A 144,179-nucleotide genomic window follows, 5' to 3' on the forward strand; every position below is an offset into this window, starting at 1 on the left:
CAGTTAAGTGAAGAATTTGGAAATTAGGTAAATGTTGACCTTGAAAACTACCAGATTGTTGTAAAAACCCAAACAGTTCATCAATGTCTTCAGGTGAAGAATGTCTCTCATTAGTCCTTCATCTTTTATCATGCTGACCTAAAAGTGACTCAAGAAGCCCCACCCCTCCACGTGGTTCACTTCTATCTACCCTCTGAAATGGTAATAATTTACCAGATTTGTCAAAAATCTAAATACTTACTTACCTAGCAGAGGAGACTGATGATCACCAAGGTGGTTTTCCCAGGATTGCTTCTCGGCCTTTTGGCTAAGATCAAGTGTAGTATCTGTTCTTATCAGTCAGTAAAAGAGTGCTAAAAAAGAGCGTCTGTTCTTGTTAGAACAGGGAAAGGGATCTGTTCTTATTAGAACAGTCCTGGCGGTCCATTAAGGACAGGAGCTGCAGATTGCGATTTAAAAAATCGTAGCAATGGCAGCTGCAATGGGAGCTAGAGGACAGGGTATCCGCAATACCCTCAGGATTAGTGTCAAGGATCTCAGTGAGGGGATGCCCTTCAGTCGAGATACCTTTGTAAAGAAGGTCTTGCTGGAAACCTGCAAGTTCGAGCCCAGGGATATCTACTGCCTCCAGGACTTCCCGGGTAACGGTTATTTCGACGTTACATTTGTGCTTCCGACAGGATGGCAAAAACTGTTAAAGGATTTCCAGGAGAAGGGGAATGAAGCTCTGCTGTCGTTGCTGAAGGTGCAGCCACTCTTCACCCTCCCAAACCAAAAAGAAAGGACGATCACGGTGCATATGTTCAACCCACATGTGCCCGTAGTGGATGTCCTCACCTTCCTTGCTCGCTACGTCGACGGAGCAGGGAACAGCGTGGACGTGAAGGATCTGCATGGGATTTGGACGAGCAAGCGGCAGGTCAAGGTAAAGCTGAGGGTGGACAAGGAAGGAACTCTCCTCCACCCTCCATCGGTGTTCGCAATTGGAGGAAACCGAGGGTATTTAAGTTACGTGGGGCAGCCCAGAGTATGCAGAAAATGTAACAAGCCTGGGCATGTGGTGGCCCAATGCACTGCAGTGGTCTGCAAAAACTGCAAAACGGAGGGCCACGAGACAAAGGACTGTCAAGCAAACAAGAACTGCAACCTGTGTGGGGAGGGAGGCCACCTTTACAGGGCCTGCCCAAAAAGAGCCTGTACATATGCACAGGCAACAAGAGGGGCGGCTTCCAGCACCCCCAGGGTAGGTGAGACACCCACTACCACTGCCAAGTCCCCAGCAGAAAGGGGAAACAGGGATGAGGACAGCCCAACCACCTCAGCCACCTCAACCACCTCGAGCCCCCAAGTGCCAGGAGAACTCCAGCACCAAGCCCAGGAGGGAGAGTCGATGGAGGAGGGGGGAGAGCAAATTTGGACTACAGTAAAGTACAAAAAACACCAGAAGGGTCAGCACACGGAGCAGAGGCCAGAAGGGGATGGCAAGCCCAAAAAAACGGTCTCTCTCCCTGACAGAAGGGAGCAACCTCTCCTCCTCGTCGGAGGATGAGGCGAACGGGAAACCCCACAAGAAGAAAACCGGGGCGGAAAGGAGAAGGTGCAGGCCGATTGTACACCTGCACCAGGAGACCGAGAGCAGTGCAGCGGTCGAGGGGCTCCAGCCCCAGGACATCGGGAGCAGGAGCAGTGCAGCGGTCGAGGGGCTCCGGCCCCAGGACATCGGGAGCAGTGCAGCGGTCGAGGGGCTCCGGCCCCAGGACAACGGGAGCAGTGCAGCGATCGAGGGGCTCCAGCCCCAGGGCATCGGGAGCAGTGCAGTGGCCGTTGGGCCCCAGCTCCGGGCAACCGGGAGCATTGTAGCGGCCAATGGGCCCCAGCTCCGGGCAACCGGGAGCAGTGCAGCGGCCAATGGGCCTCAGCTCCGAGTTTCCGGGAGCAGTAAGCCTGTCACCGAGCCCCAGCCACGAGAGACGGGGGAAGCGGCGCACCCAGAAGGGGGTAAAACGAGCAGCCCCCCCCCAACGACACCTCGGGTTACGACACGGGAAACCCAACCCATGGAGGAGGCCGGGTATCTGAGCCCAGGAAAGGTGAGGCAATTCACCGAAGCGGTGGGCATGAGGGAGCAGGAAAATGGCCAGTGACTCTAAAGGACAATGGAGCTCAAACTGGCATCCTTAAACGTGCGCAGTGTGAAGAGCACTGCGCGATGTGTTAATGCCTTACAGTACCTGGCCAAGGTCAAGGCAGATGTGACTTTTCTACAGGAGTGCGGGTTGCCACACCTCCGCTGCTATCGGAGGTGGTCGCGATGGTGGCCCCACGGACTGTCGGTGTGGTCGGGGGGCAATGACTGTCGTGCTTCCAGCCTGGGGATCTTGCTGCGGGGAGGGAACTTCACCATCACTGAGGTCAGGGAGGTGGTTGCGGGGCGTCTCCTCGTGGTGGATGTAATGTACCGTGGTTCTCCGCTCCGGCTGATTAATGTGTATGCCTCACCCGTGCGGAGTGAGCGGCTGGCCGTTCTCCAGCAGCTCCCAGTGCTGTTGGCCACGTCCCGGCAGCGCGTTCTGGCCGGTGACTTCAACTGCATCATTGATGCGGCTGGACGATCCGGCAGTGCCGACAACAGACTGGACAGCATGTCCAAGTTCCTGATGGAAACGGTAAAAGACGCAAGGCTGCACGACGCCTTCAGCGACCCTGCAGGCGGGTCCCAGCCGCGGTTCACCTGGTCGAGATCGGACGGTTTGGCCCGATCCCGGATAGACTTCGTCTTCACCACGAAGGCCGTCACGGTGAGACACACCGACCTCACGCCGGTGTTCTTCTCTGACCACTGCCTCCTTCAGGCTTCCTGTCACCTACAGGAGGACCGGAAGGCAGGCAGAGGGACGTGGAAGTTAAATGTGAAGCTGTTGACCCCAGAGAACGTTGAGGAGCTAAAGAGGGACTACGCACGTTGGAGAACGGTGAGGCCCCTCTTTGACTCCCCGACACTCTGGTGGGAAGCAACCAAGGAGAACATTAAGAGGTTCTTCATAGCCAAAGGGGTTCAGAGAGCAAGACAGAGTCAGAGGGAATTGTGCCAACTCCAGACAGAATTGCAACAACTGCTCCTTCTGCAGTCGAGGGGGGTGGATGTGAGGGAGGAACTTAGAGAGGTGAAGGATCGGCAAGCTCGGCTCTTTACCTCTGAATCCTCCAAGATCATCTTCCGATCCAGGGTCCGCCATGTGGAGCAGGATGAGACGTGCTCACGTTTCTTCTTCCATAAGGTTCACAGGGGGAGCTCTGTGATCAACAGCCTTAGGGAGGAGGACGGCTCGGTAGCATCCTCGCAGACAGACATGCTGAGGGTCTGCAAATCCTTTTACACGGAATTGTATGACAGAAAGGCCACAGACAGCACCGCCTCCCAAAACTTCCTGTCCTCTATCACGGAGGTCTTGGAGGACAGCAAGCAGGAGAGTCTGGACCAACCACTGACCCTAGAGGAGCTGACTGGCTCCATCCGCTCCTTTGACTCGAGTAAAACTCCCAGAAGCGATGGCTTACCGGCCGAGTTGTATTCGGCTCTGTGGGACTGGGTGGGCCCGGACCTGCTGGAAGTGTACAACGACATGCTTCTAGCCGGCAGCATGTCAGACTCCATGAGGAAGGGCAGCATCACCCTAATCTACAAGCAGAAGGGGGAGATGAAGGATATAAAGAATTGGAGACCCATAACATTGTTGAATGTAGATTACAAGATCCTGTCTAAGGCCATCGCCAACCGGGTCAAGTCTGCTCTGGGACGGGTGATCCACCCGGACCAAACCTGTGCTGTACCTGGCAGGAAAATCTCAGACAGCCTAGCGCTGCTGAGAGATACCATCGCCTACGTGCAGGACAGACGGGTGGATGCCTGCCTAGTCAGCTTGGACCAGGAGAAGGCCTTCGACAGGATATCGCACACGTACATGAGGGACGTGCTCTCCAAAATGGGTTTTGGGGAGGGAATCCGAAATTGGATCAAACTGCTCTACACCAACATCCGTAGTGCAGTCCAAATCAATGGGTGGGAATCAGACAGTTTCCCTGTAAGGTCTGGAGTCAGGCAGGGTTGCCCTCTCTCTCCTGTCTTGTTTGTCTGCTGTATTGAACCTTTTGCCGAGACCATCAGGAAGGATGCGAGCATAAGAGGAGTGACATTGCCAGGCAGTGGGGGCATTCAGGTCAAGACCTCCCTGTACATGGACGATGTCGCCGTCTTCTGCTCGGATCCAAGGTCGGTCCGCAGATTGATCAGCATCTGCGACCAGTTTGAGTCGGCCACGGGAGCCAGGGTGAACCGCAGGAAGAGCGAGGCCATGCTCTTTGGCAACTGGCCCGACCGATCTTCCATCCCCTTCACCATCAAGCCTGACTTCTTGAAGGTGCTGGGGATCTGGTTCGGGGGGGCTGAGGCGAGTAACAAGAATTGGCTGGAGCGGATAGCCAAGGTGGGGAAGAAGCTGGAGCTGCGGAGGCAACGCTCCCTCTCCATAACCGGGAAAAATTTGGTCATCAGGTGTGAGGTGCTCTCGGGTCTGCTGTACTTGGCACAAGTGTGGCCTGTCCCTCCCTCCTACGCCACGGGGATCACCCGGGCCGTCTTCCAGTTCATCTGGGGGTCGAGGATGGACCGGGTGCGACGGGTCACCAAGTACAAGTCGGCAGACAACGGGGATAAAAGCGTGCCCAACGTCGCCCTCATCCTGATGGCCACCTTTGTGTGTGGCTGCATCAGGCGGAGTGTAGAGCCAAGGCACGTGGGCACTAAGTGCCACTACCTGCTGAGTTTCTACCTGTTGCGAAGGATGGGCCTGGCGCAAATGCCACGCAATGTACCAGTCAGCTGGACATTGCCGCCCCATCTGACGTCTGTTGAAAGGTTCTTCCGGACCAACACCTTTGACCACAAGTCCATCGGGCAGTTGTCAGCACGGAATGTCCTGCAGGCACTGCAGGGAAAGGACTCGATGGATCCGGTGGCATGGTTCCCAGAGCAGACTGCCCAGCTTGTCTGGCAAAATGCCTCATCGCCAGAACTGACCAACAAGCACCAAGACCTGGCTTGGCTGGCGGTGAGGGGAGCCCTCTCGGTTAGATCCTTCCTGCACATTCAGAACCTCACTACCAGCGCACGCTGCCCTCGGGACGGCTGCTATGGAGAGGAGACGGTTGCCCACCTCTTTGCAGAGTGTGGATTTGCAAAACGAGTCTGGAGAGGTATGAAAGGGTCCCTGGAACGATTTATCCCGAACAGCTCCGTCACAGAGGACTCTGTGATTTACGGACTGTTCCCAGGGACACATTCAGAGACTGACATCGAGTGCTGCTGGAGGGTCATCAACTCGGTGAAAGACGCTCTTTGGTCTGCCCGAGCGTTGCTCACCACCCAGCAGAGCGAGATGTCCGTCAGGGAATGTTGCCGACTGGCCCACTGCAGACTGCAGGAGTACGTGCTAAGGGACTCGCTGAAGCTTGGTGCAGCCAACGCCAAGGCTCGGTGGGGGAGGGCCACAGTCTAGGGTCCTTCCGCTGCTGGACATGGGGGGCACAGTATGGTGGAGACGGCCCTCAAATTAAATTAAGGGAAGGTATCTCACGCCAGAGGGCCACATGAGTGGCACGGGTGGGGGACATTTTTTGTGGAACTTGAAATGTCAGATGGAAATTTTCGCACTGTATATATTTCACATTGTATATATTTATTACTTGAACAGGGGCCACAGAGTGGCACTGGTGGGGGACTGTTTGGTGAAATTTGACAAATGTAAAAAAATTGTACTGGAAAAAGTTTGTATAGTCTCCGAAAATGTCGGATGAATTTTGTTTGAATGGTTCAGAAATTGTATATATTTACCAATTGAATAAAGTATATTTTGAAATAAAAAAAAATAAATTAAAAAAAAATCTAAATACTTTAGGTTAGTATCTCTAAAACTAATCTAAGAAGCACAGTCAATGGCACAGCAGTAGAGTTGCTGCCTTGCAGCGCCAGAGACCTGGGTTCGATCCCGACTGCGGGTGCTGTCTGTACGGAGTTTGTATGTTCTCCCCGTGACCGCATGGGTTTTCTCCGAGATCTTTGGTTTCCTCCCGCACTCCAAAGACCTACAGGTTTGTAGGTTAATTGGCTTGGTATAAATGTAAAATTGTACCTAGTGTGTGTAGGATAGTGTTAATGTGCTAAAACTAAGCTAAACACATGGGAGGGACTGAATTCAGCTGTGATGTCCTCCACGGTTAACTAATGTGCCAAGAAGCATGGGGTTCACGCACGACTATTCTACGAATGCTCCAGAGACTGCCAGTCTTGCGTGGTTGTATGGCTGGAAAAAATAGAGAGAGAGGGGAGAGAGGAATTGGAAGGAAATGTATTAAATGTGAACCAGTGGGCTTCAGAGGAGACGGTGTGATTCAGCACACTGACCAGCAGGTGGTGCAGTTACCACAGCCACTTCAGCCCTGGTTTAGGTTGAGGTTTAAGTTTGTTATTGTTACACTGAGGTTCAGGGAAAAGCTTTGTTTTACATGCTATTCAATCAGATCAGATAATAATGGACAAATGCAATCAAGCCAAACTCGGGTACAAAAGGTCAAGCAAAAGTAAAGGTACAGAGTGCAGAATATAGTCCTTCTCTTGTGATGCGTTACTGCAGCAGCCGAGAGCTCCCAGGATGCTCTGCGGAGACAAACATGAATGGTCGCCGCAAACATAGACCGGTGACTGCCGAGAACAACAGGGGTGGCACGGTGGTGTAGTGGTAGAGTTGCTACCTTACAGCGCTTGCAACGCCAGAGACCCGGGTTCGATCCCGACTACGGGTGCTGTCTGTATGGAGTTTGTACATTCTCCTCGTGACCGCGTGGGTTTTATTCGGAGATCTTTGATTTCTTCCCACGTTCCAAAGGCATACAGGTTTGTAGGCTAATTGGCTTGATGTAAATGTAAATTGTCCCTAGTGTGTGTAGATGGTGTTAATGTGCGGGGATCGCTGTTCGGTACGGATGTGGTGGGCCGAAGGGCCTGTTTCCGCGCTGTGTCTCTAAAAAAATAACAAAGACGGACCTGCCGTCGGTGGCAAAGAAAGAGCCAGTGTTCTTGGCGGCCCACCGGTCATTGTTCTCATGTGAGACCTGAGCAAGACCTGTCCTGAGTCAAACCTGGAAAGGCCTGGATAGACTGGATGTGGAGAGGATGTTTCCACTAATGGGAGAGTCCAGGGCTAGTGGTTTTAGCCTCAGACATTTCTTCAGGAAGGAGATGAGGAATTTCTTGGGTCAGAGAGTGGCGTATCTGGGGAATTCATTGCCACAGAAGGCTGTGAAGGCCAAGTCAATGGATATTTGATTGAGGCAGAGATAGATAGATTCTTGATTAGTATGGGTGTCCGGGGTTATGGGGAGAAGGCAGGAGAATGGGGTTAGGAGGGAGAGATAGATCAGCCATGATTGAATGGCGGAGTGGACTGATGGGCCGAATGGCCGAATTCTGCTGCTATCACGTGAACTTATGAATGAACTTTCTTCTGGTGCCGACTAGAGTCCTCCACACCTAGTTCCATTGCCCATATGGCATCCATTTCAGACTTAAGGTGTGGAGTGCTTGGTGGAACATCAGTAGTTCGGTGACATCTGACCTGGTTAGCATAGATCAAGAACAATAACTTCTAGTTAAAACATCCATACTTTGCAGTTTTGGTTGACACCTGACCAGTTTAAGGAGGAAAGAAAGGGAGAGAGGTTCTGGACTGGAAATCTAAGCTCAGGACCATAGTAATATTGGCATGGCAATCACAAGAAGGAGGAGCCATCTTGGGGAACGGCTGCTAACCAGCAGCCCTCCGTTTAACTCACTTTTTTTTGGAGTCCTGTCCTTTGTCTGTCGGAGAATGGACTTTTTAATGTGGGGGGAAGAAGGTAATTATACTTCTAGGTCCCTACCTGGTCGGTGAGGCAGCTTTTTCTCCAGGCTGCCCCGTCCTCGCGGCCTACCAGCGGGCGTGGAGCGCCGTTTCCTGGCGGGGACCGCCCAGCACCTTCAGCTTCGGTGGCGGCACAGCTGCTGGGGCGCTAACGCGGAACGGAGCGGGCGATGCCTTGCCTGGGTCGCCGCGCTGGATCGACACGCTGGAGCTCCGGTGAGCTTTGACCGCCGAGATCCACGGCTGCGGATCTGCGGAGCGGGCGGCGCCGACTCTAACATCGGGAGCCTGGGAGCTCCAAACCGGCGCGGCCTTGTCGGCTTCGGAAGCCGCGGTCCCCAGTCAGGAAGCGGCCGTTCCAGGTGGCCCAGCCGCTGAGAGGACTCTCCCGACGCCGGGGCAACACCACCCGGTGAGAACGGCCAGGAACATCGGGCCTCCGTCAGGCAATAGCGGTGGCCTCAATAGGCCTGACTTTGGGTGAATTGGGGATGGGGACTGGACATTGTGCCTTCCCCCACAGTGGTAACCATTGTGGGGGGATGATTTTTTTTGTGTGTCAGTAAACATGTTAGTCTGTGTCCAAGATGGCTGTCGGAAGGGAGAGTGGACGCTGGCGCGCTTTAGCTGCCGCTGCTCTCTCTTCACATTGTGTTTTTGATTTTTTGTCTTTGGATTGAATTCTGTTTTTAATTTGTGTTTTGGTGATGTCTTTATTATTTATTTTTTTCCGACTATATGTTTTATTATTCTTGTTAATCTCTGTAAGGTGTCCTTGAGAGTTTTGAAAGGCGCCCAAAAATAAAATGTATTATTATTATTATTATTATTAATCCGAGTGATTAAACTTGAAAGTGATCTTGTATCCAGAATAGGAGGAGCACTAAGTTCTCAGAGATTTGAGCTAGAGAGGGTTGCGCACACACACACACAGGGGTTTGAAAGCAAGCCTGAGGACCCGGATCCTTTGAGCATTCTTTAGTCATTGCAAGCTAACGAGTTCAGGTGTGATGGATGCTAATGGCTTGGTGTGCGGTGACACACTTGTGTGTACCGAGAACCTGCAGGTAATTTGGAATAGCCAAATCTGGAGGTAGCAAAGCCATGAATGAAGGCTTCAGCAGATGATGAGTTAGGCCAGGGATGGTCAGGAGAGGTTTAGAGGGGGTGAGGGGAGGGTGGAAAAAGCCAAAAATGGGGTACGAAACTCATCTTAGGGTCAAATAGAGTCAGGAGCAGTCAGAGAATTCAGACATAAGGTAGACACAAGCTGGAGTAACTCAGCGGGTCAGACAGCATCTCTGGAGAAAAGGAATAGGTGATGTTTCAGGTTGAGGCCCTTCGTCAGACTGGGTTGCCATGGAGGGTCTCATTGCTGTAGAGGAGGCAGCAGATGAAGTTTGATTATCATTTATTGATCACACTAGACGCATGAAAACATAGGTGCAGGAGTAGCCCATTCGGCCCTTCGAGCCATCACCGCCATTCAATATGATCATGGCTGATCATCCCCAATCAGAACCCTGTTTCTGATTCTGGATGAATCCCTTGATTCCATTAGCCCTTAGAACTCTCTCTTGAATACATCCAGTGAATTGGCCTCCACTGCCTTCTATGGCAGAGAATTACACAGATTCACAACTCTGACTTAAAACGTTTTTCCTCATCTCAGTTCTAAATGGCCTATCTCTTATTCTTAAACTGTGACCCTGGTTCTGGACTCACCCAACATTGTGAACATTTTTCCCACATCTAGCCTGTCCAATCCCTTAAGAATTGTATATGTTTCTATAAGATCTCCTCTCATCCTTCTAAATTCCAGTGAATATAAGCCCAGTCGATCCATTCTTTCATCATATGTCAATCCTGCATCCCGGGAATTAAACCTGGTGAACCTACGCTGCACTCCCTCAATTGAAAGAATGCCCTTCCTAAAATTAGGAGACCACAACTGCACACAACACTCCAGGTGCAGTCTCACCAGGGCCCTGTACAACTGCAGTAGGACCTCCTTGCTCCTATACCCGAATCCACTCACAATGAAGGCCAACATGCCATTAAGTTTCTTCACTGCCTGCTGTACCTGCAGGCTTACTTTCAGTACTTTCAGTACTTTCAGCATGAAGTCTCAAAGCCCTCCGGTTCATCCTCGACCGGAGAACCAACCAATCCCCGTCTACAGATACTCTCCTCCGCCTAGCGGAGCTGATCCTTACCCTTAATAACTTTTCAGTTGACTCCTCCCATTTCTGCCAAATCCAAGGCGTAGCTATGGGCACGCGCATGGGCCCCAGCTATGCCTGCCCCTTTGTAGGGTACGTCGAACAATCCTTGTTCGAGATGTACCAGGGCCCCATCCCCAACCTCTACCTCCGCTACATCGACTATTGCATTGGTGCTACCTCCTGCACCCACACACAACTGACTGACTTCATCAACTTCACCACTAACTTCCATCCGGCACTCAAATACACCTGGACCATTTCCGACACTTCCCGACCATTTAAAAAAAAAAGAAAATAAATTTATTAAATATTTTTATTTTTTACAAAGATGAAATAGAAAAAGAGAGAAAGAGCAAGAAAGAAAGTAAGTGAAAGAGAAAGTAAATGTGTCTATTCTTACACATTCACTTCCCTACCATTTCTTGACCTCACTATCTCCATCGCAGGTGACTTCTGACCGACATCCACTATAAACCCACTGACTCCCATGGCGATCTAGACTACACTTCTTCCCACCCTGCTTCCTGTAAGGACTCCATCCCCTACTCCCAATTCCTCCGTCCACACCGCAGCTGCTCCCAGGATGAGGTGTTCCACACCAGGGCATCGGAAATGTCCTCATTCTTCAGGGAAGGGGGTTCCCCTCCCCTACTATAGATGAGGCTCTCACCAGGGTCTCTTCAATACCCCGCAACACTGCTCTCTCTCCCCATCCCCCCACTCGGAACAAGGGCAGAGTCCCCCTAGTCCTCACCTTCCACCCCACTAGCTGTAACATACAACAAATACCCCCCACCCCCCGGTCTGCTTTCCGCAAAGACCGCTCCCTCCGTAACTCCCTGGTCAATTCTTCCCTTCCCACCTGCACCACCCCCTCCCCGGGCACTTGCAACCGCAAGAGATGCTACACTTGGCGCTTTACCTCCCCCCCTCGACTCCATTCAAGGACCCAAGCAGTCGTTCCAGGTGCGACAGAGGTTCACCTGCACCTCCTCCAACCTCATCTATTGCATCTGCTGCTCTAGATGTCAGCTGATCTACATCGGTGAGACCAAGCGTAGGCTTGGCGATCGTTCGCCGAACACCTCCGCTCGGTTCGCATTAACCAATCTGATCTCCCTGTGGCTCAGCCCTTCAACTCCCCCTCCCATTCCGAATCCAACCTTTCTGTCCTGGGCCTCCTCCATGGCCAGAGTGAGCACCACCGGAAATTGGAGGAGCAGCACCTCATATTCCGCTTGGGCAGTCTGCACCCCAGCGGCTTGAACATTGACTTCTCCAATTTCCAGTAGCCTTTGCTGTCTCCTCCCCTTCTCAGCTCTCCCTCAGCCCTCTGGCTCCTCCTCTTCCTTTCTTCTTCCCGGCCCCCCCCCCCCCCCCACCCTACATCAGTCTGAAGACGGGTTTCGGCACGAAACGTTGCCTATTTCCTTCGCTCCATAGATGCTGCCGCACCCGCTGAGTTTCTCCAGCATTTTTGTTTACCTTAAATTAGTTGATCTAGCTTTGGTTGCTCAGGGGCCTATCCCCTCTGGTTACCCTCATTCCCTCAATGTACATACAAAATCTCTTTGGTTTTTCATCAATATTTTCCGTTAGGACAAATTCTTAAATGAGCATAAAGCTTTCTTCGAGGTTGTGCGAAGTTCTCTTTAAATGCAAGTCAGTACCTGTTATTGCGTGAGCAGCATTAATTGATTACAGAAATTAATTTTTAATTATTGAATCCTCTATTTCAATCTGTTTACTTTGCTGACCTCAAGGACCATGACAGTCAACGCATTGTGTAGGAAGGAACTGCAGGAGCTAGTTTAAACCAAAGATAGACAAAAAAAAGCTGGAGTAACTCAGCAGGTCAGACAGCATCTCTGGAGAAAAGGAATAGGTGATGTTTTTGGTCGAGACCCTTCTTCAGACTGACAGTGGGGGGAAAGGGAAACGAGATATTGGCGGTGATATAGAGAGGCACAGAACAAATCAATGAAAGATATGCAAAAAAGGTAACAATGATAAAGGAAACAGCTCATTAGCTGGGCTCGGTGAAAACTAGATACATACAATGAGACAATTCCAGTCTATGCATGCAAGTACTGACAGAAATGTTTCGGCTATTACTTTTGGCCTGGCATGTACTTATGTCTTGTAAATTAATTTGGAAACATTGCTAATCAAACTCAAGTAGTATACATTGTGCAAACTGTAGCCACAGTGCATCTTTCAGAGAATAGTTTCAATGTGCTCCACTCAAGGACAGAGTCTGTGTTTCACGGCAGTTAACTTGGCTGAACTTTTGAACCGATTCAAACACTGGCCTGAGGAAACATGCTTCAGTGTAGGGGATTGGGGAATGCGAGGGGGGTTGGGGCTTGCATTGGAATGGTGGGACGGTGATTGGCCAAGCTCAATCATGCTATTTGCAGGGAAGGAAGATGAACTCCAGGGCAAATAAATCGCCTCATTCCTGTGGACCTCCTGTCAGGCAGCGTCAGAAACACAGCTGATAACACACCCACCTCCAACCGGCTGGTCCCAATAACCAGTCCTCTTTAGTTAAGCTAGTACAAAACAGTTAATGAGTTTTTACTGAAAATAGGACATTCACAGAAGGCTGTGGAGACCAAGTCAATGGATATTTTTAAGGCAGAAATAGATAGATTCCTGATTAGTATGGGTGTCAGGGGTTACGGGGTGAAGGCAGGAGAATGGGGCAGGAGGGAGAAATAGATCAGCCTTGATTGAATGGCGGAGTAGACTTGATGGGCCAAATGGCCTAATTCTGCTGCTATCACATATGGAGATTCACCAAATCATGGTCTTGTCTTGGTGATAATAGTTACTATGGATTTATTATGTTCTGGTGAAGAGTTTAGATACGTTAATGAATGACAGTAAACCCGTTAAAATGAACCATGATGCGGCGGGGGGGGGTGACTATTATCGCAGATTGACCGCTATAACCGAGTAAGGTATTATCGTTGTAGAAGAAGTGCAAGCAAACAACTGTCAATACACAAAAGGACACAAAGTGCTGGAGTAACTCAGTGGGTCAGGCAGCATCTCTGGAGATCATGGATAAGTGACGTTTCGGGCTGAGACCCTTCTTCAGTCTCTCGGTCTGGAACTGGGCCTGGAATCCAGGTGGGTTGACGGTTCCGGCCTGCTGGCGGCCAGGAGAGAGGCAAGGATCGGCGGATTCATTGGGCGCGGCCCGCGGGCGGCTGCAGTGCAAGTGCGGGTCGGTGATGGTGGCAGGTGGTGGCGGCGGCGGCGGCAGGTGTGGCCTGGAAGCGGATGGAGAGGGATAACTAAAATATAACATATAACTAATTAACCTAAAACCTCCTCACCCTTCACACCCCCCCCCCCCCCCCTTCCCCTGCCGCTACCCAGACTCACACCTATTTATCCCCTCCATCTACATTCCTTCCTCCGGCTTTGAATCTTGTTACTGTTAATCGAGTTTCTGAGTAACCTCGTCATCTGAGAATATTAAAGAATGGACCAAAGACACACTTGACAGGTCACCTTTGGCTGGACTCCAGCCAAATAAATTACGTATTTATTATTATTTATAAAGGGGTCAAGGAAAGAGCATTCACCCAGTTTCCACCAATCTTTCCACCACCACGACAAGACAGGTACCATTGTGTGCAGATGCTGAGAAATGTGTTCAGCTCTTGCTGAACAACTTCTAATCTTGTGTGTAGACTCGATAAGAAGAAGATTATTTATAAATAAATGACTTTGAACACCAACTCTGCGTGACCTTTCCACTTCTGCTCCTATAGGGTGATTTCACGAAAGGTCACTGGAGCGTAGTTCCGCACCCACGTGACCGAAAATTTTAACTGGGGGACAAGCGTCACTTCCGGTACATGTTAGTGAATGGGAAAACACGCACTTTCACACCCGTTAAAAACATCGAAAACGGCCAGGTTTTGAGCTGCAATTTACTGAGCCAGTCGGGTTGACCGTGAGGCACAGCTACCTAAATTTACAGTCCAAAAAAAAGATAGAAACTAAGGTAAATACAAGAGGGAGCTGAAGGGGCAAAATAAGCGGAAGTTGATAGCGGACATTTTTCGTGGAGATTTAAAGATCCAAAATATCGGGAATTATCGCGTTTGCTCGCTGCATTTCATCAAAAGTAAGGCATTATTGACTTTTTATCTTTATTCATTAGTTAGATGAAAAGTATTAAAAGTTAGAAATCCTTCAGTAAAATTTCAAAATCGCCCATGGTTCTCGGGTGGGTTTTAACATGCAAAATGAAAATGCTTCTGAAGCTACATTCACCATTTAAATATCCGTGAATCGTAAATGCGTCTTGAAATAAATTTTACTCAGATGCAAGCTAAGGAATGGTATAATTGTCAGCTGTTCATTTGACAAAATCAGGACATTTTATTATTAGCCAAAAAATGTCCTGATTTTGTCAAATGAACAGCTGACAATTATACCATTCCTTAGCTTGCATCTGAGTAAAATTTATTTCAAGACGCATTTATGATTCACGGATATTTAAATGGTGAATGTAGCTTCAGAAGCGTGTTCATTTTGCATGTTAAAACCCACCCGAGAACCATGGGCGATTTTGCAATTTTACTGAAGGATTTCTAACTTTTAATACTTTTCATCTAACTAATGAATAAAGATAAAAAGTCAAGAAATCACCCTATAGGTGCAGACCGGAAAAGTCACCTATCCATGTTCTCCGGGGATGCTGCTTGACCCGCTGAGTTAACCAGTTGTCACAATTGTTAGACTCCTATATCTGAAATGAGCATGTGGCCAGGGTGACGTGGGTCTTTGACAATATAGGCTGCCTTTCCGACAGAGTACCTCCTCCAGATCACGTTGATGCTGGAGATGGGCCATTCAAGTTTTGGACAAGCAAACATATCTTCACCTGATTATTTTTAAGCCTTTAAGTATTTTAGACTCAAGAGGGGAGAAGATGCATTGCTGTTGATTATATTCAAGGGTGGCACTGATAGATTTTCAAATGTTAAGGGGATCAAAGGAGATCAGTGGGAGAGTAGAGGTCAAGATTTGGCTGTGTTCAGATTGAGTTGTGGAGTCGGCTAACATGTATGTTGCATTCCTGCTTCCATTTCTTCTGCTTTTCTATATTAATTACGTGGATTTTCTAACCATTTTTCAAGATTTTAGAATATAAGATAATGAAGGCTCCTTTAATCTTTTTATTCATTAACTCCCCATGAAGTATGGTAATGAAATAAAGAGCATGCATTTGCATATATAGATCGTACCAACTCTGAACTGAAGGTGTAGCGCAGTGGTGGAGTTGCTGCCCTACAGCGCCAGAGACCCGGGTTCGATCCTGACTCTGGGTGAATGGTGAGGAGAATGCTATGTGGATGCAGGGTGAATTGGACAGGTTGGGTGAGTGGGCAGATGCAGTTTAATGTGGATAAATGTGAGGTTATCCACTTTGGTGGCAAAAACAGGAAGGCAGATTATTATCTGAATGGTGTCAAGCTGGGAAGAGAGGAAGTACAACGAGATCTGGGGGTCACTGATAGTAACCATGCAGGTACAGCAGGCAGTGAAGAAAGCGAATGGCATGTTGTCCTTCATAACAAGAGGAATTGAATATAGGTCCTTTTGTACAGGGCCCTAGTGAGATCACACCTGGAGTATTGTATGCAGTTTTATCTCCAAATTTGAGGAAGGACATTCTTGCTATTGAGGGAGTGCAGAATAGGTTCACGAGGTTAATCCCCGGGATGGCGGGACTGTCATATGTTGATAGTATGGTGCGGCTGGGCTTGTATACTCTGGAATTTAGAAGGATGAGAGGGTATCTTATTGAAACATATAAGATTATTAAGGGATTGGACATGCTAGAGGCAGGAAACATGTTCCCGATTTTGGGTGAGTCCAGAACCAGGGGCCACAGTTTAAGAATAAGGGGTAGGCCATTTAGAACGGAGATGAGGAAACACTTTTACCCCAGAGAGTTGTGAATCTGTGGAATTTTCTGCCTCAGAAGAGAGTGGAGGCCAATTCTCTGGATGCTTTCAAGAGCAAGTTAGATAGAGCTCTTAAGGATAGCAGAGTCAGGGGATATGGTGAGAAGGCAGGAACGGGGTACTGATTGTGGATGATCAGCCATGATCACATTAAATGGCGGTGCTGGCACGAGGGGCCGAATGGCCTACTCCTGCACCTATTGTCTGTCTGTATGGGGGTTTGCACGTTGCCCTTGTGACCTGCGTGGGTTTTCTCTGGGACCTCCGCTTTCCTCCCACACTCCAAAGACACACAGGTTTGTAGATAGGCTTGGTATAATTGTAAATGATCCTAGTGTAGGTTAGTGTATGGGGATCACCGGACGGTGTGGACTCAGTGGGCCGAAGGGCCTGTTTCCGCGCTGTATCTCTAAACTAAACTAAACTAAACTGGTTGTGGCTCTGCTGTTTGCTGGCACTGGCTGAAGTTTTAACGTTCAAGGCAGCCTTGTGACCTTGAAACTTGCAATGGGAGGCTTCAGAGGGAAATGTTGACAGATACATTACTGTGTGTGACGGCCAGTTAACTTAATCCGTCACTGCTCCAGTTCAAGGAGAACTACCACAATGGTTACAGTAGCAGGTCAAATATAATTGTCATCAAGCGAGTATTTCAAACATACACCATGCTGGATCAAGAGGCATGGAGTAGATGGACTAGTGTGTAGTGTTGAGGAGTATGAGAGATTGTCTCATTTAAACTTACAGCATTTTTACAGACCTCCACAATAATGGACAATGATTCTTCTGGGAGGTAATGTGTAGAACCAGGGTTGTGGCCTTAGAGACTATTTCTGACAGAGATGCAGGGAAACAGGATGCAGAAGGCAGTGAATGTTTGGAGGCATGTGGGGCCCTGGTCATTGAATTCATCCAAGACAGAGATTGACATATTACTGGATATTAAGAAATAGCAGTGATAGCAGAGACACAAGGAACTGGGCATGTTGGAATGTTGAGCAAAACGCAAAGCGTTTGAGGAACTCAGAGGGTCAGGCAACATCTGTGGAGGAAATGAACAGACGATGTTTTGAGTCGGAACCCTTCTTCAGATTAACAGAGATAGTGCAGGTAATAGAGCTGAGGTTGCAGAAAGGGCTGGAAAAGCATAATAACATAGGGACATAATTATGTCCAAGGCACCAGGTCAGATGAGAATCTCCCTCCTCTCCTACGCCTTGCCCCTCTTCCTCCATCCTAGTCGTTTAACCAGTTCCACCCATGGCAACAATGTATCTCTCTTGGGATCACACCTTCCCTAGACAACAATCCAAGGAACCATCCTGCTTCAGGTCATCTCTTACCAGCCCTGATTTGATCTGGTCTCTTCTTGCCTCCAGTTCTTCTCTCCCCCACCCTCCTCTCTACTTTCAAGCTGAAGAAGGGTCTCGACCTGAAACGTCACCCATCCTTTTTCTCCAGGGATGCTGCTTGACCCGCTGAGCTGCCTAGGGTGTACTAAAAGAATATCACTGTGACTTCATTTGTGACACTGCATTTCGTTGTCTCTGTACTGTACACTGACAATGACAATTAAAGTTGAATCTGATCTGAATCTGACTTGTCACAGGTGACAATAAAGTATCATCCATTCAATCTCTAGTCAGAGAGTGGTGAATCTGTGGAACTATTTGCCACAGAAGGCTGTAGATGCCAAGTCAGTGGATATTTTTACGGTAGAGATAGATTTTTGATCAGGACGGGTGTCAGAGGTTATGACAGGATGGGGTTAGGAGAGAGAAATAGATCTGAATGGCGGATTAGACTTGATGGGCCGAATGGCCTAATTCTACTCCTATCACTTATGACCTAATTACACCAGCACTTTGTGTCTATCATCAGATGTGAATCCTGTTTTCACACCTCTTTCACTGGTGCAATGTTATAAGCCTTCTTTGCCTGGAGACGTAGTAAAACTTGAACCATTCTTCTGACTGAAACAGAGGACAAATATTCCGCACCATTGCCGGTCTTGCCCTGGTGAACGTTGCCCTTTTGCTAATCTCAGAATGGCGATGTCCTTGCACTGTTTGACCTGTTGTGTAACGACGACAATGCTGTCAGATTCCCAGAAGCTGATATACTCGTTTCTGAAGCATGTCACTCGGGTTGACAGGTAGCTCGGATTCCACTATGACCTCGTACAGCCCGAGGGCAGGTCTGAGCGACTGGTCAGTCGGAGCCTGGAGTCATAGAAACATAGAAAATAGTTGCAGGAGTAGGCCATTCGGCCCTTCGAGCCTGCACCGGCATTCAATATGATCATGGCTGATCATCCAACTCAGTATCCTGTACCTGCCTTCTCTCCATACCCCCTGATCCCTTTAGCTACAAGGGCCACATCTAACTCCTTCTTAAATATAGCCAATGAACTGGCCTCAACTACCTTCTGTGGCCCTTGTGGCTTACGACTGTACACAGAGATGGAGTGAATCTGTGGAATTCAGGGGGTATGAAGAGAATTCCACAGATTCACCACTCTCTGTGTACAGCCGTCCAATACAGCAGAGTGTGGCTACCTACAGCCGTTGGTAGGTTCGAGTCCCACAGCAGCGCTCGTGAGACGGACTCGCCCGGCAGTGGTAGACAGACACTTCCAATCATTAACCCCCCCCCCCCCCCCCCCCCGCAGACAAACAGACACATTGCCCAAGGGGGTCCCAGAAATCTCAACAAAATGTAATAATAATCAACAAGGTCTTAAAGTCCCGGGTTTAAATGTACAGGTTTGGGCTAACTCGGTGTAAAATTGAACAGAAATGCCGCAGGGAAAAGCTTAGTGGGACAGAAAGAGAAACAGAGTAAAGGGGCTGTCCAACTTGGGCGACGTAATCCACGACTTCTGGCGAGTTTGCCCTCGACTCATACTCGCAGCATGGTCGACACGAGGTCATAGGAGGTCTTTGTAACTCTCCTTAATGCTCGAGAGTGGTCTCCGTGTACTCGAGGCCTCAGCTAGGTCACGGCGTATTTTTCAACATGTTGAAAAATGCCCGCGAGTAAAAAACGTTGCCATGGAAAAAAATGATCCTTTTTTACTCATAGGTTTAGTTGTAGTAGGTCAGCATGTTAGTCGTAGATAATCGAGGGTAGTCGAAGTTAGTCGTAGCTAGTCTTCATCATAGTCGAAGGGAGGTCGAAGGAGATCGGCTTCACTCTCCACTATTCGGTGTCTAATTTTCCCGAAGTTAGTCGTAGTTAGTCTTCAACTTAGTCGAAGGAGGTCTTCTACATAGTTGAAGGAGGTCTTCAACATAACATTTTTTCAACTCTCCTCAACTCGCCAATTAGGTCGCCCAAGTGGGACAGCCCCTTTAATGTTTCAAGTTGGCGACCCGTGATCATTCCCAAATCGCTTTAAGTCGGACGGTGGAGGATTGTGACCATAGAGCTCTATGATCTTTGATTGTGACTTCTTGTGTAAAAGGTCGGAAGGTGGTTTCTAAAGTACGTGGGGATCTCTGCGTAGTATGGGCAGCAAATACATCACGCCCTTGCATTGGGTGGCGATTGCAGTGTGAGCGAGTGCGGCCAGCGCCTGCTCCATATATATAACGGCACTGGAGACACCAAGGGCAGCTCTCTGTGTTAATAACGCCGGCTGCACACCATGTTCCCATTGGGGCAGCTCGTCCTCCTGCTCTTCCTGATGGCCGGCGCCTCCCTCTCTTGTGAGCCGGGCTCGCCGGCTTCAACCACAAACTCCACCGGCATTATGTGCAGGTTTACCAAGGACGCTGCCTTAGTCTGTAAGTTCTGGGGACGGGATAGGAATTGTTTTTAAAACCCGGCGACTTCCCACCCACCCAACCAAACATGCCCTCCAATACAGCAGAGTCTGGCTCGGTTTGCCGGCTGCCGCAAGGAATTAAACCGGACTGTCAACGGGGAACCTGCGATTAGTGTCAAAGAATGGCTCCGTTTCTGACTGTTCGTGGCTTGGACGAATTCTCGCAGGTTTAAACAATTTAAGTGGATTGTAACCCGCTGCGTGACTTGGAAGCAGCGATTTAATGTTACTCCCCCTGAACTGTGCACAGTTGAGTTGACGGCCTCTGTGAAACCATCTGATGACGGGTTAAAATATGTAGCATTATATCCCGAGTGCTCCATTCTGCTCTGGGTGCGAGTTCACATTTTTACGATTCGCTCTCTGTACTGAACTTTCTTTTGTGCTGCGTTAAGTCGTGTTAAAGGGTTTTAGGTTCGGTTGCTGCAATAAATGATTCAGACTGGCACACACACACACCAGCGCTCCAGGACGATCGTTACCCCGTTTTACCACCGTCTTGGCACCGAATCCCGAGGCCGGGTCGGCGGAGCCGGTGGACGCTGCGCATATTCCCAGCGATTTAATGAGGCTGATTTATTTCATCTTTTCTAGTTAACCAGGAAACGAGCGATGTCATCCAGGCGACATTCCGGCACGCCTCCTTCCCCGACATCAAAGGAGAGAAATCTATTTTGTTTCTGGGCTCCGTTTCATACGTATTGAAAAAGTAAGATTCCGAAGTGTCTCGTTTAAAGAGGATGGAGAATGTGTTTAAAGTTGCTGGAGTAACTCGACAGGCCGGGGCAACATCTCAGGAGAACATGGATAGGCGATGTTTCGGGTCGGGACCGTTCTTCAGACAGACTGAACCTCGCTTAATCATCTTCTCCAGAGATACTGCCTGAGCCACTGAGTTACTCCAGCACTTTGTGTACTTTTGTGTAAACCAACATCTGCAGTTCCGTGTTTCTACATTCGAGGTTTATTTTTGTTGTTGATGAAAGATTGGAGGATTCAGGGCTCTGGGGGACAGAAGGGACGAGGCCTGGGACAGATCTGCCATGATAGTACTGAAGAGTGGGATAGGTTTGATGGGCCGAGTGGGCTACCACACCTTCTATCTCCTTGTTTTTTTTATAACTCTTTGCGCGCATTTGGCTGTGTGTGGTCAGAATGGCGAGAGTTGAATATTTCTGACGACCCGCTTCATGTTAAACTCAGATTACATTCACATCATGCAAAATGTGGATTTCTGCAGCTGTGTTGAAATCTCCTGTTATCAATGAACTGAGCTGATAAAACTCGCTGCCTCTCCAATGTGAATTGACCTCAATCTGTACAAAATCCACCCCTAGCAGTAGAGCACAGGAACGGGCCATTCGGCCCACAATGTTTGTGCCGAACATGATGCCAAGTTAAACTGATCTCATTTGCATGTACATGATCCATATCTATCCATGTGCCTATCAAAAAGCCTCTTAAATGCTATCATCATATTTGTTTTCACCACCATCTCCATGTGTTCCAGCCCCCTAGCACTCTCTGTGGGGGAACAAACCTTGCTCAGCATATCTCCATTAAACTCTCACCCTCTCACCTTCTAGTTATAGAAACATAGAAACATAGAAATTAGGTGCAGGAGTAGGCCATTCGGCCCTTCGAGCCTGCACTGCCATTCAATATGATCATGGCTGATCATCCAACTCAGTATCCCGTACCTGCCTTCTCTCCATACCCTCTGATCCCCTTAGCCACAAGGGCCACATCTAACTCCGTCTTAAATATAGCCAATGAACTGGCCTCGACTACCCTCTGTGGCAGAGAGTTCCAGAGATTCACCACTCTCTGTGTGAAAAAAGTTCTTCTCATCTCGGTTTTAAAGGATTTACCCCTTATCCTTAAGCTGTGACCCCTTGTCCTGGACTTCCCCAACATCGGGAGCAATCTTCCTGCATCTAGCCTGTCCAACCCCTTAAGAATTTTATAAGTTTCTATAAGATCCCCTCTCAATCTCCTAAATTCTAGAGAGTATAAACCAAGTCTATCCAGTCTTTCTTCATAAGACAGTCCTGACATCCCAGGAATCAGTCTGGTGAACCTTCTCTGCACTCCCTCTATGGCAATAATGTCCTTCCTCAGATTTGGAGACCAAAACTGTACGCAATACTCCAGGTGTGGTCTCACCAAGACCCTGTACAACTGCAGTAGAACCTCCCTGCTCCTATACTCAAATCCTTTTGCTATGAAAGCTAACATACCATTCGCTTTATTCACTGCCTGCTGCACCTGCATGCCCACTTTCAATGACTGGTGTACCATGACACCCAGGTCTCGCTGTATCTCCCCTTTTCCTAGTCGGCCACCATTTAGATAATAGTCTGCTTTCCTGTTTTTGCCACCAAAATGGATAACCTCACATTTATCCACATTATACTGCATCTGCCAAACATTTGCCCACTCACCCAGCCTATCCAAGTCACCTTGCAGTCTCCTAGCATCCTCCTCACAGCTAACACTGCCCCCCAGCTTAGTGTCATCCGCAAACTTGGAGATATTGCCTTCAATTCCCTCATCCAGATCATTAATATATATTGTAAATAGCTGGGGTCCCAGCACTGAGCCTTGCGGTACCCCACTAGTCACTGCCTGCCATTGTGAAAAGGACCCGTTTACTCCTACTCTTTGCTTCCTGTTTGCCAGCCAGTTCTCTATCCACATCAATACTGAACCCCCAATGCCATGTGCTTTAAGTTTGTATACTAATCTCTTATGTGGGACCTTGTCGAAAGCCTTCTGGAAGTCCAGATACACCACATCCACTGGTTCTCCCCTATCCACGCTACTAGTTACATCCTCGAAAAATTCTAAAAGATTCGTCAGACATGATTTACCTTTTGTAAATCCATGCTGACTTTGTCCAATGATTTCACCACTTTCCAAATGTGCTGCTATCCCATCTTTAATAACTGACTCTAGCAGTTTCCCCACTACCGATGTTAGACTAACTGGTCTGTAATTCCCCGTTTTCTCTCTCCCTCCCTTCTTAAAAAGTGGGGTTACGTTTGCTACCCTCCAATCCTCAGGAACTACTCCAGAATCTAAAGAGTTTTGAAAAATTATCACTAATGCATCCACTATTTCTGGAGCTACTTCCTTAAGTACTCTGGGATGCAGCCTATCTGGCCCTGGTGATTTATCGGCCTTTAATCCATTCAATTTACCCAACACCACTTCCCGACTAACCTGGATTTCACTCAGTTCCTCTATCTCCTTTGACCCGCGGTCCCCTGCTATTTCCGGCAGATTATTTATGTCTTCCTTAGTGAAGACGGAACCAAAGTAGTTATTCAATTGGTCCGCCATATCCTTGTTCCCCATGATCAACTCACCTGTTTCTGACTGCAAGGGACCTACATTTGTTTTAACTAATCTCTTTCTCTTCACATATCTATAAAAACTTTTGCAGTCAGTTTTTATGTTCCCTGCCAGTTTTCTTTCATAATCTATTTTCCCTTTCCTAATTAAGCCCTTTGTCCTCCTCTGCTGGTCTCTGAATTTCTCCCAGTCCTCTGGTATGCTGCTTTTTCTGGCTAATTTGTACGCATCATCTTTTGCTTTGATACCATCCCTGATTTCCCTTGTTATCCACGGATGCACTACCTTCCCTGATTTATTCTTTTGCCAAACTGGGATGAACAATTTTTGTAGTTCATCCATGCAGTCTTTAAATACCTTCCATTGCATATCCACCGTCAACCCTTTTAGAACTAATTGCCAGTCAATCTTGGCCAATTCACGTCTCATACCCTCAAAGTTACCTTTCTTTAAGTTCAGAACCGTTGTTTCTGAATTAACAATGTCACTCTCCATCCTAATGAAGAACTCAACCATATTATGGTCACTCTTGCCCAAGGGGGCACGCACAACAAGACTGCTAACTAACCCTTCCTCATTACTCAATACCCAGTCTAGAATAGCCTGCTCTCTCGTTGGTTCCTCTACATGTTGGTTTAGATAACTATCCCGCATACATTCCAAGAAATCCTCTTCCTCAGCACCCCTGCCAATTTGATTCACCCAATCTATATGTAGATTGAAGTCACCCATTATAACTGTTTTGCCTTTGTTGCACGCATTTCTAATTTCCTGTTTGATGCCATCCCCAACTTCACTACTACTGCTAGGTGGCCTGTACACAACACCCACCAGCGTTTTCTTCCCCTTAGTGTTTCGCAGTTCTACCCATACCGATTCCACATCCTCCAAGCTAATGTCCTTCCTTTCCACTGCGTTAATCTCCTCTCTAACCAGCAACGCTACTCCACCACCTTTTCCTTTCTCTCTATCCCTCCTGAATATTGAATATCCCTGTGGCCTCTATTGTTGAATATTTACATTCTGAGGGAAAGAAGGTTCTGACTGTCTCCCCTGTTTATGCCTCACAAAAGTCTCTCCTGAATCTCTGGCGTTTCTCAGGAAAACAATCCGAGTTTATCCAATACTCCATGCAGGTGAAACCATCTAATCCAGACAGCATGCTGGTAAAAGTTTAAAAATATCATCCCGGTATTAACCTTAAGATGTGAGAATGTGCAGGAGAGGTAATGTACTGAGGGCAAGCAGGGAAACCTTGGAGTGCCCCGCCACCCTCTTCAAATGTGATTCAGCTCTTCCTTAAATAACTTGCCAATTGAATTCAGCCCATTCACCTCAGTATAATGTGCACAATGTTAGGTTTCATGTTTACCATTAGAAACTGCTGATGAAGATGTGACTGCAACCTGTGTTTTTCACTCGCAGTAGCACAAGGAAAAAAGCTCATGGCGAGATGGCACGGATTAACGAGTTCCCACCTAGGAACTGATTTTTTTCCCCACAACTCCTTTTGGGGTTTTTTTTTTGATGTTCCGCTTTTGTCCACAAGCATCTCTGAAAATAAGGTATACCTCACTGCAAGATGGTGTGATCAGTGATTCTGTGATGACCCTGTATCTCACTGCAGCTTGGGGGCAACTGCTGCCACAATGGTAGATCTTCCGGCAATTCAACTGGGCGCATGTTACGAGCCATACATTGTGCAAATGTCTGTAGTCTGACTTGATATACCCCCTCCGATTGTTCCCTGGAAAGACCACCACGGTGTGTACTTGATGTTCACGGTGAAATGCATCAGTGTATGAAATAATAGATCTCCCTGGTTTAAGTTTGCAGATAAACAATATGTCTGTGGAAAGTAGTGATGTGGACCTCAGCAAGGAAAAAGGAATCCTCATCTCCATCCAAAATGTAGCTGCCACCTTCAAAGGAACCATTAACTATGCATACACCAACTGGCTGCAAGTATTCACTTTTAATTAAACTGTCTTTGTATTTGGATTCATAATATTTTTTTTCCAGAGTAATCAGATTTTATTAAAATATGTATTTTTTTCCTACTGGATATGGAATAGAATTAGTACAGGACAGGAAAAGGCTCTTCAGCTCACAAAGTCTGTGTTGAACATGTCAGGATAAACGAATCACATCTGCCTGCACATGATCCATATCTCTCCATCTCCTCTGCATCTCCATGTGCCTACCATGTGGTGGCACAGTGGAAGAGTTGCTGCCTTACAGCCCCAGAGACCTGGGTTCGATCCTGACGACGGGTGCTGCCTGTACGGAGTTTTACTTTCTCCCAGTGACCACATGGGTTTTCTCTGGGTTCTCCGGTTCCAAAGACGTGTTGGTTTGTAGGTTAATTGGCATCTGTAAATTGTAACTGTCCCTCGTGTGTAGGATAGTGCTAGTGTATGGGGTGAACGCTGATCAGCGCGGACTCGGTGGGCTGAAGGGCTGTTTCCCCGCTGTATCTCCAAACTAAACTAAACCATGTTGCAGTGTCAACACCTCAGTGATCCCCCAGATGTAATATCCTTAGATGAAAATATGAACATACAACAGATTTGGGCTACTGAACCTTTTTTCCCCCCAATATTATTAGTGATGATTAAGCCATATGGTATTATCAAGTGCAATTTCCAAATTTACAGCCATGACAATTTTAGTAGTGGTCATCTCAGATTTTATCTGCTCTTGGATTAAGGTCATTGCCAAATTCTTGAGAACCACTGTATAGACTTCCACTTAAGATACAATACGATGATACAATTTATTTGTTGTCATTTGAACCTCATTGAGGTTCAAACAAAATTTGGTTTCTGCAGTCATACAAACAAGTAGAAGAACCAAGACACAACACAATTTACACAAACATCCATCACAGCGAATCTCCTCCTCGCTGTGATGGAAGGCAAAGTCTTATCTCTTTGATACTTATTTGTAATGATCCTAGTTGGATATGACTTTGAGGAACAACCCATGATCAATTTTTGCCGCCTCTGTCTTTAAATGCTTCGCATTAGTATGCCTTTTAATCAGTGAGTGTGTATTTATTTTTGTGGATTTGAGCATGTAAGCTTGGTTTTACATTCAGAAATCCAGGAAGGAAAAAATAATGCATGAATCGTGTGGCAACGGTTAGACCACAAGAATCTTGCACTTATAAAGCTCATTGATTCTGAGATTGGACGTAGGGAAGGCATTGTACATTATGAAGTGACATTGATTGGAACTATCCACCGTATCCCAATGGGTGTCTAAATGTTGTGTTGGAGTAGACAAGTCAACTATAATTAAGCCATATTGCATTTATTGTCGTATGCGCCAGTACGGTGATGTACAGAGGTGAAGTTGGGCAGCACAATGGTAGAGTTGCTTTCTTTACAGCACCAGAGACACGGGTTCGATCCTGATTATGGGTACTGTCTTTCCGGAGTTTGTACATTCTCCCTGTGACTGTGTGGGTTTTCTCCGGTGCTCTGGTTTCTTCACACGCTCCAAAGACGTACAGGTTTGTAGGTTCATTGGCTTTGGTAAAAATTGTAAATTGTCCCTAGTGTATAGACCAGTGCTAGTGTACGGAGATGACTGGTCGGTGCGGGCTCGATGGGCCGAAGGGCCTGTTTTTGTGCTGTATCTCTAATCTAAAAACTAAACTACAGGTATGATGAAACTCTGTACCCTGGATACTCAATGGTCGGTGTGTACTTGGTGAGCTGATAGACCTATTTCTGTGACTGTATAACTCTCTTTGAGCAAATTTTGTGCACACTTTGTGCAGGGGTCAATAAGTTCACCAGAGTAATGGATATGACTATGGGATAGTGTGTTTAAACAAATCATCTTCAATTATTTCTTTCCTTAGGTTAAAGATAAATAATTCACTGGATTTTAAAATTGAGGTCCAGACTGATGTTGATCTTGGTCTAACTCTAGGTGGGTGTGGTGTTTAACGTCCTTCAAGAAATTGGGCTCAACTTGCTTTGTTGTATGATTTATTGCCAAATGCCAGTTCCTTATACTTGTGAAACAAATGTCTTTTCTAGGGGTCTATGTACAAATTTGATTCTGATTATTTTCTTTACAGGGTGCATTTCTTATTTATTGGTTTTAATTAATATTTATGATCCTGCAGTGTGCTTCATATAAAGTCATAAGTGAAAGGAGCAAAATTAGGCCTTTCGGCTCATCAAGCCTACTCCGCCATTCTCTCCCTCCTAATCCCATTCTCCTGCCTTCTCCCCAGAACCCCTGACACCTGTACTGATCGAAAATCTATCTATCTCTGCCTTATAAAATATCCATTGACTTGACCTCCACAGCCTTCTGTGACAAAGAATACCACAGATTCACCACCCGCTGACTAAAGAAATTCCTTATCTTCCTAAAGGAACGTCCTTTAATTCTGAGGCTATGTCCTCTAGTCCTCGATTCTCCCACTAGTGGAAACATCCTCTCCACATCCACTCTATCCATGCCTTTCACTATTCAATGTGTTTCAATGATGTCCCCCCCCTCATCCTTCTAAACTCGGGCACGTACAGGCCCAGTGCTGTCAAACACTCATCATAAGTTAACCCACTCATTCCTGGGATCATTCTTGTAAACCACCTCTGGACCCTCTCCAGGGCCAGCTCATCCTTCCTCAGATATGGTGCCCAAAATTGCTCACGATAGCTCGCGTCCCAGAACAGAGCCGGGTCTCGGGCCTGAGAGTGGGATATAGATGGGAATGTTATGATGGAGCTCGGGATGAGTTGGAGCTTGAGTTATTAATTGACAGAGGTTTATGATGTTGATGTGAGAGCCTGTGAAAAGGGCCTGATCAGTTTCGGGGTAAAATAACCTGAAAATAATCACAATTATAACAGCCCTTTTAATCTTTCCACATTCCTTTGGAGAGGAGAATTTGAGGGTGATGAATCGGTGGAAATCATTGCCACCAGACTGCTGTCGAGGCCACGTCACTGGGCTTTTTTAAAGTGGAGATTGATATGATAGCTTCTTGATTAGTAAGAGTGTCAAAGGTTACTGAGAGAAGACAGGAGAATGGGGTGGAGAGGGGAAAATAGAACAGGGGCCAAATGGCCTAATTCTGCTGCATTGTCTTATGATCATGATTGTTTGCTGATCAAGCAATGAGCCAGCAACTATTTTCCTGCTGGGAGCAGGGTCCTGAAGCTGAAATGTATGCTATCTTATCTAAAGCCTTGCAACTTTACATGTGGCACCATTGGGGAACGTGATGGCTTATCATGACACTGTTTGTTCAGTGGATACTGGTGATGTATTAAATAACAAGAATGAACAATGATTTGATAGGCCACTTTAGAGATATAGACCAACCAGCAATCCCCTGTACACTAGCACCATCCTATACACTAGGGACAATTTTACAATTTTACTAAAGCCAATTAACCTGAAAATTTGTAGGTCTTTGGAATGTGGGAGGAAACCAGAACACCCGGAGAAAACCCACACGTTCACAGGGAGAAAGTAAAAAGTCCATACTGGCAGCACCCGTAGTCAGGATCAAACCCGGGTCTCTGGCAGTGTAAGGCAACAACTCTACCACTGCTCCAATGTAATCATGCATGATCTGTGTTATGCTGAATTATTTACCTGCAAGCATTGTGGTGGATTTCAGTCTGGTGGGAAGATTAAAAAGTTAAAAATCTGAACTAGGAGCCTACTCTCTTCTCTTTCACTTGTAGCAGAGGGCGGAATGAAAGACAGGCACTAATCATATCCCAGAATCCAGGAAGGAAGGATTTATTTAAATATTATGATACGATACGAAACGATGCAATGGAACGTTATTCATCCCTGGAGGGAAATTGGCCACCTTTATTTATTCATTTGTTATTAACTATAGTTGACCAGCTTTCCATGGTCATCTCAGCAGGTGAAGCGAGGCTGAGGGTGGGAATGCCTTTCAGCTCTGAGGAGCAGGACTGCTTCCACCAGGCCAAGTGTTCATCCTCCAAGCACCCATCCTGGGTCTAGTCTACTCCCCCATCTCCCCTGAAGATTGACTTCTGCCCAACCACTTGTGTGAGATGCCCTTTACCCTGACCACTGTAAATCACCAATGTCAACCATGTCCCTCCTGCCTCCTCCACTAACCATCAGATCAACGGTACATCATTGTCACATCTGGAGGTGCAGCGGTAGAGCTGCTGCATCATAGCACCAGAGACCCAGGTTCGATCCTGTCACAATGCTGTCTGTACGGAGTTTGTACGTTCTCCCTGTGACCCCGTGGGTTTTCTCCGGGTGCTCCAGCTTCCTCCCACATTCCAAAGACGTGCAAGTTATTAGGATTCTGTAAAGTGGGCCTAGTGTGCAGGATGGAACTAATGTATGGGTAATTGTTGGTCAGTACAGACTCGATGGGGCAAAGGGCATGTTTCCATGCTGTATCTCTAAACTAAACATAATTTGTACTTGGGTTCAGTTAAATTCATTCTTCACACAGTTCAGTAAAAACTTTACTACACATAGGCACGTCATACTTTAGTACAAGAGTGAAGGAATAGTACATTACACAGAGGCAGTACACAAGAGTTGCCATTTTTCCATTGCTGTTCTGTATGATTCAAGCCCAAAGTTGTTGAAAAGGTTCGTCCATTACAAAGGCCAACTGACCAGTTGTGCCAAAAAGCAGGCCGATATTTTTTTTAAATTGGAAAATACTTTTTGCATTAAATTTTAAAGCAGCTTTAGGTGGTCCTACTTCTTGAAGTCATGCCAAAAACCAGGACAAACTGGATGTGCCGCTGATAAGATGATTCACGGTGACCCAATGGGTTCCTGTCACCATGACTGCTCTCCTTGTCTTGCACAGCTTACGACAACGGCCGAATAGCCTTGACCGTCTCGGACTGCGTGCTGAACTTCCACAAGCTAACGCTGCAGCTGCAAAAACAGAGCGAGTAAGTTAACAAATTGATATGAATGAAAAGTTCTGATATTTTTGCTTAGTTTCTTCGCACAATCCCTGACATTGGTGCTAACATGCGAAATACTGAGAATTCTTCTGCTCTGTAATATTTTATCCAATCTTTACATTAATTGCAGTGATTATAAAGTAGAATGATGGTACTATCCACGAGCAAAATGGTCACTTTGCCTTTGAGAATGAATGATAAGGTCATATGTTCATGACAGCACTATTGATTTGATCTTTAGGAATCAAGTGGTTACTTATTCTGGTTCAGTGTTACAGGTGATATCAGTTAGCTGAATGTAAAAGATCACTGGAATTTGAAAGTAGACAAAGCTGGGGAAACTCAGCGGGTGAGGCAACATCTATGGAGCGAAGGAATAGGTGACGTTTCGGGTCAAGACCTTTTTTTTCTTCTTTTTTTTTTACAGCATCTGCAGTTCTTTCTTAAACATTGGAATTTGAAATGTCATTGGGTAACGTCCCAAGACAATTCGTGCTCATGTTTTCAGCAATTTATATTTAAATGTTGGTTGAAAATTAACTTGCCTTTATAACTGCCCACATCCCTCCTGGTTGAAATTTGGAGATTTCACTGATTGTTCAAGTCCAGAAACTTTTCCAATTGTGCTCATTATCCAAGCAGCAATATTATTAGATTTTTCAGCCTTGTTACTCTAAATGAGAATCCAGTCTTTTAATGATTTATTTTCCTGATGAACCATTTTTTAAGCTATATCACTTAGTGCAGCAGTCTAACGCTTTTGAATAAACCAAGAAATGTTTTGTGGTGGAAAAAAAAAAAGAATTAATTATCATGTAATATATTGCAATATTACATGGAAGCCATTATGTTTGTGATTCTGCAAATTAATTTTAATGGGAGAAAAAATCCAACTTTACTGTTGCAATTTCAATGTAGTTTCATTACAATGTTCATACTGAATGCAGGACAGAAATTAATTTTCCTAAAAAGCTTTTGCTTTAAAGCCCTCAGGGCACAGAATGGCACTGCACAGAAAGTATGAGTCCGTCCCAGTATATAAAGTGCGATCCAGTTGCCCCATTTTTAATATCCCTGTGGATATTTTTGAGCACAATTTGTTTTTCAAATTGGTACAAATGTGAAATATCAGTCTGTAGTTCTGTAAATAAAGTCAAATAACATCTTCCATCCTAGGAGTACAGGTTACAATGCACTGCATTTAATACATTTTTTCCTCATTTCACTTCTGTTGTCAATGAAGTCTGCATTACCTGCCTGGAGTACATTCTGCTTGCATTCCAACATGCCTCAGATGCCTTGTTGTCAAGGAGAGCTGCTTTAGTTATAGACCACGGCTGGAAGTCTGGAATCTGAGATGTCGGAGGGGAATAGAACATGTCAGCTGTCCAAGGATTCAGGGTTACTGAGGGTCTGTTAATACGATTCTGTGTTAATGTAAATCACTGGGTGGTGTTCACTCATCCTGTAGGCAAAGCCGGGAATGAAAATTTCCATCTTTTGGAAGAAACACAGAAGTGCATCCCCTTAATGTTATGAGGTGAAAATATGCAGACACATATACAAGCCCACATTTTACACGTATTCTTGGTTGGTTATTACAAGTCAGTCCTTTCTCCCACCTCATCCAGTTTTGACTGGACGATTATGATCTAGGGCTGGGTAACATGTGATGGAGGGAGGAAAGTTCAGGTTGAAAGTAGAGGTTGCTTCATCAAGTGATGGCATCTAATTGAGAGGGTGATGAGGGACTCACAGTTCTGGAGAGTTCGCACTTGTGACGTTTCATGTTTCTCTGTGTTCTAAATCCAATCGTACCTGCTTTCTTCTTCTGTTTTTTTTGCATCCTGATCTCTGGGCAATTTCAGATGTAAATGGACATTCAACAACAGTACATGCTTTTTGATACATTAGCCACTGCTTGTATTTGTTTCATCTGGATCCTTCTTGCTTCTGAAGGTCTTGGAAGCTTATGGCAGTGGGTGTTTGTACCATAGAAACAGTAATCCAGACAGTTTGTTCAACTCTCAACTGCAGTGTGAGAATTGTGTTCAGTTTAGAAAAAAAAAACGCCTTCAAGCAAAAACCCCCCCAGAAATTGCAGAGTTGTAGATGTAACCCAGTCCATTCCAACCATTGACCCCATCTACACTTCACGCTGCCTTGGAAAAGCAACAAACATAATCAAAGACTTGTCTGAACCCAGCCATCCCTTCTTCTCCCTGCACCTCTCTCGCATAAGGTACAGAAGCTTAAAAGGGCGCAACACCAGGCTCTGGGCCAGCTTCTTCCCCTCTGTTATCGGGCTTCTGAACGGCCCTTCCATAAACCAGGATAATGTAGATTTCACCTCCATCTCATTGCGGACATTGGACTTTGTGCATGGTGCTAAATGCAAAATGCTGGAGCAACTCAGCAGGTCTGCAGCATGTCTGGAGAGAAGGAATGGGTGACGTTTCTGGTCGAGAACCTTCTTCTGACCCGCTGAGTTACTCCAGTATTTTGTGTCTACCTTTGATTTAAACCAGCACCTACAGTTCTTTCCTGTACATTTTGTCCGCTCCACTGCGAAATTGCCTATGGAGTTGATGCGCTGCAATGCTGAGAACTATATTCTCAGATACACTGTATCTTTCCTTTTGCTCTGAATGTATTTATGTACAGTATTATTTGATCTCTATGGATAGCATGTAAAACTAAACTTCACACTGTACCTAAAACAATAGGTGTGACAATAATAAACCTGTAGTTAACTTTGTTCCCGATGTTGGGGAAGTCCAGAACAAGGGGTCACAGTTTAAGGATAAGGGGGAAATCTTTTAGGACCGAGATGAGAAAAACATTTTTCACACAGAGAGTGGTGAATCTCTGGAATTCTCTGCCACAGAAGGTAGTTGAGGCCAGTTTATTGGCTATATTTAAGAGGGAGTTAGATGTGGCCCTTGTGGCTAAAAGGGATCAGGGGGTATGGAGAGAAGGCAGGTACAGGATACTGAGCTAGATGATCAGCCATGATCATATTGAATGGCGGTGCAGGCTCGAAGGGCTGAATGGCCTACACCTGCACCTATTTTCTATGTTTCTATGTTTAATTGCTTTCTGAAGTGCCTTGCATACAGCAGAAATAAACAATCAATGCCAACCAGTAGAGTGAGATGCGCATTTCTAACATTAATTAAAACATATAATTTTGAACTAAAGGCAAAGAAAAACAGACTGGAAACCTGAAATATAAACAACACTAAATGCCAGATATACGCAGCAGATCAGAGAGAAAAAAACAGACTTAACATTTCAGAGTCCAGCTGCCACTGATGAAAGATTGATTTGAAATATTAACTCCATTTTGCTCTCCACAGATGCTGCCCGACCTGCCAAGTATTTCTGGCTCTGTTATTCCCTGTTATATTCACTGTTTTCCTGTATTGACCTCAACAATCATGGCCTGTTCTTCGATATTATAAATTGAAACTAGTTGAGCAATTAAATTATTTTCACATTATGTTCTTCACACTTTCTGCACACAGGGTCAACTGGATTAGGCAACTCTTGACTGACTTTGTTTCTTTCACTTTGAGACAAATTCTTAAGGGACAGGTAAATATGTATTATTATAATTTTCTATAAATAACACTTTCAAAAACTCTACATTGAAGGTCAGGGCAATGTTGGCCATTATGTGCCTCAGTGTTAGTTTCAAAATCCACAATAAGTCATGGATTCATGAAGCTTCGAGGGACTTGGTTGAAAATCAGGATGAGCGGTGCTGTTCTATTCTTCAGTGCTGAATGTCTGGAAATTGTTCTTTCCTCTTGGAGTAAATTGCACCGTGTCCAGCACAGATGGCTACACGCTACAGAAACTTGATCAGTCACATCCGGCTGACATGCACTCTTTTATCTATCACCCAACTTTACGCCTGTCAGGCAAAGGAAGTAGAGGTTTCCGGTGGAGTGCCCCTTATAGGCAAAGCCCAGAAATTATTGTCCCTGGTGCAGCCATCAACCATTGCTCTGGGATGACCAGGTTTTAATGACAATGTTCGAAGGCAGGACCCAAAGGTGTGTCCCAATACTAATGTTCTGGATCCCTGACCTGAAACACTGGATCTTTCTCATTCCCCATAGATCCCGTTTGATCTGCTGAGTGCCTCCAGCATTTTCTGTTTTATTATATACATTGAGCTTTGCTACACTCCAGTCGGCTCCTGAGATTGTGCTCTTGTTAGACCTCTGATCTTTGGACACCAAATTCTGGCCATGGCCATTTAGTTGGCCATGAGACCTGCCATTAATCTGTTACAGGTTCACTGCTGGTTTTCCAGCAACTGGTGGACCGGCACCTCATTCAATACGGATAAACATGTGATAAGGTCCCACATAGAAGATTAGTGGGCAAAATTAGGGCACATGGTATTAGGGGTAGAGTGCTGACATGGATAGAAAAATGGTTGGCAGGCAGGAAACAAAGAGTAGGGATTAACGGGTCCCTTTCAGAATGACAGGCAGTGACTAGTGGGGTACCGCAAGGCTCGGTGCTGGGACCGCAGCTATTTACAATATACATCAATGATTTGGATGAAGGGATTCTACGTAACATTAGCAAATTTGCAGATGACACAAAGCTGGGTGGCACTGTGAACTGTGAGGAGGATGCTATGAGAATGCAGGGTGACTTGGACAGGTTGGGGGAGTGGACAGATGCATGGCAGATTAAGTTTAATGTGGATAAATGTGATGTTATCCACTTTGGTATCAAAAACAGGAAGGCAGATTATTATCTAAATTTCGTCAAGTTGGGAAAAGGGGAAGTACAATGGGATCTGGGGGTCCTTGTTCACCAGTCAATGAAAGTAAGGATGCAGGTACAGCAGGCAGTGTAGAAAGCGAATGACATGTTGGCCTTTATAACAAGAGGAGTCGAGTATAGGAGCAAAGAGGTCCTTCTGCAGTTGTACAGGGCCCGAGTGAGACCACACCTGGAGTATTGTGTGCAATTTTGGTTCCGTAATTTGAGGAAGGACATTCTTCCTATTGAGGGAGTGCAGTGTAGGTTTACAAGGTTAATTCCCGGGATGGCGGGACTGTCATATGCTGAGAGAATGGAGCGGCTGGGCTTGTACACTCTGGAGTTTAGAAGGATGAGAGGGCATCTTATTGAAACATATAAGATTGTTAAGGGTTTGGACACGCTAGAGGCAGGAAACATGTTCCCAATGCTGGTGGAATCCAGAACCAGGGGCCACAGTATAAGAATAAGGGGCAAGCCATTTAGAACGGAGACGAGGAAACACTTTTTCTCACAGAGTGGTGAGTCTGCGGAATTCTCTGCCTCAGGCCGGTTCTCTGGATACTTTCAAGAGATAGCTAGATAGAGTCTCTTAAAGATAGCGGAGTCAGGGGATATGGGGAGATGGCAGGAACGGGGTACTGATTGGGGATGATCAACCATGATCATATTGAATGGCGGTGTTGGCTGGAAAGGCTGAATGGCCTACTCCTGCATCTATTGTCTATAAAATTAAAAAGAGCGCACTTGAAATCCTACTTGGACTTCCCCCGGAAAATGTAGCACCTAGGCTGGGTGAGGCGGCCGATCTCAGCCTCATCTGGTCCTCCGCGGCCATTCAGTGGGTCCTATCTGCCCCCTGTGGCCGGGGCTCTGGAGCTCGGTCTGGCAGGAGCCAGCAGATCCATTCCCATTACCAACTTCCGAAGCTGACTTCCGGGCTGGTATCTCATCTCCAAGGCATCCGAAGTGGGCCATTGCTGTACAGTTGGACTCCTCTCAGAGTCCGTGACCTCTACTGGTCCAGCAAAATGGACAATCCAGCAAGGCTCTGGAACCAATGGTGCTGGAAAATCAGTGGTGGCCCTGTATTTTATCAGGCTTGAGTTCAAGATTTGCATTGGTAGGAATATAAAACTTGTTTTAATTTATAAGTAGGTCATGCACATTGATATATATAAATATTTGGAGTATATTTTTATATGTGCAACAAATTTCTTTTTCACTTAAAGGTTGTACTTTGGCCAGTCGAGACAGTGAGTGAATTTAAATTGTTTTATTTTGCAACGGTAAAATAAATTGTTTTATTTTGCAACGGTAAAACAACGAATAAACTCAGCCAAAAACGTGATGCTACTTCCACAAGTGTGGCGCTAGATTCATACAACTCAGTAAAAAGCGTGCGAATATCGCTCCCCCCCCCAGCGCCCACGTGACCGGTGCAGCCAATCCGAGGGTTTGACTACCCAAGGTCACCACCAGGTGTCGCTAGAGGACCCCCCACCCCCCCAGAAGCCAAGGTACGGAACCGAGTAGGGACCCGGATATGATGACCAGATCACGTGGTAATAATAATAATAATAAATTTTATTTAATGGGCGCCTTTCAGACATCTCAAGGACACCTTACATAGTAATCGGAATAAAAACATATAATCGGAATAGAACAGGTAAAAAAGACATCACAGAGACACAAATTAAAAACAGAATTCAATCCTGTGTTTTTGATTTTCTGTTTTTGGATTGAATTCTGTTTTTAATTTGTGTCATTGTGATGTCTTTAATTACTTGTTTTATTCCAATTATATGTTTTATTCCGATTACTATGTAAGGTGTCCTTGAGATGTATGAAAGGCGCCCATTAAATAAAATTTATTATTATTATTATTAATCCAAAAACAGAAAATCAAAAACACAGTGTGAAGAGAGAGCAGCGGCAGCCAAAGCGCGCCAGCGTCCACTCTCTCTTCACGGCAGCCATCTTGGACACAGACCTACAGGACTACAATTAGACAAAAAAATCATCCCCCCACAGTGGATAGCACTGTGGAGGAAGGCACAATGGTAAGCGGAGGCGGGCCGGGCTTAACAAGAGGGACTGGCCAAACAGGGCCAGGAGACCGGAAAAGGGCGGGAGGAATGGGAAGAACCGGGTCGGGGGAAAACGGCAGGTGCAGCTCGTTCGGCCGGCGGACGAACTCTACGTCGGGGCTGCGCGACCACCACCGGGCTGTCAACGTCGACATGGGCAGGCTTGAGTCGGTCAACGGAGACGATCTCCTCCCGGCCCCCCACGTCCAAGGTGAAGGTGGCGACTCCAGATCGCAACACCCGGAACGGCCCCTCGTAGACAATGGCACGTGCAACACTGGCAAGCCGTGCGGCAAGGTGGGAACTGGAGCTAGCCCGCTCACCCGCTCTCGGAGGGTCGCCAGCAATGCCGGGGCAGAATCCACTTGCCCTCGGATGACAGGGGGAAAGTCCCCAGGCATCCGCAGGGCCGAGCCGTACATGGCAGAGGAAGCGGCTAAGTCCTCCTTGGAGGCGGTGCGGATCCCGAGCAGGACGCCCAGCAACTGGTCTACCCAGTCCGGGCCCGTGAGCTGAGCCTTCAATGCCGACTTGAGGTGACAGTGAAAGCGCTCAACGAGCCCGTTGGCCTGTGGGTGGTAGGTGGTGGTGTGATGCAACTGTGCCCTGTACAACTGAGCGAGGGAAGACCATAAGGAGGAAGTGAGTTGGGCACCCCAGTGGGTGGAGATATCCGATGGGACCCCAAACCGGACAATCTAGCTGCCCACCAGGGCCCGGGTGCAAGACGTGGCGGAGGAGTGCAAAAGCGGGATAGCCTCTGGCCACTTCGTGAATCAATCCACAACGGTGAGTAAATGGGCGGCACCGCGGGATATCGGCAACGGGCCCACCAGGTCAACGTGAATATGCAGCAAGCGGCCCGCAGGGACGGCGAAATCCTGCACCAGGGGCCGCACGTGCCGCTGGACCTTGGAGGTCTGACAGGGAAGGCAGGCACGGCCCAGGCTGCCACATGCTTGCGGAGACCGTTCCAAACAAATTTGTCCGCCACCAGCACAGAGGTCGCCCATATGGACGGGTGGGCCAGGCCGTGGATGGAGTCAAAAATCCGACAATGCCAACGTATGGGGATGATGGGGCGAGGTCGACCCATGGAGACATTGCAGAGGACCATCGTGCCCGAGGATCCATACGGGATATCAGCCAACCGGAGGCCAGAAACAGCAGTATGGTAGTCCGCCATCCCAGCGTCCGTGTGCTGTGCCGCAGCCAGTTCCTAGTAATCCATGGTGTGGTCTACGACCGAGATGGAGGGAAAGGCGGGGCAGGACAGAGCGTCAGCGACGTGCTGCACATCCGTGGTGAACTCGGAGATGTAAGCTGGCGGGCTGGAGACTTTACCCAAGGTAAAGGTGAGGGGTTTGTGGTCAGTGAAGACAGTGAAGACAGTGAAAGCGCGACCCTCGAGAAATTAGCGGAAGTGCGTGATGGCCCAGGTACAACGCCAGGTGCTCCCTGTCGAAGGCGCTGTAGTTGCGCTCGGGAGCTCGTAGCTGACGGCTGAAAAAGGCCAGCGGCCATCGACGAGCTGCTCCAGGACGCCGCCCATAGCCGTGTCCGAGGCGTCCACAGCGAGGGCCGTTGGGGCTGAGGCTCGCGGGCGGACCAACATGATTGCGTTGGCCAGGGCCGCCTTGGCACCCTCGAATGCCGCATCCGCCTCGGAGGACCACTTGAGCTCCCGCGGCTTGCCCGCGAGGCACTGGATAAAGGGGGCGCATGATGTTGGCAGCTGCCGGCACGAAATATGGTAAAAGTTTACCATGCCGACAAATTCCTGCAACCCCTTTACCGTGCTCGGCCGGGGAAACTGCCGAATGGCCTCCACCTTCGAGGGTAAAGGGGCAGCGCCTTGAGGTGTCACGCTGCGCCCCAGAAAGGAGATGGAACGGAGGCTGAACTGGCACTTGATTATGAGGCCATGGTCGAGGAGGCGCTGGAAGAGAGTCCGCAGGCGCTCGATGTGCTCGGCCTGGGTGCAGCTTGCGACCAGGATGCCAGGATAAAGACGAACGGAGGACCCCTCCCGACCCTGTCCAGAAGTGTTTGGAACGCCTGCGCAGTGTTCTTCAATCCAAAGGGCATACGCAGCCATTCGAACAACCCGAACGGGGTGATTGTCGCAGTCTTGGGGACGTCGTCCGGGTGGACTGGGATCTGGTTATAGCCACGGACAAGGTCAACTTTAGAGAAAAAGGCGGCACCCTCGAGGTGGGCGGAAAAGTCCTGGATGTGGGGCATCGGGTAGCGGTCCGCAGTTGTCGTCATGTTCAGACGCCTGTAGACCCCACATGGTTGTGCGACATCGGCCACGATGAAAGTCCACTCATACGGGCGGAAGCCGAATGAGAGCGAGAGGGTCCGCGCGCCGTGAGTGCGAATGGTACTTCCATTAGCAGCCGTGAGCACAGGGCCCCGCTTACCAGCACGGGTGTCGTGTCCGGTTGGCGAGAGGATGCTAACGATAGCCTCTAAGTCAATGAGGAAACGCCGGCCAGAATGACGGTCACGGACATAGAGGCGGTTGTTTGGGCCGATCACGATCACCTCTACAGACGATCAGGTGAGGCGTTGCCCTGAAACGAGCAGGGTTGACGGCAGCGTCGCGCCTCAGCACCCCAGTGGAGATGGTGGAAGCACCATTTGTGCTTACCCTGGTCACCGGCACATGGCTGCGGCTCTGCGATGGAAGCAGAGGCGACTGGCGCGCTGGCGCGGGGATCCGGTTGATGGAGCCACCATCTTGCTGCTTCGCGAGCCAGAGTTTATCGGCCCTCTTGGCGAGCTGCATGGGGTCAGCGAAATCGGCACCGGCAAGCATGAGGCGGATGTTGTCAGGCATCTGCTCTAAGTACGCCTGTTCGAAGAGCAGATACGAGTGGATGACTTGCGATCGCCCAACCCGTCCATGTGTTAGAGGCGGGCGGCCTTCGTATTTAGCGAGCGCCGGCAGGTCCTGAAGGAATGGCAGCAGCTGCAAAGCCATCTCCTGTGTAAGCGCGCCGTCGACATGAAAGTACTTGGTAGGTACACAAAATTGCTGGGGAAACTCAGCGGGTGCAGCAGCATCTATGGAGCGAAGGAAATAGGCGACGTTTCGGGCCGAAACCCTTCTTCAGACTGATGGGGGGTGGGGGAAAGAAAGAAGGAAAAGGGGAGGAGGAGGAGGAGCCCGAGGGCGGGCGGATGGGAGGGTGGGAGGAGACAGCTAGAGGGTTAAGGAAGGGGAGGAGAAAGCAAGGGCTAGCCAAATTGGGAGAATTCAATGTTAATGCCATAAGGACGCAAGGTCCCCAGACGGAATATGAGGTGCTGTTCCTCCAATTTCCGCTGTTGCTCACTCTGGCAATGGAGGAGACCCAGGACAGAGAGTCTCCTCAGCCAATCCAAGGGTTTGACTACCCAAAGTCACCACCAGGTGTCGCTACAGTACATCAGCTCTGATACAGCTTTTAGTCCCTGAAGAAAGGACTCATTTTATCAGACTGAAGAAATTTAAGTTTCTCATGTTTGTGATTATTCATGTACCTGCTCTAGTCTCCTCATGCTCACATCCCAAAGTAAAACCAAAAGTAATTATTACTTTTACAATCTATAGGGATTGATTGGTTAATGAAAGTTCAATTGGCAACAGGAAGTTAGCTTCATCTTTTTCTAAACTTTGTTTATCTGTTTTAAGATCTGTGCAGAAATCCATAAAATGTCAAATCTACTGTCAGACTTCACTCTGCAGCAAGCTGGTAAGAGTTACTTTGGACTGTAGTATTTTTTATTAATGATGATATGCAATTGATACCTTGTCTATAGATTATTATCCCCTGTTTTTGGTACACCTTGCATTTACTGTAGTGATACCATCTTTGGTCTTTGGGGGCATGGTGGTGTAGCAGTAGAGCTACGGCCTTACAGCACCCGAGACCCGGGTTCGATTCTGACTGCGGGTGCTGTCTGTGCAGAGTTTGTACGTTCTCCCCATGATCTGTGTGGGTTTTCTCTGAATGCTCCGGTTTCCTCCCACAATCCAAAGACGTACAGGCTTGTAGGTTAGTTGTCTTGGTATAAATATAAATTGTCCCCAGTGTGTAGGATAGCCTTGGTGCTGACTCGGTGGGCTGAAGGGCCTCTTTCTGCTCTCTATCTCAAAACTAAACCAACTAGTTTACTGAATTGTAAATAGGGTTGCTTCAATCCGGCGTATTCCTATCTCAGCAGAAAAAAGACATGTAGAATACATAATAAAAAGGGAGGGGGTGGGGAGGGTGTAAGTGTTTGTCAGTTAGTTACATGAAATTGGAGAATTCAATGTTCATATAGTTGGGTTACAAACTACAATCCATCCGAAAAAGGGTCTTGGCCCGAAGTGTCACCTATCCATGTTCTCCAGAGATGTTGCCTGACTAACTGAGTTACTCCAGCACTTTTTTTGTAAGCCAGTAACTGCAGCCTCTTTTATCTATATTGAAGTGTAAAGGGCCTGTCCCACTTGGGTGTCATTTGCGTGTCACGCAGGTGGCGCGCGAAGATTTTGTGAATCCCAAAATCCTGGGGCGCCGCTTGCGACCGCGCGTCACTGCCTACGTCACCACGCACCATGCGCGCGCAATGCACGCCATGCGCACGTAATGCACGCCATGCGCACGTAATGCACGCCATGCGCACGTAATGCACGCCATGCGCACGTAATGCACGCCATGCGCACGTAATGCACGCCATGCGCACGCAATGCACGCCATGCGCACGTAATGCACGCCATGCGCACGTAATGCACGCTTTGCGCGCATCATGTGTGCGTCATGAAGCGTGCGTCGTGACTCATAAATTATGTCACGTAAATGACGCGCAAATGACGCCTAAGTGGGACAGGCCCTAAGACTGTTAACATTTAGGTGTTGGGATCAGATGGTAGAGTGGACTTAAGATTGACCTTATTGAATGGACAAGCGGGCTTGAGGAACATGTACTAATTCTCACGTTGTTATGAGCAGACGGGCTTCTTATTAACAAGTAACTTTGCTTTTCAAACAGGAGCATTCCTAAGCGATGGGGAGATTTCCACAAGTATAGAATTAACTGGTGATCCCACGATTACCTCAGAATATGTGGAATCATGGCATAAGGTAACTGTGCCTTACACTGACGGTACATGTGATGTCATCTGCAACCAATGTGGATAAACTCTGAATCCAGATTTAAGTTTTAACAGTGTTTTATTCAAAAAAGTTTATTCATAGAGTTATACAACACAGAAACAGGCCCTTCAGCCCAGTTTGTCAATGCTGACCAAGATGCCTATCTAGACATAACATTGGCCTGAGTTTGGCCCATATCTCTCTCATCCTTTCCTATCCATGTATCTGTCCAAATATTTTTAAAATGTAATTGTAGCTGTCTCTACCACCTCCTCTGGCAGCGTGTTCAATGTACGCACCACTCTCTGAGTGGAGCCCGGTTTACGGCAATATCTGAATCGCTGAGTCAAACACTGTGCTTTAATTGCACGTTGCCTTTGGATGGTCTGTGCAATTGGATGGTCTGTGTTTTATTTAAGTATGTCGCTGGGCAGATACTTTTCCAACTAGCGAACAGTCAGGGTTCCGCTCGGAAAGAACCCCATTGTAACTTGGGGAAGACCTTTGATAAATGCAGCCACACGTGCAGCTCACACACGTGCATGGAGACCGGGTCAGGCAGTGAACACCTCCTTGCCCCGCAGCAGCCAGTAATCACGCGGGTGTCAGCATTACAGTTCGCTGGGTGAGGATATCACCAGCACAGTTAGACACAAGAAGCTGGAGTAACTCAGCGGGACGGGCAGTATCTCTGGAGGGAAGGAATGGGTGACGTTTCGGGTCGAGACTCCTCTTCAGACACACACAGAGATGGACATGTTGCACACGGACATGCGCACACACACAGATACATCGTCAAAGACATGCACCATCACACATCTTGTTGTGTCTGAAGAAAGGTCAACCCGAAAAGTCACCTGTTCCATATCTCCAGAGATGCTGCCTGACCCGCTGAGTTACTCCAGCCTTTGGTGTCTATCTTCGGTGTAAACCAGCATCTGCAGTTCCTTCCCATACATATATGTGTGAAGTCACTGCGGCTTCCAAAGAAGGCTGCAATAACACATGCCGATTCCAATGACTGCTGTTCAAAGTGCTTTGCTGTCTATCTCCGCCCCTTGTTGATTCCCTTGTTACAGTAACCCCTTGTTGTGTTGCACAGGGTAGTGTGTTCTACAAGAACTTTTCAGTTTTCCAGAAGCCCAACGCCATCCCATTTGAACGAGTAGAGACCAGAATGTTTAACCTGTGGGTGTCGGAGCCTGTGATCAACTCTCTGCTGTACGCAGCCTATCTGGAGGATCGGCTCTCTCTGAAGCTGGTGGACGATGATTTGCTGGTATGTGTCAGATCAGTACAGGAATAAATTAATTGATTGATTGAATTGCTTGAAATGGAAACAGGCCCGTTGAGTTCACACTGCCCATTGATCACCCATTCACATTAGTCTGAAGAAGGGTCCTGGCTTGAAACATCACTTATCCATGTTCAGCTAGGTCTGCCAGCTACTCTGGAGAAAAGGAATAGGCGATGTTTCGGGTCGAGATGTCTACCGTCTGAAGAAGGGTCTCGACCCAAGACGCCACCTATTCCTTTGTTCCAGAGATGTTGAGTTACTCCAGCATTTTGTATCTTTTTTTTGAGAAACCAGCATCTGCAGTTCCTTGTTTCCACACAGAATTTACAGAAGCCAATTAACCTACAAACCTGCAAGTCTTTGGGATTTGCATCTATCTATGTTTGTGGGATGTGGATGTGGGAGGAAACCGGAAAAAAACCCACGCGGTCACAGGTAGAGCTTGCAAACTCCACACAGACAAACACCCGAGGTCAGGATCGAACCCGGGGGTCTGGTGCTGTGAAGCAGCAACTCTGCCACTGGTTGATTACATTTCTCTCCAGAAGCACGGAATGCCAGTGGCCTCGACATGAGCAGAGCAATATGAACAGTGCCCTGAACTGCTATCTGATCTGTGAGTGAGTGAGTGAGTGAGCTCATGAGATGAACTCTGTGTCTTCAGCCTTTCCCCACCCGATCGGCCAGCCCGTCTCCACATTCAGGTGGTCCATAATTGCTCTGTATCTGGACTCCCCTCACCTTGGCTCCATCATCCTTTTACAATGGTGCCACCAGCAACAACAGCTTGTTATGGGCGCGAGCATTCCATCACTCCATGCAACGTTGCAGGAAGATCGCCTCTGTGTTGGGACGGCCCAGGTGTGTGACAGAAAGCTGGAGGATAGAGGTGGCGAGGAGGGAGAGGGCAGTGGAGGGTGGGTGATGGAAATCTGCCAGGGCGCCCATCCATGAAGAGTGGAAACGAAGAACTGCAGATGCTAATTTATTCCAAAGATAGACCAAAAAGTGCTGGAGCAACTCAGTGGGTCAGGCAGCATCTGCGGGGAGAACTGAGACACGACCCTTCTCCCAACCTGAAGACTCTGCTGCAGACAGCATGAGTTCCTTGTGGTGACAGGCACAGCAAAGTACAGTGTTGCCTGTCATTGTGAAGGCAATGAGTGAGCAGCTGGGTGTGAGTTTGTGGGTGGGAGTGGGGGCCAGTTGGAGCTTGTGACATTGTTACAGCAACATCACCATCGAAGGGGTCTAGAGGCACCAACTCAAAAATGCAGCCAGCATCATCTAGGATCCACACCACCCTGACCACACATTCATTTCACTCCTGCCATTATGAAGAAGGTTTCAGAATCTGTAAACTATAATGTCCAGGTTCGGGCGCAGCGGTAGAGTTGCTGTCTAATTAATGCCCCTGTCTCACTTAGGAAACCTGCACGGAAACCTCTGGAGACTTTGCGCCCCACCAAAGGTTTCCGTGCAGTTCCCGGAGGTTTTTGTCAGTCTCCCTACCTGCTTCCACTACCTGCAACCTCTGGCAACCACCTGCAACCTCCGGGAACCGCACGGAAACCTTGGGTGGGGCGCAAAGTCTCCAGAGGTTTCCGTTCAGGTTTCCTAAGTGGGACAGGGACTTTACAGCGCCAGGTTCGATCCTGACTAAGTGTGCTGTCTGTATGGAATTTGTACGTTCTCCCGGTGACCTGCGTGGGTTTTCCCCAGTTTCCTCCCACAATCCGAAGACGTACAGGTTTGTAGGTGCAGACTCAGTGGGCCGAAGAGCCTGTTTCCATGCTGTGTCTCTAAACTAAACTGAACTAAACAATTGAAGACTATAAACTCCAACTGCCTGGGTTACACCAGGGATTTTTGGCTTTGTTTTGTTTTACCACTATATGTTTTATTTATTGAGCTTCTTTTGTTGTTTGTTGTGTTCTCTAATACACACTATTGTGCTGCTGCTGTTAGCAAGAATTACATGATGCAGATTTGGGACATGTAACAATAAAACACTCTTATCTCTCTCGCTCTCTCTCTCTCTCTCTGACTCTCTGATGTTCGAGGCAGGAGAATCAAATGAGACACTGAAGTGTTTTTTGCTTGCTCTTTCAGAAGGTGTTCGAAGATGGAGAATTTAAACATGAGCTAAACGTCTTACAGCAGGTACGTCTCCTTGGTTACGTAATAAGGAGTAAGACTCACTGAGGGAAACATTCTGGAGGGGGATGGTAAACTTTGGATCTGCACTAACTGAGTTGTCATTGACATGGTGACATCTCTCTGTACAATCAGTTCTATCATAGTACACAATCATAAATAAAGCCCTAAATCATCTGCTCACAAATTTGCAGTCAATAATCCATAGGCAAATTCTAATTCGCTATTATTCTTTAATCTGTCGGTGCTGGATCATAGAAACATAGACAATAGGTGCAGGAGTAGGCCGTTTGGCCCTTCGAGCCAGCACCGACATTCAATATGATCATGGCTGATTATCCAAAATCAGATACTTTTTTCCCATATCCCTTGATTCCTTTAGCCCTGAGAGCTAAATCTAACTCTCTCTTGAAAACCTCCAGTGAATTGGCCTCCACTGCCTGCTGTGGCAGAGAATTCCACAGATCCACAACTCTCTGGGTGAAAACATTTTTCCTCATCTTAGTTCTAAATGGCCTACCCCCTTATTCTTAAACTGTGACCCCTGGTTCTAGACTCCCCCAACATGGGGAACATTTTCCCTGCATCCAGCCTGTCCAATCCTTTAAGAATTTTACATGTTTCGATAAGGTCCCCCCCCATCCTTCTAAATTCCAGTGAATACAAGCCCAGTCGACACATTCTTTCAGAATATGTCAGTCCCGCCATCCCGGGAACTGACCTGGTAAACCTACGCTGCACTCCCTCAAAAGTAATAATGTCCTTCCTCAAATTAGACTAAAATTGCACTCGATACTCCAAGTACAGTATCACCAGGGCCCTGTACAGTTGCAGTAGGATCTCCTTGCTCCTAAACTGTAAGGAACTTCCTTACAGGAGCTGGTGTTAAGGATACTGTATAAAATGTTCTATATTGTATTATACAGCGAAGAGCAGGACACAGAAATGTTGATGAACAGCGAGTCTTGGGAATCTTAAGTCCAAATCTCCGTGAAGGTGGCACCATAAATCTTTAGGAAAGTGAAGAAAGGATATGGTGTGCTTGCATTCATAGATCACGGGAAAGAATATAATAGTAGGAATGTTAGGTTGTGGCATTAAAAGGCTGATTGAGCCACATGGAGTATAGCCAGTAGTTCTGTTTGCCACAATAAAGAAAGGATAAATGTGTTGGAGAGAGAGTGCAGTGCAGTGCAGTGCAGTGCAGTGGAGAGTGCAATGGCCTGTTTCCGTGCTGTAATTGTTATATGGTTATATGGTTATATGGACATTGACTGGGATGTCACCTGGGTTGGAGGACTTTAGATATGCAGTGACATTGGACAAGATGAGCTTGTTTTCCATGGAGCATTGAAGGCTGAGGGGTGACCTGGTGGTGGTATATAACGGCATAGCTAATAGTCAAACTCTATTTCTCGCCTCAACGGAGCTGCAGGTCTAAAAGACATATGACAGAAGAAGAAGATGCCAGGGTATTAAAAGTAAGAGGACACGGGCTTAAAGTGGGGGGAAGGAGTCTTCAAGGGGAGTTTTAGGGGGAGGCATTTTACACAGAAAGTGGTTGATATCCATAATGTGCTGCCATGGGAGATGGTGAACATTACTACGTTTTAGAGACAGATATTTAAATAATTAGACTAAGAAGGATATGGTCCATTGCAGGCACGTGGGATATGTAGATGGGCAAAAAGGTTGGCATGGACATGGTGGGCCAAAGGGCCTGTTTGTGTGCTACACCACTCTATAACTCTGTTATGTTGCAGGTATTCCCCGCTGTTCCTATAAATGACCTGATGGTCAAACTCACAGCGCTCCGGCCACCCAGCATTCTCTTCAAAAGTGTGGGCACCATTTTGGAGGGATCAGTAGCTATAGAGGTTGACGTTGTGCCTGAGAGTAAGGATTCCTACACAGCACTGTACATGGAAATGGTGAGTATATTCGACGCCTACATTGTGAGCTGCAGATTCAATTCTCTTGCTGTAGTTCATAAGTTCCAGGAGCGGAATTAGGCCATTCAGCCCATCATCATACTACTCTGCCATTCAATCATGGCTGATCTACCTTTCCCTCTCAACCCAAATCTTCTGCCTTCGCCCCATAACCTCTGACATCCTTACTAATCAAGAATCCGCCAATCTCTGCCTTAAAAATATCCATTAACTTGGCCTCCACAGCCGTCTGTGGCAATGAATTCCACAGATTCACCACCTTCTGATTCTGATTAAAGACATACCCCCTCATCTCCTTTCTAAAGGCATTGTACTGTTCTATGTTCAAAAATAAAGACAGAAAATACCGGACACGGACAGCTGGGGTCACCTAACCATGTTCTCCTGGAGTGCTGCCTGACTCGCTGAGTTACTCCAGCACTTTGCATCTTTTTTTGTGTCAATTAGCATCTGCAGTTCCTTATTTCTACGTTAGTGCGATAGACAAAAGCCTTTGTGCAGATGCTGCCTGACCGTCAATGTGTTTCCAGCATTTTCTGTGTTTATTTTAGCCTTCATTACTGTGTACAATTCTGTAGGCCAGATAATAGCTGCCTGCAATAGCACAATGAACCTTTGAGAGGAAGGTACACAAAAATGCTGGAGAAACTCAGCGGGTGCAGTAGCATCTATGGAGCGAAGGAAATAGGCAACGTTTAGGGCCGAAACCCTTCTTCAGCCCGAAACGTTGCCTATTTCCTTCGCTCCATAGATGCTGTTGCACCCGCTGAGTTTCTCCAGCATTTTTGGGTACCTTCGATTTTCCAGCATCTGCAGTTCCTTCTTAAACCTTTGAGAGGAAACTGGTGGGCTCAGAAATGGGTAGTGGGCGCCACCTGGTGTTCAGTCTAGGAGACACAAGAGACTGCAGATGCTGCAATCCTGAGCAAAAAAAACCCCAAAGTGCTGGAGGAACTCAGCAGCTCAGGAGGCCACTATGGAGGAGAAAGAACATAGAATGTTTGTGGTTGGGATGCTTCTTCAGATTGAACATCTGGCTTTGTGTGTGAGGGGAGAAGATGTAATTCTGATTTTTTGTTTGATACTGTGCTGCTGTAATTTAAAAAGAATAACAGTGGTAATTATGCTTTACTGATGGACAGGCAGCACAGTTGCACAGCTAGTAGATCTGCTGCCCGCCAGATCCGGTGACCCGGTTTCAATCCTGACTTTGAGTGCTGTCTGTGTGGTGTTCTCCCTGTGACTGTGTGAGTTTCCTCTGGGTGCTCCGGTTTCCTCCCACACCACAAAGACATGCAGGTCGGTAGATAAAATTGGCCTTCATGTGTGAGTGAATGGCAGAAACTGGAGGGAATTGGTGGGAATGTGGGAAGAGTTACACAGACCCTTTTTCCCCAGGGTGGGAATGTCCAGCACTAGAGGGCGTACTGTAGCTATTGGGCAAGAGGGGGAAAGTTTAATGGAGATGTGTGGGGCAAGTTTTTAACTGAGAGGGGTGGGGGCTGGAACGCACTGCCAGGGGTGGTGGTGGAGGCAGATACGATAGTGTCGTTTAAGAGGCTTTTAGATAGGTTCATGGAAGTGCAGGGAATTAAAATTGCTATGTTTAAGAAACAATTAGTCAAGTACCTAGATAGACCGGTTTAGAGGGATATGGGCCAAATGCAGGTATGTGAGTCTAGTGTAGATGGGACATGTTGGCCCGTGTAGGCAAGGTGGGCAAGGTTTCCACACTGTAAGGCTCTGCTTCTTAATAGAGGGATATGGATCATGTACTGACAGATGAGGTTAGTTTAAGTTGGCATCATGTTCGGTACAAACATTGTGGGCTGAAGGGCCTGCTTCTCTACTGAAATGTTCTAATAAATAGAATATAGACTAATTGGGCCAAAGAGTCTTCATAAAGTGTTGTATGACTTTATAAATCTAGTAACGAGGTTTCTACCTTGTATCCACAGGACATTGAAACCACCGTACAGTCATCTTATACAAACAGGAAAATCCACCTGCAGCCCTCTTCAAATCAGTAAGTGCCTCTGCTGACACTTCCTTAGATTAAAGTCCATGTGATTACTGAGACGTATTAATCATTCACTCTATGCATCTCCACAGCTGGAGCATCAAAACCTTAAGGAATAATCCAGCGATCACCCTGGTGAGTATACATAGAATATCTTGGAAAACTGATTGGAGATGCTTCAGAAGTTGACAGTAATTTTAGAAAGATCCCGATTTCAAAATTGATTTTCAATTTAGTTTAGAAATACAGCGTGGAAACAGGCCCTTCAGCCCATCATGTCCACGCTAACCAGCAATCCCTGCACACTAGTTCCATCCGACACACTTGGGACAACTTACAGAAGCCGATTAATCTACAAACATGTGCGTCTTTGGAATGTGGAAGGAAACCAGAGCGCCCGGAGACAACCCATGTGGTCACAGGGAGAACATACAAACTCCGTACAGACAGCACCCGTGGTCAGGATTGAACCCGGGTCTCTGGTGCTGTAAGGCAGCAACTCTACCGCTGCACCACTGTGTTGCCCCAGATCCAGGAATCTGGGGCAACGGAAATGTATCAGATGCTTCTTACACATCGGAAGAGGCATCGGAAATGTATCAGATGCCTCTAACGCTTTAAAATAGAAGAGAATCTCACAAGCGATCTCCTAAAGTAAGGTTCTTCCAGTGTCACAGTTTTGTTTTTTTAGTGATGTGTATTTGTGGTTAGGCCATTTTTAGTTTACCAGAGTTGGCAAAATCAACTTTTCAAATGGAGTCTGAGAAGGGTCTAGACCCAAAACATCACATATCCATGTTCTCTAGGGTTGCTGCCTGACACGTTGAGTTACTCCAGCACTTTGTCTTTTTTTTTCAAAATTAGAGGCAATTTATTTTTGTGACCTGCCATGTGTTCATTTTAAGAAGTATTCGGAAATGCTGTGTCTCCAAACTAAACGATTTGCAATTTGTTATTTCAGGACAAGACTATAGCAAAGCGTTATTTGGAGAAGTTTTTCTCAGCAGGTGGACTGCAAAAGATCATCTCTTGTGAGTAATTCTTTGGGGAAGATTGGGTTTGAGGTAATAAAGAACAGACATTGCCCATTGTAGACTAAAACAAGACTAACAACGTTATACATTTACTGTCACCTATTTTGCACGATCTGGTCCAGGACGTGGTGTGGATGAGAGGCAGACATCTTTTTTTTTTTTTTTTTTTTTTTTTAAATCAAAATTTTTTAAAATTCAATTATTAAAAATAATATTTACACTACAATAAAACAAGCCAGAACCCACCACCATAATACAATACAAACATGTAATAAACTACTATACAACTATGATACAATCATTATTGAGGATACATTCAACACCCTGCGGAGCCCAGCGGTCCCGGAACTCCCTCAGGGTGCCCGCAGACAGGGCGTATTCCCTTTCTAACCCCACCCGGGCACGGACGTAACCCCGGAAAAGGGGCAGGCAGCTGGTTTGGGTAGAGCCCTCCACCGTCTGGCGCCGTGACTCGCGGATGGCCAGCTTGGCCAGGCCCAGGAGCAACCCAACCAGGACATCTTCAGCCCTACCCTCTCCCCTACGCACAGGGTGTCCAAAGATGAGGATGGTGGGTGAAAAATGCAGCCAGAAGGCAAGGAGCAGCCCCTTTAGATATTCAAACAGTGGCAGCAGCCTCACGCACTCCATGTACACGTGGTACACAGACTCTTCCAGCCCGCAAAAGTGGCAGGCGAGAGGCAGACATCTTGTCAGTGTCAGTCGAAACACTGCAGATGTAGGGAATCTGAAACACAATGCTGGAAATACTCAGCAACTGTGGGGAGAAAAGCAGTTTGTATTTCAGATTGAGGATACCTTTGTTAGAACTGGAAGAGAGAAAGAAACAAGTTTGTTCTGCTTGGAGTGTGGAGATGGATAGGACAAAGGGATCAACCCCGATAGGGTGAAACTCAGGTTGAAGCAGGGAATAAGATGAAGAATTGTCTGCTCAATAGATTATTGACAGAGTTTGGATTAGTTTATTATTGTACCGAAGTATAGTAAAAAGCTTTTTTGTTGCTTGCTAACAAGTCAAGACTATACCTGATTTTTAACAAGCCGTGTTGAGTGTCCAGATACAGAATAAAGTGTATAATGTTTAGTGCAAGATAATGTCCAGCAAAGTCTGATTATAGTTCAAAGATCTTCAGTGAGATAGAGGGGTAGAGAGAGACAGACACAGGGTAGTGAATTTGATTTTGGTTCCAGAAGTGCCCACACCGACCAACCTGTCCCATCTACACTAGTCTTATCTGCCTGTATTTGGCCCACATCCCTCTAAACCTATCCTATCCATATACCTATCTATCTGTTTCTTAACTGTGGGCGGCACTGTGGTGCAGCGGTAGAGTTGCTGACTTACAGCGCCAGAGACCCGGCTTTAATCCTGACTGCGGGAGCTTGTCTGTACGGAATTTGTACGTTCTCCCCGTGACTGCATGGGTTATCTCCGAGATCTTTGGTTTCCTCCCACACACCAAAGACATACAGGTTTGTAGATTAATTGGCTTGGTATTAATGTAAAAGTGTCCCGTGTGTGTGTGTCTGTGTGTGTATAGGGTAGTGTTAATGTGCGGGGATCACTGGTCGGTGTGGATTCGGTGGGGCGAAGGTCCTGTTTCTGCGTGGTATCTCTAACCCAAACTAAACATTGCAATTCTCCCTGCCTCAACTACCTCCTTTGGCAGCTCTTTCCATTCACCCGCCACCCTTTGTGTGAAATTACCCCTCGGATTCCTATTAAATCTTTCTCCCTTCACCTTAAACATTTGTCCTCTGGTTCTCAATTCCTCTACTCTGGGCAAGTTACTGTGCGTCTACACGATCTATTCCTCTCATGATTTTATACACTGGGTATGAGGTCTCTGCTGTGCTTTATGCCAAGACATCCCTAACATTTATACTTAAGGGTCTGTCCCACTTTCCTGAGTTACTCACGAATTCTCCCGAGATTTCCCCTTGATTCAAACTCGGAGAATGCCCGTAGTGAGTCCATAGCGAGTCTGTAGGAGTCCGTAGATATGTCGTAGCGGCTCGTTATGCCAGCCGTAGGTACTCGGGGCATCACGTAAGTTGGGACTTTTTTTCAGCATGACAAAGTCCACGAGTAAAAAGATAGTCGGGAGGAGGAGTTCGTAGATCACAAACATTTTTTTTTAAGGTCCTTTCAACTCGGCAGAGGACTCGGGAAAGTGGGACAGACCCTTTAGACAGCTTCTTCTCCTATCTGCTGTTTCTCTTGCTTTATACTAGTGCCACGTAAGACCATGCTTGATTTTTTTTCACATTGAGGTATTTGCTGCCTGCCTTTTGCTACTTGAAGATACTTAACTCACAAATGAGGTAAAGATAAGAGGCTTCGCATGCAGCTGAGTGGCGCAGTTAGTCGAGCTGCTGCCTCTCGGTTCCATTGACCCAGGTTCGATCCTGACCTCGGTTGCTGATTGTGTGTGGAGTTTGCATGTTCTTCCAGTGATTTGGTGGGGTTTTTTTCAACATCCCAAAAATAGACAAATTGATAAGTTAAAAATTCTGTGTGAGGTGGCACAATGGCGTAGTGGTAGAGCTGCTGTCTTATAGTGCCAGAGACCCATGTTCGATCCTGACTACGAGTGCTGTCTGTGTGGAGTTTGTACATTTTCCCTGTGACTGAGTTTTCTCTGGATACTCCGGTTTCCTCCCACACGTCAAAGACATACAGGTTTGTAGGTTAATTGGCTTTGGTAAAGAAAAATTGTAAATTGTCCCAAGTGTGTAGGATAGTTCTAGTGTACGGAGTGATAGCTGGTCGGCGTGGACATGGTAGGCTGAAGGGCCTGTTTCCACACAGTATCTCTTAAGTCTAAAGAGAGCCAAGAGTGTTTAATTCTCATATGTACTGAACTGGAAAAACGAAATTCTTACTTGTGACAGCACAGGTTAATTGGTCGCTATAAATTAGTGGGGGAGTGTAGGTGATGGGGAATGTTATTGGGGAGGGGGAGTGTTTTATGAGCGAACATGGGCACAATGGGCCAAAATGGCCTCCAATGTTGTAAAAAAAACAAATTACCTTTGACTTAAGCCATGGTCAGCATTTTGGGGATTAACATAGAAACATAGAAAATAGGTGCAGGAGTAGGCCATTCGGCCCTTCGAGCCTGCACCGCCATTCAATATGATCATGGCTGATCATCCAACTCAGTATCCTGTACCTGCCTTCTCTCCATACCCCCTGATCCCTTTAGCCACAAGGGCCACATCTAACTCCCTCTTAAATATAGCCAATGAACTGGCCTCAACTACCTTCAGTGGCAGAGAATTCCACAGATTCACCATTCTCTGTGTGAAAAAATCTCAATCATTGTTATTTTCTTCTTTGACCTAGATGTGGAGTTTTATATAACAGCGCTGCTTGACAAGAAAGGACTACAATATTTTAACATCAGCAACGCAGTGCTGGAACCAAACAAGGTATGAAAGTATGTTAATGGCACAAACACCGTGCTGGAAGTAAACAACGTATAAAAGATTACAAACATCCTCGGCAATCTCTTTTAATGGCATGACCATCAACTGTGTGCGTGTAAACCAGTCGTGATTGTGAGATATAATAATAATAATAAATTTTATTTATTGGGCGCCTTTCAGACATCTCAAGGACACCTTACATAGGTTAACAGGAAATATAAACATATAATCAGAATAAAATAAATAATAAAGACATCACAGAAACACAAATTAAAAACAGAATTCAGTCCAAAAACAAAAATCAAAAACACAATGTGAAGAGAGAGCAGCGGCAGCTAAAGCGCGCCAGCGTCCACTCTCCCTTCACGGCAGCCATCTTGGACAAAGACTAACAGGATTACCTTACAGACAAAAAATCATCCCCCCACAATGGATACCACTGTGGGGGAAGGCACAATGTCCAGTCCCCAACCCCAAGTTCACCCCAATGCAGGCCTATTGAGGCCACCGCAATTGCTTCTACGGAGGCCCGATGTTCCTGGCCGTTCTCACCGGGTGGTCTTGCCCCGGCGTCGAGATATGAGCAGAGAGCTTGGAGATAAACATGGTTATATCTTCAATAACACCTGCTCCAGTGATGGGCCCATCATTGTCCTGCAGCTCGCGCCTCCTCTCCGCCCAAAGAGTCGTAGCTAAGTCCGAGCTAAATCACTGCTGCCAGTGACAAATGTGCCAGACGTTTTCCTAGAGCTATAGGCTGCAGAAACCGCCCTTTTTGCCCATGCTATTGAATACACCGTGGCACAGGTGTTAGAGCTGCTGCCTCACAACGTCAGAGACCTGGGTTCAATCCTGACCTCGGATGCTGTCTGTGCGGAGTTTGCATGTACTCCATTTGAGTTTCCTCTGGGTATTACAGTTTCCACCCGCCCCCCACACCCCCCAAGGATGTGTGGGTTTGTAGGGTTGGCATTTGTAAAAATTGCCCTGTGTATGAATTAATAAGAAAGTGGGACTAATGTGAATGTGTGATCAATGGTGGGCATGGGCTGAAGGGCCTGTTTCCATGCTACATCATTAAACTAGAAACTAAACTCAACTCAACTATAAACTAAATGATAAACTAAGCTAAACTGTCCTGTGATCTGATAAATATAGAGTGTGTTTCCAGTCCTACAATCATGCCCTTGGGATCTCCCATTTTGCATTTAGTATTTTGGCCATTGCTCTGCATTGCTGCTTTTATTAATTAATTTTAGTAAGTAAGTAAATGTTATTTATATAGCACGTTTAAATCAACTCTCGTTGAAACCAAAGTGCTTTACATAGAAGAAATAATTAAGTTTCCGTACTTCCATAGAAAAATTTACAAAAGATTATTATTAATTTTATTATTGTCAGCCCCTGGTTTCTAACGCAGTGTAATAGCTCTGATCAGTGACGAGTTCACATCCCTCTCATCAGATACAGTCGGGTCTTCCATCAATGTTGGTTGGGTTCAGCTGGTGTTGACGCCTGTGATTTTGTATTGTATTGTAGTCAATTTATTGTCATTATCTCATATTAGAGACAACGAAATGGATTTTCCTTACAGTCAAGTAACATAAAAATAAATAATAAATAAATTAAAAATATTTTTAAAAAGCACAAACCCAGAAGTCCACGACAGAACATAACCCCACAGCGGCACCAAAGTTGAGGAAGGTACCATAGTCCAACCAGCCTCCCCTCCGATCTTCCCAGATGTTCACCTGTGGTCGGGGCCTCCCGAGCACCCGCAGTCGCCGCCACGGGCGGCCCGATGCTCAGGCCCTCACGCCGGGAACGATGGAACCCGGACGCCGAACCCCGATGGAGAACATCCTCAGCGGCCTGGACCTCGAAATCAGCCGCCTCCCACCGGAGTCCGCGGCTCCCGAAGTCCACAGGCCGAGCCGGGCGGAGTCGCAGGACTCCGCGATGTTGATCAGCGCCGCCCGCGGTGGGAGCTCTAGAGCAATCGAGGGGGCGAGTGATACTAATTATACACTCCAAGCAGCCCACACCTTGCACGTGCCTTGCATGTTTTATTCTGTCTCAAATTAATTTCCAATTCCTCCCCTTTCACAGGGCTACGTGACTGTCGCAACAGACTTCCAGTTTCCACGCCAGCTGCTGGAAAATTTTCTTCGAAACTTCACATCGACGATAAGTTCCTATTTTCAGAAAGAAAGCGGTGAGGACTCGTGGGATCAGACTTCACAATAGCTCGCAAAAACAGACCTGTCTTTATGTTCGCAAGTTTCACTGGGTTTCCCAACCTGGTGGTTTACTGTGATTACTTTAGCATGTTGTGCTCAATTTTTTTACATGTGAATAGGGTTTCATCAAATACAACATGTATGATGACAAACAGTTCCAAGTGAAATGATAATGTGATCAACCTTGCATGTTGCTTGTCTGTAGTTTTTATCAATGGTATTTTCTATTCTACAGCACATGTCGCTGTTGATTGAATTGAATTGAATTGAATGCCTTTATTGTCATTCTGACCTTACGGTCTGAACGAAATTTCGTGCCTGCAGTCATACATACAATCATACAATAATAACAACAATAAACACAAATTAACACCACTACAGTGAGTCCTCCAAGCACCTCCCTGTGGTGGAGGCAAAAATCTTAGGGCTGCAGTCTCTTCCCTCCTCTTCTCCCTCTGCGCTGAGGCGATACCCCACCGGGCGATGGTACAAACAGTCCCGCGGCTCACCGAACCCCGCAACGGGCCGGCTCAAACACCGCGGCCCGGGGTGGTCGAAGCTGCCGCCCTCCAGTCCAATGGACGCAGCCGCTGGCCCGCGGCTCAACCCCGGACTCAGGTCATAGCCGCTAGAACGCCGTCCCAGCCACCGGAGCACCGTTCCAGCCCCGAGCCGGATCGCCCTCACGTGAGTGCCGTTCCTCCCTTGAGCTGGGCCACTCCGACGGGAGCGCCATTCCACCCTCGAGCTGGGCCGCTCCGACGGAAGCACCGTTCCAGCCCCGAGCCGGGCCGCCCTCACGGGAGCGAGCCCAGGGCAAGTCCTGATTGGCTCTGCCTCCGGAGTCTCGAGGCCGCCAGCTCCGCCATTAGGCCTCAGCGCAGACGGAGGCAGAGAAGGGGGATACGACAAAAAAGTCATATTCCCCCGAAGAGAGAGACAGCAAGCCCCGTTTCACCTCCCCCCCCCACATAAACACAACCTAAAAAACAAAAACTAACTAGACAAAACGGAAAAAAAACAACATAAAAAAGTAAAGACAAACGCACTGCAGGCGAGCCGCAGCCGTACCAGCGCCGCCACTTCCGGAGTCTATGCAATCTTGGATTCATAATATCCATTTTGAGTTTTTTCTTTAACCCCACTGAAGATTATTTGTAATTTTACTTAAAGAATAATGATGAGGAGAACGGGTAGAAATTTTCCAAAAAATATATGGAAGAAGGAAGCCCTGGGTGAAAATACCTTCAACAAACTACTTTTAACAGGAGCACACTGCCATATTTCCTTTCATAATTTTGCTTCCTCAAAATTCCATCTCCCATCTTGTAATAGAATTATATCAGCACAGAAACAGGCCCTTTGGCCCATTATGTCCATGCTGGCTCTCAATAATCCATCCATACTAATTCCATTTGCAAGCACTTGGTCCATATCCTTCCACGATTTGATTTCCCTTGCTGTCAGTAATCTTAGGCAATTAGCCATTTCAATATTTTCACTGGATCAATGAGTTTCAGCAGAAGATAATCCTGACATTTCTGGTAGAAACGATAATTTGGGAAGAGAATGCTTCAGGCAATGTCCTGCTCTATCCCCCTTTACCATTTGTTCTCTTCCAAACACTCTAATTACATTAGCCACCACCCTTGCCTTATTCTATATTGTTGAGATTATGTGGAACCCAGCACAGCCTGTGTGACTGAACAATACAGACATCACTTAATGCAGAGAAACATTGACCAATACAGGTATAACTTAATACAGGGGAGCACTGACCACGACAGGTGTAACTTGATACTAGGAAGTGGTAAGGAAATGGAAGGAGAACCTGCACGTTGTACATATTCTCATATAGCGGTGACTGCGGAGGCCTCAATAGGCCCGACTATGGGTGGACATGGGGATGGGGACTGGACTTTGTCCCTTCCCTCACAGTGGGAACCATTGTGGGGGGATGTTTTTATGTTTATTGTTACATTCTTTAATGTTGTGTCTTATCTTTATTGTGTGCTGCGTGGCAAGTCAAATGTCACTACACCAATTGGTGTATGTGATAATAAATGGCCTTTGTATCCTTGTATCCTTGCATAGGGAAGACTAAAGGCAACAATGACGATTTCTCTAACCTCAACACCTGACCTAGCAACTGAACACTGTAAACCACAAGATGAAAAGTATTAAACCAACAACTAATGGACGTTGATATAATTGAATGTCATGGGGCTGTGGTCAGATTACATCATGAGTACTGTACTGCAATGAGGTATTGTGCTGGATTGTGGCCGTTTGGCTGGGGCTTGACCTCCAGACCTTCTGACTGGTAGGCATAAGTGTTACCAAAACATTCTGCGGGTGTTGACCTGAACAATTATTTGACGTATAGAAAATACGATGCAGAAATCTCGAAGTCTTTGGATGATATTTATAAGTGCTTTGTACTTTACAGAGTAACCAAACCTTTGAAGTTTCTTGTCCCATTTAGCTCGTGTTAATAATGGTGAAGGATGGAAAATTGTGTCATGTTAGAAATCAAGGGAAAGGTTCAAAGAGTGGCACAGTGAAAGTGTTGCTGCCTTGCAGCGCCAGAGCCCTGGGTTCAATCCTGACTGCGGGCATTCTCTGTATGGAGTTTTCACGTTCTCCCTGTGACCCAAGTAAAAGAAATTGTCCTTCGGGTGCAGGATAGAACTTGTGTACGGGGCGATCGTTCATCGGCGTGGACTCGGTGGGCTGAAGTGCCTGTTTCCACGCTGCATCTCGAAAACTAAAACTAAATTTTCTGATTCATATGTGTTAGAAACAGAAAATAGGTGCAAGAGTAAGCCATTCGGCCCTTCGAGCCAGCACCGCCATTCAATCTGATCATGGCTGATCATCCAGAATCAGTACCCTATTCCTGCTTTCTCCCCATATCCCTTGATTCTGTTAGCTCGGGGGGGAAAGACAGCCGCCTGAACAGACCTGCCCCCGCTCGACTCCACGGAGGAGCGTTCCATCTGGGGGGGGGCAGCAACAAGGCGGTAGGACCGCTTACCCGGCGCTCCGCTATGCCGACACCGTGCCGAGCCCAGCCCCGCTAGCACCTGAGCAGCGGGCTGGAGGTAAAACCATGGAAGAGGCATCCGGCCGGTGGCTCCGACTTGTCGGACGGGGACGTCTCTCCACCCAGGCGGGGGAGAGACAGCCGCCTGAGTAGCATGGAGCGGCTCTTGGAGCAAGAGCTCCAGCGAGGTGCACCCCAGGAGGGGCGCTCTCGCAGAGGGAGGTCAGGCACTCCCTCCACAGTGCCTTGTGCACTGTCCATTGCTTCCTCCTTTCCAGAGGATAGCTTTGGTGACCAGGACTGGGCTGGTCAAGAACGGGCAATGGCTGAAGATCTCGGGAGTATGCAAGGGGTGCAGGAACAGGAAGAGCTGCTAGGTGTGGTGGACAGCTACGTGGCAACCCCACGTGCAGGAGGCCGTTAAAAGCCTGACGTCAGCCATCACATAATTTTCCTCGTTCCGTGGACAAATACGGAGATGACCACAACCTTCGTAAACAAGTCATAAGACCTGCCATAAAAATCCTACATTGCGGGGTTGTGCATACCCCAGCCACTGAGCCAGACCCACTGCTCTTTGGCAAAAACCTCACAAAGCATATGAAGGACATGAAAGAGGTTTTACAAAACTTTCGGCTCATGAGGGCAGGGCCGGGACGAGCAAACCAAAAACAGTAATTCCTACGCAGCAGCACCCCATCGCGTCCATCAGTCAACGTCTACCATATGGGACTGATGAAAGCTCGGGGTCCGCATTCTATCACCGAAAGGTTTCTTTAGACCAGGGCCCAGAGCGGACCCCATGGAAAATGTGCCACCCCCCAACGTCACCGCCACGTCAGACGACGTGCAACACTCGGTGGACCGGCAGGAAACAGAAGAATACCCATAACCATGGAGGTAGGTGGGTCTGGTTCCTACCAGTATATAGAGTAATACTAACACATGGGAGTCTATCACGAGTGATCAGTATATACTCAATGGCATTAGTGAATACAAATACATTCATACTAGAAACATTGCCACAAGGTCAACATTCACCCCAAGAAACGAGAGGGACAAGCTGAACTGGTGAGACTAATTACAAAGGGTATCATGGGAAAACCTGAACCCTTGCAATTCGTATCAAATATATTCACTAAACCCAAAAAAGATGGTGGATGTCGCATCATCATTGACTTAACTTCACTAAATATGTTTGTTAAGTACATACATTTCAAAATGGAACCGGTTGTTACTGCCAAACAACTAAATTCCAAAGGATACTTCATGGCAAGCATTCATCTTAAAGATGTTTACTATTTAGTACCATTCACAAGGATCATCGCAGATACCTGAAATTTACTTGGATGGGGCAGCTTAGCAGTTTAAAGCGTTACCCAATGGGTTCACATCAGCCCAAAATTGTTCACCAAGACACTAAAACCAGCTCTGACAATATTCAGAAGACAAAAACATATTGTCATGGCATATCTTGATGATATCTTAAATGGTAGGCAAGACCATGGAATTGACTATGTTAGCTGTATCAGCTACCAAACAGTTATTCGAAACCCTGGGATTGTCTTACATCCAGATAAATCTAAGTTGAGGCCATCCACTATCATGGACTACTTGGGCTTCACAATTAATTCAGTCTACGTGACTGTAACATTGCCAAGAGACGAAATAGTTGAATTGGCACAATCATGCAACAATTTAATGGTCCAAACAGATGCCAGTGCTCAAGGCTGGGGAGCAACTAACTCTATATCCAGCACAAGTAGTAGATGGACTAACCCAGAGTCATCGTTACCACTTACGCTGGGCATTAATTATCTAGAGATGTTGGGTGACTTTTATGGTTTAAAAGCATATGCATAAATATGCATCACTTGCATGTACGGTTACAAATAGATAATACTACGGTGGTGGCCTACATTAACCATATGGGCGGCATAAAATCGGTATCATGCGACAAGTTGGTCAACACAATTTGGCAATGGTGTGTCCAAAGACATATTTGGCTATCAGCAACTTACCTGCCAGGTAAGCTAAATACAGTGGCAGACACCAGGTCACGTAAATTTAATGACAACATCGAATGGATGTTAAAACCTCCAAAAAAAAATTCGCAGAAGTTATCAAGCAATATGGCACGCCAGATATCGATTTATTTGCATCAAGGCTAAATCACCAGGTACCTATGTATGTCGCTTGGGAACCAGACCCTGAGGTAGATGCGTTCGCGCTGGATTGGGGAAATTCTTCTTCTATGCATTTCCTCCCTTCTGCCTCATCAGTCGGGGACTACGCACAATACAAATGGACTCTGCTTCAGGTATTTTGATAGTACCCGACTGGCCTACACAGCCATGGTTCCCAATACTCCATGACATGGTTGTTGAAGCTCCGATGGTATTCCCCAGTGACCCAGAGTTATTAACACCCAGTATCGAGCGCAAGCCACCCGTGCCATGAAAAAATCAAACTCCTGGGTTGCAGATTCTGCACAAACCACTTCTGGGACTGGGATTATCATAACAAACCGTCGACACCATTTCAGCATCCCTCCGAACATCCACTAAAAAACAGCACTTGTCCAGCATCAAAAAATGGGAGAAGTACTGCTTGGATACAGGGACCACCTACTCAACCGCTACAGTTACCAACGTACTGGAATTCCTGGCGAACCTTCACCACGATGAAGGGCTCAGCTACAGAGCCATCAACACAGCTAGAAGTGCCCTGCCTGTCTGTTTAAAACCAGATCCAGGACAACAGGCCATGGGGTCGCAACCGCTGGTGGTCAAACTAATGAAGGGTATTTACAACTCTAACCCCTAGACCAAGGTACACCCATACATGGACTGTCAGTGTGGTCCTGACATACCTCAGGGGATGGCCACCAGCCAGATCCCTCAACCTGGAACAATCTATGCTCAAAAACACTCATGTTGATGGCACTTGTATCTGCACAGAGGGTCCAGTCATTACACCTATTGCGACTGGACAGCATGCTCACAGCTCCAGACCAGATCTCTGTCGTTATCCAGAGACTGATCAAACAGAGCAGACCAGGAACACCTAATCCAGTTGTGGAATTCCGGGCTTACCCGCCAGAACCATGGTTATGTGCCATGACCCACCTACTATCCTACATAGATACAACCAAAATATTCGAGGGAGATGAAAAGCCTTGTGGGTCAGTCATAAAAAACCTTATGGTCGGGTGACGAGCCAAACCATTGCGAGATGGCTCAAGCGGGTGCTAAAAACTGCTGGGATAAACACTAACATGTACAAATTTTATTCCACCAGGGCAGCATCCACGTCGACAGCTAAAAGAATGGACGTGCTTATAGACCACATCCTGGCTACAGCAGGATGGTGGGGGGGAAAGACCGTTCAGAAATTCTATAATAAGCCGTTGGCAAAACCTGTTTTATTTGCAGAAAAGATTTTACAGACTGCAAATATTTAATTTAAGCCCAGGGGAGCAATTTAATTTCTTTATTGTTATTGTTAAAAAATACCATTGTGTTTTTCTGCAAACAGATTCATTGGTTGATTACAATAACACACTTCCTCCCTCAAGGACTTCGGCAGTGCGTGAAATAATACCTGTTACACGGTTTGAAATCACAGAGCTTTGAAGTCTTCACGGAATCACTCACATGACTCCGAAGTAAAATAGTAAGATTAAACGAGAACTTACCAGTTTGAAGTTTGATCTGTATTTTATGAGGAGTTACGATGAGGGATTATGTGCCCTCCGCTCCCTCCCTCAATAATATGGGTCAAACTGATAAACTGATGTCTCCTTGTCTTTACAATGTTTACTTCAATAACTGTGTCTATCTGTGATTCCACACCGCTGCTTTGAAGTATGCCGCGCATGCATGCTGAGCGGGTTCTTCACGTAATCCCTCATCGTAACTCCTCATAAAATACAGATCAAACTTCAAACTGGTAAGTTCTCGTTTAATCTTACTATTATATCTGCTTCAGTTAAGATGATTATGGCCAATCTATGCTGGCCTCAACTCCCCTGCTGTGTGATTTCTCCATAACCCTCTATTTCTCAATCTATCAAATATTCATAAGACAAAGGAACAGAATTCGGCCATTTGGTCCACCAAGTCTGCTCTGCCCTTCGACCGTGGCTGATCTATTCTTCCTTCTCCACCCCATTCTCCTGCCTTCCCCCCAGGACCTTTGATGCCCTTACTAATCAAGAACTTATCAATCTCTTCTTTAAAAATGCCCAATGACTTGGCCTCCACTGTTGTCTGTGGTAATGAATTCCACAGATTCATCACCCTCTAGCTAAAGAAATTCCTCATCTCCATTCTAAAGAGGTACATTGTTTTATTCTAAGGCTGTGCATCTTCACTTTAAATATTTCTAATGATCCATCTTTTACCACTCATTGGGGCAGGGTTATCCAGCGATTCACCTCACTGCAAGAAGTAATGTCTACATTCCTCCATTTTAAATAACCAGCCTTTTATCTTGTAGTAATGCTCCCTTGAATGAGACTCTCCCAGTGGTGAAAATATCCCAACATCTACCCTGTCAAACTCCCTTAGGATCTTGTATTTCAATAAGGTCACACTTCATTCTTCTAAATTACATGAAATATAAGCCCAGACTATTTAGTCTCTCTTGGTATGTCAACCCTTTCACCCCATGAATTAGCTGGCAGTAACTCCTCTGGACTGTATCCAACGTTACTATATTGTGTATTAGTGAAGGCGACCAACATTGTATGCAGATTCCAGATCTGCACACTTGCAACCTCCCTATTTATAAACATCAATGATGGCTAAAATAACATTTGCCTTCTTTACTACTTGTTGGATCTGCCAGCTAGTTTCATGTGATACATGCTCTCGAACATCTAGATCCTTTTGTTCTTTACTCCCTATGCTGTCTCTCTCCATTTAGATCACAGTGCCTTTTTGATTTCTCGTACCAATTGCATGACCTCACACCATTCCACATTCAACTCTACTTGCCTTCTTTTGCGTAAATCGCTCCATCCATCTATATCCTGTTGCAGAATCACAGTCTCCTTATTGCAGCATGCCCTTCCATTTATTTTCATTTTATTGGCAACCTGGGAACTTTGCATGCTGTTCTTGTCTCTGGGTCATTAATGTAAATAGTAAACAATTGCAGGCCAAGACCTGATCTCGGTTGCCTTCTTTCAATCTGAAAAGAACTGAAAGGAGGTAACTCTGCATTTTCTATGCTCCCATTAAACACTACAGGGCATTTTATTGTGTTTAAGTGTCTTTTATATGTAAACCACTGAGTTATATTCCTAAAACATGATTGCTTATTGCAATGTGGAACATGCCCACTTTTTTTCAATGTGTCATAGAGTAGCCCACACCAGCCAACATGTCCCAGCTAAACAAGTCCCATCTACTTGTTCTTGGTCCATATCCCTCCAAACTTGTCCTATCCATGTACCTGTCTAACTATTTCGTAAACGTTGGGATAGTCCCAGCCTCAACTATGTCCTCTAGCAGCTTGTTCCATACACCCACCGCCCTTTGTTTGAAAAAAGGTTACCCATCAGATTCTTATTAAATCTTTTCCCCTTCACCTTGAACCTGTGTCCTCTGGTCCTCGATTCCCCTACTCTGGGCAAGAGACTCTGTGCATCTAGTATGTACGTCCCCATTGTGTTATGCTGCCTATTCACCTCATTTTAACTCATTTGAAGAGTTAGCAACTGTACTGAAAGTAAGGTACAGGGAAACACCGCGTGGAATAATGTGAACTGAAAAAATAATCATCTAATGTGTACATGTTGCATTCGTCTCACACATTCTTCTTGGATTTTGTAATCAAATAAAACCCAAATATTCTTTACATGATGGCAGCAATCCTTTATTAAACACAAGCTCTTCCAGAGTGAAGCTGAGACACTCGAATGACTTCCTTGGCAAGATTAACAAAACTTGTAGATGCTGGAAATCGAAACAAAAAACAGTGCTGAAAATACCTGCTGTGTAGTTTTCCGACTTTCTGTTTTACCACCATTGGTAATAGTGGGGTAAATGTATATAACTAATTGAAATTAGAAGTGAGGCAAATCAGAAAGTGTGATAGACACAACATGCTGGAGTAACTCAGCAGGTCAGGCAGCATCTCTGGAGAAAATGGATAAGTGACGTTCCGGGTTGGGACACTTCATCCAACTGGTCTGGAGACTCTGGACCTGAAACGTCCCTTATCCATTTTCTCCAAAGATGCTGACTGACCCACTGAGTTATGCCAGCATTTTATGTCTATCTTTGGTATAAACCAGTGTCTGCAATTCATTTTCATTACAGAAACCATGATCATTGGTTTAATGCAAATCTATTACAATTTGCAAAGGTAAACACAAAATGCTGGAGTAACTCAGCGGGACAGGCATCATCTCTGGAGAGAAGGAATGGGCAACGTTTCGGGTCGAGACACGGAGATGCTCCCTGGACCGCTGAGTTACTCCAGCATTTTGTGTCTACCTTCGATTTAAACCAGCATCTGCTGTTCTTTCCTACACAATTTGCAAGGGGATCGTTAGATGGAATGATTGCAAATACTGCGTTTGAGGGAGACACAAGCTTCAGAGGGTATTACATTGGACTAACACTGAGACTATCCGATTGCTCCTAATTTTGTGATCTGAAACAAGTGAAAAACTTCATGGTAAAGTGTGGAACCAGGCCCTTTGGCAGCAGAGTCGGCATTGACCAGCGATCACCCCATACACTAGCATGATCGTACACAAAAGGGACAATTTACATTTTACAGAAGGCAAATAGCCTACAAACCTGTATGTCTTTGGAGTGTGAGAGGAAACCAGACTACCCGGAGAAAACCCACGCGGTCACGGGGAGAACGTGCAAACTCCGATCCGACTGCACCCGGTGTTAGGTGCTGTAAGGCAGCAACTCTACTGCTACACAACTGTGTCGCCCATTTGTCAAAGTAAAGCCTTCAGAGAAAATAAAATGAAGAGAAATAAAGATGCAATTAAGAGCAAAAATAATGAAGTAAACTAAAGCACAAGGATCAGTTATTTTAACTTGTATTTCCAACAGGGTCCCACACTGTTGAAGTTATTATTACCTGAGTAATAATTAATAACATTCATTAACATCTTTAATTGATAAGCTTTATTTATTTTTTGCTACCATGTTTAGTGGCTATCAAGTGAGGTAGTATCTTTAATCTCTTCATGTGATTTAACGCTGAATCAGCAAGGTTGCAGCAGATGAAGCCTGAGCTGGTACAGTGCAAACCAACCTGCAGATATCCTGATTTGTTGCCTACAATATGCTGAAGCTGGCTTACAACTGTGAACACATTTAGATTCAGCATTCTCCTTTTGCACGATCAGGGCCAATGCAAATGCTTAACCAGAGATGCAGATGAATTGAAAGAATATAGACTGTAGAAAATACAGCACAGGAACAGACCCTTCGGCCCACAATGTCTGTGGTGCAATTATGCCAAGATAAACTGGAGTTCCAATAGGGGCAGCATCTGAATATTTACCATCTACTGACCTCCAGGGAGGCTTTCTATTGCAGTCTGTCTCTTCTGGAAGCTGAGGTTCACCAGCAGCAATTTTGGAAATAATGAGATGTAATACTTTCATCTGACTTTCAATGTTATTGTTTTACATTAGAGTGATGGACTAAAAATGTGTTTTCTCTAATAATAGTACTGAAAATGAATTTCTCTAAACGGATGAAAGGAGATGAGAGCAGTAGAAATGAGAATGGGTGTTGTTATCTATGAGTTAAAGAGGAAACTGCAGATGCTGGAAAATCGAAGGTACACAAAAATGCTGTTATCTATGGTTTGTTTCATCACTGGCTTTCTGACATCTTTTGGCAATCGTATGTTACGTCATCTTCCATTAAGACATGAATAACGGCAGGAAAGAGACAAAAGTGTAAAAAGAACAGTGAGAATATGAGAAATAAAGCAGGTTAATGAAGAGGGCTAGAAAGTCTTTTAAGATGAAAAGCAAAAACATTGTTATTTTTCAGTTGAAGCACCAGCGGATTAAGTTATTGTGTGATATAGATATGAGATGCGGTCTTGATAAAATGTGTTAAAAAAAGGACGGAGTAGCTTGCGAAATAGGGTTGGCAAAAGTCCTAGGACAATCGCAATTCTTATTTTGTATAAATGGTATGGATCTGAATAATGAAGGAACAAAGCTTATAGAATTTGGTAATACAGTTAACAGCAGCACTATGGACCACAGAGTGGTGACATGTCTCTAAGGAGATGTAATTCAAAGAGGAAGCAGCACATACTGAGAGATATAATGCAGAAGGGCAATTTTAATGTATCCGGCATTACTTTGAACAACTTGTGAAGGCAGTGGAGAATTGGATGTGGTTATTTTTTTTTAAATCTTTGAAGAAACAGAGAGAGGATGGTTAAGACAATGTGTGGACTACCTGGATTTGTAGATGGTACCAACTTCAGCTTTGGCTGAAGAATTTTGTCCGTTTTTATAATGTTATCGAGGCAGGAATGGCTGCAAATCACTGGAGAGGATGCAGTGGAAGCTTATCGGGATAATATCAGGGACTGGGGAGCTCAGAAAACAATCACTTTTAACAAACAGCTGGCCAGGCACTTTGGCAAGGACTCATTTGCATTTGGGTAGAAAAATTGAGTTGTGGGTACAAATTTGACAAGTTTTAAAGAGCTGGCATGAACTGAAATGGTTTCATCACTTCTGCTTGCCTTTGGTTCAGACTGACTATAAACTAAGTACCAAGTTTATTAAGAGAATTTCATGTGTTGGATGAGCTTGGTACTTTAACAAGAAGTGGCGGCGCCTTGTGGCAGCAGCTACCTGCAGTCCGTCTGTCTTTTTTTTCTTTCTTTTGTCTTGTTAGGAGTATGTTTTTGGTTTTATTTTAGCTGTATATATATATCGGGGGGGGGTGGGGGACGGGTGGGGGAAACTTTTTAGTCTCTTCCCTGAACGTGGGGTGCGACTTTTCCCTTGTCGTGTCTCCGTTGTCGTTGGGCCTAACATCGTGGAGCAGGCGGCCTCCAACCGGGATTGACCTGAGGGCTCCAGCCGTAGAGCCTGCGGACTCACCATCACTGAGCTAGCTGACTTCGGAGCTGTGGCGGCGCCGCGGTTGAGGCTGCGACCCGACTTCGGAGCTTCGGAGCTTCGGCCGCGGGCCCTGTGGACAGTGGAGTCGGGAGCTCGCAGGTCCCTGGTGGGAGACCGATTTTCGGAGCTCCCGCAATGGTAACTTCTCCCGCACGATTCGAGGGTTTGAATCGGCCCGGAGCAGGGCCTTACATCACCCGGCGCGACTTAAACGGTTGCGGGACTTACCATCGCCCGCCGGGGGCTTTAACATCGGGAGCCCCAGTCGCCTCAACATTGCAGTTTGGCTGCCTGACCGTGGGAGAAGAACCAAGGACAGGGAAGGGATAAGACATTGCCTTCCATCACAGTGAGGAGGTGTTTGGAGATTCACTGTGATGGATGTTTATGTGGAATTGTGTTAATTGTGTGTTTTGGTCTTTTTTTGCTGTTATGACTGCAGGAACGAAATTTTGTTCAAACCTTGCTTGTTTGAATGACAATAAAGGGCAATTGAATTGAATTGAAGATGTTCCATGCTATTTGTCTCATAGAGTCAGCGTGATACAGTGAGGAAACGGGCTCTTTGGCCCAACTTGCCCACACTGGCCAACACGTCTCAGCTACACTTGTCCCACCTGCCTGCATTTGGTCTATATCCCTCCAAACTTGTCCTATCCATGTGCCTGTCTAACTGTTTCTTAAACGTTGCTGTAGTCCCAGCCTCGACTACCTCCTCTGGCAGCTTGTTCCATACACCCACCACCCTTTGTGTGAAAATGTTACCCCTCAGATCCTTATTAAATCTTTTCCCCTTCACCTTAAATCGATGTCCTCTGGTCCTCGATTCCCCTACTCAGGGCAAGAGATTCTGTGCATCTACCCGATTTATTCTTCTCTTGCTGAAAATTTCCCTTTTTCTAGTAAAATTAACTGGTTGTGATCTAGTGTATTTTTTATATTTTATTTTCATTTGCTATATATTTTAATTTGTCCTTTGTGCTGCTTGTGTGGGCTAATGGTAGCTTCAAATTAAATACTTCATGATCCATGGCAATTGAGGAAAATAATGATTATGTCCCTAATACCGAGAGAGGCTTCTATAAGTAATTATTTAGCTTATTCATTTAAAATTGGAGGTTTTGCTTTAATTCCTTCTATATTAATAGGAATTCAATTCCTACATCTATTTAGATTTGGAGATATATCTCACTGCGGATTCACTGGGTTTTTCAGTTGGCAAAGGGATTCGACTTTGAATCCAAAGTTTTGAATTTCCGAAAAATATCCTGTTTCTCCTTCTCCCCTGTTTTCCACTGCTAAGTTATTCCAGCTCTTTGTAACTTTTTCAAGCAGAACTAAGGATGGAAAACTGGTAAATTAATATTTGAAATTATAAAAGATAAGGTATTAAAAACAGCACAGTGCATTTGAAATTCATTTCACTTGCACTTTATGTGCAATGTGACGAATAAAATTGTATTGTATTGTAAAGGTTATAAAACGCACAGTTTAAGATGGATGGGGGAAATGTTAATACAGTAGACACATATGGTAGTTTTAAAATATTCATTCTGGAAGCAGGCATCGGGAAAAGGGAGGGTATTTATTGGCCATTCATAAAGAATGTGGCATTGGGTCATGTGCTTTGACCATTACAGATAGCTATGGCAGAGAGTAAGCAGTCAGTTGCCATGGGGTAGATGCTGCATATGTTAGGGGCAGTGTGATGCACTGCACTCATTGGAATAAAAACATAGGAGCAAGAGCAGGTCATTTGGCCCCTCGTGCATGTTCTGACATTTACCTCGGTGCGTCTCTCCTGTATGAATCCCTTATATATTGACTCCCTTTATTTTTTCATCTGTCGATCCCTCTTGGACCTTTTCTTTTGTAAATGGAGCCAAAATATGCATGAGCAATGCAAAAACATTTTTACACTGCAGTGCATACGTGACAATAAAGAGCCATTGAGCCAGTGTCAGGTCTGATCTTTCACAGTCGTCTTCTCTGGTGCGTAGTGCAAAAGCATTTGGGCATAAGTGTTATTACCTGCTGAGGTTCTACCTGTCCCTGGTGTTGTGAAGGATGGGCCTGCCCACCAATGCCACACAGTCAGCTGGACATTGCCACGCCACCTGTCCTTTTGGAAACGTTCTTCTGGATCAATAACTTTGACCACTAGTCAATCGGACAGTGGTCAGCACAGAATATCCTGCAGACATTGCAGGACAAGGACGATGAATCCTGTGGTGTAGTTCTCTGGCTAAATGCCTCATTGCCACAACTCACTAGCAAGCATCAGGACCTTGCTTGGGTGGGAGTGACAGTCAGATCCTCTCTGTACTGTCGGAGTCTTACTACCAGTATCACGCTGCCCTCTGGACAGTTGCTATTGAGCAGATGGATGCCCACATCTTCACAGACTGCAAGAGTATGTGCTGAAAGACGCACTGAAGCTTGGTGCACAAAGCTCAGTTGGGGAGGACCACAGCCTAGGGTCCTTCTGCTGCTGGGACATTGGGTGATAGGGAGTGGTGAAGATGCTCCTCAAAACAAGGGAAGGGATATCACCCTAGTGTAGGGCTGCCAACTCTCACGCTTTGAGCGTGAGACTCACGCCCTCAAGCAAACTCTCACGCCCTCACGCTCATCAGACATTTCTCATGCTCAGTGGTGAGAAACTTTGTGATCAATGAAAATGTCAAAACTCGGATAAACTGCATGGTCCACGGGTGTTGGAGAGCCGGGGCTGCGGGAGGGATGGGAGCAGAACCAGCAGCGGGAACAGATGCGGGGAGCGGGGACTTATGAGTGTTTGCGCCGCTGAGTCGCTCGCTGCAGCTCCGGCCATGGAGCACTTCGGACAGTGCGAGTGTCCCGGGCCGCGGAGCCGTCGGAAGCGTTGTGCCGCTGCCTCGGGAGTCTCTGTGCCGAAGGGACAGACTCTCAAAGGGAGGTGGAGAGAGAGAGAGGGGAAGGAGACAGGGAGACAGTGGGGGGAGAGAGAGGGGAGAGACAGAGGGGGCGTGAATGGAGAGAGGGGAGAGGGGAGAGTGAGGTGGGTAGAGAGAGGGGTGAGAGGGAAGAATGAAGGAAGAGAGAAAGGGGTGGAGAGGGTAGGAGAGAATGGGAGATAGGGGTGGTAAAAGAGAGAGGGAGAGGGGGAAAGAGAGAGAGATGAGGGGGGGGAAGAGAAATAGGAGATAGAGACAGAGGAGAAACAGAGAGGGGAGAGAGAGCCAGGGGAGAGAGGTGGGGGGGGGGAGAAATGGGGTGGAGAGAGAGATGAGAGAGAGAAGGGGGGAAGGGTGAGAGGAGAGACAGAGAGAGGGGAGCGTGTGTAGAGAGGGAGAGAGAGGGGGAGATAGAGAGGGAGGGAGAAAGAGAGAGGGGGGGGAAGAGGGGGAGAGAGAAGAAAGAGAGGGGGAGAGAGAGAGGGGGGGAGAGAGTTAGGGGAAAGAGAGGGGAGAGAGAGTTAGGGGAGAGAGAGTTAGGGTGAAGAGGAGGGAGAGGGGGGGAGAGAGTTAGGGGAAAGAGAGGGGAGAGAGAGAGGGGAGAGAGAGTTAGGGTGAAGAGGGGGGAGAGAGAGTTAGGGGAAAGAGGGGAGAGAGAGTTAGGGGAGAGAGACGAGAGAGGGGGAGAGTGAGGTGGGAGGGAGAGAGGGGGAAGAGGGAGAGAGGGAGAGGGGGGGAGAGAGGGGAAGAGAGGAGAGAGAGGGGAGAGAGAGAGAGAGAGGGGGAGAGAGAAGAGAGAGGGAAGGGGAGAGAGTGAGAGGAGAGAGAGGGGGAGAGAGAGGGGGGTTTGAGAGGAGAGAGGGCGGAAGAGAGGGGGAGGGAGAGAGGGATGAGAGTGAGGTGGGAGGGAGAGAATGAAGGGAGAGAAAGAGAGGTGGAGATAGAGAGGGGAGAGAGAGGGGGAGGGGGAGAGAGAGGCAGGGCTGCCAACTCCCATGCATTGAGCGTGAGAATCACGCATTTCACCAAATTCTCACGCTGATCACAAATTTCTCTCGCTCTGTTGTGAGAAATTCTGTGATCAACGAAAATTTCAAAACTCATATCAACTGCATGGACATTGGAAGCAGCGGCGGGGACAGATGCGGACGGGGAGCGGGGCTGGCGAGTGTTTGCTCACTGCAGCTCCGGCCATGGAGCAGCCTCAGTGCAAGAGTCCCGGGCCGTCGGAGGCGTTGAAGCATTGCGCCGCTGCCGTGAGAGTCTCTGTGCCGAATTCGCCCAGGTGACCGGCATGGATCAGGCTGCGGCTCGGTGCATCCTGGAGGACAACCAGTGGCTGCTGGAAGTAAGTACCAAGCACTGGGTAGATACGGTGGAAGATAGTGGATTTCAAATGGGGGTGGTTGGTGAAAGCATCCTGCTTGCCTGCTAGATTTTCACTTACTGTAACTGCAGGAAAAATGTTCCCGATGTTGGGGACACTCAGAACCATGGGTCACAGTTTAAGAATAAAGGGGGGGCCAGTTAGGACTGAGATGAGAACAAACTTTCTTCACGCAGAGAGTTGTGAATCTGTGGAATTCTCTGCCACAGAAGGCAGTGCAGGCCAATTCACTGGATGTTTTCAAGAGAGAGTTATATTTAGTTCTTGGGGCTAACGACATCAAGGGATATGGGGAAAAAACAGGAAAGGGGTACTGATTTTAGATGAATAGCCATGATCATATTGAATGGCAGTGCTGGCTCGAAGGGCCGATGGCCTATTCCTGCACCTATTTTCTATGCTTGAGTATATGGCAATAAAACTCGATCACTTGATTTTGAAGCATTCATGCATGGTGGAGGTATACTGTAGTCATAGAGTGATACAGTGTGAAAACAGGCCCTTCGGTGCAACTTGCCCACACCCGCCAACATGTCCCAGCTATGCCACCCGCTTTTGGTCCATACCTCCAAACCTGTCCTATCCATGTATCAGTCTAACTTTTTCTTAAATGTTGGGATGGTCCCTGCCTCAACTACCTCCTCTGGCAGCTTGTTCCATACACCCATCACCCTTTGTGTGGATAAAGTTACCCCTTAAAAAGTTACCTCTTAAAAATACTTCATACAAAAAACATTAAAATCATACTTCTACAGTGCACTAAAACATGATTTTAATACATCAAATTTCAAAAGGTTCCTACCCTGGGAGGGGGGACACCCTTCTTCCACACCCTCTCCCCACTCGGTTGCTCCACTCCCTCACCGGGTACCCCCAAGGCCAGTGATCAGTGATCGCACAGCCTCCCCCCTTTCAAAAACGCTCCAACCAATTTAAAGCATATATATTGCATTCAAGTGTAAGTTAAATGACTCGCTACAGTATGCACCATATTGCACAATTTCAAGCTGAAAAATGCAAATGTTCTGTACCAATGGGAGAGGGACATCCTCCTCCTCCTCCCCCCCCCCCCCCCCCCCCCCCCCCCCCGGTCGCTATACTCCCTTGGGCTTGGTCTCTCGGAATTTCTTACTCCCAACTCTCACCCAATGTTGGCAGCCCTGCCCTAGTGGCAGGGGTGTTTTAGCTAAAGACAGGTGCGAACATTACTGAGCATGACACTATTAAATATTGAGACACTGAGAATGCATGAAGAGTTTTTGCACAGTTTTTGTTTGAATAAAATGTATTTTGGGATAAAAAAAATCCTTGCACTGGTTTGTCTCTGCTTATACAAGCAGCAGCCACTAGGCGAGGACAACATATCTCAAGTGACATGAACTTCAAGTCATTTTGTAGGGAAATGGTTTGCCGAGTTCATTTGATGCCCAGTCTAGAAGCATGTTTTTAAGGAAAGTCACTTTTAATTAATATTCAAAATGAATCAACTGGCATTAGAACAATATCTTCTTCACTACGCATAGATTCAAATAAAGGGGGGAATATTCAAAAGAAAAGATTTGATCCAGTGCCAACATGTGCTGGAGCTTTAAGTTTCATTTTCACTAAGTTCAAACCCCGCACTTTGCCAACTGCTGCGATGTTTCCTCATTCGGTAAGTTGACTAAAACATTTTTTTGTGAAAGCTTGTTGTGAATATTCCACCGTAGATACAGGTGTGGTGAAAGCATTTAAACTCTTGCTGTTTCTTTGGACATTATTCCTTGGTATGGTGGTCACCTTTAGACTGTTGGAGATTTCAGTGTACCGTGCCACTCTACTCCATTCTGACAGCCACACAACAGAAAGGGTTAAATATCGACAACAGATAACCGGAGACTCCTGGTACTCACATCAAACATCATAAGCTTAAGTTCTGTGCAAAAACAACAGAGCAACATGTGTTCCAGATAAATATTGGTGGGTCAGCGGAAGGTGAGAAGATTCAAGGTTGCTGCATGGAGAAAATGGCCAATATTTTAAATTACATGTAAGATTGAAATGCCCCATGGTATTGATTGACAAATATATGGTCCTGTGAGATTTAAACGGTGCATATGAAGGTGATGTCTTCGCTTTAGAGAATTTTAAAATATGATGTCACTGTTTTAAAATACGACCACGCCCTTTTAAGACAAAGAGGAATTTGCATTGCTCAGTGTCGTGGGTCTTTAGAACACGCTTAACTTTTGTTCTCAAAGGCAGTGGAAGCAGAATCATTGAATATTTTTAATGCAAAGGTAAATGAATAATAGATTTTAAAAAGTGGTGAAAGGATTAGAATCCCGAGCTGAGTTTACAAATGGATCAAAATGATCATTAATTATCAGAATAAGTGTGAGAGGGCCACTTGTTTATCTGTCTCTTAATTAATGTATGTCTGTTCATATAAGCTACTTTAGGTAGAGAATCAAGACAGGGCATGAATTAGATTTTTTTCTAAAATAGATCTAATCTCAAGTCTTGATCAATGGGTAAAATTATCTGTTAGTAAAGCACCAGAAACAAAATAATTATATCCTCCTGCGATGGGGGGGGAGCTCAATAGCAAATAATATGAGTACATTTGTGAAGTTGAATGATAACTATTAATTGTTTAGCTAAATTGTAGGAGGACTGAAAATGCAATGACATGGAAAGAGAGCATTTCCGTTGCAGAATGAATACACTGCCAGTATAGTTCCGGCTCTGAAGGTACAGATTGAGTTGTAACAATGCTTGGTCATAATATGTAGTTTGTTTTCCAATGCTTCTTTAATTTGTGTAAATGTTGGTTGCTGAGGAAACCTTTATGCACGAATTACAGTTACAACCAGACACCTCTGCCTGGTTAAAAAATAATAACACAATGTGTTAGGGATATTCAACAGCTCAGGCAGCTTCAGCGGAGAGGGAAAATGAGTTAAGGTTTCAGGTCAATGACTTTTCATTACAAACTGTCTGGTTCTGGCATGCACAGAAAAGGCTAGATATCTGAAATTGTTGAATTCAAGATTGTGTTCTGAGGACTGCAATGTGCTAAATTGAAAATGAAGTGTTGTTCCTCAAGCCTATGTTGGCTTTATTGAAAGGCATATGAAGGCAATGAAAGATAGGTGTGACTGTGAGTTGATGAAGGATTGGAGTAACATGAAACTAGGAGTTCAAGCAGATTGTCCATGCAGATTGAAGGGAAACATTTTGGAAAGCAGTCATCTAAATCTGTGGTTGGTATCTCCAATGTAGAGGAGACCACTTTGTGAGCAGTGAATACTCTACACTAAACCGAAAGGTTGAAGCAAATCACTTTTGGGTCCTTGGATGGTAGGAAGAGGGCAGGGGTTGCATCCTGTGTGGTTGCATAGGAAGATGCTGTGAAGAATATGGGCTAAACGCAGGCAGGCGGGACTAGCCTAGATGGGCCATCTTGGTCAGCATGGGCAAGTTGGACCGAAGGGTCTGCTTTCATGCAGCATGACCACATGACTCTGTGAGGTGGTTGTTGGTGAAGATGGGAGTGTGCGGGAGAGTTATGGAGAGCATGAGGAATGCACAAAGGGAAGGAGAGATGTATCATGAGATGCCATTGAGGTGATGGTAGAGAAAATAATGGAAGATGATTAATGAAACGGGGAGACTGGTAGGGTGCAAGGTGAGGAAAAAGAAAACCTCTGCTTGCTCTGGCTGGGATGATTGCAAGATTGTGTCCTTTATATTCTGACCATTTCCATGGACATAGAGCAGAAGAGGGCCAATAAAGTCGGTGTTGATTCATGAAAGGAAGATGACATGGATCTACATTAAGAGTCCAATAATCAGGCACCCTTGGGTATTGAGCAGTGCAGGACTATAACATTTTCTAGACTAATGGATGTTCGTTCCATTAAAACCAAAATACACTTCTATTTCTCTTTTGGATGTTGTACAGTGGCACAATAAATTTTCTAGTGAACTCTGTAAGTTCAAGATGAAGAGTCACGAGTGTTTAATTGTCATATGTACCGACAACGGAACAATGAAATTCTGACTTTCAGCAGGCCTGTAAGCACAATGTACGCAGATAATACATAATACGTTTTAAAAATCAATAAATTAGTGATCAAAAATCCAAAGTCCATAGTGCAACTAAAGACAGTCCATAGAAGTTCATAGATGATGATAGTGTTGTGTAGTGTTCACGAGTGTGATGGGTGTTGGGAAGAAGGTATTGTTGATCCTGGTGGCAAGCAGGTTGTATCATGCAAGCACCCTGGACCCCACAATCCTACCCACATTCCAGACCCTTGGTGCCCTGTATACCAGCCCCAGCTCTGACTGCCCATTCCGCCCACTCTCCATCCAGATCATGCTTGCATTCTGGATCCTGGGCTCGCATTCTGGATTCATGAGTGAGCTCGAGCCACCTTGGTGTGGAAACAAAAGGGTAACATTTCATTGCATCTGATTTGTGCTGTTCTTACTTTGTGAATTGATCTAAAATGTGAGGTAACTATACTGAATGAACCTCCATTCTGGGGATTGGGATAGTTATCAGCTGTCGTCTGCTGGGTGACCTAGTATCATATATTTAAGAAAGAACTGCAGATGCTGGAAAAATCAAAGGTAGACAGAAAAAGCCAGAGAAACTCAGCGGGTGAGGATGATGTTACCTAGTCCTTCACTCCATAGATACTGCCTCACCCGCTGAGTTTCTCCAGCTTTTTTGTCTACCTAATATCAGCTATAGGTCAGTTGGTGGCTGGGAGCCAGTGGCGTAGGGTGGGTTTTGAGCGCCCGGGGCAGTTTAAAATATTGCGCCTCATTAGCGGCTTGCCATGACCAATGAGCTGTTATAAATCCAAGGGGGGGGGGACACGTTTTTGGTCTCTTCCTTCGGGGGATGCGACTTCTTTTGTCGTATCCCCCGTCTCCGCCGAGGGCTAATGGCGGAGCTGGCGGCCTGGGGCAGCGACAGCGGCGGCCTGGCCTCGGAGCTGGGCAGCGGCAGCGGCGGCTTTGACAGCGGCAGCTTGGCCTCGGAGCAGGGACAGCGGCAGCGGCAGCAACAGCGGCGGCCTGGCCTCGGGGCTGGGACAGCAGCAGCGGCCGCCCGGCATCGGTGCTGGGACGGCGGCAGCGGCAGCAACAGCGGCGGCCTGGCCTCGGGGCTGGGACAGCAGCAGCGGCCGCCCGGCATCGGTGCTGGGACGGCGGCAGCGGCAGCAACAGCGGCGGCCTGGCCTCGGAGCTGGGACAGCAGCAGCGGCCGCCCGGCATCGGTGCTGGGACGGCGGCAGCGGCAGCAACAGCGGCGGCCTGGCCTCGGAGCGGGGGCAGCGACAGCGGCCACACGGCATCGGTGCTGGAGCAGCGGCGACCTGGCCTCGGAGCTGGGGCACATTCCGGCGGCAGCGGCCACTCGACCCGACCGCGGGCCCAGTGGACTACAGCGGCAGCAGGGACAGCGGCATAGGCCTCGGCGCAGAGGGAGAATAAGAAGGGATGAGACAAAGACTTAAGACTTTTTAGGGGCGCAAAAAAATTGTTGGATTAAAAAAAATTATAAAATGGCAAAAAATGTTACATTTTATTACAATAATTCAGGGGAAGGCTGCCACAGAGGTGCAGCGTGCCTTTAGAACAAATTTTTTTGCCATTTTATAAAAAAAATTTTATCCAACACTTTTTTTGCGCCCCTCAAAATTTTGCGCCCGGGGCAACCGCCCCTCTGCCCCCTCCCCCCACCCCCCTCCCCCCACCCCCACCCCCCTCCCCCTCCCCCCACACACCCCCACACACCCCCTCGATACGCCACTGGCTGGGACTGCTTATTCTCACAACTTCATCACAAAACCAAGCTTGGAATGAAATAGAGAAGAGTTCCTGTAACCCTTAACTTTTGTAGCCCTTAACCCAGGAAACCTCCTCAGTGTGGATCCTGTACACCGGGACATACAGTGGACAGCCCCATGAGAAAGGCAACGTAAGAGCAGTTGATGACATGCCCTCCGGTATCCACTAGTTTTAAGTTTCATTTTCATTTTTAATTGTTTGTTCTCTCTCCTTGATGTGCGGGGTCTGGAATTGCCATGCGTTCCCTGGTAAGAGTTAACAAGTGAATAACAGCCCTGGCCCATGGGCTCTCGACGAGGCTGTAACGGGAGGTGGTGTGGAGACTTGAGTGTGGACTCGTGCATTATATGGCAAAGGGCGGGCGCAGTGTTCATGGGCTGGGTGAGATGCGACATTCGAGCGTTTTAAATGTAAAGGGTTATTTCTGCGTGTGGTTTGACATGAAGCGGATGGAATGGGTGGATATGCGAGCAAAATGAATAAAGTTAACTCTCTCTGAGTCCTAGAGGTCCAATGGCTGTGAGTTCGCAGCCAAATTGGAGACCCGGCCGTGTTGGACCAGACTCTCTCTCCCTCGCCTTTGTGCCCGGTCCGTAGAACTGAGTGGCACCACCGTACAGTCCCAGCAGAGTAGACAAAGAGGCACTGGAGTAACTCAGCGGGACAGGCTGCATCTAGGGAAGACGGTCACAGGCGATGCTTCGGGTCACGGTACATCAGAACCGAAACCTCGCCTTTCCGCGTCCCCCAGAGATATTGTCGTGTCCCCTAGAGATATTGCCAAAGTTACTCCAGCACTTTGTGTTCCACGTAACATTTCCAGCAGTTCCTTGTGTCTGTAAGGTCAGAGGAGAAAATGGGCGCTATTGGATTACAAAGGAGCCACCTAGCTGTTCCCATTCTCTCACCCTCTCTTCTCGCAAATACAGATACTTAATTATCCAACGCAGACAGAGCGGCAGATACAACATGTTGTATAAAAATATAACTTCACCTATTTCATAGTTATAAAAGTATTTTATAAAAAATATCCTTGCTCCCGTGTCTGACTCGGTTTATAAATCTCAAGGTCCCGCATGCATTTTAACCACTTTCTCTACTTTCCCAGCTACATCCATGAATATGCACACTGCCCCCCCCCCCCCCCCCCAGAATTCTGTTCTTGTATCAATTTTACAATTGTGCTCCCTCGTTTATGTGGCACCTTCCTATTCTTCACAGCAAGAATGCTGAGAAACTAGAAGTCTTACATTAACCTGTTAACTATTTGCCCGTCCTATCAGTCGGCTTCCTAAAGGTCTATTGCTATTCTTTTCAGAGTTCACTGCATTTCCAAATGTTTAGATCTTCTACAGATTTTGCCTTTGTACACCAAAGTCCAAATCATCAGAGAGACGGTGGTCCTAGCACAGATCCCTCCAGTTTAAACAAAGTTTTTTTGGAGATTCAGCATAGAAACGATCACTTAGCCCCACCGAATCTATGCTGACCATCGATCACCCGTTCACATGATCATCGTAATTTCGCATTCACTCCCTACACGTTAGGGGCAATGTACAGAGGCCATTTACAGTCTACAAACCAGGGAGAACATGCAAACTCCATTTAGACAGCAGACAGTAAAAAAAAGCCGAATGTTTTGGAGTCTATCTTCGGTTTAAACCAGCATCTGCAGTTCCTTCCTACACCTATCCATTTAGACAGCACCCGGGGTCAGGATCGAACCCGGGTCTGTGAAGCAGCTGCTCTACCGCTGCGCCACTGTGCTCTCTGCTATCCTGTTGCCCGCAGTTTAGCTACTTTTTCTACCCAGTAATTGATCCTCATCTCGCACCTTCATTAATAGCAATTCCTCCATCCCAATATTGCTCTTGGTAAAAAATTCGAATGTCCTATATCGAGGTGCGGCGTAAAACCAATGACATGTTTAAATTCAATGATTCTAAAGTCCAAAGAGTATGTATTTCACAGAAGCAACATGAGCGAGAAACCTTCAGTACAGGAAGGTGTAAATTCTGAAAATAAGGATGGAGACCAAATTGTGGCTCTAAATGTAAATAAGATTGAATCAAATGATTAAAATAAGCTTTATATGAGATTGGATAAAAGCATAAAGAATATTACTTATCAAAGATATTAAAGCATCCGAAATTTGCAGGATAACCATTTTGTTAGATATTAAATACACTCCTTTACTACAACTGTGACACTTGGACCTGAGGTCAGGATCGAACTCAAAGTTTATTGTTAGGGGGGAAAAAATCAGGTCTACATACTCCTTACTAATGCCGGAAGAATCTGATGAGGAGTGGGGTTGGAGTTGATGGGATTGAGAGAAACAAATGAAGTTGGTTAGAATGGCTGTTGGTTGTCAGTGCTGACCTGTTGGGCTGAAAGGACTTGGTGGGTTGATGGGACTTGATGGGTTAGAAGGGCTTGGTACGGGAGGCTGAAGGGACTCTATGGGGGAGAAGGGATTCGATGGGCTAAAGCGACTCGATGAGGCTGAAGAAACTCAATGGGGTGAATGGACTCGATGGGACAAAGATAACTATGGGCTAGGAAAGAACTGCAGATGCTGGTTTAAATCGAAGCTAGAAACAAAGTGCTGGAGGAACTCAGCGGGACAGGCAGCATCTCTGGAGAGAAGGAATGGGTGACGTTTCGGGTCGAGACCCTTTTCAGACTGAGAGTCGGGGGCATCCTTGATTCCATCTCTCCAGAGATGCTGCCTGCTGTCCCGCTGAGTTACCCCAGCACTTTGTGTCCATGGGATGAAGGGCTTCCGCAATAAAGCCGCCCGCAGGGTTAGTAAGGGAGAACGAAATGGTTCTAGTGATATGGGCCAACGGTGTTATTTTAACCCACTGCAACTCGGAAACAGGACCGCGCCACGTGATATTCTGTAAATCAGACGCTGGTTCAGGAGCGAGCGGGTATAAGTTTCATTTTCGGTTATGCTGGTCGTGGATCATGAAGTGTGGTGTTCCCGCTGGTGGCCACGGGAGCGCCGAGCCGCCGGCTACTGTGTAGGTAGCTGTGTGTGCGTGTGCGTGTGCGGAGTCTTGCAACTGGGAGGTGGAGGGGAGAGGATGGGAGGAGAGGGGAGAGGATAGAGGGCTCCGCCGGGCAGCAGCTGCGACCCTCTCCCGGACAAGTGGCATTGCCAGCGGCTCGTATTTGACCTGGGTGCCGCTGAATGGGTGACGTTTCGGGTCGAGACCCTTCTTTCAATTTGAAATGGTCAAATTGTCTCCCGGTTGATAACGGGACAAGGCACGGCTGTATTATTTGAAGTCCGGGTGATGCGGTAAGGCCGGCAAGCTGTGAAGAAAATGCTGGTTATTTCTTCAATTTCCGCGCAGAACAACCTTTTATGGGCTGTAGGTCAGGAGGAGCGGGACGAGGGGCGCGGAGACTCATCGCCGAGTTGAAAGGAGCGGGTAACTTGAAGACACGTTGGCGAATCAGGAATCTATCCCCTCCCTCCCTCCTCCTTGAATAATGCATTCATAAAGTATTTGGGAGACATCAGGAATCGCAGATGCTTGAGTCTTGAGTGAAACACAAAGTGCTGGATCAGCGGTTCAGTCAGCATCTCTGGAGGAAATGAAAGGGTGGGGAGCAGAGTTGCTGAGTCTGACCGCTGAGTTACTCCAGCACGTTGTGTCTCTTTCACTTGTGGATGCTCTCGCACAAAAGATGACCTATTGTGGGCAGATCTTCTTTTACCGAGCTGATCCAGTGGCAAGAGTTGATGTTTGTGCTGGGATGGGATGGGATGGATCCTTGGGGACGGCTGTAGAGCACAATATCCCATATTATGCAGCTGCTTGTGATCTTTTCAAACGCTATCCAGGAGAAGGTGGACCATTGTCCATTCATGCTACAGCCATCTTGAGGGCTGTGTGATTGAATCCTCAACTGTGCATGAGGGTCCGACAGGGAGGACCTCCCTCATAACCATGCCATGGGTCCTTCATGAGGTTCCATGCTGACCACTTCCTAATGGATTTGGGTCAAAGGGGTTCTTTCTTGGTTTCTTGGTCCTCCAAAATATTCCAACTGGAATTTAAACTGGAGGTGGTGAAGGGAGGGATTAAGCCAGAAAGGGTTATTGGGAAGAAAGTGCTACTTTAAATTTAGTTGCATCTGGTTGGGTAACTATAGTTTGGTGTAGATTATTCCATGCTTTAATTGTGCGGGGGAAGAACGAATTGCTGTATACATCTGTCTTTGTAGCTGGGATCACAAATTGGATCGAATGCCCTCGTCTGCTCCTAATTGGTTTGGGTTTGGTGTAGGTCTTGTAATCTATGTCTTGCTGACCATTTAACATTTTGTAAAAACAGGTCAAACTTTCACAGAAACTTTACTACTAAAGGCAGGTCGGGCAGCAAGGTGCAACTGAATGGAACATTATACAATAATGAGACCAGATTCAATTTTTGCAACACTGATGACAGGTAGAAACCTCAGCCTAAAGTGCCTTGTATTGTTTAAATATTCTGGTGCTACATACAGCTTGATGCAGCCGCACATGAAAGTGGCCAAAGGGAAGAGGGCAACGTGGGTACATTTCAGATGATGGTGAAACATGTAACTGTTGTGGTGCAGGAAGTTTAAAATCGAGGTTGCCATTCCAGGGTTTATTATGAGGTTGCTACTGTATTGGGAAGTTGTTTGTTGTGATTATATTTCAAACAGTGATCCAGATGTCCCATGACACGATCTCAAATAAGCCAGGTTTGAGCCCAGTTTAACAGCCAATATTAATCTCACAACCAGTATAATCTACAGTCTGAAGAATGGCCCCGACCCAAATGTCACCTATCCATGTTCTCCAGAGATGCTGCCTGACCTGCAGAGTTTGTCCAGCACTCTTGTGTTTTTTATTTGTAAACCAGCATCTGCAGTTCCTTGTTTCAGTATTATTATATTATCTGGTATGTACAATATGATTGCACATTATGATTGCACAATTCCTGCATTTTAAAATTACTTAATTGGATAAGAGGAGTTTAGGAAATATTGTCGGTCTGAAAATTGGTGCCTAGCTGCAACCTATGAACAGATGAATGGTCATTTTGAGCCTACATATTGTAGTGAAGAAGCTTTATGGAAAGCTGATTTACAGCTTGCATGATAGCTGAGCCTTGTTGCGAGAGCCTGAACTAGAGGCAGACTGAGAAAGCATCAATCCCCCTTAGAGATGCAAGGTGTAATCTCTGTGTAAAGCCAGGCAATTGGGTGAGGTCTGATATTTCTCATTTGCGTTCACTGAGAAAGGCATGGAAGTTCAGAGAGGGATACATGGATAATATAGAACTAGCCAGTATTAAGACGGAGCAGGTGTTCAGTGGTTCTTTGTTGTCGCGCATGCACAGCAGAGTGAAACTCTTTTGCATAACCACAAATGCACAGTTGCCACAATTTTGGCGCCATTTTTAAAAATAAAAAGAAGAAAAAAACACTGAAACACACACAGTCCAAAGTGCAAAGTCCAGTCCATGTGTTGGAATCCTGGAGCCCCTGATCCAGGTAAGTCTAGGTTATCCTGACCCAAGATCCCTCACCTCTGCGGACCTCCTCTTGTGTCCCGGGAGGTGCCTCCTGCAGCCGATCTTGAAAGCGCTGGAGGTAATAGCCCAGTCCCTCTGCTGCCAGCCCACTCTGTGCATCTGTCACCACCAGGAGCTCTCTCCTTGACACTCTGGTCTTCCAGGCTCCGAGTTTCCCCCACAAGGCGCCGATGGGTTTTCGTTCTCGGCAGTCCTTGCTTTCTCCCTATTTCCCCTCCCCTTCCCAGTTCTCCCACAGCCCACTGTCTCCGCCTCTTCCTTTCTTCTTCCCCACCCCCACATCAGTCTGAAGAAGGGTCTCAACCCAAAACGTCACCTATTCCTTCGCTCCATAGATGCTGCCTCACCCGCTGAGTTTCTCCAGCATTTTTTTCTACTGCATCATCTATGCACTCTAGTTGAAATTCCTTCACAAAACTCTAGTAAATTTGTCTGACATGATTTCTCCTTCAAGAAGCCATGCTGATTTTGCATAATTAGCCTACGATTTTCCAAATGTGCTGCTTAGTTTAGATCAGTTTAGAGATACAACACAGAAACAGGCCCTTCGGCCCACTGAGTCCATGCCAACCAGCGATCCCCGCACACTAACTATTCTCTGCACACTTGGGACAATTTACGATTACACCAAGCCAATTAACCTACAAACCTGTATGCCTTTGGAGTATGGGAGGAAACCGGAGATCCCAGAGAAAACCCACGCAGGTCATGGGGAGAACATGCAAACTCCGTACAGACAGCACCCGTAGTCAAGATTGAACCCAGGTCTCTGGCAGTGTATGGTAGCAACTCTACTGCTGTGCCATCCTTTATTCCTTAATAATTGATTCCAATATTTTTCCAACAATAGATGATAGGCCTAATTGACTTCTTGTTATCTTCATGTTGATGTCCCTCAAGAATGACTAAGAACAGTTTTTCAATCCTCTGACACTTCTCCAGAATCTAAGATTATTTGCAGAATTACAATCTACTATATCGACAGCCATTTTTTAACAAGATACTTGTGCACAATCTGCCTGTGCTAATACACAACATTTATCCAATGTAGTATTTAATTCCTCCCCAGAATTATTCCGCATTAAGGGGATATTTGTGATATCATTTTTAATAAACAATGACAAAATGTCCGTTTAACTCCTCTGTTCCCCTTGACTATTTCGTCAGCCTCAGACTCTTCAGGTCTCTTCCTTTTTACTAACTTTTATTTCACATTTCTTGCTAGTTTCTGACATTTTTTAAAATTATATTATTGAACTCTTTGTTGGGTTGTGATTATACCCCAGTCTGCTGCTCAGAGACTAATGGGCAATTTTGGCCGAAGGGTCTGTTTCCACGTTTTGTGTCTCTATTACTTTATATTCACTGCAAAATCATACTGTCACATCCATCTGGAGAAAACCTACTCTCAGCTTTGTCCACATTGTGATTGTTCTTTGCCTGGGAAGCCATCTCTTTCTAGTTTCATCAACTCATTTTCCCATTTGGCTCCTCCAGAATAAGATGAAACACTTGACGTACAGTGGACTAGTTTGACCCCAGATTTACTACATTTCAGCCCTCATATCTGACAATTTCTGTGGAGACATCCTCAAAGAAGTCATTGATTCTCACAAAATATTATCGAGGGTGGCACAGTGGCACAGCGGTAGAGTTGCTACATTACAGCGCCAGAGACTCGGGGTTTGATCCTGACTATGGGTGCTGTTTGCACACTCTCCCTGTGACCAAGTGGGTTTTCTCCAGGTGCTCCTGTTACCTCCCACACTCCAAAGACGTCTAAGTTTTGCAGGTTATTTGACTTCAGTAAATTGTCCCTAGTGTGTAGGATAGTGCTAGTGTATGGGGTGTTTGCTAGTCGGTGCGGACTCATTGTGCTGAAGGCTTGTTTCCACGCTGTATCTCTAAAGTCTAAAGTGTGACATTGATGTATGCACATGGATGCAGAATACAATATTCCAGTTGAGCCTTCAATCTTAGGAGTTAATTCTTCATAAGATAATAAATATAGTCAGGTTCAACTATTCATTAGGCAAAATATTGGACAATTTAGCATTCCATACACTAACACCTTCAAAACATATTCTGAATCCAGTACCTCGTGCTAGTGAGGACAGGAACAGGGAGATAGGGGATCTGAATGTGTGGCTGAGGGGCTTTAGAAGGGAGCAAGGATTTAGATTTATAGACCACTGGGATCTCTTCTGGGGTAGGGGTGACCTGTACAAAAGGGACGGAGGGGGACCGACATTCTGGCAGGCAGGTTTGCAAGGGCTACACGTGTGGGTTTAAACTAAATACTGGGGGGGAGGGATTGACAAATTGGGAGTTTAAAGATGGAGTTGAAGGGGAAGTGACTACAGGAAAAATTACAAACGATTCTCGAATAAATGGGAAGGAAAGCTCGAGAAGGGACAACAGAGTATGGTCAGGGCCAATTGCGAGCGGTGTGAGGGGGGACGTGAATACGGAAGTCAAAGTGTTGTATATGAATGCACGAAGTATAAGAAATAAAATGGACAAGCTTGAGGCTCAGTTAGAAATTGGCTAGTATGATGTTGTGGGAATTACAGAGACATAGGATAGGAGCAAGAGGGCCAGGGCTGGGAACTGAACATTCAAGGGTATACCTCCTGTCGAAAAGACAGACAGGTGGGCAGAGGGGGTGGGGTTGCTCTGTTGGTGAGGAATGAAATTCAGTCCCTTGCAAGGGGTGAAATTGAAACAGGAGATGTGGGGTCAGCATGGATAGAACTAAGGAATTGTAAGGGTAAAAATATCCTAATGGAACTAATCTACAGACCCCCAAACAGTAGCCTGGACATAGGGCGCAAGTTGAATCAGGAGTTAAAATTGGCATGTAGCAAAAGTAATGCTGTGGTTGTTATGGAAGATTTCAACATGCAGGTAGACTGGGAAAATCAGGTTGGTACTGGACCCCAGGAAAGGGACTTTGTAGAGTGCCTTTGTGATAGTTTCTTAGAACAGCTTGTATTGGAGCCTACCAGGGAGAAGGCAATTCTGGATTTAGTGTTATGTAATGAACCGGATTTGATAAAGGACCTCGAGGTTAATGAGCCATTAGGAGGTAGTGACCATAACATGGTCAGGTTTAATCTACAATTGGAGAGGAAGAAGGGTAGATCGGAGGTGTCAGTGTTACAGTTAAATAAAGGGGACTATGGGGCCATGAGGGAGGAGCTGGCCAAAGTTGACTGGAAAGATACACTAGCATGGATGACAGTGGAACAAAAATGGCAGGTATTTCTAGGAATAATACAGAAGGTGCAGGATCAGTTCATTCCTAGGAGGAAGAAAGATTCCAAGGGGAGAAAGGGACGACCATGGCTGACAAGGGACGTCAGAGACAGTATAAAAATTAAAGGAGGATAGTAAAAGCTTATTTTAGTACATTACGTTTTTACACTTGCTCCAGAATATTGTTGTGACTGAAACTCTTATAATGCAGTTCTTTGGTCAGCCATTGCTGTTGCTATAGGCTTCTTTGCAACAGTTGTGTTTCCATATCAAGTTATAGTGTGCTGCAGTGCAGAAATGGGCCCTTCTGCCCATCAAGTCTATCCCTATATCATCAAAAACCTACCTGTATTAATTCCATTTACCAGTTCTTGATCCACTGCCTCCCTCTGGGAATATAATCCCATTGAATTGAAATTGAAAACAGTGTTAGGAGAATCAGGTTTGAACTACACTGAGGAAAGTAATGAGGGGCAAGTGAAAGAGGAAGCAAAACCAATCTGAATTTGCATATAGAGCTTATTATCTGCTTCATCATCATTTTGAACAATATTATATATGCACATTTTGCATTATCTCTATTATGTATTTCAGTTCAGCGTTGTATAGTGCGAAATCATCTCTTGTGTGGCTTGTGAAAATCCCCACCCAATTCAGTCTAAAACAAAGCTCGTAATGCTATATTTTGGGATGTTCTGTTGTCGTACAGATACTTTAAAACCGCAATTAGCTTGCAGAAGAGCAAGTAGAATATTTTTCATGTACCTGTTAGTGCGAATGTTAAACGAGTTATTTCGATATTTGATGGAATATCTGGCCCTCTTATCAATCTAGCTTTGGCAAGATGAGCAGCAGTGGAATCAAGGATGTCCTGGAGAGCAACCATGGTCTGTTGGTGGAATCTCTCAGTCAACATGCAAACAGCGTGATCGAAAAGGCCAAGACCATCTTGAACGTGGAGGAGCAAGAGCTTGTTGACAGCCGAGGAACCAATGAGGATAAAATTTCAACGTTGCTGAAGAGACTGGCTACGAAAGATAATGACACCTGCAAGAATTTCATTGAAATGCTGATTATCACGATGCCCTGCAACTCGTTCCCCATGTGTCTGGAGAACTCACTAATGGCATCTGGAGAAGACACTACTCACGGTAATATCTGGTGCTCTGAAATAGATTGCAAGCTATAGTACACAAAATTCTACAGCATTGGTAAAGGGGAAGTGTGAGTTAGAATGTATTTGGGAATATTGCCCTAACGTTAATGAGATTGGTCCACTTTGCCCAACATAAGGATTCCCAGATGAGAAAAAAATAAGGTCCACCTAATTGCCTTGTGTCCTTCTGGTAGTTGCAATGATATTGTTAATGACTCGACATAGTCAGCAGTTTCATATAATTGTTTTCAAAGATCCAGCCATGGTCTGAACAGAACACACTGGTAGGAAGCTTTAAAAGCCATAGTAATATTTCTCCCATATTTAACATTCAACATGCATTACGTCTCCAATTGTCAATGGTTAATTGTGCTATATTCTCATGCACAGTGAAATTTGTTTTTGCATATAGTTCGGTAAAACATTGCTATACCTAAGCACATTCCTGATAGCAAAGTGTACAGTAGTAGTCAACTGAGACTGCATGCAAGAGCCGCCAAGTGTTGGCGCCATTTTCAAAGTTCAGTCCATGCTCTAGGTCTTATGAGCGGTGACCGATCCAAGCGAGCACCAGGCTGCTGTGATCTTCTAACGAACCAACATCCCTCTCCCCAATCGTCCACCTTGGCAGCCTCCCGCAGAAGAACTTAAGGGAGTGGCAGGCCAAGCCCTGATTCACTCTCCTCAAATGCACAAAAGAACTGTGCCCCAAAATATTAACTCCTGAGTCTTTGGTCTTAAGTTCATAAGTGATAGGAGCAGAATGAGACCATTTGGCCCATCACGTCTACTCCGCCATTCAATCATGGCTGATCTATCTCTCCCATTCTCCTGCCTTCTCCCCATAACCCCTGACACTTCTACTAATTTTCTGCCCTGTTTTTGTTCAGTTTGTGCTGCCTCAAATAGGGAAGCTTAGCTTTCCAAAACCAGAGACTAAACTTGAAAAAGTTTCATTCTCAGCGTTAGAAAATCATCTCCAAATTCCCAATTTTGTGCCCTTTATATTTTCGTCTGTGACTGAAAAAATTAGTTACCAAGTATTCAGTTTAGCCAGCTGTTGATGCAAATTAAATGCCCTGAAGTGCATTTTCCCGAACAGTCAACAAAGAGACTTGTGTGCTGGTATCTAGGTTTGATCAAAATTCACATCACTGACATTTTGCATAAAAAGGACAGTGCTCAATGACTTGCAGGAAAACTTAATAAGGAACTAGAACTTATTAAATTAAATTAAATGCAACCAAAAGAGGTGCTTATTTACTATCTTCCAAAAATTGGTACTTCGTCTATAACAATGAATAGTGAAAGGCCTGGATAGAGTGAATGTGGAGAGGATGTTTGCACGAGTGGGAGCATGTAGGACCAGAGCTCATCGCCTCAGAATAAAAGGACGTATCTTTAGAAAGGAGATGAGGAGGAATTTATTTGCTCAGAGGGTGGTGAGTCTGTGGAATTCATTGCCACAGTTGGCTGAAAGGCCAATTGAATGGATATATTTAAGGTGAAGATTGACAGATTATTGATTAGTAAGGATGTCAGGGGTTATGGGGTTGAGAGGGAAAGATAAATCAACCATGATTGAATGGCCGATTAGACTTGATGGGCCGAATGGCCTAATTCTTCTCGTATGAGCTAATGAACTGTTTGATGTGATCCCTGGCCCTGGTCTATATTGAAACTGACTGGGGCCATTTTGCTCTCATGTACCTTATTGAATTGTCCTGGTACGAAAGTACATATTGGGATGCGTCTACCTTGGGCAAAATTTGAAGGGCACAGATATCAGGCTGTGCTATGCCTCGCTGTGTCTGGCAGTCACGTCAGCATGAATAGTCCTTTGATTCCTTCAGCTTATGAAGTAGGTAACTCCCAGCATGTCTCTGCTTTTGTTTTGTCAGATTTATACCACCTGGAACAGACGGAAACCAGTCCTGATTTTACACAGCACTCTGAAGTAAAATCAGGTGCAAAAGGTATTGGTGGAAATCCAAGAAAAGGTATTTAAAACAGAACGAAAGAATGGCTGATTAATGGGCAAATATACCTTCTATCCTGGGATTTGAATTAGAATCGTGATGTTATAATGGCTGAATTCTATTTAATTCTTGTTCCCCAATATGTATGAATGAAGAAGGGTCTCGACCCGAAACGCCACCTAATCCTTTTCTCCAGAGATGCTGCCTGACCCGCTGAATTACTCCAGCATTTTGTTTAGTTTAGTTTATTGTCACGTGTACCGAAGTATAGTGAAAAGCTTTTTTGTTGTGTGCTAAGGTGAGCTTACTCCTGTGTCAGTGCGATCAAGGGACCAATTGAGGTTACTTGCGCTGATACAGGAGTAAGCTCCACCGCCCGCTGTCCTGTTATCCATCGCCCGCTGACCCGCTCCGCTCTTTGATCTTTGCTCTTGAGCTGGTTCCCTCACTGTGCGGTTTACATTGAAAAACATGGACTGGGCAGTGTCACCCAGCGCAGCAAATGAGGCCATGTCCTGCTCCCAGCGGCAGTCGGAATTTAAGGAATTGCGGGAAGCGGCTTTGATGAGTGAGGCCGGCGAGTGAGGCCGGCAGGAGAGAGGGGTTCAGACGGAGAGCGTTGCCAGAGGTGAGCGGGCCAGCAGAAGGCGCCTGGCGGCCGGTTCCGCTGTGCCATCTGAGTTACTTCACTCCCCAGCCACAATGCGGTGGCTCCGCACCCGGAGCGCCGCGGCAGCGGTGAGTGAGTGAGTTGCTGGTACGATCCCTGACCCCCTCCTTTTCAACGCTCCTCCCCGTGCTGACCCGGGCCAGACTCCCCACACGCTGTGAAAGGAACTCTTCCCCCCCCCCCCCACAGCGGCGCTGTACTTTTACAGCCGCCTCCCACTTTACAGTCGCTTCCCATCAGCTGCCAGCAATGAGGGATAGACTTGGCTATATCTCAGTACAACAACATTGTTCTTGATGTTGCTGTACTGAGGGATAGCCAAGTCTATTTTTCTTGGCTAACAACCTAACCTTCGGCCTACAAGACGCAGGTAAATTTTCATGCCTTATTTTTAGGTAAAAAATAGCGTCTTCATTGCCTGGAAATACGGTAATTATGAACTGTGAAGTATACATTACTGCACAAATGCTTAATAACAATGTAAAACAGACACAAAGTGCTGGAGTAACTCAGCGGGTCTGGCAGCATCAATGGAGAAAAAAGAATGGTGATGTTTTGGGTTGGGAACCCTTCTTCAGACTAATTCGAGTCTGGTGAAGGGTCCCTACCTAAAATGTCACCTTTACTCCAGAAATGATGCCTGACATGCTGAGTTACTCCAGCACTTTGTGTCTATCTTTGGTATAAACCTGCAACTGCAGTTCCTTCCTATCACTTTAGGGCTACACGATAGTTTTTGAGATATTTTCTAGCTATTTGATAATCCGACATTGAACTTATTGTTGTGCACTCTGTGCTGTGGTTAACTTATTTATATCTCTTCAGTCACTTTGCGTAAAGGAAGGAAACGATCTCCAGGACGAGTCGAGAGCCTGCATCGTGCTGTAGTGAAAAAGAGAAAAGCTGGTAAATAACAGCCAAAGTTAAAGTGAGAAGTGGAAACTATGAGTTTCATTGAGAGCAAGTGATTACTGGGCCTAGTGTTTCATGCCTAGGTTGTAATGGGCCTTGTGGCTTCAGCTAGAGACCCGCTATGATCAGGAGCAACTAGAAGTCAGCTGTTTGTTTGTTTTTTGTGATATGGGTATTGTGACAACACTTCAATCATTGCCTGCCCTGAAAATGTGGCACATTCATTCCCCAGGGCGATGAAGCCCCCAGTTAGGAGGCATGCTGTGAGTTAGAGGATTAACAAGGAATGTAATCAACATACACAAGGCTGGATGAACACCTGAACTCAGAGGCTCAGAGCCCTTGTGTAGATGAGCCTGGTCTTCTTAGTTTTAGATATACAGCATGTATACACCCTTTCAATACGCCCTGCAGCCCACCGAGTCCATGCCGACCAACGATCACTCATTCACACATTCTGTGTTATCCCAGTTTTGCATGCTACACTCCAGGGGCAATTTACAGAAGCCAATTAACCTACAAACCTGCACATCTCGGGAATGTGCGAGGAAGCCTGAGCACCCGGAGAAAATACAGGCAGTCACAGGAAGAGTTTACAAACTCCATACAGGCAGCACCCCTAGTCAGGATTGAACCCGGGTCCCGCTGTGAGGTCGCCACTCTACCGCTGCGCCATTGTGCAGTAAATATTATTTTGCTTGTCTCACTGTCAAATGTGATCTCCTGGATTAATTTCAATGAATCCAAAAGGAATTTTCTAGTTTATTGGCTGGATATTCATCCCTGGTTGATCGGGTTCAACTCTGGTGAACATAATTACAGTAAATACTCAATGGAATGCATTACAGAGGCAGGTACCAGATACTGGCTGCATTTGCTGCCACTGACATTGAATTAATTTCCAAGCATCCATCACCTTTTTTTGTTTCCTCATCTCTCAGAGAATAACAAGCTGAGTGAGAGGTCGCAGGTAGCTAAGATGCTTTGGACATTACGTGCGTGCATGGAGCTGACAGGAGAACTGATCTGCATTTTTGAATACAAGTCTGAGATCAGTTTTCAAAATGATTGAGGGTGCGGAAGAGTGTTTACCAGAATGCTGCCTGGATTAGAGGGTTTCAGCATCGGGGGAGAGGCTGGATAGACTTGGATTGTTTTCCCTGGAACTTCGGAGGTTGAGGGGAGACTTGATAGAATGATATAAAATTATGAGAGGTATAGATAGGGTCGACAGTCAGAACGTCTTTCCCAGGGTGGAAATGTCCAACACTGGAGGGTACAGGAGAGAGGGGGAACGTTCATTGGGAATGTGCGGAGCAGGTGTTTTACACAAAGAGTGTGGGGGGCAGTTGTGAGAGTGGCATTTAAAAGGCTGTTGGATAGACACATGGAATTGCAGAGAATAGAGGATATGGATCATGTACTGACAGATAAGATCAGTTTAACTAGGCATCATGTTCGACACACACACATTGTGGGTCGAAGGGCCACAATGTTGTACTGTTCTAAATTCTGCATTATGTTTTTAGGTGAACATAAGAAAGTAACAGCATTGAAATCACGTTCTACAACCAAGTCAACCCAAACCGTGTTAACCCCAGACCCTGAAGAAATGGACCAAACTCTGCATCAATCAGGAGATGAATATTTGAACTTGCCAGCAATTTCAGGTCACATACAACATATTCTTTTAAAGTCAATTTGTCTTTTTTTTAATTAACAGCTTAATGTGGGTGGGAAATGATGCTTTACATTTACAAAGCACCAGTTTAGGCCTCAGCTGGAGGACGCCACCTAATTCTGGTCACCGCACTTTAAGATGGATGTCGGAACCTTGTAAAGTGCTTACCAGGCTGCTATCAGGAGAAGTCATCCCAGTGCATGGGGAAATTGGGTTGTTCAGAGTCAAGAAGGTTTAGAGGAGTTTTAATAGATGAATTCGAAATTAAATAAAATGCTTTACTATAGTAATATGAAGAAATTGTTTTCAGTCAAAGAAGATCCAATATCTAGAGAATACAAGTTAACGAATGTGAGGAAATTAGTTTTGCCATTTGTAAGAGTTCAGTTCAGTGAAGTTTAACCGATCAGCGGAAAGGCAATACATGATTACAATCGAGCCATTTACAGTGTACAGATACAGGATGAGGGAATAATGTTTAGTGCAAGTAAGAATGAGCATATAACATATAACATATATATAACATATAACAATTACAGCACGGAAACAGGCCATCTCGGCCCTTCAAGTCCGTGCCGAACACTTATTTTCCCCTCGTCCCATCTACCTGCACTCAGACCATAACCCTCCATTCCTTTCCCGTCCATATACCTATCCAATTTATTTTTAAATGATAAAATCGAACCTGCCTCCACCACTTCCACTGGAAGCTCATTCCACACAGCTACCACTCTCTGAGTAAAGAAGTTCCCCCTCATGTTACCCCTAAACTTCTATCCCTTAACTCTCAAGTCATGTCCTCTTGTTTGAATCTTCCCTACTCTCAATGGGAAAAGCTTATCCATGCCAACTCTGTCTATCCCTCTCATCATTTTAAAGACCTCTGTCAAGTCCCCCCTTAACCTATGTATTCCTGTTGGAGTTTAATAATATTCTGGGAGCTCTCTTGTATGTAGGGGTGTCCATAAGTGGGGGGGCTCATAACCCAGGGGGACGGCCAGTAACCAGCAATCAGGTTAGGATGAACTGTCTTAAGATAGAATGCACAAACCTGCAGCACAGATTGAGTCAACGCTGCTTGCTATTTCTGATCCTTTTCGAAAGTATAGATTGTGCCATAGCTTTGAGACTAGTTGGTTCACAGAGTGCAATCCAATCTCACTCTGCATCCCTGCATCCTGAGGTGGGGTCAGGTGTACACACGTTATTTCAATGCTAAATCGAAGTTGGTTTTAGTGGATCTTCTTAATCTGAGTTTATCTTGAGATAATCTAGGTGGAGAGACAATCCAATAATTAACAATTAATCGCATTAATATCATGTTTTTAACAAGAACAAAACATTGCAAGGCACATGACTGTGGTGTTACCAAATAACTCCGTGCCACATGAGGTGATGTTGGCGCAGATAACCAGAGGCTTGGTCAAAGTGAAACAGTTTGACCAGTGTCTTAGAGACGGAAAGGAAAGCAGGAGATTTTGGAAATGAATTCCAGAGCTTGGATCTGGGCAGCTGAGGGCACAGTCCAATAAACATTCTTAAATATTAACAATAGTCCTGAATTCCATATCAGAAATGGTAATACAGATGGGAGAGATTAAAGGGTTATGATTTTAAAACGGAAGGGTCAATTAACCAGTATGTCAGCGAACATAGTATAGAAACAAAGAACTGCAGATGCTGGTTTATGTCAAAGATAGGCACAAAGTGCTGGAGTAACTCAGCTGTTCAGACGGCCTCTCTGGAGAAAGGATGGGTGATAGGACACTTCTTCTGACTTGAGTCTGAAGAAGGGTCCAGACCCGAAACGACACCCATCTTTTTCTCCTGAGATGCTGCCTGACCCGTTGAGTTACTACAGCACTTTTATCTTCTGTCAGCATACACAACAGTGATGGCAGAATGAAGTGGAACAAGTTAGGATTGGGATGGCTGAGTTCACCGTAGCCAGAAAGAGGGAGATCATCTAGCTGATCATCTAGCATTATAATGGTTAGGTCTGGAGGAAACAAAGTGAGAAGTGAAACTTTGGAGAGCTGATGATGCGTGATAAGGTAAGAGTTAACCATATGGAGAACATTGCATAAAAAGAGAAAATGTTGGAAATACCCAGCAAGTCAGGCAGCATCTGTGGAGGAAGAAATAGAGTTAACCTTTCATGCTGTTGACTTTTCTTCAACATTACAGATCAAAAACTTTTAAGTTGCAGTGTTGGGGAGGGGTGGAAAGTCCAAAGGGGAATGTCTGTAATCGAGGAAGACCAGGAGAGACTGAGACAAGTGGTGGGGAAGTTTGCCAAGAGAAGGTGGAGAAGGCTTGCCCTGTTGAGTATTGCCAGCATTTACTGACTGTAGCTCAGTTTGCATTTTAATATTTGCCTGATAAATTTGTGACACACGGTATTGTAATGATGTCATGTGAATCAGCAGGTTTATACCGCTTGAGGCACAATATATTTTGGTGTCAGACGGGTGCATTATTCAACTTGTAATCTGAGCAGGCCTGCATTAAATGGCAAACAACATGTGATAGTGACAGCATATGTACACAAGAAGACACATAAGCATTTACAAGTTTCCATTGTTGAGAAGAAGAGGAACAAGGCAGGATTTACCAACAACAAGCCTTGTAGAGCTGTGGAAATTGCATCTCTCGTTGTTATAACTAAGTTTCCTGGTGTGTTAAACGAATTCCCAGCTCCCAGAATTAGTATCCTATACCACAAGAATACTAATCTGTGGAAGTATTCATGAGATGGGGAAAAGATCTTATCCTGCATTTGGGGCAAACCAGTAGCATGCAAGTGTCTTCCATGATTAACACTAGAATATTGCCAATCTGGGTGATGCAAGACAATTACAAAATTGTCAACAAAGTCACTTTCTTGCATTTATCCCACCTGTGGTGTGCTACATACCCATCCATCCAACTCGGATTTGTTGGCAGGAACTACAATTGCTGCTTTATACTGATGACAGGCACAAAATGCTGGAGTAACTCAATGGGTCTCTCTGGAGAAAAGGAATAGGTGATGTTTCAGGTCGAGACCCTTCTAACCAGACCCAGACCATCCAGGCTGAAGAAGGGTCTTGACCCGAAAAGTCAATTATTCCTTTTCTCCAGAGACGTTGAGTTGCTCCAGCTTTTTGTGTCTATCATCCAACTCGGATGTTCTCTTGCAAAGATGCAGTCATTAAAACACCAAAATTAGTTCCAGGATATGTTCATCAGGAGTAAATTGCTCAGAGGAGTAATTTCTAGGGATTTACCCCCACTGTAAATGGAGATTCGTGAGCGGGAAAAAAAAAGCCAATTTCTAGCACAGAAATGTAACTTTTAAGGAGAGTTGCAGCCAGGGGAAAAGATGAAATAACATTTGAAACAATCATCTTGTTCAAATCATAGTCATAGTGTGTTACAGCATGGAAATAGGCCCTTCGGCCCATCTTGCCCACAACAACCACCATGTCTCATCTACACTAGTCCCACCTGCCTGCCTATGGCCCATATCCCTCAAACCCTGTCCTATCCACACTTCTTAAAGGTTGCAATTGTACCTGCAACCTCTATCTTTAACAATCTCTACGTGGTTTGATTTCCCACGTAGAGATTGTTAGCTTTCAAAAAACAAACGGGATTTGATTACTCGAGGTTTTCTGCTTGCTGGTACATCATTCACATTTACTCAATCAGTTGAACATCATGGATAAGTATTTTCATAACCATGGGCCAATTTCTCAGCCATTGAGCACTAAAACTCATCTTGTTTTTCATTGACAGATTCTGCAGAGGACTACAGAGCATTTATGATACAGACCATCTCCCAGAAATACGTAGCCAGTGCCTCAAAGGAAGAGAAAATGAAACAAGTAACCGTTGCCCAGACGTTACGGAGTCTAAGCATGAACAAACTCAAGGAGAGAATCGACGCCAGCCGGGACGATGTGCTTAGTTCACCTGGGGTTGAGGAGAATGAGGACATCCTTGCAAACCTAGCAGAGTTTCTCAACAAAAATCGCATTACAACTTGCAAGATCAATATCCTACTTGGAAAAGCGGGAACTGGGAAGACCAAGTTGGTACACAAAATTTGTTATGAGTGGACTAAAGGAGCTGTCAGCCAGTTCCAGTATGTATTCTTGTTTGAGTTTCGTCAACTGAACTTAATCAATAAGAACATTGACCTGAGGACCATGTTATTCGACTTGTTTCTCAAACCAGAAAGGAACGCCCATGCTGTGTTTAGATATATAGTAGGAAACCCACAGCAGGTTTTAATTATTTTCGATGGATTTGATGAGTTTGCGTGGAAATCTTCTGTCTGCACCTCCGCTGTTTCCAGCGATCCCAATGCACTACTGTCAGTGGGACAATTATTTTCCAGCTTGTTTAACGGGACGATGCTCCCTGGATGTACAGTTCTGATCACTTCCAGGCCCAAAGACATCCTCTGCTTGCCTTTGGATGGTGTGGGTTATGTGGGGGAAGTCTCGGGGTTTAACCAATATAAGATTGAAGAATATGCCAGCCATTTCTTTGAAAGCACTGAGCACCGTTGTAAGGCCATATCACACTTGGAAAAGAATAGGAACATTTTAAACATGTGCTACATCCCTGTCTTATGCTGGGTTGTCTTCCTGAGTCTTGAACACTTGTTATCTCAAAGTCACTTGGAACCCAAGCTACCTCATACAATGACTCAATACTACATCAAGATGCTCACAGTATTTTTAAGCAAAGGTGCCAAGGTTACAGAGGCCCCGGGCCATGATGAAAACTTGCTGCTCAACAAATACAGGGATGAGATTCATGGTTTGTGCAACCTTGCTGTAAAAGGACTCCGGGAGAGTAAGTATTTGTTTTATTTAAAAGATCTACTTTCTGAAAAGGTCTCCAAGTTTGCTTCCTCATTTGGATTTCTTTCCACTTTCGAGGTGAAAACTATTGACCATAACCAAGAGATCGGATACGCCTTCGTCCACCTGACACTTCAGGAGTTCCTCGCCGCACTTCACCATCTCATCGACAGCCAGACGACGCACCAAATGTTGAAAAGCAGGCTTTTCCTCAAATCAAAATGGGCATGGAAGATCGACGTGAAGCATGAGTTTACGGATGCTGTCCACGTGTTCCTGTCTGGCTTGGCTTCGAAAAGGTGCAAGCAGTTCCTCAGCGTCCTGGCAAACAAGAATGAAACGTGGGTACAAGAAAAGCAGAAGGCTATCTTGCTGAACCTGCGCAAGTTGGCCACCACCAACCTAACGGGGCCAAAAATAATTGAGCTATGCCACTGTGTGTACGAGACACAGGACCATGAGCTGGCACGTGACATTGCCACACAGTTAAGGTACAAGTTCGAGCTGCGCAACTTCAGGCTCACGCCAGTGGACATGACCGCCCTAACTTTCATTATAGATAGCGGAACCAGCTCCGCCTCTGTGGATATTGGAGGCTGTGCCCTGGATCTAGAATGTGTCTCTGTCTTGGGCACTTGCAAGAACTTAGAAATATTAGTGTAAGTAAATGCATGCAACCTGCAGCACGGTTTTTATAGTTCAATGATACTTTGTTGTCACGTGTACCTAAGGTCAATGAAATGCTTTGTTTTGCACACAACCCAGTAAAATCATATAGAGGACCTCACCTAGGCTGTACACAAGTGTCGTCATGTTTTGGCACCAACAAAGTTACAAATGTTCTCCAAACAGTCTACTGCCTGCCACCGTACAGGGCAGCAGGCCGACAGAATGGCAAACAGCAATTCTGCTCTGAATTTATCTCCTTGTTGGCCGTGTGTTCAATGCTACCATTAAGATGGACGAATTTCTCGTGGATTACCCTCCTAGTTTGGAGCTGAATCTAGTCTCGGGTCTGTGTTACGTTTAGAGATACAGCGTGGAAACACCGAGTCGATGCTGACCAGCGATCACCCGTACACCAGTTCTATCCTACGCCCTGGGGACAATTTACACAAACCAATTAACCTGCTAATCTGCACGTCTGTGGGAGGAAACCTGAGCACCCGGAGAAAAACCACGCAGTCACAGGGAGAACGTAGAAACTCTGTACAGACAGCACCCGTAGTCAGGATCCAACCCAGGTCTCTGGCACTGTAAGGCAGCAACTCTACCGCTGCGCCACAGTGCTGCCCTACACGCCCAGCGTGACCCTGGATCGAAACTATAAGAAGGACCTGGCATTCATTCTGGATTTCTGGTGTCGGTGAATGGCCAGTGTTACAACACCTTAAAAGAACTATAGCCAAGGCAATTGAAGGGGAAGTTTACACAGGCTCTGGGATCCTTTTCATTGCCACCCCATGCCAAATTGTATAGAACGTTAGAGACCCCAAGTACCAGATTCAGTGATGTGCAGTTTGCCGTGTGAGACAACTTTTTCAGATGGTAGGTTTCCCTGTCCTTGACCTCCGGCTGGGGCTTTCCTTTAGCTTTTTATACGCACATCAAAACCATCGTAAAATGCCAGTCAGATCCCTTCCACTTTTCACTCAACTCTCATTACCCATTCTTTCCACTTCCCTGAAATCTGTGGAGAGGATTGTGACACAGAGGTTAAGGTTATTTACAAAGACTGCTTTTATCATATTGTCCTCCCTGTGCTCCCTCAGCAGAGTGACGTCATTGGGCCCACTCTTCCCTCCGTCCACCGGTTCCCTCAACACTGTCCCATCCGGACGCAATTCCTCCTTTCACGTGCACCACTCCCTCACGTTCCAACTCTCTCTTGGTGCAGAAAGTCACTCTTAATGCTGATGACCAGATGCTCCTGATGAGGGATTGAGAAAGTAGGATAACATAGACCTAGTGTGAACGTGTGATTGATGGACTCAATGAGCCGAAGGGGCTGTTTCATGACGTATCTTCTAATAACCTGAGATTCTCTGTGCCTTTCTTAATGTTTGTCCTGCATTTTGAGTCCTTGCAATCCTTCTTCTTATCGAGCCCACACACAAGATTAGAAGTTGTTCAGTCGGAGCTGAACACACTTCTCGGCATCTGCATACAATGGTGTCTGTCTTGTTGCTTCTTGTGCGTGGTGGTGGAAAGATTGGTGGAAACAGGGCCGCGACGTGAACGCTCTTTCCTTGACCCCAGTCCTTGCAATGAACGACAGGAATGAATTCTGCACTTTTTCAAGTCTTTGAGAACATCCTTGGAGGGTTTTACTTTCTTCTCTATTGACATCTTTCTGGATGAGTATTGTGTCTGTTGGTCTATCCGATGAAATAGGCCGGGTATGCTTAAGGCCTCAATGCTGGCGGTGTTGGCTTGTGGGAAGTTGTTGACATTGGTTTGTTGATCCTGCCTATGGATTTGGAGGATTTTGCAGACACTGTATTGGTGATACTTCTCCAATGCTTTGAAGTGCCAACTGTAGGTGGTCCAACTCTCCGTTATGTACAGCAGGTCAGTGATCAGTAAACTTTAGGTACACAAAAATGCTGGAGAAACTCTGCGGGTGCAACAGCATCTATGGAGCGAAGGAAATAGACAACGTTTCAGGCCAAAACCCTTATTTAGACTGATGGTGGATGGGGGGGGCGGGGAGAAGAAAGGAAAAAGGAGGAGGAGGAGCCCGAGGGCTGAGGGAGAGCTAGGAAGGGCAGGAGACAGCAGGCCCTGGTAAACTTTAGAAGTCTTTACTCAAAACAAAATGAAACTTTTAAAGCGAAAACCTGCTGCATAATATTAGCCTAACAGACTGGGGTTCGCATTTAGTTGGAATGTCCCCACATTTTACTTGCTCTCCAACCCAATAGTTGCTATTTGTGGTATAACGTCATATGAAATTTACTCCCTCCCATCTTTAACTTTTTACCTTTTCATTTTTGGTTTATATTGATTTTTTAGGTACATTTCACAAAGCTACTATCTTTAAGGAAATTACCGTTAATTTTTCTTTCAAAGAGTCACTGGGCAGAACACCAGCTAGCATGCCATGCCAGAACAATAGCATGCCATGCCCATCACTTTCCTCTCTCTGCTGCCTAATTCCGGTGTTGTTGAACGAGTTGCTTCACAACAACATAAGAGCATTTCAGCCACACTACAGCTCACGGCATTGAGAATAGCTGGATCTTTGGGCAGATAAATGGTATGCAAGGAAGAAAGAAGAAGGCAAGATTTCTGGACAACATGGATTTCTGTTTTATGGTAGAAACAAGGAACTGCAGATGCTGCTTCGGAAAAAAAAAGACACAAAGTTCTGGAGTAGGTCAGGCAACATCCCTGGAAAACATGGGTTTCGGGTCAGGACTGTTCTTCAGAGTCTTGAGTCTGGAGAAGGGCCCTGACCTGAAACATCACTATCTTTGTTCTTCATGGATATTACCTGGCTCACCAAGTTACTCCAGCACTTTGTAACTTTTTTGCTATTGGTCTGCTAAGACCAGGATTGATGGAGTCCTGAGAGCTGCCTCAGGCCAAACTCTATGCAAGATATACAGTCGTCAATTCTGGTGTGGCTTGCATGCTATAATGGGCTACAAAGTGAAGTTGGTCAGTATTGCTGGCCACTTGGTGGCCCTCACGACCAGGTCAATGAAACTATGCTCGCTTTGAACAGAGGGTTGGTGGAATGATGTTATCTGTGGCAATAGCTTCGGATGTGCCTGTACCAATGGTCACTGTCACAGGTGTCAGATCAGCCTTCCTGAGAGTGAACCCGTGAAAAACAACTGGCCTGGATCGAGTCCCCAGCCGTGCCCTCAGGGCCTGTGTGGATCAGCGGGCATGTGTATTCACAAACATCTTCAACCTCTCTCTACTCCATTCTGATGTACCCACCTGCTTTATGTAGACCACTATCATACTGGTGCCAAAGAAAAGCAAGGTAGCATGCCTTAGTGACTGCTGCCTAGTGACTCTGGCATCCATCATCATGAAATACTTTGAGAGACTGGTGAAGGCGCTCATTAACTCCAGCCTCCCAGACAGCCTTGGTGCACTGACAGTCTGATTTCATCCTTCATCTGCTAGATTCCTTATGATATTATACGTCTGTTTTAAGTACATGTCACAAAGCTACTATCTGTAAGGAAATTACTATTCATATTTAAAACATACGTGATCTGAAATCTCAACCTGAACCATACGAGTCGAGTAATTCCTCTCTACTCCTTTCTCATCAACCACTGCGTCCCCACCCATCCATCCCACCACCTTGCCCGATCCAACAGTTGTGTCCACCTGTGTCTAGGGTGAACCGGTGAAGAATGTGCTTTCCTAAATTTTTATCCTTGGCATTCCAGTGAGGAACAGCAAATTCTGTGATTGTATCAAGTTCGGAGGATAATATTGTATGTATTTATAAACCTGTACAAAAATGTATTAAAATATCTTTTCAATTGTAGGTTCAAATGCAGAAAATATGGAGACAAATTTGCTCAAACTTTATCTGAAGTTATTCCCCAAATCAGCGGCTTGAAGAAGCTAATGTAAGAATTGACTAACATTATCATTTTATAATTGTTGACAAAGAAATTGGATTGCATAGAACTGCAGCTTGGATATGGGAGTAGATGACATCAATATGCACCCATATTTTATGCCTTAGTAACATATCACGTGCTTTTGGGCACATTTGCATGTGTTTCCAAAGGAAGTACAGCCTTTCAGTGAACTGGATTGAGCACTTCATTTTATTTCCTTATTACCAATCAAATTACCAAGCACGGATGATTTGCTTAACCGCAGAAGTTAGATCATAGTTCAACAAGGTGTACATTACACTGAATGTAGTGGAGAGCATGTCATTTGGCATTCATTCACCTGGCTATTTTGAGTTTATGTGTGGAAAATGTTTCCCTGTAATATTTATTTCCATAAAATATCACAGCAGGTTGTTGCATCTGTGGACTGCTGTCTGCAGTTTACAGATCCTTTGGTCTGTGAGGGCACAAGATCACAAGCTCTGTCTTTGGGATGAGATGCCCTCCCAAGACCTAGGAGCTACTTGCTATCCAGCATTCCCCTCCCTTCTCACTCCTTATCTGCCGTTTCACCATACAATTGTCATCGCTGCTCTCCGTCTAATAAGCATCAGCACTTATGAAAAGGGAATACTTGGTTTTACTGTCTCCTTAAAAGCTTGACAATGATGTCCTATAGCAAGGGTGGCCCAATTTAACCTGTCATTTAGCATTAGCGCTAACCTGAACACACATTTAGTGTGCCAAAAGTGGGTGCAATCCAATTTCTAGGCATATGCTTTTGTGTACTTGATAAACATCAAATGTAAAGGAAAATTGGAAACTTGTTGCAAATTCCATGAAGTCTGTGGTTTGCATGCCTTAATGCATTTGAAGCACTTGCGCATGCTTGAGCCTGTTCAAGTGCATTGGCCACGAACTGCATTCAATCCATGCATGGATCTTGTTGGCATGCATTCAGAAACTGCAGTGCTTGTGAAGCTTACTTTGTGGTGGTGTCCCATGGAGCCTAATGTTCAGTGCCTGCTTCACATAGAAGTTTCTAAAGTAAAGTATCTATCCATTGCAGTGGTGTCACCTTTGGTCAAAACTATAGCTTTAATTTGAAGGTACTAATGGAAAATAAACTTGTGATTCCAGCCTTACATCTTGCAACATTGGTGTGAAGGGAGCAAGCCTCTTGTCTTCTGCACTACAGTTCTGCCAGCAGTTGGAAGAAATAAAGCGAGTATCTCAAATACACCAAGTTATTCAACTTTAGTCTGCTTGGCACCATTGTGCTCACCCTTGCCTACTTCTGTTTAATTCCAGCTTGCATGATAATGAGCTGGAGGAAGCAGGGATAGAGGCGATCGTTAACGTGCTTCCTGAAATGAGAAACCTGAGAAAAGTCGAGTAAGTGGCATTTTCAAGATTGCACGTTACATGTGGGTGAATGAAGCTGTCATAACTCATCCATCCGGCCACCTGGGTGGGGAAAACAAAGTGCAGCGGGAAACCTGCCAACTTGGTGGTCTTTGGAGTGTGGGGGGGAAACCGGAGGGCTGGGGGAAAGCCCACGCGGTCAAGGGGAGAACGTACAGACTCCGTGCAGACAGCACCAGTAGTCAGGATTGAACCGGGTCTCTGACGCTGTAAGGCAGCAACTCTACCGCTGCGCCATCTGTCAAGACCATCTGGAAAGATCCCACAAAGTTCATGTTTTATTGGCAACGAAGACCCACTTTTTCTCATTTGCTGGATCAATGCGTCTTCATCAGGACTAAAGAGCAGAGGGGAGATAGTCGACATAAAGAGGTGACAAGGAGGGTGGCCCACCCCTCTCTCACTCGTTTACATTTTTTTAATTGCGTTGCAGACAGTGAAGAAGATGGTCAACCCTCTGGGGTTCATAAGTTGATGATTTAGAGGAGCAGAATTAGGCCATTCGGCCCATCAAGTCTACTCTGCCATTCCATCATGGCTGATCTATCTTTCCCTCTCAACTCCATTCTCCCGTCTTTTCCCCTTAACTCCCGTACTAAGCAAGACTCTGTCAATCTCTGCCTTAAAAATAACCATTTACTTGGCTTCCACAGCAGTTTGTGTTAATGAATTCCACTGATTCAAAGGTTCAAAGGTTGATTTATTGTCACATACACCTAGATGTAGTGAAATTCCTTTTGCCAATGCAGCACATAAGAAAGAATACAAACATAACAATAATAAATAGCTTTAACATAAAAACCCTCTAGCTAAAGAAATGCCTCCTTATCTCCTTTCTAAAGGTACATCCTTTTATTCTGAGGCTATGGCCTCTGGTCCTAGACTCTCCTACTACTGGAAACATCCTCCTCACATCAGGCCTTTCACTATTTGGTACGTTTCAATGAGATCCCCCCACATGCACATAAACCTCCTCTGGACCCAAATTTCAAAGCACTTTCTTTGTGAACATAAAAGCTGGAAATGATCAGCAGGTCTCTTAGCATCAATGTAGCTAACATTTCAAATCAAGGTGTAATTTGAAATATTGGTACATGGATACGACAAGTTTGGAGGGATATGGACCAAGCGTAGGCAGGTGGGACTTGTGTGGCTGGGGCATGTTGGCTGGTGTGGGCAAGTTGGGCAGAAGGACCTGTTTCCACACTGTATCACTCTACGACTCTATTAGTTTTCCATCTCTTTCTGACCCTCAGGCTGCAGAGTATTTCCAGCATTTCATGATCTTATGTCAGATTCTGAGCAGATTCTGTATTTTGCTTTTGATATTTCCTGTTGGTTGTGTTGCAGTTTGACCTGCCTCCATTTTTCTGCCTAATAACAATGGGAGATGTGTCTTCCAATCACTATGGTCCCCTAGAATTTGAATAACTACAATCAAGTGGTTGTACCTTTCCTAAATTCAACTTTATTTATTGTTTATTACTTCCCCCAGTAGGGAGTGAGGGCGTGTACGTGCCTGTGTATGAATATTTGTGTGTGTGAGTTGGTGCATGTGTAGGTACGTGCGCAAGTGAATGTGAGAATGCACAAGTGTGTCCGTGAGCATATGCATGTGAAATTATCAATTTAGTAGAGAGTCTTAGTGGATCATTTGCTCCTCCACTACTGTTTTTATACGTTTGTAACAAATATCAACTCTGAAGTTGTAGCTTAACTGCTTCTTTTATTGCAGGTTGGGTTACAATAACTCCAGCATTGAGGGTGTTCTTCATATTGCAAATGTTTTAAGGACCTGCTCCAACGTCCTGGATATCCAAGTCAGGTAGGGGAGGTTTTAGTTTAAATTGAAGATAGACACAAAATGCCGGGGTAATTCAGCGGGACCGGCAGTGTCTCTGGAGTGAAGGAATGGGTGACGTTTCGGGTCAAGACCCTTCTTCAGACTGATGTCAGGGGAGTGGGAGGTACACAGATAAGGAAGCCTATAGATAAGGAAGTTTAAGGTGTGAAAACAGGACAAAGGGAATGGAGATCAAGGCAAATGTAGAATAGATCATTGTTAGTTTGCAGGTAAGTCGGAGACAGTAAGACTGGTTGGAGAAATGGGAAGGAGAGGGGATGGAGAGAGACTGAAAGCAAGGGTTACTTGAAGTTAGAAAAGTCAATGTTCATACCGTTGGGGTGTAAGCTGCCCAAGCGAAATATTAGTTGCTGTTCCTCCAATTTGCACTGGGCCTCACTCTGACAATGGAGGAGGCCCAGGACAGAAATGTCAGTGTGGGATGGGAAGGGGAGTTTAGCAACCGGGAGATGAGGTAGGTTTAGGCGGACTGAGTGGAGGTGTTCAACATGCTCTTGGTCTCGCCGATATATAGGAGTCTATACCTGGAACAGTAGATGAGGTTGGAGGAGGTGTAAGTGAACCTCTGCCTCATCTGAAAAGACTGTCGGGGTCCTTGGATGGATTCGAGGGGGGAGGTATAGGGTCAGGTGTTGCATCTCCTGCGGTTGCAGGGGAAAGTACCTGGGGATGGGGTGGCTTGGTTGGGAAGGGACGAGTTGTTTAGTTTAGTTTAGGGAACCAGTGCGGAAACACTTCCTTCGGCCCACCGAGTCCGCACCGACCAGCGATCCTCGCACATTAACACTACCCTACGCACACTAGGGACAATTGACACTAATATCAAGCCAGTTAGCCTACAAAGCTGTAAGTCTTGGAGTGTGGGAGGAAACCAAAAATCTCGGGAAAACCCACGCAGGTCACGGGGAGAACATACAAACTCCGTACAGACAGCACCTGTAGTCAGGATCAAACCCGGGTCTCCGGCGCTGCAAGTGCTGTAATGCCCCTGTCCCACTTAGGAAACCTGAACGGAAACCTCTGGAGACTTTGCGCCCCACCCAAGGTTTCCGTGCGGTTCCCGGAGGTTTTTGTCAGTCTCCCTACCTGCTTCCACTACCTGCAACCTCCGGCAACCACCTGCAACCTCCGGGAACCGCACAGAAACCTTGGGTGGGGCGCAAAGTCTCCAGAGGTTTCTGTACAGATTTCCTAAGTGGGACAGGGGCATAACTCAGGCAGCAACTCTACCGCTGCTGCGCCCTCTTTGACAAAAATAATCTGCTACTTCTCTGATTAATGTAAAATACATGGTTGTTACAGATTATACTGTTGTTCTGGATACTCATTTTAAAGTTAATTTATAGTTACGTAACTTCATATCAGCGTTGGGTATGTGGTGCTGAACAATAGGGAGGCAAAAGGAACTGCAGATACTGGTTTAACAAAGAGACTCAGAATCCCGACCCGAAATATCACCGTCCATGTTCCCCAGAGATGCTGCCTGACCCGCTGAGTTATTCCAGCACTTTGTGTCTTTCATTGTGCTGAACAATATGTTCAGTTCCAAGGGACAAGGAGGCTGTCATGTCGAGGCCTGAATTACTGAGGTGCTGGAGTTACATTTATATACTGGTTTAGGAAACTAGTGTGTTGCTGGGGAGGCTAATGCCCCTGTCCCACTTAGGAAACATGAACGGAAACCTCTGGAGACTTTGTGCCCCACCCAAGGTTTCCGTGCGGTTCCCGGAGGTTTTTGTCAGTCTCCCTACGTGCTTCCACTACCTGCAACCTCCAGCACCCTCCGGGAACCGCACGGAAACCTTGGGTGGGGTTTTCCACAAGGTCTCCAGAGGTTTCCGTTCAGGTTTCCTAAGTGGGACAGGGGCATAAGCAAGACATTGTGAGCATAGTCCTCTGTAGTTGGGAATAACTAGACTCTTTTAAAGTTGTAGTTAAATTATTAAGTACTCGCACTGCAACTAAAGGCGTTAATATTCTCCAAAATTCTTGTTTGAACTGAATGGACTCATCTGAAGAGGGGGTCTGACCCGAAATGCTACCTATCTATGTTCTCCAAAGATACTCCTTGACCCGCTGAATTACTCCACCACTCTATGTCCTTTTATCCTATAACAAGTTGTGTTTGGGAACTAACCATTGTCCTTGCTGTGACTAGACAGGGCCTTTATTACTGGGGGCCTTGAGAACAAGGAGTGAAAGTCTTATGTATTTGTACAGACTGCATCTGATCTCCAATCTAAAGGAAACATTTTGAGATGGTGCAATGTGAATTCACTAGGTTGATTCTAGCAATGTGGGCTTTGTCGGTTGAGGAGAACTTGAGCAGGTTGGACGAGTAATAAATGGGGATGGAAAAGAGAACGGTTATATGATTGATGCTTATGAGACTTTCAAAGGCATTGGCAGGCTAAATGCAACATTTCTTGGGGCTGATGAGTCTGGAACCAGAACCAGTCTCAGTAGAAGATCAGCAGCAATTTAGCAATGAGATTAATTTTGCTCAGACTGTCCACATCTCTGGAATTATCTGCCGTTGACTGCTATGCATGGTCTCTGGGTGTATGGTCAAGGCTGAGATGCCAGGGTCAGCTTGAGATCCCTTCATTGTAGTCCTAGGTAAACTAACCCCATCCTTAACCACTGTTCTGTAATGGAACGGCAGTAGTACATCAGCTGAAGACCAGCATTAATTGTATACTCCTTGTCGCAGTTGTGGGATAACTTTAACTTTAGCAGCTATTCTTAATTGGAAGTACTTTGGTGTATCATGGCCCAATTAATGTCAATAAATGGCAGGGAGTTACTGAAGTAAAAGTGATGAATTGAAACTAATCTATAAATTGATTTTTTCCCTAGTGACGGTGGTTTTATGGCAACAATTCGATTTTTAACGGACTCAACACCCATCCCAATGGACAGGTATTTCAAATTAAATTTGTCGTTTTTAAAGTGCTAGAAAATTTGTTCTGTTGGCCCCAGAGTTTCAGAAATGCTTCCTTCATTTTATTTTGACTTCACAGGCCTCCCAAATCTGTGTCTCCAGTGGAACCCGAAGGCAGTCAAGAGACAGTTCTAAGCAATCTCAGGTAATGGGTTGCATTTAACAAAGGGTTATATCCTGGTACTTCATCTTTCTCAATGCATGCAGACTGTAAGGAATGTTGCCCAGTGCCAGCTCAACTATTTTAGAATGATTGCAGCACTGACTACAATCAGCTACAGTGGTGAGTGTTAAACAGGAAGGGAAAGGATCCGTACTAAGATCATAGCAATACCAGTGTGAAGATTCAGATTCAGATTCAATTTTAATTGTCATTGTCAGTGTACAGTACAGAGACAACGAAATGCATTTAGCATCTCCCTGGAAGAGCGACATAGCAAATGATTTAAATAAATAATAATAAGTGATAATAAGTGTCCGGGGGGTGGGGGGGTGATTGGCAGTCACCGAGGTACGTTGTTGAGTAGAGTGACAGCCGCCGGGAAGAAGCTGTTCCTGGACCTGCTGGTTCGGCAACGGAGAGACCTGTAGCGCCTCCCGGATGGTAGGAGGGTAAACAGTCCATGGTTGGGGTGAGAGCAGTCCTTGGCGATGCTGAGCGCCCTCCGCAGACAACGCTTGCTTTGGACAGACTCAATGGAGGGGAGCGAGGAACCGGTGATGCGTTGGGCAATTTTCACCACCCTCTGCAATGCCTTCCGGTCGGAGACAGAGCAGTTGCCATACCATACTGTGATGCAGTTGTAAGGTAGGGGGAAAAGGGGAGTCATTGTGGTATCACTGCAGTCAAGCATTGCAGGTTGTTCTAGACTTGTTGCCAGGAATTTGTGGTGCCCACAGGCGGGTTCCATTTGAGCCAGTTGGTATTAGCCCAAAACTTCCAGGCCAGGTAAGACACAGTTTGTGCTGAATGCCCTTCATTGGTCCCTTCCACTACCTCTGACTGAAAGCTTGAAAGATTGGCTCTGACAGGTAATAATATGTACACCCATGGCTTTGGATCAGATGCCAACCAGGAAGAAACAGCTGATGTTTGAACTTATCTGCATGCTAAGACCATGCCTTTTGAAATGTTCCAATTGTATGCACACTATCAGTTCTTTGTATGTTATCGGAACACTTTGGGTCCAAAATCCTTGGTGTAAGGTTGCAAGACGTGATCAGATTGGAAGTTCCAATGCTACTGAATCAATTGTTCACACTGTTCAACTTGCCTGTCATTTCTCAGCATAGGCTATATTAGTGTGTATAATGGATTGCTTGCATGTGATAAGAAGAGTTGCATGGAATCATAGAGCTATTAAGCACAGAAACAAGCCCTTTGGTCCACATTGACAATAGACAATAGGTGCAGGAGTAGGCCATTTGGCCCTTCGAGCCAGCACCGCCATTCAATGTGATCATGGCTGATCATCCCCAATCAATACCCCGTTCCTGCCTTCTCCCCATATCCCCTGACTCCGCTATTTTTAAGAGCCCTATCTAGCTCTCTCTTGAAAGCATCCAGTGAACCTGCCTCCACCGCCCACTGAGGCAGAGAATTCCACAGACTCACCACTCTCTGTGAGAAAAAGTGTTTCCTCGTCTCTGTTCTAAATGGCTTACTCCTTATTCTTAAACTGTGGCCCCTGGTTCTGTACTCCCCCAACATCGGGAACATGTTTCCTGCCTCTAGCGTGTCCAAACCCTTAACAATCTTATATGTTTCAATGAGATTCCCTCTCATCCTTCTAAACTCCAGAGTGTACAAGCCCAGCCGCTCCATTCTCTCAGTATATGACAGTCCCGCCATCCCGGGAATTAACCACGGCATGACCATGCTGTCCAAGTTGCAACACTGGGGCCACTTCCTGTATTTGGCCCATTTTCGTTCATGTGTCTATGTAAAAGAAAACAATCAGACCATTGTGTGTGTGTGTGTGTATAAGATCTGTGAGTTACTAACTTGCATTTAATTCACGTTTTGAATTGTGATTGCCTTCTTCTTGACCTGGAATCTATATACCTGCAGAAAATGGCCAACTATTTCTGCAAATCTGCTCAGCTGTATTCTCATCCTTCATGCTAGCCTCTGTGTGTTCTTTCACACTGCAATCACTTCCTTTACAAACTGCTGTTGTAGGACAAATGTTTTGATTTGCAGCAGGTGGGATATCACTGACAATGAAGGGTGAGTTTTATTTTAGTAGGAGCTGACGCAACTACTGCATCTGCCAACACAAAGTACAACTAACATGGTTTTTTATCAATGAATAAAGCTGCCTTAAAAACCATCCAGGCACCCAAGGATTCTTTCCTGGTGAATGATTAATTCATTTTTGCACAAGCAGTTTAACATATTGCATTCGATGCTTCGGATGTGGCCTTTTCTATATTAGGGAAATCAATTTCAGATTGAATGACCACTTTGCAAAATATTTCCATCCCACTCTCACTTTGGTCTGTCCGGTCCAGTCCGAAGAAGGGTTACGACCCGAAATGTCACCCATCCTTTCTCTCAAGAGATGCTGCCTGACCCGCTGAGTAACTCCAGCAATTTGTGTCTATCTTCAGTCTGTCCACCATTGGCCTTGTACAGTGTTCCCAGGAAGGCTACAGTGAACTTAAGCAGATCCCTCTAGATGTACTCATTCTCTCCAGTATTTTGTTTCCAATTCTAGCTGGACATATCAATCTGAACATACACATCTTCTGTTTTAAATAGTGCCTTTGCATCTACTAACTACATTACTCTCGGGAGCTTATAATGGTGATGTTAAACCCTTGAATTTCAGTGATGCCTTGATTATATGAAGCCTGAACTACAGCAGCATCGGCAGCGCACACAAGCCACAGAATGAGGCTTGAGAGTTCAGTTCATAGGCACAGTGCATTCTGTGGCAACAATGAGCGTGAAAGGCACGAAATACTTAAAAAATACTCTTTCCTCTTTTCTGCCCTTGCGATACAAGGACACATCTATTATTTGCTGCCATTTCCTGAAGTGGTTTTGACATTTCAATGTGAATAAAAGTGGATGTGTTCCATGTGTTTAAGTAGGAACTGCAGATGCTGGAAAATCGAAGGTACACAAAAATGCTAGAGAAACTCAGCGGGTGCAGCAGCATCTATGGAGCGAAGGAAATAGGCAACGTTTCGGGTCTGAAGAAGGGTTTCGGCCCGAAACGTTGCCTATTTTCTTCGCTCCATAGATGCTGCTGCACCTGCTGAGTTTCTCCAGCATTTTTGTGTACCTTCGATGTGTTCCATCATGGGTAACATCAGTCCAAATCAACACGGCATGCAGGAGTTCCTGAATGTGTGAGTGCAGTTGTTTGCATGGGCTAGAGTAACAATATAACTCACACTGAAATACAGTACCATTGCATTGATTGCCATGGAACCAGAGTCCGGGCATTGTGAAGCTGCTTTCTCTGTGTAAATCCATTAGCAGAATTGGAAACTAGTAATCTATGGGATGAGAATGACAGTCAATTAGTTAGTCAGCTTCATTCATTACATGGTACCTGCTGCCATTAAACAAAACTGGTGAATACCCTATTGTTAGCGCTCGGAGGCTTTTGCATACGGGCACAATTCCAGAAGGGTGGAAAATATCTAATTGAAAATGGAAGAAACTGTTTTGTTTTTATTCTCAGCACAGGGACTTTCCAGCACTTTTTGTTTCCCAATTGTGTGCGCAACTATTCAGAGGAGGCAGGAGAGTAAACAAGTGGGTGGCAATAGGAAGTCCAAGCTGCAGCTTCTGAATGTTTTCCCAGCCGTCATCAGATAATGGTCATTATCAACAATCACCAATGGCACAGACAAGCCCATGACAGCTGCTTACATCCGATGTGTGACAGAACCTCCAAACGAGGGGGTAGGGTAACGGCAGGAGGGGAAAGTCGCCTGTTCTCTGTCAGGAGTTGGGCACGTTGCCAATTGATGATAGCATGATAAATACAAAGAACCAGGCCTCAACTATTGAGATGTCACAGCGATGACCATTCCATTGAATAATTCCCATCTCCTGCTCTGACAAATGATAGGGCATGCTGTGAAACAGCATCAGAGCGACATGCAGCGTGGAAACAGGCCCTTCGGCCCACCACGTCCACGCCAGTCATGGTACTAATCTATACCAAAATATTATCTGAGAAAAACAGACATTGGTGAATTAGACAGATTCAGAGAAAGGATGTGGTGTTGGCTTTGTGCAGTAGCACACCATCTTTGTACTGCATGTGTGTAGACTGCCCTGTACTTTTGACCCAGTTTCCTGTGCATCATAGCAACTAATGCCAAACAGTGCCTCTTTAAAGTGAAATCAATGTGGTTGCAGTAGAACCTATCAGATATTTTGGAATGCAGTTACTGTTATAACGCAGGGAATATTGAAACCGAATCACTCAGATAGCATTGTGTTATTGATCATGTAACCTGTTTCATTCATGATGTTAATTGAGGGATAAATATTAGCTGGGATATACTTTTTAATAAATGCAATTATTTATATCTACCTGAGATTAAATATCTCACCTGATTTCATATCTCACTTGACAGCCCAGCAATCCCTCAACAGTGTCACAGAGATTCGGCATTGATTATATCACTGAACAAGGACTTAAATTCACAACCTCCTAACTAAACGGAGAGGCTGTGTCGGAAGGAATTACAGATGCTAGTTTAAACCGAAGATGACACAAAAATCTGGAGTAACTCAGCGGGACAGCCAGCATCTCTGGAGAGAAGGAATGGGTTACGTTTCGGGTCGAGACCCTTCCTCAAGTCACCCATTCCTCCTCTCCAGAGATGCTGCCTGTCCGGCTGAGTTACTCCAGCTTTTTGTGTCTATAAAAGGAGAACCGTGCATCATCTGGTTTTGAGGGGGTGGGGCAATAAGAATTGTTTAAAAGGTTTGTAGGATCGTTGCTGTTCAACATGCATGAGCTGATGTTTTTCTTCTTTTGCAGTCTTGTGAAGTGCGAATTAACAGAGAAACATGTGCACACTCTCTGCACAATCTTGCAACATGGTCCTCAGCTGGCATCTCTCGAGTAAGTCTAACAACTTATTTGTAGTGCATTGACAATAGACAATAGGTTCAGGAGTAGGCCATTCGGCCCTTCGAGCCAGCACCGCCATTCAATGTGATCATGGCTGATCATCCACAATCTGTACCCCGTTCCTGCCTTCTCCCCATATCCCTTGCCCGCGATCTTTAAGAGCCCTATCTAGCTCTCTCTTGAAAGTATCTAGAGAACCAGCCTCCACCACCCTCTGAGGCAGAGAATTCCACAGACTCACAAAAAGTGTTTCCTCGTCTCCGTTCTAAATGGCTTGCCCCTTATTCTTACCCCCCCTGTTTCTGGACTTCCCCCAACATCGGGAACATGTTTCCTGCCTCTAGCGTGTCCAAACCCTTAACAATCTTATATGTTTCAATAAGAACCCCTCTCATCCTTCTAAACTCCAGAGTGTACAAGCCCAGCTGCTCCATTCTCTCAGCATATGACAGTCCCGCCATCCCGGGAATTAACCTTGTAAACCTACGCTGCACTCCCTCAATAGCAAGAATGTCATTCCTCAGATTAGGGGACCAAAACTGCACACAATACTCCAGGTGTGGTCTCACTAGGGCCCTGTACAAGGCTCACTTGCCCTCAGATGTACAAACCAACTGCAACAAACAAATTGTGCAGAGAAGAGCAGAATTAAATTGAAGGTCAATCTATTTCTCTCAACGGTTCCAAACACCCCTTCAGACTTCCTCTTACTCTCTGCAGTTGCGTCTTTGATTCACAACGGTTCATTTTTCTTCTGAGTAAAAGGTGTATTTATAGCTCCTTTCACGTTCCACTTCGAAAATTGTTTCCAGACGATATAAAACTTTGAAGTGAGTCACGGGGACAATGTAGAAAATTTGGCAGCCAATTTGCACATAGCAAACTCCCACAAACAGCAATGTGTTTGTGATAATGTGCTCTGTTGATGAGGAATAAGGATCAGGCAAGGCACTAAGTGGAGCATCTTTAGAATGAGAAGCAGAGTTAACCTTTCAGGGTAAAGACCTTTCTTCAGAGGTGTTTCTCTCAGTTGCTTCCAGCTTGCTGAGTATTGCCCATGTTTCAGTTTTGTATCAGATTTTCAGCATCTGTGGTTGTTCAGGTTTTCAAATGAATGATGTTATCAAAGGGGAGATGTTGAAGGAAGGTTCATTGATTTATAAACCAAGAATATCCACATTGACAGAACGTCCACATTGCCTGAGCTACTGGCAATCTTCAAAGAGCTGGAATGTGACATTTTGCAGGAAGAGGAATCCAACCAAATATATAGGCATAAAATGGTGGAGTAACTCAGCCGGTCAGGCAGCATCTTTGGAGAAAAATAATAGATGACGTTTCGGGTCAGAACCCTTCCTCCCCAATGGGACATTGTAGATCTTGGAGTCTAGAGCAAAGCACAAACTGCTGGAGGATCTCAAGGGGTATATACGTACTGCACTTAGTGTACTTGTAAGAATGATGTTGTGTAGTTCAAACAAGAAACAGCTAACTTCCTAATGCCAATTCAGTCTCCTTGGACACAAAGAATGCAAACAATTTATTTTGGATTAGCCCAGTCAGATGGAATCGATTCTCCACAGCTATTCACATTAATTCTTCACTTAAAACAGTTCTGAGAAGTCACCCTGTCAAAGCCTGTCACTGCACGTCAGTTTAGAATTTAACAGTATTATAAGTCAGTATTAGTACTGTAGACATGTGATCAAGTGTTCATTTCTCCTGGTCCTCTTTTTTGAAGATTAGGAAGCTAGATTGCAGGATCTCTTTGCAGCCAGAGATGTCTCCAGTTTGTTGTAAGGGTGATTCAGTAGCACACTGAGTAGAAATGCTGCCTCAAAACTCCAGTGGCCTGCGTTCAACAATGTTGTCGGTATGGAGGTTACACGTTCCCCGGTGATTGTGTGCGTTTTCCCCCAGGAACTCACAACACACTAGAGACATGATCAGGTGCACATTTATTGTCTGCTTTTGTAGAAATCACCTTGTGAATATATCATTAATTTGCTCACTTACACCATAAAATTGATTTTACAAACATAGAAATAGAAACAGAAAAATAGGTGCAGGAGTAGGCCGTTCGGCCCTTCGAGCCAGCACTGCCATTTAATATGATCATGGCTGATCATCTAAAATCCATACCCCGTTCCTGGTTTTTCCCCGTATCCCTTGATTCAACTAGAGAAAGAGTTGGGAGTACTTTTGAAAAGATAATATAAATTTCTAAGCACAACTTGTGAAGCTGTTGCCTCACAGCGCCCGAGACCCTAGTTTGATGCTGACCTCAGACGCTGTCTGTGTGGAGTTTGCACGTTCATCCTGTGTTCCCATGGGTTTCCTCCGGGTGCTCCAATTTCCTCCTACATCCCAAAGATATCCGGGTTTGTAGGTAATTGGTCTCTGTAAATTACTCCTTGTGTGTAACGAGTGGATACGAAAGTGGGATAACCTAGAACTAGTGTGAAGAGATGATCGATGGTTGCCATGGACACGGTGGGTGGAAGGGCCTATTTCCATGCTGTATTTTTCAAGCAATCCCTCAATACTCTGGTTTCCTGCCACATCGCAAAGACATGCAAATTGGTAGGTTTATTGGCCATGGTAGATGTTGTAGGTGTGCAGGTGAATGGTAGAATCTAGGCAGAGGGATTTGATGGGAATAATGGGGCAATGTAAGTTGGCATAGACTTGAGGTACTGAATGGCCTCTATCTATGTTAGATGGGAATGGAAAACAAAATACTTTCTGTATTGAATAGACATTGAGATATTTTAAACTATATCGCTTATCAGAACAAGGAACTCCCTCTGACAAATGCCCAAGGTCCTTGCCTGCCTTTCACTATTCCCCCAATGTGCATGCTCCAGTTGAGGTGGCCACTGCTGGGATTGTAGGACAAGGCAGAGCTTTGACTGCCGCAAAGTGGGCACATTGGCAACTGAAAGCTGTAGAGAGTCCAGCGCCTGTGGCTAGACGTATGGGGTCTTGATGAGGCTGCATCTGTAAGTATACAGCGTCTTGATGAATTTTCACTTAGAAATATCAACTTCCTATGTTTTTCTTTAGTTTGTCTCGCAACGAATTGAAGGACAACAGCTTAAGAAAACTTGTTGAATTCCTTCCAGAGTTTCGTATTTCTAAATTAATTAAGTAAGTCTGCAAATCATTTGTTGTTAATAGTTAGGTGTTCATGCAACTCACGGTGAATTAGTTATACAGTCATAGAGTGATATAGTGTGGAAACAGGCCCTTCGGCCTAACTCGCCCACACTGGCCAACAATGTCCCAGCTACACTAGTCTCACTTGCCTGCGCTTGGTCCATATCCCTCCAAACCTGTCCTATCCATGATGAGGCTGGGACTATCCCATTAAACTGTTTCTTAAATGATGGGATAGTCCCAGCCTCAACTACCTCCTCTGGCAGCTTGTTTCATATACCTCCCACTCTTTGTGTGAAAAAGTTACCTCTCGGATTCCTATTAAATCTTTTCCCCTTCACCTTGAACCTATGTCCTCTAGTCCTCGATTCCCCTAATCTGGTCAAAAGACTCTGTGCATCTACCCGATCTATTCCTCTCATTATTTTGTATACCTCTATAAGATCACCCCTTATCCTCCTGCGCTCCATGGAATAGAGACCCAGCCTCCTCAACCTCTCCCTATAGCTCGTACCCTCTAGTCCTGGCAACATCCTCATAATTTTTTTCTGAACCCTTTCAAGCTTGACAATATCTTTCCTATAACATGGTGCTCAGAACTGAACACTATATTCTAAATGGGGTCTCACCAACATCTTATACAACTGCAACATGACCTCCCAACTTTGATACTCAATACTCTGACTGATGAAGGCCAAAGTGCCAAAAGCCTTTTTCACCACCTTATCAACCTGCGACTCGACCTTCAAGGAACCATGCACCTGTACTCCTAGATCCCTCTGCTCTACAACACTATCCAGAGGTCAACCATTTACTGTGTAGGTCCTGCTCTTGTTCGACGTCCCAAAATGCAACACCTCACACTTCTCTGTATTAAATTCCATCAATCATTCCTCCGCCCACCTGGCCAATCGATCCAGATCCTGCTGCAATCGTTCACAACCATCTTCACTATCTGCAAAACCACTAACTTTTGTATCATCAGCAAACTTGCTAATCTCACCCTGTATGTTCTCATCCAAATCATTGATGTAGATGATAAATAGTAACGGGCCCAGCACCGAACCCTGAGGCACACCACTAGTCACAGGCATCCAGTCTGAGAAGCAACCTTCCACCATTACCCTATGCTTCCTTCCATGGAGCCAATTTGCTTTCCATTCAGCTATCTCTCCTTGGATCCCATGTGATCTAACCTTCCAGAGCAGCCTACCATGCAGAACCTTGTTAAACGCCTTACTGAAGTCCATGTACACAACATCTACAGCTCTGCCTTCACCAATAAGCCAACATATTGTGTACACAATACCAGTTGTAGGTTGAATTACATAAATGGCTGAGAAGATTTGCAGGCAAAATGTCAATACACATATTGAAAAGTTTCCATTTGAGGTTTAGATGGTATGACATAAATAAATATTTTCTTCACTTTGTCATATAAAGCTATCAGTGTCACATTACACGTCACTAAGATCCCCGTAGAAGGATGACGGTGTGAGTAGCATCCCCAATGAATGAGACGGAGCCAACAACTGTGAAACGGGGAATATTCTAAGGAAAGAGTAATTTAGGTTAAAGGATACAATTTTCATCAAACCAAGATCATTTAGGTGCCACATATTCATTAGTGAGCACCATTTACCGGGTCAGTTGGTATTTCGGCATTGATGTCTTGAGAAATTTAATGTGCTAATTTTCAAACTTTTTAAAATTACTTTCTATCTTAGCCTCAGCAACAATGATTTCTCTGCAAATTGCATTCTCTGCTTGGTAACAGTGCTGAAGGAAAACCCCAACGTGCTGGAAATAGAAGTGAGGTAAGCAAGGGGACTTTTTTCAACAGTATTAATAACATGCAACATGTTAAGCTTAAAATGAGGGGCAGGGGCACAGCAGCCTCTGTTAAGAGCACCTCGCTCCATTTACTCCAAAAACGCCGTATCAAAACTTTTTATAGGAATGAAATGAGCCAAATGTACACCTTCCTTTTGAAGAACCCGTCAAATTCCACGGGCCAGTTATTGGGCTAATATGGGTACATCATATTAGTTTCATTACCTAATCAACGGAGAATATGTTCAAAGAATTGATATGGAAATAGTGTGACTCTTCTTTGTCACGTACTTGGACCTGTTCTCTACCCAATCTGATGTTGAGATGCTTTTACTGGTGGGAGAATCCCCAACAAGTGGACATAGCTACAATATAAGTGGGCAGTCATTTAAAATGGAGGTGCATGGTGGCTTCTCGCAGAGGATGGTGGAATTCTCCATTGCAGGGTATTGTGGAGGCTGAATCATTGAAAATAATTGGAGAGGAAGATGATAATTGTTTTGAAACGTGGAGGAATGAAAGGGAACTAGGGAACTGAGACAGAAAATGAGATGAGGCAGATTAGTTATGAGCATATTGAAAGGTTTCAAGGTCAGTTTATTGTCACATGTACCAATTATGGTACAGCGAAATTTGAATTACCATACAGCCATACTAAAACAAAAGCAGCAAGACACACAACTAAATAAAAGTTAACATAAACATCCACCACAGTGGATTCCCCACGTTCCTCACTGTGATGGAAGGCAATAAAGTCCAAACTTCTTCCTCTTTTATTCTCCCGCTGTCGGGGCAGTCGAACCTTCCGCAGTCGGGACGATCGGCGCTCCCGCCGCCGGCGTTCGAAGCCTCTGCGTCAGGGTAGTCGAAGCTCTCGCGTCAGGGCGATCGAAGCTCCCGCGGCTTGGTGTTCCCAAAGTCGTTCTCTGACCAGAGACCACGAGCTTCACAATGTTGAAGTCCGCAGCCCCCCCGCGGTAGAGCTCAGAGGTCGATCCCTGGCAAAGGGATTGCGAGCTGCATGATGTTAAAGTCCCGCGGTGGACCTCTCGAAGTCGGTCTCCAGCAAAGGCCGCCAACTCCTCGATGTCAGGCCGCAGTGCTGACAGAGATACGATACGGAATAAAATCGCATCTCCGTCGAGGTAAGAGATTGGTAAAAGTTTCCCCCAACTCGCCCCCCCTCCCCCACATAAAACAAGCTAAAGAACACTAAAAACATACATGACTGCATGGTGGTGCATGACTTTGGGACTGAGTGGCCTCCTCCTGTTCTTATGGTTTTTATGTTCCTATTTTCTGTATCTGTACCTTACTCCACATCCATTAATTGTGGTCATTCATGCAGAAAGCACAAACCTAGACGACAGCTGTTGCCTTAACCAACAGACTGGCTCTTTACAATGAGCGGAGTCATTGCAATCATTGTGGTTATTCATGCGAAATGCAACACCACAAACAGCTGTACCTTCCAACCAACAAAATAAAGCTGTTTTTTTCATAGAGTAAGCCGAGGTAGTACAGTCATCTCACCGGCAAGATCATCTTACTTTGATATTTCCAGTAGACGAGTGCCATATGGCGGGTCATAAGGAATAAGAGTAGAATTAGGCCATTCGGCCCATCAAGTCTACTCCGCCATTGAATCATGGCTGATCTATCTCTCCCTCCTAACCCCATTTTCCTGCCTTCTCCCCATAACCTATCAACTGGTGTGGACATCTTAAGGGTTAGGAATGGGATAACAGATGCAGCATCACTAGATCTCCAGGGTATCCTTGTAGGTATTACAGTGAGAATAGGTTTCCTTCCACAATTAGGTCTTTAGATTTTTGAGATACAGCGCTGAAATAGGCCCTTGGGCCCACCGAGTCCGTGCCGACCAGCGATCACTCCATATACTAGCACCATCCTACACACTAGGGACAATTTTACCGGAGCCAATTAACCTACAAACTTGTACACCTTCGGAGTGTGGGAGGAAAGCAGAACTCCCAGAGAAAACCCACACGGTCACAGGGAGGACATACAAATGGTGTACTGACAGCATCCATAGTCAGGATCGAACCTGGGTGTCTGGTGGTGTAAGGCAGCAACTTTATCACTGTGCCACTGTGCTGCCCCAGGTCAAGTACTAGATATTTTATATCTTCATTGGCTACTCCAAATCTATCGGAAATAGTTCTTAGTGTTTGATCCTCCAGTTTTAGTCACAAACTATACTGGTATGGTCACTGTGGGAATAAACTCTGTCTCGGCCTAGTTAAGCCAACCAGCCTGTATCTAGCCTGTGGTTTCCATATAAAGTAAGGCCAATCAGAACCAGGCATATAGCAGGTTTGCTGAGAGTTGTGGGCCATTTGAGAATGGTCTTCACGCAGAGTAAATGGACACGTGAACAAGGCTCTGGCTTCCCCTCAGCATGTGAAAGTCAGCATGACTGTATTACATACTGTATTTGTCCCTTGGGAATGAGCAGTCGTTTTATTCACAACAACCCATGGTTTGTCCTCTGACTGTCTACAAATACTCTGTGCGCAGTTTTCAGTATTACTGCAGCCACCAGGAATGTGAACCACTCTCCTCTCCCTCCTGTTCCCACATTGCACTGGTTGCCAAGTCATGTGCTGAAGTGATGTGTCACTTTCATGAATGCCTTTAAAATTCAGCTGGATTTCTGATGATGACTGTGATAAACTACATTTGCATGTACTTGCCACTGGTATACAGCTCATGCTTGTTTAGACTTCAGAGATACAGCGTGGAAACAGGCCATACGGCCCACCGAGTCCATGACCAACCAGCGATCCCCCCCACACTTACACTATCCTACACTCTAGTAGGATGAGGAACAGCTTCTACAACAACACTATCACATTGCTGAACTCGGAGTCCCGCCGATAGATTTCTCCAGTCTCTCCGTCCACATTGTTTGCTTATTCTGTATTTTTTATTTCTATATTACACTATTACTACGGACTGACGCTAAACTGCATTTCGTTGTACCCATACTTGTATCTGTGTAATGACAATAAAGTTGAATTGAATTGAATAGGGACAATTTACAGTTTGTCCCAAAGCCAATTAACCTACAAACCTGCACGTCTTTGGAGTGTGGGAGTAAACTGGAGCAGCCAGAGAAAACCCACACGGTCACAGGGAGAACGTACAAACTCCGTACAGACAGCACCTGTAGTCAGGATTGAACCCAGGTACTCTGGCACATTGTTGAGGCTGGAGGCTGGAGGGGGAGGGAGAGTGTGGGATGGGGTGAGGAGTAATTGAAACAAATCATGATAAGTAGTATTTTAATGCGAATGATAAAGCTACAGCAGGTTCCGTTGGGAGATAAGAAAAACTATTAATAGTTTGCTTTAAGCCATATATGGACCAGTCCTCATGACAAATAAATCCATTTATGTAAATGTTTCAATTTCTCTATTAAGATCGAGGCTATGTGTAAATAGTTCATGCTTCAACATCAAATTAAATGAGTGGTCACTTAGACCAGCACATTCTAGTGGCTTGTTGGAACCAGGTAATCAGTTTCTTACACTTCAATCGCGAAAGGTTGAGCAATGTGCATTATTATTAAAGCTTTATTTCAGACACAAGTCCATATAACACATCAAACAATATAAGGAGATACAAAAATACATTAAAAAAATTGCATATTAGCCTATATGATATACAAGCTATTGCACCAATGCCGTCTTAGCCTAGAAGTGAATCTATAGCAGCTTTTCAGAGGGCTGACTAGGGCTTCAATTATGTGGTTCTCTGACTTGTCCAGGCGACACATAAAACTAAACATCAGCTGTCTTTAAGAGTGCCTCACAGGCTGGCACTCTAGTGGACACAAACAATTGACTGGCACTATGCCACCTAGGGACACGAAGCAGCAACCTCATTGCATCATTGTATGCTACCTTGAGCCTCTGCATACTCTTTTTCTTATAATTAGACCACAGTTGAGCAGTATATAACAGTGCGATGTAGGTTCTGAACAGGGAACACTTCACAGAGTCAGAGCACATAGAAAACTTCCTTATAAGCATGTTAGCTTGAAGATAAATTTTACAGCGCTGTCAGTAGAGATCTTTGTCATCCGTCCAGTCATCGGATATGACATGACCTAGGTATTTAATTTCCTCACACACAGCAAGAGGACTGTCTGACAAATAAAAGGTCGGAAAAGTTGATTTCCTGTCCTCAGCGCTTCTAACTATCATTATGCGGCTTTTCTTAGCGTTATACTTTATGTCATAATCAAGGCCATACTGAGAGCACACCTTCAGCATCTGCTGCAGCCCAGCACTATATGGACAGAGCAGGACCAGGTCGTCTGCATACATAAGATGATTAACAATAGTGTTGCCCACAAGACAGCCAGTTTTTAACCTATTTAACTGATTTGACAATTCATCCATATAAACATTAAATAAAATAGGAGACAAAATTCCTCCTTGCCGCACTCCGTTACTAACACAGAATGGAGCAGATACAACATTGTCCCATTTAACCTGAAACGTTTGATGGGCATACCACTAAGAATTTAGGGGCACCTCTATCTAGCAATTTTACAAACAATTGTTCATGATTAATTCTATCAAATGCCTTGGACGCATCAATAAAACGTAGAAATACAGATGAATTCAGGCTTGTGTACCTGAACACAATCTCTTTAAGAGCATAGATACACAGGTCAGTTCCATGTTTTCTTTTGAACCCAAACTGATTGTCAGTAGTAAGGACATACATTTCTAGCTTTGTCAACAGTATTCTCTCCAGTACTTTAGACAAGATACTGGCTAATGCAATAGGTCGGTAATTGTCAATACTGTTGAGCTTACCAGCCTTATCTTTAAGCACAGGCACTAACATTACAGACATAATAGCATTTGGCAGGACACCATGAACCAGACAACCATTAAAGCACATGGAAAGCAAAGGGCAGAGCTTATAGCTGGCATATTTTAGATGTTCTGCAGTAATGCAGTCCATACCGCAGGCTTTGTTGTTATCCAACATGTTAATGGCATCATAGACATCAGCTGCCCTAACTACCATATCTACAGAGAGATCACTATGTTCATGATTGATTCTAATTGGGTTACTTTTAACACAGTTAAAAAGGTTACGATAGTGCTCACGCCAACTCTCAGCTATTTTTTCTGGGCTACTAACACCTTCAATGTCAGGCGGTAGGGGTGTTTTACTGTTATTCATTACTTTGACCTCTTTCCAGAAGTTAGTAAGGTTGTTATTCTGTAGCTTCCTGGCAAGCGAGTCTGCTCTCATTGTGTTTTCATTTTTCTTAATAAAACGAAGTGCATACTTAACTCTAGCATTTGTGCGTTTTTTCATATCTAGCAATACCCCCTGTCTAGGCCTACCTGCCTCTGACCAGAGTCTAGAGGCCTCTCTTGCCTCAGCGTACTGCTCAACCACAAACTCATTCCACCCAGGTCTGATGTTGGGTACCTTACATTTACTTTTACAAAAGGGATCACTGGAAGCATTGAGACATTTCACAATAACATCATACATGGCACAGAGTTTTTCAGCATGTTGCACGTCCTTACAATTCATATCTGAGCACATTAGGGCCTCTTGAGGCAATGCAATATTATTTTAAAAACTGTCCGTTCGCAGTGAGTATCCGGCCATAACCTCTCTGCTCAGTTTTGACCAGTCCAGTTTACTTGAGGAAGCAGCATTATTATTACTGGACAGCAGGGGGACATTCTCAACATTTAACCGTGCAGCAATAGGTATGTGATCAGAGGTGGCAAGTTCATAACAAATCTCCACCTTTTTCCACCACATTCAAGTTTAATGCTTTGTTTGTAATTTCTCACAGCCTGAAATGTCCCCAGACTGTACTAATTAAGTTTACAGAGCACCGTGAAGGCACTGACTGCAGGTAAGAAATTCTGTAGAGAAGAGATTCATTTAAATCAAATTTCAGTCGCATGTACACCAGTGCCGAACTCTAGTTTGCAGATCCCTTTCATGTTGTCCATTCAGTAACTAAATCAGAATCACTGATTTTTTGGTGAAGGGAGTAAATGATTTTCCAACATCATTACATGAGACCCTGAGGCTGAAGCTAGTGTTTCGGAATGTGCACTGTCTGACGGCCAGCTTGTATTTGAAGCACTGGTTTGTGTAAATAACGAATCATAATTCTAGTTTCATTACAATGGATTACAGAAATGATTTTAATGTTTCCAAGGTTTGGATTCCATGACACAGTCCTTCTTTTCCAGTAGAAATCACACTTAAATCTCGTTGTCAGTTGTCTTTTAATTTAAAAATAGCCTGCGGGGTGTAGTGAATGTGTGGCCTTTTACCTGCATTTCATTTATCACGATTCAGCCCTTCAAGCTGAAAAAAAAATACTGGGACAAACTTGGCGATGACTATTTTTGAATTTACTTGAACATTTAACCAGTCAACATGAGCTTTGAATATGAGGAAAATAATTGAAACCAGGGATAAACTATAAAGCAGTCAGAGAAATCCAAGTCCGAGTCATCAAATTGTACACCACTGAAACTGGCCCTTCGACCCAAAGCATCCATGCTCTCCCTCAAATACTAATCTGTACTAATCCCTTTTACCAACACTTGGTCTGTGGTGTTCTGAACAATTAATGAGCTTGTCTAGATATTTGTTAAATAGTGTGAGATTACGTACCTCCACTCAGGCAGAACATATCCTTCTTGGAGTGAAAAGAATCTTCACATCTCCTCTAAATTTCTTGTCCTTTATTCTGAAACCTGTGCACTCTAGTTTTAGATTCTTCTCCTATGGGGAAACGTTTCCTACCATCTACTTTATCTGTGCCCCTCATAATATTATCTACTCTCATCGGGTCTGGAAGAGTTTTTAGTTGATATTGTATCCTTCCCTCATCCCTCTGCCCTAGATGTTGGGTTGTCTGCCGGTTGCTAACCATTTCAACTCTCCTTCCCATTCCTATACTGACCTTTCTGTAATGGGCCTCCTCCATAGCCAGAGTGCGTGCACACGCAAACTGGAGTAATAGCACCTCCTGTTTCACTTACAACCTTGCAATATGGACATTGAGTTCTCTAATTTTAAGTACCCTCATCTCATTCTCCCCTCCCTCCTCATTCCCTTCCTCATCCCTAGTCGTTTTACCGGGTCCACAATTCTCCACATTGTTTATCTTCCCTAGCCAACAATGAGTCCAGCAGGCGACACCCTGCCTGAATTATTTATGGTTGGCTCTGATCGGTCCAGGTCATTTTTCGCCTCCAGATCTGCCTGACCCGCTGAGCTACTCCAGCACTTTGTGCCTATCTCCGGGTTGTCATTGTTGATTCTCTTCTGTTTGTAAAGACATGTATCGTTTAGCTCTGGCATTTCTTTTTATTATCCAATCGGTTTCTTTTTTGTGCAGAGATGAACGAATTGTCCAGCTGATGGATTTTAGACTGAGCAGCACTGGAGATTCAAGGAGCAAACCAACACGGTTGAGAAAATTAAGGTAAATTGGTCCAAAGAAGCCATGAAACCCAAATGTCAAGAGTCTTGACTGTTTTATAGTTTTGTGTACCAAAACTGAACAATAAAATTTGTACTTGCAGCAGCAGCACAAAAGGTTTGCAGAGTACTCAATATATAACATAAACAAACAAAAAAGATGTTAAATGAATTTTTAAAAATCAATATAGTGCAAAAAGAAAACAAAACGTGAAGTCTCTGGAGCAACCAAGGCAGTTCGTAGTTTGGAGTTTTGTTGGAATGCGTAGTGTTCATTAGCCTGATGGTTGTTGGGATGAAGCTGTTTCTGAACCTGGTTGTTAGTTGCCAGACCCCTGTACCTTCTTCCTGATGACAGGAGTGGAATGAGAGTGTGGTGAGGGTCCTTGATGATGCTGGCTACCTTTTTGAGCCTTCTATAAATCTCTTCGATGGTGGGGTGGTCAATACCCATGATGGACTGGGCAGTGTTCACCACTTTCTGTAATCTCCTTCATCCCTGGGTGTTCGAGTTGCCGAACAAGGCCACGATGCAACCAGCCAATATGCTCCCTACTGTACATCTGTCGAGCTTCAAGAGAGTATTCGTCGACACTCCAAATCTTCTCAATCTTCTCAATCTTCTAAGGAAGTAGAGGTGTTGATAGACTTTCTTTATGATTGCATCAATGTGCTGGGTCCAGGACAGATCTTCAGAGTTATGCATGCCCAGGAACTTGAAGTTGTTGACTCTTATTAGTTGAGCTCAGGTAAATAATCTAAGAAAGGACCAACCTGCAAATACCTCAAATTGCTTCATGACCAATGAATTAGATCGTTGATGACTACTTATCCCGACATCTTACTACATGATCATTTTATCCCAATACAAATGATTTATTAAAATTGTTCATTGTTTATTACGAATATGAACAAAGATGTGCATAGCCCAAAGGAGGCAAGCAATGGGCAGTGAGTGCTATCCCAATGCTGCAATGGGTAGGCCTGCAAAGTGATATTGAACCCGGGAATTTAATTCCATCGGGGGGGGGGTTGAGCTATGGGCACCAAACCCTCATATAATAAAAACGATCATTTGCTGTAAAGAAATACTCAACAGATCTGGAAACAGTTGTGGGTGGGGAAACATGGTTAATGTTTCAGATCAGTGACTTTTCATCAGATGGCTGTTATTTTGTCGTTATCTTTGTTTCTCTCTCCACAATCTGCTGAATATTTTAGCATTTTGTGACTTTGTTTCAGATTTCTGGCATTTGCAGCATTTTATGTTTTCACAAAACAAGCATAAGTCTTTGAATTATCTGTTAATCATTTCCTCAGAGCAACAAATGTCTTCAGCTTTATTTTGCTTAAATTGTTTAGACTCTTCCACTATATCTGGTTCAGTTGTGAATATTGAGTATTGTCTACAATATATACTGTATGTTACATGCTGTCAGCCAAGGCAATTATATTTGAGTCTGAGGAAGGGTCTCGACCCAAAATGTCACCCCTTCTCTTCACAGATGCTGCCTGTCCCGCTGAGTTACTCCAGCTTTTGTGTCTTATCTTTGGTTAAATCAGCATCTGCATAATACACAATTATATTTCACTCCCCTGATGTCAACCGTGCAGAAAGGAGGATTATTAAAGGAATAACATTTATTTTTTATGATTGGTGATTCCCTATGCAATATTTGATTGCTGTCCAAAATCAAATCGGGTTAGAGGAATTTTGCATCGATAATAGTGCTACCTTGATGCACAGAAGTCGTGCGACAGGCCACACAACAAGTGAAATCAAATGAGAAGGATGAGGGGGACTTCATTGGTCCTGGTTCTGGTTGATTACTGCGCAAACACCTCATCAGTGGTTATCTCGCGCAGGTCGGAGAAACACAACGAGTAGTGAAAGGCTAGGATAGAATGGATGTGGAGAGGATGTTTCCACTAATGGGAGAGTCTCGGACCAAAGGCCATGGCCTCAGAATAAAAGGACATACCTTTAGAAAGGAGATGAGGAGGAATTTCTTTAGTTAGAGGGTGATAAATCTATTGAATTCTTTGTCACAGACTGCTGTGGAGTCCAAGTCATTGGGTACTTTTTAGGCGCAGATTGACAGAATCTTGATTAGTAAGGGTGTCTGGGGTTATGGGGAGAAGGCAGGAGAATGGGGTTGAGAGGGAAAGATAGATCAGCAATGATTGACTGGAGGAGTAGGCTTAATGGGCCGAATGGCCTACTCCTGCACCTATTGTCTATTGTCTATAACTTATGTACTTATGAGAATAAGCAATACAGAGACAGCTTACAAAGATTAGAACAAGCAATACAAAGACAACCTTCCCAAGCCTGAACAATTACTATCTGTTTCATTTAGCCTGGTCTGTTTGAGGCCCTTAGGTATTGCTTCCAAGTGTAAGGACCTATGTGTGAGTTGTTTGAGATACACTGGGCTCAAACATTCAATTAATCTCTTCATGATCTCCCTTTGCAGTCTGACCAGCTGTTGCTTTCAACCAAAGCATTTGGAGGAATTGATCTGCACACTTGAGAATTGCAGTGATCTATCAGAATTAGAGTAAGTAATAGCAAAATAAAAATGTTCTACTGTGCTCTTAAAGCATTTTGCTCTTCTTTTGGTGAGCAACTTTACTTTTGCTTTTGTATTTATTCATGGTGAGAAGTCACAACATAACATCACGTATTTAGTTATTTCATGATAACAATAAATGCCTCGTCTTGGAAACGTAACCATCTCCACGATAAAACAAGTACATTTCCAATTGTTGCGTGAACATTGTAATGGTGGGAAATTCTGATATGGGGATGATTTCATATTCTATTTTATAGATTTTACTGGTACAGACCTGCCACCATATCATCCATATCCACATTTATTTAACCAGGGACAAAAGGTCTATCTTCCTGGTCCCAGCTTTGCAAGCTGTCAAGATTTTTGACGCAGGTGTCTCTGATTATACCTTCCTTGGACTGCCAATAGCTCCATGGCAGAATGGTTACCAATCTGGCCATTCTCCCGACTGAGTCACAACTATACTCATCCAGGCACTCTCACTCCCGACTGAGGGTGCGTCACATCAAGAAAAGAAAGAGTAAAGCTTTGGGCTTCGACAACAGTGCGCACAGTTTGCTTAAAGAGAACCACGTGAGATTTGTGTCTCTGCAACAACCAATGCATTTGGATTAATTGGTTGCTGGGTGCCAAGTTACGGTCACTGATGCTTGCTTGTGAATTGGCTGAGATCAATGGTGGGATGTGATGAAGAATGATTTTGCATAATTGAAGAAAAATATTTCAATATGATATTATATTTCAATTAAAAAATATTGGCAATCCGAGGTGATGGATTTAAGGAGGTGGGCCAAGGCAACTGGCAGCATGTGGAAATGTTTCAAGGCAACAAACGGTAGGATTGCGAACCCGACAAGCTGGGAGAAAAAGCTTAACTTAAATGCTTCAAGGGTGAAGAAGGAACCATTGCAGAAATGTGGCGTAAGGTTGACGAGGATAGGCTAATAATTTCAAGCTGTGTGTGTGTGTGTTGAGGAGTCGCCTTTTCTGTGCCCTGCATATCAATGAACCTGTACCTACACAACTCATTTATCTTTGCAGCTTATCTGATAACTCACTTGGAGATAGAGGGTTCAGCAAGTTAGTTGAGTTGCTACCAAAGCTGCATGTTGGAAGACTCATCAAGTAAGTAGTTGTGGAAATCTAATTGAGACACTGTCAGATACATTGGAACATTTTACTTTATTCCTTGACGTTATATTCCGCTTTCAGAGAATGTGCTTGATAGAATAAGTGGATTGAAATGCAGATTATAAATTAGGTTTAATGTCCTGAAATTTCGCTAGTACACCTGCAAAGGCTGATCTGAGGCTCACCAATTTGTACTGCTATATCAAAAAATTTTAATGATACTTCATAGGCACGATTGTGAAATCCTTCCCTGTCCCAATGTGGATATGGAGCAGGAAATTGATTAGTACGGGTTTTGGGGGTTACGGGGAAAAGACAGGAGAATGAGGTTTAGAGGGAGAGATAGATCAGCCATGATTGAATGGCGGAGTAGACTTGATGGGCCGAATGGCCTAATACTGCTCCTATCTTATGAAATATCAAGAGACTTGTTAAAATGTTGTGCAAGGCTTATACATTGCTTTACTACTGAAACTGAAATAACAGATATTGTGATCAGAATCCCCACTGGCAACTGGACTACCATCTATCTCCACAGTGCTTTGTATCAGAGGCATTCACTCTGACTATTAATGCACAATACAATATTGTTGTAAACGGGCTTTAACAGGCATATCATCAAACAAATCCTCACTTATAGAAGGATATATCATGGGTGATAACCAAAGACTTGGTCGAGGCAATAAGGTTTAAGGAGTAGTTTAATGCAGGTAGAAAATTAGGTTAGTTCCTGGGATGAAGACCTCAGTCTTATAAGGAATAATTGGGCAGAATTGGCCTATACCTACAGGAATTTAGAAGAGTAAGAGGTGATATATTAATACTTGTGCATCTCTAGGAGATCCACAGGGTTAATATTGAGGAGGGCTTTTTCAGGGAATCCAGACTGATGGGGCATAACTACTGAATAATTAACATCACCCATTTAAAAGATTTTGAGTGATGGGAATATTCTGCTCAGTAGCCAGGTTATCAAGTAGGAACATTATGAGGAAGGGGCCAGAAAGTGGAATTGAGGCAAATTCACATCGACCATGATGCAACTGCCTATTCCCTGACGAGAGTTCAGCACATCCATCATTCTTTATCTCTCTGTATCATTGTCTATATCGTTAGTTTCGCTTTTCCCTAACTAGTCTGAAGAAGGGTCTCAACTCGAAGCATCACCCATTCCTTCTCCCCAGAGATGCTGCCTGTCCCGCTGAGTTACTCCAGCTTTTTGCGTCTGCCTTATCTCTTACTGCTGTTTGTGATGTTCTTATTATCTGCAATGAGTTGATGGCCTTGGCACTGAGGAATTATGGCATCGGACTGAGGAGTGTCTCCTCATGGGCATAAGCAGAAGCTCGTTCAAGAGGGCAGAATTCAAGGAGTGTAGCATTGGAGAACAGAGAGCCATGGAAGGAAGACACCTAGAAATAATTTGGGAATTGGGGTGTAAGCTGGGGCTGGGCGGAGATGGGAATTATCTTAGAGATGGAAATGTGCGGTCTTATGCCCCTGTCCCACTTAGGAAACCTGAACGGAAACCTCTGGAGAATTTACGCCCCACCCAAGGTTTCCGTGCGGTTCCCGGAGGTTTTTGTCAGTCTCCCTACCTGCTTCCACTACCTGCAACCTCCGGCAACCACCTGCAACCTTCGGGAACCGCACGGAAACCTTGGGTGGGGCGCAAAGTCTCCAGAGGTTTCCGTTCAGGTTTCCTAAGTGGGACAGGGGCATTAGTATCATAGTTCTCAAGTTCTGAGGCTGTCCTTCACTACACCTATGGCAGTCTGAGACCAGTCTGGTTAAGTCCTAGTTACCAGAGAGAGGTGGAGTCGGTGGAGAGCAAGCAGCATTTTATAATGTGACTAGGGGAGAAGGTACAAACTCCATACAGACAGCATGTTTGGTCAGGATCGAAGAATTCCTCTGGGACTTTGTAAGGCAGCCACTCTACCACTGTGCAACCCTGATTACTGATGCACGATACCTACTGATGTCATCTAATAATTAGCGCAAAGCAGTCTTGGTATAAACTAATGCGTGCAGATCTTAGAGAAGCCTGCGATTAAGGAAAGGGTTTAAGAACTGATGAGGTATTTCGGAAATTGTGACAGGTGTTACTAAAGAATGTTGAATAACATGAAAAATTGCACTTCGGTCTTATAACAATGATGCTAGGGGAGGATTATTCCCAATACCTACAAATTGTTTGATAATGATGGCAACTGCTCTCAGCAAGCCATAAATGGGGATATATAAAAGGATACCTGAGGGCAACTTTATCACAGAGTGTGGTGGGTGTATAGAACAAGCTGCAGAGGAATTGGTGGATGCGGGTACAATAACACCATTTGAAAACCATTTGGATACGTACATGGAAGGAAGGGTTTAGAGGGAAATGTGCCAAATGCAGATTAATGGTCTAGCTTAGATGGGACATTTTGGTTGGTGTGGATGAGTTGGCCTACAGGGCCTGTTTCCAATGTAGTGTGATTCTAAGACTAAAATAACTTTTTATCCTCACTGCAGTGTCAGCAATAACTTCATCACAATGACTAGTGTCTTTTGCTTGACTAAATGCATGAACAAGATCAGAAACCTAACAGAGGTGGCAATAAGGTAAGCTGAAATTACAAAAGAGGATGAAATAATAACAAGTTCTTTGCTTGAAGTGGAATAAAGGTATCTACCTGTATTATAATTTCCACTTCAAGCAAAGAACTTGATTTTCCAGTTGCGTGGTTTGTTTCTGTTAGGGTGTTTATCCCATAGCAAAATTGTTTGAAGTGAAATTTCTGTTTGAGAATAACATGTCTTTGAGAAAAATCTCCAAAACATTTCACAAGAAAATACTGAGGGGAAAGGTCGTTTGTCCCATTTCCTGCATTCGGAGAAACTTTATCGCAAACATTTAACTCCTCAGGAAGATCTTGGATTTCCTTCATGTGATGCTTCCCAGATCTCAGCCTGTGATACCTTTTTTTGTGTCACACCTTATATCTGTGTTTAACTTCTTAATTCAATTCTACAAGTTTATAATCTAGAGCTAACCACTAAGTAAAGAGTCATAACTAGTTTACGAAACAGGTTAGTTCCCTTTTCTTCCACATTCAAAAACCCTTGTCCATTTATGTCCATTGTTTAATTTTCTGAATGACATTTCCAGAATGTCCTCTGTCTCTCTCTGCAGTCTCTCTACATTATTCTCTGATACAACGCTGCCTTATACTTAATGCAAAAGGAGGTTGTTTGTCCCATTGGGTGCTCACCTGGAGAAACAATTCATTAATCCTACCCTCCTTCTCCTTTTGTCCCTGTACACTTGCTTGTTATTCTCTCACACATGGCCATCGATTCCTCTTTGATTCCTTTGCCACAGCAAGAATAAGTGCTAATTTACAGCAGGCAGTTACCCTAGCAACATGCCTTTGGGATCTGGGGGGGGCGGGGGGTAGGCTGAACTACCCACGCAGTTACAGGGAGAACCTGCAAACTCCACACAAAGCACATCCAAAGTCAGGATCAAACCAGAGTCACTGAGCTAGAGAGGCAGCAGCACCAACAGTTGCTCCAGCATTACACCTCATTCAGAGCTTGATGGGGAACCAACATTATATGGAGAATATATTGTCTCAATTGATATATTTTTAAAAACTCTTCTGAATCACCGAAATTGGAATTAAGTGCTCCATTAGTGTTAGGCCGCGAAATTATTTAGGGATGCCGGTGGGATGATGCAGGTGAGTTCTGTGAGGGGTGGGAAGGAGATAGATGGTCAGGTTGTTAGCTGCTGTAATTCTGCAGACAATTGCCGTACGTCCTGTGTATGGTAAACCAGCTGCTTAGGAAACAGGCCCAAACACATTCCCAGATCTTGCAATGTTCCAAATATTGAAAAATCCGTTACAGGTTGGGAGTGGCCCCACCTACAATATGTGTACTGTAAATAGCAGCTGTTTAGCATGTTCCACTCTGCCTGTATTGTGGCAACAGATCAAAGGAAGATTACTGTTCACACTAACATAATGGAAAAAAGTTTCAGGACATGATTTTCACATAACAGGAGGGAACATAAGGCAGTTGGAAGGCAGGATCAACCTGTTATGTCTACACAATGTCATACCGTGTAGTGTATACACATGGGTGAATTAGTAAAGTTCAATCATTGTTTTGCACTAGAAGGGCACCAGCCTGCTGTTTCATAGTGTGCAGATGGGCTGCTTAATGCCTCTGAACAGCGGTGTGTCACTGGGGAACTAAAGACGGTGACATTTTAAACCCGGTTGTGCCCAAACACCACCCACACATTGGGTTCAATATTTGTTATTTGCTCTCAGGATGTGAGCATCACCAGCTAGGCCAGTATTTGTTGTGCGTTCCTAGTTCCTCTTGAGAGGCAGAGGCGAGTTGCCTTGGACCGCTGGAGGTCAGGGGGTAAAGGTCATGCCACAGCACCAATAGGCAAAGAGTTAACATTTTAGATTCATATTTCCAAATGGGAATGGTGTACAACTTGAAAGAGCAAACTTTGGAGTAATACACTCTATAACAGCTTTGTGGCTTGATGTTTAATTAACGTCACCTTTTCATTTCCATTTTAGTTTGGGGAAGCGTGGAAAAGGATTCATCAAGTTCCATGGGGATCACAGGTACTTATGCCATTTTTGATATTGACAATGTTTTCAAAGGCGTATTCCCTTCACATTCTAGTGTTTCTCACACCTTGTATCAATACGTTACTGAGCGCAGAAAAAGTGCGAGAATCTTGCATTCTGCCGTCAACTTGCAATCAACCTTTTATAATTAACAATATGACCTTTCTGGCGAAGATTGCAAAAGGGGACATAAGGAAGTCTCCATTTGGTGTGGAATTCAATTCTTGTGTGAAAATGTGACGGGGAACAATTGGTCAGATGGGTCATCGAGCGTATTAACAAAGAAAAGTATTTTCATCAAAAGTGGAAATGCAAAAGATCATATGAGACCTTGACGAATGTAGGGGTTCTCAGTCTTGCAATGTAAGCCAAGGTATTTTAAAGACTGAGGAAGATATTTGAAAACCAGAGAGAAAAACAGATGGAAAAGGAGAAGAAGCTAAAGAAAGAGTGAGTGAGAAGGATGTCAGCGATCTCTGTCTCGCAAGCCAAAGACCACCCTTGGCATTTTGCAAAGATGTATTGTGCTTATTAGGGGAGACTAGGGCACCTTGCTCTAAAATAACTAAGTCCAAGAGCTAACATGAATTTGGGTTCTAAGATTATGAAAGGGTTTGGAAAGGGTAGATACTTTCACAGATGGGAATCCAAAACTAGAATCCACAAAGAAACAATCATCACTTGTGAGGCTATTCTGGAATACAAGGGAGGAAGAATCCTCACTGAATGTGAAATGTAAATAAAAACTGATCGTCATGGGTGTCACTGTGACCTCAAGGAAAACTAGATAACTGTAATGAACAAAATGTTTTGCTGATAGGATTAGATGACATTTGGGTGAGACGCAAAATATAAACTCTGAGAAGATGGATGCTATGGGATGTTTCTGTGCAGTGTTGTCCCTCGTCAGGACCGCTAAATTCGCTTTATAGTATCAGTGGTGTGTTTTGTTTGTTTCTGCAATCTAGTTACTTCAGAGTAGAGCCTTATTAAACGTTTCCCACCCATCACCCAAATGTCACCATGTCTGCTGTTATTCCACTATTCAATGTGAAAATGAACACAGCATTGTCAAATAATTTCTTTCAACTACTTTAGATTTCAAAAGGAAAGGAAAGATGGAAAACAAGACTTATGTCTTCCGAAGAAAATAAGGTAAGAATCTATCACAGGATCTTTTAATGATATTTAAAAGATTTGGGGGAATTACTTATTTAAGTAGAGCTTATAAGAGGTTCATATCAATGCCCATTAAGTCTACTCCGCCATTCTATCATGACTGATATATCTTTCCCTCTCAACCCCATTCTCCCCTCTTCTCCCTATAACCCTTTCCCTCTGGTCCTGGACTCTCCCACTAATGGGAACATCCTCTCCACATCCACTCTATCCAGGCCATTCACTATTCGGTAAGTTTCAAGAGGGCTCCCCTCACCGTTCTCAATTCCAGCATCAGAACATAAAGAGAAAGAAGTAGGAGAAGGCCATTTAGCCCTTCAGCTTTCTCCAGCATTCAATAAGATCACAGCCTGTCTTTAGTTACAATGCCACTTTCCCTGGTCAAACCTCATATCCCTCATTATCCAAAAGACTGTCAATCTCTGTCCAATATATAGCTGAGCCTCTCCAGCTGCCATTGGCGGTAAATTATAAAGATTCACCGCCCTCTGGATGAAGGTACTTCATGTCTGTCTTGAATGACTGGCCCCTTATCTTGAGAATTTGAACCTGCATCTAATATCCCTGCCAGGATCTAGACTGTCAAGGCATGTAAGAATTTCATTAATCTGTGAGATCAACTATCATTCATCTAAACTCTGGATTTTAAAGGCTTCTGGAATTGGAGTCTTCTGCCACTCCTCAAGCTTCATTTTGCACTTTGTATTGCAGCCTCGAAGAGTGTGAAATAGATGGTGAGACCATGAGGCAGCTCTGCTTGATCCTTAAAACATGTTCTGCACTTACAGAGCTTGAGTAAGTACAAATGTTTAAGAAAGAACTGCAGATGCTGGAAAAATCAAAGGTAGATAAAAATGCTGGAGGAACTCAGCGGGTGAGACAGCATCTGCGTCACCTATTTCCTTCGCTCCATAGATGCTGCCTCACCCGCTTACTCACTCCAGCATTTTTGTCCACCTTTGAGTAAGTACAACATAGTGATAGAAAACGGGCTAGAGGAAGTATGTGGTAACTTTTATGTAGTTGTGTGTCTTGTTGCTTTTTGTTTAGTATAGCTGTATGGTAAAGTGAATTTCACTGTAGCTTAATTGGTACATGTGACAATAAACTGGCCTTGAAACCCTGAAGTGCATAAAGGACCCAAAGGTCAGATTTGATGCTTTGTAATCAGCTTGGCATCAGAAGTTGGAAGGGGCTGCATCCGTTGTGTATTTTATTGAGGGAAAGCAGTTGAGTAATTGAGTTGCAACAGTGTCCAGTTAATGAAAAGACATGTCCGAAGGTGAACGGAAATCTGTGTGTGAAAAGCATAGTTATCACCAGATTGGTTCGGGTACATGTACTTAGTAAATTGTGGACATGGAGGGGGGAGGGGTACGCTCATCTGTTTGTCAGTATGTGCTGCAATTTTGAAATCTGTTTTGAATTTGGAAACTTTCCTTTAGAGTTGATAGGATAGGGCAAAGTGCACTTGGATAAGGTACCTGAAGGCTGCACTACACCCTGCTGGAGGAATTCAATAGGCCAGGCAGTATCTGTGGATGCAATGGACCAACTTCGGAAGAAAGGTCGCGACCCAAAGTGTCCGATCCCTTCCCAGATGCTGCCTAACTCACTGAGTTCCTCCAGTGCTTTGCTCAAGATTCCAGCATCTACAGGCTCTTGTGTCTCCAAATATTTTCCATAGTTTGATTTGCAACATTTATTTCTTGCAGCTTATTAAATAACGCACTGAGTAATGAGGCCATTGCTGAGCTGCTCCATCACCTCCCAGATCTGCAAGACTTGGAGACTTTGAAGTAAGTCATCCAATACATCTGAAATGGGATTAATTGTTGCCATGCAGTGAGATTACATTGCAAAGACATCCAAAGAATAGTGTGCTTCTTGCATTTTATGAAAACAGTGACTGATTTTGAGAAAATCCAGCTTCACTGGAATGCTATAAGACAACCACTTTATTGCAGATGGATTGGTTGGAGAGTCCTTTTGATGCTAGGCCAGGCTAGATTATTTTCACTTTGAGTTTAAATGTGATATGCATTGGGAATTGTTGACACTATTAGCTCTATAGCATTTTAACTGACGTGTGGTCGAATAAAAGACTCTTAACCAAGGCTGAGTACAACTTAATCTGTTTTAACACTCGAGTTACTTAAGCAAGCATGTAAATCATTGACTTAGTGTCATAAAGACTTACAGCGTGGAAACAGGCCCTTCGGCCCAACTTGCCCACACCACCAAACATGTTCCATCAACACTAGTCCCACCTACCTCCATTTGGCCCATATCCCTCTAAACCTGTCCTATTCGTGTACCTGTCTCAATGTTTCTTAAACGTTGCGATAGTAATAACTATCAGATAACTTCTCATTTGGTTTATTATTTCAGCTTATCATTTCTTACCCTAAATCGCAAGACTCATGACTTGGAATAAGATATTACCTGTATGAATAAATTGGCCAGTTTCACTCTATCGGTAGGGGGTAGTCTTCTCTGAGCTTCAAACATGTACCTCCTTGCAATGGTTGTTCCCAGGTTGTCACCGCCAATGTTTCAGATTGCCGTTCTTTTATACAATTTTTTTCCTTCAATCTTCTAAAGGAAGCTTTTCTTCTGACACAAGGCCCCCATGACTTTGATGTCAATAATTTCAAGTTGTCCCTTATCCAAGGGCTGTATAAACAAAACACATCTTCATTTCTTATCAGGCTAAAGAGCTCTTAGTTGTGTTGCCTGTTCATCTTTTCCTTCTCATCATATAATCCGTTTGCAAAGTGGCTATTCCCAGACACCGTCTGAAGGCCACACTACATAGCCATGGAAAGTTATCTTCAGCAATGCTCTCACCAGACGTCAATCACATGACTGTTTTCACAGAGCTTCATTCTTCTTCATGGTCCCAGCACTTCTCTCTGTCTCTCTCCAGCTAGCGGTAACCTCCCAAAACCTGTCGGGATACTTGACACCAAGTCTCCGGCTACGGAAGGGAACAATTACATTCTTGTTTGCAGTAGCCTAACAGACCCATGAATGCGATAACTCAACAATAAATATATAATGACTAAAAATATATTAAGTTCAGTAATACGGAAAAGCCAGATTACAAACAGTGCAATCCAAGTATGAAGTGCAATCAGAACAAAGTTCATTGTGGATCGTTGCTGAGGTCGGATTGTGGTTAGGCTTGTGTAATGTGGTTCAAGAGCCTGATGGGTGAGGGGTTGAAGCTATTCTTGAGCCTGCAGCTCGTGGTTCTCAGGCTCCTGTATCTTCCTGATGGTAGTAGCGAGATGAGTGTGAGCCCAGGGTGGTGTGGTCTTTGATGATACCAGCTGCCTCCTCCTGTGGATCCCTCAATGGTGGTCAATATCCATGATGTATCATTGTCATTTGAGCTACGTACTGTGGTTCAAGCCTACAGGAAGTAATGGCATGTAAGCCCTGCCACAACTGCCACAGTTCTCTTCGATTCTCCATTTTAGACCAAAAGTGTTTCTTCTCTTTCTTAATGACCTCGCCAAGACTTCTTATAATTGCCAGATATAACCGGATTTGAATGACTTGGTTCATCCAAGACCAAATAGCAGGAGATTACTTGCATATGGATCTAAAAATGCAGCAAAGCTTCCAGTTAAGGATTGCAGAATTTGCTCTATTGTAGGGTATCAGTTTGTGTAACGTGTCAGAGATGCTTTCATTCAGTGCTTTTTCTGCAGAGAAAAAGGTGGCAGTTTTCACAAACATGGGTGCCACGTAGCCGGGAAACAAAATAATGACGTTTAACTTTTTGGAGTTGCCAGTACTAGGTCTGGGCAAGGTGCCATCACATAAAAAACACGGTTTTATGATAGTTTCCTCTTGTGCTATCTAGCCAGAGTATGTAAGCACAATATAGTTGCAGTGTAGCTGCTTGCAGGGTAGTTGCTGCTGCTGGCAGCGACGATGACTGCCACGTGTACTGCTCCTTGCTGTTGCACCAAGGCAAATTCCATGTATGTGAATACTTGGCCAATAAACTCATTCATTCATTCATTCATTCATTCATTCATTCATTCAGTCATTCATTCATTCATTCATTCATTCATTGATATAATTGCCTGACAGGCAGCTTTATAGCTTGAAAAGTTAGAGATTTTCGTGGTCAGATGAAGGTGGTGTGGTAATGTCTACAAGGGCAGCTATTCTCTCGTGTAACCATGGTCACACCGGACAGAGTCAAACTTCACTTTGTTTATTCCATTCCTTTTTTTTGTGCCTGTTCTTTACCTCAGTATCACGGATAACAGCATCCCATCAGACACTGTTCTTCTGCTGGCAGAGTCTCTGAACTTCTGTGAAAATGCTCAGGAAGTAGAAGTGAGGTGAGTGTACTGAAATAGAATGTATTGTTTGGAAAACAAAGAAATGTGCTTTGTCAGGGTGGTGGTACTACTAGACTACAAAGTTTGAGGCCAAGCTAGTAGCAACGCTATGGGATGTGGTAAATCTTAAAGGAAGTAGAAACAAGATGGGTTAATTGACACTTTAATCTCCCTTAAATCACACTGAGGTTAAGTCGTGTCTTGATCTCAGCGACAACTGCAAACAACTGAAATGTATCGGTCTCTCTTCTGGAGGTTTCAGTTGACCTTAGATGGGGGAGAAAGTGCCAAATATCCACTGAAGAGCCCCACTGATGACCTGTTCGCTGCTTCAGGGGAACACCATCTCCTGATCCGCTCAGCCACTGACAGTTGCTTCAAAATGGACATCATCACATCCACATCAGTTTTGTGGAGATTCTGATCAAACATGCGGCAGGTGATTCACAAGGCCATTCTTACCAAAACCCCAAGACCAACCCTCACTCCTAGTGCTCTCCGTTGAAAGTAACAGTGGACAAACTTAAATTGATAGGCTGAAGTTTTAGGATGTTGGCGGAACAAAGGTCATTTTATTTGGAACGGAGGCAGTTGGGGTAATTTATTAAAGTATTTGTTTAATTTCAGGGTTAGACTCTTAGCAGCATGAGGTTCACCTCTCAGGGATGAAACAGTGAAACTTTGGGATAATAAATGGCCATAACTGGAGGTGTGTAGATATCCTGCAGCTTTGGAGGGATACACAGACTGAGCCATGAAAGGACTTGAAGGGAAGGATAAGAATTTAAAATTAAGACTTAGCTTAATTTGATATCAATGATTGAATGGTGAGCATGGCGGTGATGGGTGAATGGAACGGTGCGCGATAGACACTGAATGCAGCCATTGCATGGCTTTTGATTGTTGGGGCATAGAATAAGGTAGGGTGGTGGTATGGGTAGCCAGCAGTCAATTCCCAACACAGGGAAAGGTCTTATGTGTGACGAGCGTTCTGTATAAAGTATCTTAACCAGAGGACTGTAATTTTGCCAACATCTTATCAAGAGCAGTTAGAGTCAGGTGATAAACACTAACCTTGCCAGGCACACCCACATCACCAAAAGGAATACGTTTAGAGAAGGTTTTGACAATCATTCGCTTTCCATTACATTGATGAACTTGAGCCAGTGACAAGAACTGCTTTGGACACTGCCTTGTGATGTTGTAAGTGCCTTTTGAAATGACCACCCCGGACTTCCATAGTTTGATTGCCAATCTCTCATGATAACCAGCAGGAAACTGCTACGGACTCTGGACAAATCAGCTCAGAACTCCGAGAGCACTGTGAATTTTCAGGCATGGTGAAGGCCATAGCGGGTCCGTAGGAGTTCGTGGATGTCTTGTAGCGGCTCGTACGAGTAAAACGTAAACGTTTTTTTCATCGCGAGTATTTTTTTACTCGTGGACATTTTTCACAGTGTTGAACAAATGTCACGTGTTTACCGGATTTCCCGCGTACCTACCGCTACTCGTACGAGCCGCTACGAGATATCCACGAACTCCTACGGACCCGCTACGGACATTCTCCGAGTTCGAATCAGGGGAAACTCGGGAGAACTCTTGAATTACCTCATGCAGTGGGACAGGCCCTTAAGTTGATGACAAGGCATCTCTGCTCCATTGATATAACAGGGAGAAAGAATGTCCTAATATGTTCACTTGGTTTCTGTTCTAGATCAAGTGGAAGAGCTTCAATAAACTTTGCAAAGAAAGGTGGCAGGTAAAGGTTTCAATATTTCTCTAAAGTTTACCCCTGGCTTGTAAGATCCCATTCCATTTAGCCGTCTAAGCAAAGCTCTTTGTTCTGTAGCATTGAGGGTTTTCCAATGCATCATTTCTTTGCAGGGTTAAGTACAGATCATTGTTATGCAGAAATCATGATGAAAGTAACAGTTCCCAATACCTCTTCCCCATTTTCAGTGATCTTTACATAGTACCGAGTATGAGGATGTACTATAAGAGTATGAGGATGTACTATAAGTCCATTTGATATAGAAGGAGGCCATTCGGCCCAGAAGTTCTATTTTGGTTCACATAGCAATCCAATTTCCCACCTAATTTTCCCTCTAACCTATTCACACCCCAGCTCCATCATTTCTATCAGCCACTTACACTCGGAGCAATTTACAGTAGTCAAGTTATGCAGCAATGTATCTTTGGGAAGTGGGAGGAAACAGGAGCTGCTAGGAAAACGCGTGGTCTCAGGCAGAAGGTGGAAACTCCACAAAGCTATCACCAGAGGCCATGATTGAACCCAGGACACGGGGGTTGTGAGGTAGGACCTCTACTATTTGTGGCACCGTGCTGCCAAATCTGTTAAGATACATAGAAACTGGGAAGAGGATATGGAATCAACCAACCATTCATGGCTCTTCTGCCATTCACCACGATAATGCCCGATCATCTATGTCCGTACCATATCTTCCTTTTGTCCTCCCACCCCTTGATGCTTTTATGTCTAAAAACTGATTGCACTTGAGAATATTTAGCATCTAGACCTCTACTATAATAATAATAATAATAATACATTTTATTTTTGGGCGCCTTTCAAAAATCTCAAGGACACCTTACAGAGATTAACAAGAATAATAAAACATATAATCGGAATAAAATAAATAATAAAGACATCACCAAAACACAAATTAAAAACAGAATTCGATCCAAAGACAAAAAATCAAAAACACAATGTGAAGAGAGAGCAGCGGCAGCTAAAGCGTGCCAGCGTCCACTCTCCCTTCCGACAGCCATGTGCCATGTGGTAGCGAATTCCATGGGCTTATCAACATCTGTGTGAAGTAATTTCTTCTCATCTCAGTACAAAATATCTTGCTCCATAGTCTGAGATGGTGATCCCTCGTTCTAGACTCCCCG

The 144,179-nt window shown here is 45.1% G+C and overlaps 2 protein-coding genes and 1 non-coding gene across 3 annotated transcripts in view; all 3 read left to right on the forward strand.

Annotated features, from left to right (window-relative positions):
• Nucleotides 1–287: 287 nt before the first annotated feature.
• Nucleotides 288–484, forward strand: LOC116982997. The gene has a single exon (XR_004414583.1). It is a non-coding gene; the product is annotated as a U2 spliceosomal RNA (small nuclear RNA).
• A 19,100-nt stretch (nt 485–19,584) lies between these two features.
• Nucleotides 19,585–59,294, forward strand: LOC116982769 (cholesteryl ester transfer protein). The gene is made up of 17 exons (XM_033036187.1): nt 19,585–19,964; nt 20,600–20,714; nt 25,192–25,323; nt 27,234–27,304; nt 30,216–30,303; nt 33,846–33,915; nt 40,879–40,939; nt 42,225–42,316; nt 43,431–43,607; nt 45,738–45,788; nt 47,546–47,713; nt 49,693–49,760; nt 49,847–49,889; nt 50,716–50,785; nt 54,159–54,244; nt 56,351–56,456; nt 58,576–59,294. The coding sequence occupies exons 1-17, from the start codon at nt 19,826–19,828 to the stop codon at nt 58,620–58,622; spliced, it is 1,584 nt and encodes a 527-aa protein (XP_032892078.1). The 5' UTR covers nt 19,585–19,825; the 3' UTR covers nt 58,623–59,294.
• Nucleotides 59,295–81,804: 22,510 nt separating this feature from the next.
• The window catches only part of nlrc5 (NLR family CARD domain containing 5), a 116,332-nt gene continuing 53,957 nt past the window's right edge, over nt 81,805–144,179 (forward strand). Inside the window, exons 1-26 of the mRNA XM_033036468.1 lie at nt 81,805–81,868; nt 88,514–88,830; nt 90,737–90,835; nt 92,310–92,390; nt 93,926–94,066; nt 97,858–99,592; nt 103,451–103,534; nt 104,669–104,756; nt 104,790–104,923; nt 106,689–106,778; nt 109,677–109,739; nt 109,841–109,906; nt 114,777–114,860; nt 117,936–118,019; nt 119,756–119,845; nt 125,725–125,787; nt 127,294–127,380; nt 129,854–129,937; nt 130,994–131,077; nt 133,601–133,690; nt 135,673–135,720; nt 136,825–136,881; nt 137,617–137,700; nt 138,621–138,704; nt 141,180–141,269; nt 142,984–143,028. Coding sequence (XP_032892359.1) covers nt 81,813–81,868; nt 88,514–88,830; nt 90,737–90,835; nt 92,310–92,390; nt 93,926–94,066; nt 97,858–99,592; nt 103,451–103,534; nt 104,669–104,756; nt 104,790–104,923; nt 106,689–106,778; nt 109,677–109,739; nt 109,841–109,906; nt 114,777–114,860; nt 117,936–118,019; nt 119,756–119,845; nt 125,725–125,787; nt 127,294–127,380; nt 129,854–129,937; nt 130,994–131,077; nt 133,601–133,690; nt 135,673–135,720; nt 136,825–136,881; nt 137,617–137,700; nt 138,621–138,704; nt 141,180–141,269; nt 142,984–143,028 — 4,028 coding nt within the window. The 5' untranslated portion in view covers nt 81,805–81,812. The remainder of the gene's footprint in view (nt 81,869–88,513; nt 88,831–90,736; nt 90,836–92,309; nt 92,391–93,925; nt 94,067–97,857; nt 99,593–103,450; nt 103,535–104,668; nt 104,757–104,789; nt 104,924–106,688; nt 106,779–109,676; nt 109,740–109,840; nt 109,907–114,776; nt 114,861–117,935; nt 118,020–119,755; nt 119,846–125,724; nt 125,788–127,293; nt 127,381–129,853; nt 129,938–130,993; nt 131,078–133,600; nt 133,691–135,672; nt 135,721–136,824; nt 136,882–137,616; nt 137,701–138,620; nt 138,705–141,179; nt 141,270–142,983; nt 143,029–144,179) is intronic.

This window comes from Amblyraja radiata, chromosome 17, assembly GCF_010909765.2.
Source record: "Amblyraja radiata isolate CabotCenter1 chromosome 17, sAmbRad1.1.pri, whole genome shotgun sequence".
Taxonomy (NCBI): domain Eukaryota; kingdom Metazoa; phylum Chordata; class Chondrichthyes; order Rajiformes; family Rajidae; genus Amblyraja; species Amblyraja radiata.

Bases quoted from the DNA above. Each gene is read 5' to 3' on its own strand.
- LOC116982769 (XM_033036187.1), top strand. From the start codon at position 19,826: ATGTTCCCATTGGGGCAGCTCGTCCTCCTGCTCTTCCTGATGGCCGGC. The intron at 25,324-27,233 runs GCAAGTATTCAC...TTCTTTCCTTAG, and splicing joins TATGCATACACCAACTGGCT to GTTAAAGATAAATAATTCAC. The intron at 56,457-58,575 runs GTGAGGACTCGT...ATCCTTGCATAG, and splicing joins CTATTTTCAGAAAGAAAGCG to GGAAGACTAAAGGCAACAAT.